This window comes from Leptodactylus fuscus, chromosome 7 (assembly GCF_031893055.1).
Source record: "Leptodactylus fuscus isolate aLepFus1 chromosome 7, aLepFus1.hap2, whole genome shotgun sequence".
NCBI lineage: Eukaryota > Metazoa > Chordata > Amphibia > Anura > Leptodactylidae > Leptodactylus > Leptodactylus fuscus.
The window spans coordinates 76,691,691-76,835,869 of NC_134271.1; the positions used below are offsets into that span (position 1 = coordinate 76,691,691).

At 44.0% G+C, this 144,179-nt stretch overlaps 3 protein-coding genes across 3 annotated transcripts; 1 reads left to right on the plus strand and 2 right to left on the minus strand.

Annotated features, from left to right (window-relative positions):
* Positions 1-27,797: 27,797 nt before the first annotated feature.
* Positions 27,798-37,689, plus strand: MEAK7 (MTOR associated protein MEAK7). Its single transcript, XM_075280638.1, has 8 exons — positions 27,798-27,840; positions 29,247-29,395; positions 30,313-30,546; positions 30,761-30,908; positions 31,264-31,698; positions 35,510-35,628; positions 35,999-36,178; positions 36,888-37,689. The coding sequence occupies exons 2-8, from the start codon at positions 29,258-29,260 to the stop codon at positions 37,002-37,004; spliced, it is 1,371 nt and encodes a 456-aa protein (XP_075136739.1). The 5' UTR covers positions 27,798-27,840; positions 29,247-29,257; the 3' UTR covers positions 37,005-37,689.
* A 1,570-nt stretch (positions 37,690-39,259) lies between these two features.
* On the minus strand, positions 39,260-104,033 carry ATP2C2 (ATPase secretory pathway Ca2+ transporting 2). The gene is given in 28 exon segments (XM_075282183.1): positions 39,260-39,631; positions 42,341-42,482; positions 42,713-42,808; positions 45,047-45,194; positions 47,024-47,140; positions 49,697-49,765; positions 63,976-64,142; positions 64,289-64,339; positions 64,435-64,532; positions 65,885-66,055; positions 66,674-66,830; positions 66,908-67,009; positions 68,242-68,331; positions 70,349-70,450; positions 70,823-70,920; positions 71,306-71,430; positions 71,521-71,587; positions 73,216-73,291; positions 75,961-76,029; positions 77,267-77,416; positions 83,322-83,430; positions 84,880-84,941; positions 85,562-85,597; positions 85,726-85,815; positions 86,609-86,725; positions 88,943-89,053; positions 103,727-103,993; positions 103,995-104,033. Coding segments are annotated over 28 exon segments (3,045 nt in total). The 3' UTR covers positions 39,260-39,512.
* Positions 104,034-112,802: 8,769 nt separating this feature from the next.
* WFDC1 (WAP four-disulfide core domain 1) lies at positions 112,803-137,866 on the minus strand. The gene is made up of 7 exons (XM_075282194.1): positions 137,628-137,866; positions 127,091-127,283; positions 125,037-125,120; positions 116,239-116,379; positions 115,936-115,977; positions 114,844-114,907; positions 112,803-113,233 (listed from the first exon to the last, which is right to left on the minus strand). The coding sequence occupies exons 1-6, from the start codon at positions 137,748-137,750 to the stop codon at positions 114,846-114,848; spliced, it is 645 nt and encodes a 214-aa protein (XP_075138295.1). The 5' UTR covers positions 137,751-137,866; the 3' UTR covers positions 112,803-113,233; positions 114,844-114,845.
* Positions 137,867-144,179: the final 6,313 nt, after the last annotated feature.

Genomic DNA, 144,179 nt, shown 5'->3' on the forward strand with positions numbered 1-144,179 from the left:
TCCCGATGGAACAGGAGCACTGCAGATACCCTATATTCAGTACACCGGGCACTTTCAGACACAGGGATACCTAATGTGTATGTGTTTCACAGTCATTTTCTACTTTTGTATGTATTCTGGTGAAAGGAGGGATTTAGAACTTTTATTTATTTAATTTTTGTTTTAAAGCTTCTTTTTTTCCCCACTATATTATGAGAGATTCTAAACATTGATATTGCAGCTGGTCATAGACCCCCCGTTAAAAAATTATTTTTTTTTGCTAACTCGAGTATAAGCCGAGGGGGGCTTTTTCAGCACAAAAACTGTGCTGAAAAATGCAACTTATACTCGAGTATATATGGTAGTTTTATTGCTATTATATTTGGTGATGTAAATGACAAGGGTGGACTGTGACAACCTTTTAGACATGATATAGAGCCTGGTTGTCTGCAGTAATAGATAGAATAGTCTTAGGGCCCCTTCACACAGAGTTTATGCTCCACTCATTCAGACATGTATACACGAGTGCTTCAAAACACATCCCATTCACTTCAATGGGAGCACATGTAAAGCCAGCTTTACGCGCGCTCCCATTGAAGTGAATGAGATGTGTTTTGAAGCGCTCGTGTATACGTGTCTGAATGAGCGTAGCGTAAACTCCGTGTGAAGGGCCCTTAGTGTAGTACTTTATGTAAATCTCATGTCTGATCCCAGTCTAAGGCCTGATTCACACATCCATGTAGGTTTTTAATTCATGATGCTGTCCTTCTGACATCTGTTTTTCATGTATGTAAAAAAGATAGAAAAAAAAAACAGAATGAGCTCCATTTTGGCCCAAACTATTGAAATTAGTCACGACTGCATTTCTCGTAGCAATGTTCTTTGAAAAGCAAGCTACGCGTGTCAGTGAGACCCAGCTACTGTATTATATTCAACTATATTGGTTACAGGACGCTGAGCTGTGACAAGTTTTTAGCCATGATGCAGTGGCTGGTTGTCAGCAAGAATAGATAGAATAGCTATTACTGATGTGTGGATCTCATGCCTGATCACGATGTTAGTAAATGTGAGCTAATACCATTATATTATATTCAATGACATCACTAACGGGGCAGGGCTATGACCACTTCTCATACATGATATAAAGACTAGTTGTCAGCAGTAATAGATGGTATAGCTGTTACTGTAATATAAGGTGAGTGGATCTCATGTCTGATCACAATGGAATTACTGTATATTACTGTTATATTCCATGATGCCAATAACGGGGCAGGGCTGTGACCACTTCTCATACATGATATAGAGACTAGTTGTCAGCAGTAATAGATGATATAGCTGTTACTGTAGTATAAGGTGTATGGATCTCATGTCTGATCACAATGGAATTATATTACTATTATATTGCATGATTCCAATAAGGGGGCAGGGCTGTGACCACTTCTCATGCATGATATAGAGACTGGTTGTCAGCAGTAATAGCCTGAATAGCTGTTACTGTAGTATAAGGTGTGTGGATCTCATGTCTGATCCTAATGGAATTATATTACTGTTATATTCTGTGAGATCAGAAAGCGGAGGTGGGACTGTGACAACCTCTCAGACATGATATAGAGACAGGTTGTCATGGGTAATAGATGTAATAGCTGTTACTACTGTATAAAGTGTGTGGATCTTATAACTGAATCACAATGGAATTATAACAGGGGATAGGGTTGTGCCAACCTCTCGGACGTGATACAGAGGCTGGATGTTAACATGGAGAAGCCATTAATGTAGCATAGGATAAGACATCCACTGTAGTAATAGCACAGGGGGTGAGGTTTGGGCATCGCAGGCTCTCGGGTCTGGACATGTGTCTTTCTACCTACACACTTAACCAAATATGTTCATTTACATTGAAAAAATTCCAAACATGGAAAACCTCCTTCACATATACAAGAAGAATTTAAGGGGTCAGAGAGAAGAGTGAAATATCTGGGACACAGACAATGAGTAATCTGTGTGATGTCATGTATGTCAGCCTCCAGCAATGTCAGTAAAATCACAACACTCTATCAGCATAGATGAAACTATGAGTGTGTGTACAGTGGTCAGCTTCAGATACAATGGGGCAGATTTACTATTGGAAATGCACCAGAATTCTGGAACAATTAGCAGCATAATCCTGTTGTGAATACTTGTCTAACATTTATACATGTAACTTTTTAAGACACTTTCTAACAGTTTCTGAGCCTTGTACAACTCGTGGGACACTGGCCGACAAAAATAGTGCATTTTTTTGTCCAAAGATATTTGGGGTAAACTTTTACTAGACAGTCTAACAATGTGCAAGGTTTTTCTTCCAGCATTAGTAACTATCATTTTAGAATGATCTAGTCTGAACGCTGGCCATACACGCTGGTCCTTTCAGTGCTTTCAGTCATTTATCGTTTGCAAAAAGGTTCATATGCAAACATCCATTTATGACAACAGACTTTTGTTTGGTAAAGGAAACACGGCTGTGTTAGATGTTTCCAGTGGGTGGCCTGTATGATCAGCTAAAAGCAGCCGATCTACAGCTTATTTTCACAGACGTACTGAGGCAGATTTATTAAGACTGGCTTCACATACAGTCTTAATAAAGGCCCCGACAGGCCCATTGCACTATTTTAAGCTTTTTGGAAGCAGAGAGATCCTTTTTGTTTCCCATGTCGCTTGAAACATATGGCCTGATTAAAAATATGAAATGTCCTTCTTAGGGTCCATTCATACGGAGGAAAATGGCGCTTTATTTGGTGCTGAATTTTTAGTGCTGAAAAAAAAGCCTCCCATTGATTTCAATGAGTTCTGCTAGCTTTTTTTTCCCACTAGAGGAATTTAAGTCAATGGGAGGTTTTTTTCAGGGCTGAGAATTCAGCGCCAGATAAAGTGCCATTTTCCTCCATGTAAATGGATCCTTAGGCCAGGGCCCCAGTACCTGGCTAATCCCATCCACACACTGCAGAAAAATATCTGCATCAGACATGTGGCGATTTAAAAAACCTTAGCATTTTTGTAAACTGCAGCATGTCAATTATATCTATGGAAATACTGACATTTTGTGTATAAGTATAATTGAAGCAGAAAGTGGACTTTCCATTAAAAAGTGCTGCTGGAAAAACTAAGATACATTTCCGCCATGGTTTTTCCCGCATTGCTTTTTTGCTGCGGCTCGCTATGTGGGCCTTTAGCCTCAAGTAGGTTTCTTTAATTGGGCTCACCTGGCAAACTAATATTTGAGAACTGGTATTTGAGAATGATTTTAGTGATCCAAAGAGCCGTGAGACATGATAGCATCCAGGAGTTTAATTGGAAAACAAAAACATTACATCTTTATGACATTTAAATTTGGTTTGCTTAATAATTTGGAACACAATGTATATTTCAGTATAGAAAAAACGTGCTGGAAAACTGCTGTACACACATAAAAGCTTTCAGGCCAGATCATACGTGACGCAGTTGGAAATTGATGTTGATGGACACCTTAAACAGTTGACTATTTACCCTGTCAGAGCATATGACCTGCTTGGGACAGGTGCAAAATGAATTACGCCAACACTGGTCTGTGCACATAGTCATAGCATAGGCACAAAAGAAAGGGAGTCTGGTGCTGCAAATAGGTGCATTATAATTACAGGTTGCATTGCTATGTCAAGCCCTATGTATCTGTTGTATTGACCTGTGCATTATATTGTATTTGATATGTCCAGCATTTGCATGCGTGATCAGAGGCGTAGCTATACGGCGTGCAACGGTAGCAGACACTTGCGGGCCCTGGATCAAGAGGGGGCCTTCAAGGTCCCACTGCTACATAAGATATACCACTATTCTAAATGACCCAAGATAGGTAGGGGATCCATTGCAGATTTTAAATAGTGCAGGGCATTGCATGGTGAATCATTCTAGTGGTTTCTGGAGTTTATTATGTCATGACTCCTTAGAGGCAAAATGAAGTTGTACATGAATTGCATTGTAGAAAAATTGTATGTTACTTTCCCGTAAAGTGACGTAAAGATGTCAGGCCTTACCCATGGTATTTAAGGGCCGGTGCTTCAGAGATGGTAGAGCTCAGTGGTGAAGGAAAACTGGACTATCAGCAGGGCTAAAAACTGTGGCAAAAACCTCACAATTTCGGTTGCTTTTTGCAACAAGTGGGTCCGCTGTGTAATGATACCCATAGTACACCCATGTGTGCCCTTAGACTGAGGCTATAGACACACAGTTTTGGTTGCTTTTTTCTGAAGATTTTGCTGCAAACTGCTGCAATGCCAGGAATGTATTCAGCAGAAAGGAGAAGCACAAGTCCTTGTTTCCAATTCCTAGTTAACTCATTCCTGGCTTTGGGTCAAAAAGCTGGAGCAAAAGATTCACAGAAAACGCACTACGTCACTTTTGCAGTGTAGGAGTTCGGAACACCACAAAACCGTAGTTTTTTTTTAAATGGCATTAGCGACAAAACTTTTGCAAGTGCTGCTTTAAGTACTGCCTTTGCCACTTTACAAAAAGGGTCATGGTGATGTGGTGATGGCACGCCTTACCCATGCCTTGTCATAAATCAGGTAAATCCTGCAGTGCGCTGGGATTATTAAGACTGGCATAGAATATACTGGTTGTGATAAACCCTTTCTTCCCCCATGTGTATCTTCATTCTAATAAATGCTAAGCAATACTGGTGTTTGTTAAATGAAAAAAAACTGTAAGGAAAATATAGTGTGCAAGTCGCCTGAAAGACATCTTTTGCGCAATGGCAGTAATTAACTACCTCCTTGTCATGTATACCTGCAGTTGGGGGCTATGAGGGCCGAGACCTTGAAGGATCTTTTGGCTCTGAAGAATGGGAAATAGGTTGGGGGCCCTTTCCTATTGCAGTTTTTTCTAGCACTTGAGCTTTGGAGAGAAAATATGAGGGGGCAGCTCTGCAGGATTTAATACACTCAGAAGGAGAATGTTCTAGTGAAGTTGGATTTTGACCTGTAAGACTGCAGGCGGAGGCGGCAGGCAGTGTATTCAGTAGATCTAAAATAAATATTCTTCTACCCAGTTAGTAAATATACAGCGTAAATCAGATAATAAGATTTCCAGTGAGAACATGAAACATTCCGCTACAATGTATCTGCTGAAATGAAAAGTATGTTTACCCAGAGAATATAATCACACCCCAATGTTTCGCCTGCACTGCCTACTCACAACGGAGGCAGCCATTCTGTATCTGTACCCTACTATTCACACAGCAGAACATTTCAGAGGACGCAGTGCCTTGTGCCTCCTATGGAAGTGGCAATAGCTTGGCACCATCACTGAGAAAAATGGCAAGAAGGTGTTTCAGGGGATGTATGTTTACAGTGCCTTAGCGAAAATGCAATCAATCAATTTAATGAGTCAGAAATGTGCTTGAAGCAGTTGTCACTTTCCCAACCCCCACACCATTTGGCTCAGCAGGGGACAGTGCATATTTCCAATCAGATGGGAAAAGAATATGCAAGTTCTCCTTGGTGGAAGAAGAAAAAGCGCCAACTTTTGGAAGCTCCCTATGGGTCAATGCCTGGTTTTCTAGAAACTTAATGACATGATCTGGCATTAAAGGTCTGGTTTGGCTTTAATCACAGATTGTGTCAATAGGTTTCTAGAATACTGGACATTGATTTATAATACCTTCCAAAAGCTAGCATAGAACAAGTTTTCCTCTTTCCACCTAGGAGCATTTATTTGCATACTCTTTTCCCAGAATGCTTAGTATAGCACATATGTACTGTTAGACCCTGAAGGGGTAATGTCTTTCAGTATGGAGAAAAGGTATAGGGATTTATTAGACCAAGCATGCCCTGCTAAGAATTCTGGGTAAGGGATATGCAAATAAAACCTCACTGCTCATAGCGCCACCCTTGGGAAGGCAGCTCCCTACAGATGAATACCTGGTTTTCAAAGAAACCTAAAAGCATAATCTGGGAATTCAAGTCAGAACAACTTCTCCGAAAAGAAGAGCACACGAAAAAGGAGGGCTCCAAAGTCACTCTCCTAAAGGATCCTCAGTAAAATGGCAAAATGTGGTCAGTCAGAGGCATGACTGGTGTTGCAGTGGGATTTCATCCTCTTTATAACATAATGTGTTATTATACACACAATATCTAAATTATCTCGCTTTGGCTGTACTAAGTGCTTGGTTATTGGAGGTCGCTCTCTGCTCCAGGTCAGTGTTAATAATATAATCGGCAGTCACTCCTCATGCTGTGGTGTAGTATATATACACACTGTCCTCATCCGCTCTGTGCTCTGGGAATTCAGATGCTTCTGAATTAATTAACCTACTTACCCGAGAACTCATTTAAGAAAAAAAATCTCATCCAGCACCACCCCCGGCCCCCACTGTTAGAAGTGATGCTTTTATCTTCATGCTTTTTGACTAAGACCTTATTCACACATCAGTCACTCTCTAGTCAAATATGTGTGCAGCTCAAGACCATATGTTATCTGATCCCTTACAATACACAGAAACCAACTAACTAATCTGTGACGGCAGCTCAGTATGTGTCTGGAGCAGGCCGAGACTGGCCTACAGATGAATAGGTAAATCCCACAGTGGGCCCCTGATTCACCCTGGTATGGCACAGTGGACTTACTGTACTTCATACAGGCACTCATTGTACAGTATATCAACCAGGTTATGTAGATACACTGACATTTAAGTGTAGTCAGACCAACTAGTATCCTTCTTACCTGGGCCCCATATCCTTAATCACACTGCAGGGACCCCAATAACCAGTCATCTTACAGATTCGTACTGTTTACCGAGCTAAGAAGGCCCTAGTTCAAGGTCAGTGCCAGGGACAACATTACTAAGAGGGCCTTAGGAAAGAGTGAGCGAAACATCACTCTGAGGTCACGGACCTGAAAATAAATCAGATAAGCGTTGCTGAATTTAAACAATAAATATATTAGGAAGTGTTTTGTATTGATGCATCCTGCTATATGGCTCATATTTAGAAAAAAAAAAAGAGGATAACCCCTTTAACTTGCCTGAGTTTTGGTCTCAGTTCTAGATTCCCTGACATAGGACCTTTCCTCTCATTTGAACATAAATATAACATCAATTTACATTAAAATAGGACTAGCTGAATATCAGATACCGATTGACTCCAACCTATCACTGTGTGGAGCTGGATTGATATGTTGGGTTCTGGTGACAAACTCCCTTTAAGGCTAAGACCCCCATGTGGCAAAAAAAAACTTCAGCATCTTACAATCCCTGCAAATCCCATCCACACATTGTGGGAAAATATGTGCAGCGGACACATGATGTGATTTACAAAACTGCTGTTTGTAGGCAGTGGGACATAGCAACCATAGTGCATCTGATGTATAGTAGCCGCAGAAACAGCAGCATGCAACCATGGTGGTCAGCAAAGAGAACAGATGGAGTGAGAGAAAACTGTCAAATAAAACAGCTACAGTACAGACAGGGATAGTAGAGAAGGTTAGGGTGCTGGTGCCATCTTGAAGGATGCAGCAGGTATCCATCCCTGAGTGTGTACAGCTATAGGGCACTGGCTCTGTGTGGGAGGAATTATAGAGACTACAAGCCAAGACATAGGGCGCCTGGTGCATTGAATATGGTAGCTAACACAGGCAACTGCAGACAAAAATAAACACTTTAGCTCCCCAAAGTTCCTTTGTCAGCTGCCTGAGAGATATTCATATCTACATTTTACAGGTTTGTTGCTGTTCACTTATGCATATCGTTTCCAAATGTTAAACGCATATCCTCTGCTCTGCATATCCATCCACCTGCACCTTACAGTCCTGTCTATAAAATATACGAATAAGCTCCCCATAAAGATGATGGCTTTCTAAAGAAATATATCCATATATGCCATAATAAGTAAAATGCAGATGAAGGAAAAAGCAAGAAAGCCATATTCTTAGCATATCTGTGGAGCTCCTCATAGTAGCTCTACTCATGCGGTAGTTTCACAATAGCAGGGGAGAAATAGGTCAGAAACGTATTGGATCCAATGGAATCGCGACTTTATATCGAGTATTATTAACCATCATGTTTCCACATTTGTTTTTCAATATACATTTCAGTGCAAGATTTCCTAGCATATTCCATAGTGAAATCTGTCTGCATTCAATTGCAATTGGTTCACAATTTCATATCTGCATCTTGGAAAAAAATTTCTTGAAGCAGTTTGTGAACTGAAACTGTAGTGGGCAGCCAGATGTGGGATAACCTCATTGAATGGGGCTATTTGGTGGGTGGGCTCACAGTAGTGTGAACTACAAATCTGCTGCAGAAATGTAAGGCTCAGCCTCAGGTATCTGCTTTGGAATTTATTTAAATCAGTGACTGATTTGTCAGCTGGAAAAATGAACTGTGCGAACATGCCCCTAAAGTTCCATAACAGCCAGCCCAGACTCAAGTATATGGGATATATACAGGATCACATACACCTTTGCTTCTCAGGTTGCCGCAGGGTGTTGTACTGGGTTTGTGATTCAGAGGAAGTCACATTTGATATGAGCTGATCATGAGGCAACTCCTCTTGCCTGAACAATGGCACATCTTAATGGCTGCTGGCAGGAGTGCTAACTTGAGACAGGGCCCAAGGACAACTAGTACGTGGCAGAAATACTCCAGCTGAGGGCAAAGTGCAGTTTAGGAAATCCAGGTCATGTTACTCTTGTTAGAAGACAGAAGGAGGACACACCCCAGCCTGATCTGTTCAGTTTCCATATTCCTTGTAGCCAGCAGGTGGGGCCTTGGTGCCTGCTACCCAGTGACCTAATGCCCCAATTTCTGTAATCCAGTAGTTTATTGCCCCAGTCTCTGATATCTGTAAATTTACTACCCAGGTCTCTACTGCAAAGTCTCTTATGTTCAGTAGGGTGGACAGATTTGGTCATTTGACAGTTGTCTTAAGGCTGGTTTTACACTACCACATCTCAGATGTGAGTCCGTGTGTGTGCTGGATTTACTGACCTGTATACTATGTCAGGAGATAATTCCTAGCACTATAGTTATCTATGATGCCAGAAGTCCTTGCCTCTTTGGTATATTCTGTCCTGTAGTGATAACAGTACCGAACTCTATGTAGAGCTGAGTATGGACCTCTAGTAAATATATATCTATAATGTATAATACACATATAGCATACAGATCGGCAAATACAGCACACATAGACCAAGTCTCCATACAAGACTTGTTAGTGTGAAACCAGACTAGGGACAGGGACTTTTGATAGTGCCACTGATTGATTTTAACTATCGAGTGACAGCTGCAGCCTACAAGATTGTATACGCATGAACGCATTCATATGGGTTGCAGCTGAAGCTCAATAGTTAAAATCAATTTGTAGTGCCACACAAATTCGCAGTGTAGCCTTGGTCTTAATAGAAGTTAGGTTTTCCATCACTAAAAATCTAAAGTAGCAGTTGTCTTCTGACAGCACCTCTCTCCTCTAATGATGGAATAGTGCGATGCTCTGCATCACTCTTCAGTCTCCACCATTACACTAAAAATCTATAATGCTTTACATTTCACACTCCAGATGTATCAGCGTCTCTTGTACAATAACTTGAAGAGTTCTAGAGCCATTCATCTTCTCAAAGATGTTGTCACTGGATCCTGTGAGCATCCCTTAAGAAGATGAGATTTCTGTAAAGTTAGCAGTTTTGTTTGTAAGTGCCTGTAAAACAGAGTCAATAAGAAAGAACAATAAGACATGAATGAGGCGCAGTGATACATTTGGAGAGCAGTGGAGCTGCAGAGCAGCTGCCCTGAAAACTAGTGGCACCCACTAGTGGTCAAGGTGGGTGGGGTTGGGGAAAAGGGGTATTTTGGTCAAGCTCAAGCGTGACTACTACCTTTTACCTCTTATTCTGTGCAGTCAGTTTCACCGTCTCAGGTATTTGGACTCCTGAACACTGGAGTCACAGCCGGCCCCTGCACTGAACATATGTTCCATAAAGCAGCAGACTCTCCAGCTGTGGCCCCAGACAAGCAAGGCTGATGAGGCTTCCTATGGAGAGTGATTGTCATCACTGTATTTCTCCCAGAGAGTGGGTGTGATCTCTGGTGACAGGAGGCGCAGCCGTGTCAGGATATTATAGATCCCTGGTGGATTCTACAGACAGGAGGTTTTTTTTAAAATCAGAATACATCTTTACTGAACTCTAAGGCTCCGTTCCAACCCGCCGCTCATTTAGACACGTAAACACGTGTCAGAGCGAGGTGCTTCAAAACAGATCCCATTGAATTCAATGGGTGCCAGCTTACGTGCGCTACACATTGAAATCAATGGATTATAAAGCCTCCCATTGATTTAAATTTGTAGCGCGCATAAGCCGGCACCCATTGAAATCAATGGGATCTGTTTTGAAGCTCCTCGCTCTGACATGTGACACGTGTTTACGTGTCTAAATGAGCGGCGCGTTATTCCGTGGGAACGGAGCCTAATACGGATGACGGTAGGGGTGAAAGAGAAATGTCAGGTGGTGACTGCAGAGGTAAAGTAGTGAAGGATTAAAGGGGTAGGTTACTTTCAGACCAATATTGAGAGACAAATGTTATTGTTTATATAATAAAAAGTTGTATAATTTTTCAATATACTTTCTGTATCAATAAATACACAAATATCACTTTTTTAACTGATGGTGTTAGAAAATAGTACATGTCCTATCTCTGTTTGCTTTTCTGACCTGGCAGACCCAATACGCGTCTATGAGGTCAGTTTTTGATGCTTATTTTTTAGGACAACCCCTTTAATATCCAATCCCTCACCACTTTCAAGATTTCTGATGCTGTTAGTGAATGGAAACAATAGTTAATATTCTATACCATTTTCTCAGTACAAGCGTACTGTTCCTGTAAGTGGCATAGTAAAATGGCCGAATACACATGCGCAATCGGCTCTGCCCAAAGCCCGATGACAGAGCTGACTGTGCATGCGCGGAATTTAGATTCCGAACACAGGCTCGCCGGAAGAAGACTACACGAAGGACACGGCAGAGAGGCGCAGATGTAGAAGATTGAGGCATCGCTGGAGAGTCTTCAGGCAGCACAGGGAACGCCCCCTGTGCTGTATGGAGACTCATTTGCATACCATGAAAAACTGGTATATCAACAAAATGGAGGCATGAAGCAGAAATGTAAAGGAAGGGGACTAATAGCCCTTCTTAAGGCTATTCCGAAGTGATATCTGAAAAAGAGATTTTAATGAGAGAACACCTTTAACATCTGTTCATATGAGGTGGTTCTGTATCAATGTGCCTGTGGGGTAACCCAAAGCCTAGGATCTTAGCCTAAAAGCAAGGGCGTTTGTTGGGCTGCTGGATTGTTCCCCCTATTGGTGTTGAGCTGCAATGGTGGTGGTTGCCATGCAGTGCCATACCCAATAAATAAGGGTCCCAGTATACAAAGGTTGCTGTGAAGAGTATAATGGACTCATACACCTTGATCACAATGCATACTAAGAACATCACAATCATTTTTGTAGCTTTTGATGAGACGCATAGATCAATGTATAATATTGGGATGTGAGGGAATGTCTTTTTTTCCCTCCAAAATGTTGAAAAATGGAAATCCTGATGGCGATGGATCCATGAGATGATGAACAGAAACAGATCCTGAATAAGTCTGTAGAGTATCAGTTATAATGTCCATCATTTTTGCTGGACCAAAAAGTCCTAAATGTAGGATTTTTACATCTCTGATTCTTAACCTAATCTGCAATGGGGGCTACTATTGGAACCTCCAACACAGATGTGAATTCAGCCTAAGGCTACATTCACATCTGCTTCAGTGTTTCTTTTTGGAGAGTCCATCGCAATGTCTCTCAAAAATAGTTGGATGAAAAAAGTGCCGCTAGTTTGCCTTTTTCGTGTGGCAATTTCAGAACAGACACCCAACGAATCCTATAGTGGTCATTGGGGTCCATTAGGTTCTGTATCTGTCTGCTATTTTAGTGGTCCATCAGTCTGTTGTTCTGGTCAAGAGCCTAGTAAACTTTGGTAGTGTAAATGATGATACCTCCAACTCTTTAGTCCTTCTCAGGCGCTGACTCATTTCGAGGCTTCCTCATATTTCAAGCTATGACCTTTTCTGTAACTTCTCTATTTCTGAGGTAATCTTCCACCCTTTCCCAGTTCCCTAAACAGACAGATCTTCTTATGATTTGGGTCCATAAATAGGCTGCTTCTCTAATTGTGACCATTTGGATACCGCAGTCCAGGTTATAGTTAATAACTTTATTATATTTATGATCCCTGCATGTTTTCCAGAGGCTTCTTTATTATCCATAGACGACATCAATAACTGCATTACCATCATTCTGACCCTTCTCTGCCACAATTACTGTAAATGTGAAATGTCACAGGGTTTTATGGCAGCAGCTCAAATGTCTCTATAGACTAACACGTGAAGGCGCGTTAACTCCTCAGTTGTTGCAATAGCTATTGGGGTGTGGAATGGCGCTGTGTTCAACTGCAAACAGCACTGAATGAGTTAATGGGGGGGCCAGGTCAGTGCTGGTTATTAGTCACGTCTGTTCCAGTATTTTCACTATGAAAACCGAATTCCATTTACAATGTAAATATCGTCCGAGGTGCGTTGTGCAATGACCCGGCACAGAATTAATTGGCACCAATAAAATATATAAATAACGGGAGTGACAGAGATTGGGTGGGGGGAAGATAATGTCACTGCCACCACTCACATATCACGAAATCTAGGTTCACTATATCACTTTTATTGCTGGACACTTGTTATATTAGCTGTAAACACTGACATATTTGGCATTTTATACACCAGTCTTGATCTGTCGTGTACCAGAATGGAAATGCGTAAAATTTTTAAACACCATATTAGCCACATCTTACATCGTCAGATGTGTCAGATGTGTGTCAGAAGCAAAGATTTCATCAATAATTTACAGCACTTTTTAGGTCAGTTTTTTGCTGTACTTAGTCCTAATTGTCCTTACAATGGATAGTGTGCTGGCTGCATCCTGTGGACAATAACACGTGAAAAACACAGGATTCTGCAGTTTATAGACTGGATGGGCCCATCCTGTATTTATCTCTATATTCTGCTGCTATCTGGAAAAGTTTATGAACTCATAAAAAACGTGCGTTAGTCTGCAGGCACAAACTACATGCAGAGTCGGGTGGCAAGATGTCTGCTCATCCTCACATCACCTATAGGTCAGATAGTAAGGAACCAGACCAGAAGCAGTCTACACCCCATCTTGAATTTACCGCCAAATCTGGCATTGCGTGATAAGCTATATACTGCACTACTATGTTACTTTCATAGCGGTTAAGATGAATCATTATTTAATACCACCCTGTTCCTTTCTAATAGATTCATAAGTTAGAATGACGCAAATCTATACCTCAAATTGTGCAGCGCTGCGGAATATGTTGGCGCTATATAATTAAAATTTATTATTATTATTATACCTCCTTATATCGGTTTTAAGTACACCAAATATTTTAAAAAGCAAACAAATTTTTCCAACCTTCTATTCCCTTAGGCTAGAATAGGGGACACAGGATAAGTGATAACTGTCTTGCTGGGGGTCTCACCAGTAGTACTCTGTGGTGTCCATACATACAGAATAAGGGCCTATTCACACGGAGTAAACGGGCGCGCAATGCGCCGTGTTTACGGGACGTTTGCGCCGCGATTTTGACGGTGCATGTTTGCGGTCGCGTTAGCGCCGCGTAAACGCACGTTAACGCGACTGCAAACATGCACCGTCAAAATCGCGGTGCAAACGTCCCGTAAACGCAGCGCATTGCATGCTGCGTTTACTCCGTGTGAATAGGCCCTAAGGGCCGACTAAGCAAGACAATGCACCTAGAAATGTTCATTCCCGATCATCATCCGCTTTTTGGCTAGATTTACCTGCAGGCCACAATCATTATTGAGATATGCATTTATGCATCCATGCAATATGAGATATTGAGGATGCATTTGTTGGCAGTATGTCCCTTGTCTACACAGTGCCATGTGCTGCTGATCATCGAGTATCTTTTACATATGATGTTGCATAAAGGATGTGATCATCCAGCAACTGGTTTTCTAGGTCATCGCTGGCAGATAATTGCAAACGACTCTTCTAGGATTGGCTGTTCCCAATAACTGCCCCATATAAAAGGACCTTTAGGAAATCTAGAACAATGGTGCAAGGTACAAGTAATACACTGTTACTGTTATATCTTCCTCTTACAGGAGGGAAGTGTTACTGAGCCCTAGGCTGATGGGTGTGTGCTGCACAGATCTGGTGGGGAGGCATGTATTGCCGCACAGTGTCAGGGGGGATGCCTTTGTGTCTGCATCACAGTGACCTCAGTTTATCTCACGCATGAATCCCCAAACGTACGACTCACAGGGCGTAGGCCCCAGATCCTGAGCATTGTGCATCAGACTAGAAGAATGTGCAGAATACACGAATGTGGTGTCCTGAACTCAGTAGGGGGTGCAGAGGAAATGCTAGAATCAGTCTTTTTTTTTCTTAAAGTATTTCCTCCTAAAATCTAGAAATTTCCTTTTTGCAAGGTCTTACAAATCCTATTCGGCCTTTTCTGAATGGTTTCTGTCCCTGGGAAAGCTGGGTGGCAATCTACATGGCCCTCATTACAGCCCCTATTTAGCACCCTTTGCATTGACTTTTCTTTAGGTGTCGTGTGTTATTTACATGTGGTACTGCCAAATAGTGGTCATGTTGTGATGAGGCAAAATATGGGCACGGTACCAGTGTGTTCAAAACTTTCAGTATTTAAAGGGAAATCCCATAACTGCTTTAGATCCAGCACAACAACAGCAATGTAAAGCTGGGTTCACATGGGGTATTTTGGTCCAGATTTTGACGTGGAATCCGCATCAAAATCCGGCTCAAAAGCTGCCTTACATTGAATTCAATGGGCTCCGGAAACAAACCACTCGCGGAAAAAAAGAATCGACATGCCCTTTCTTCAGGCGGAATCCGCAGACATCCGCCTCGTGACACTCCCTCCCAACTAGGCCCATTAATTTGGGTCTAATCCGGAGTGGAAAGGATGCCAGTGCACTGTATGGACTGCACTGGCGTGCAGTAACGGTTAGTCGTTTTTTGGACTGGATTCTGAGGTGGCCTCCGCCTCAAAATCCACTCCAAAAAAACTCCCGTGTGAACACGGCCTTATGTGTATGCTGCATTCCATATATGTCAGTTTTCACTGTGGTTCTGGCATTCCATTCATGAAGTACAGGATGAATGGAGCCATAGCTTCCTCACAGATAGGGAAGTCTTGTGGAGCAGGGATCTATGGAAGAGCACACAAAACTTTCATTATTGTGCAGATAAAGGAATTTAAAACCCAGATATGACACCCAGTGAAACCACATCCTTTATTAGGAGCAAGGATTTCCTATAGATTACAGGTTATTTTGGGTGATTTTACACACGCCTTTCTGGACTCATGTTGATCATAAAGAACTACATGCTGCAGCTATAACACTAACTAAATGTGAAAGAATTGAGCTGTATTCACATGACTGTGCTAAAAGAAATCAGCCAAAAAAGATGGATGAATTGATCAGTTTTTCATATCTGTTTTGCATATGTAGGGAAAAATGTCTTGAGTAAATTTAAAGATCCATGAAAATGACAAAAATCATACTTGACATGACATGCCGTGAAAATAACAGACATTTGTATGGCTCCGTTAGATTTTATTTGCTTTGAAAATAGCTGTGACGTGGATTCTATGTGACTATAGACTCAATGGTATAGAATTTTCCTATGAGATGAGTGAATGATCCCCTTCCCCCTGCATCAGCTGTCACAAGATGATAACAGGAATATCACTCCACATCACAGGCAGCTAAACATCAAATGTGAACAAAACCAAACCCAAGACCTGCAGGAACAGCCTTGAGACAATACACCACATATGCAGTATGTCAGGTCTATAGAAGTATTTCTGCTGCTACTAAAAGTCAAGCAAATTGTGCAAATGTCACATCATGGAAGTCAAGATGCCCTTATTGTCTTCAGAGACAGGCGGCATTATCATCGCACACAACATCATGGTACAAAATTTGGGCACAATATGGCACACTTCAAGCCGTGCTGTCTTTATAAAGCTAGATGCAATAGTTTGCGACAGATATTGTAGGCTCAAATGCATTACTGAACCTCCCCCACTGTGTTTAGCCATAGAACCAATATGGCTGTCTCTAAAACTAAAAGGGATCCGTTTTCTAAAGCCCCCGAACAGCAAATCTTTTTGAAATACAGGACAAGGAGAATGTACCAATTTGTCTTTCAAGAATTTGGGAAAGCTGGGTGACAACCTCTGTGGATGTTTCTTATATGTGTGGCCTGTTGATAGAGGGGGTGTAATGCTGCAGTTTCAGATACCCCCTCCTCCAAGTGCATGTCTGCTCAGCACTGCCAGCAGAACCCCCAGCGTTGTTACTGTAAATTACGTGTTTTCTTGTGACACAGGAAGACGCTGAATCACAAAACATCTTATTCCCTTATATGGAGATTCCTCATTTGCTGCCCTATTGTAGGTGAAGTGAGGCATGCAGGGTTAACTAAGCAGAGAATCATGAAAGAACCTGAACCTGCAGGGGCCGCTCAGGATGTGACATAGGCCATCTAAGCTGCTGTTACCTAATATGGAGAAAATAATCCTTAGTGTGAACAATAGCAGAGACCACGAGGAGGACAGGAAGCCAGAGACAGCAGAACATACTGAAGGGCGAAAGCCATAACACCAGTGTGACAGGTGCCTCAGTAGTGTCAAAATCTGACAGCTCCAAATATGTATTTAAGAATATCCCCATATATTTTGGTAAAATAGAAATGAGGAGTAACGCTAGGAGTAACACTGCCTCTCTGTTGTAGTGGTGTGTCGTAGGACTAGAACAACGGAAAGACAGAATGCTAAAATAGCCCAAAAGACCCCATTGACTATAATGGGGTGCATCAGGTGTCTGTTGTTTTAAAACTGAAACCAGCGTAGGAAAACATTTCTCCTTACAGGAATTTTTGCTGATGTGCGGTGGACATTGCAGCAGATGTGAACATAGCCTGATATTGTCATAATTCTGCACAGTGTCCACATAATACCATGATGTAGTGCACCACATAATACCGCAATATAATGCCCTACATAGAGCCCCCTTATAGCGCCACTTTATGGAAAATAAACTCGTGACTTTGCAGTCTAGTGTGCACGTGTTTCATTGAGCGATTTCTTCAACATTGAACAAGGCATGGTCATTGCAGCTAGATGCAACAGTATACTGAGAATTGTGTGCTCCAGGTGAGATATCAAATAGGCGAGGCTCCTGTGGATGTAACAACCCATCGATAAAAGAGATTAGAGTAAAACTTCAAGAATTGTCCTGATGAAGAGGCAGTGCACGGTCACATATACTGCAGCCAAAATCAAAGCTGGTGCTCCTCAGCATGGATGGGCTACAACACTGGACAACCAATTTGATGTCATTTCTGTCTATAGGAAACAAAAAGTCCAAACTACAGTGAGTGAAACAAGGCAAAAATTGGGTCACTGAGCAATGTAATATCACTTTGTCAGACAAGTCACTGTGATACGATACTAATGGGAGGGCCAGAACCTGGTAAATAGTGCAGGTGGTGTAATGGTGTTTGGCGGATTGTTTTCTTGCCACATCCTGGATGCCCAGATGCCTGCGCATGATACTTGTGTGTGCCACAACAAATTTGTGCAGTTTCGAATGTCAAAGGAGGTCCATCAAACTATTACATCAATGTCTCTAACAAACCGGCCATTCAATGTCTGTATAATACCACCATACAGTGCCTGCATAATACCATCATATAGTAACCATGTAACAGTGTCATACAATACCTACATAATATTGTCATAAATTGTAAAACTATTTGGCTGGAATAGAAAGATCAGTTGACTGTAGAAGACTTACTTCAGCTATAGCAAGGATGGTGTTGACACATATGAGCACACATCACAAGTTGTAGCTTATAGGATAGAAAAATGAGCACATTACCTAGATAATATCACTATACGGTACCTTTTTAATACTGTCATATAGTGCCTATGTAATAGTTCCATACTAAATAAAATGTCACTCACATTACCTATAGAATAATCCATGCACTGTTTAGATGGAGTAGTAGACACTCTAGGGTAGGGATAGGTAACCAATGCCACTCCAGCTGTTGTAAAACTACAACTCCCAGCATGCATACTTGCTGCGCTGTTCTTGGAACTCCCATGGAAATTCATAGAGCATGTTGGGAATTGTAGTTTCACAGCACCTGGGTTTCTGACCACTGCTCTAGGGCAACTATCCATCTCACCTGGCCAATGCTCTTAGACCAACAACAATGAAGATTTTACAATAAATGGCAGCCTTATAAGGGGGTTTTCTACAACCACGACTTATACCAAATCATGTGTTTGGGGTTTTATTATAGTAACAATGACAATTCTTCTCTTAAAATGGTTGTCCTAAGAATAATACATATTACATAGCCATGTGATAGGAGATACATGTGTGATCACCCCATTGTTGTGCTTGCTGCAGTTTATACCCAGTGATAAGCTATGTATCCCGTTATGGGGAAAAGTATATGGAACAAGTGCAGTTTGTGGGAGAATTGTCATTGTCACTGTGCTGACATCTAGTGGCTCTAAGTGATATAACAGTGATAGACATACTGTATATTGAAGGAAGACAACCTTTGGCACTCCAGTTAGTGTGAAAACTACAATTCCCAGCATTCATACTTACTCTGCTGTTCTTGTAAATTCCACAGAAGTGAATGGAGCATGCTGAGATTTGTTCTTTCACAACTGCTGGAATGCGGAAGGTTGCTGATCTCTGCTTTATATAACACATTCCTAGGAGTAGCTCCATGTCACTATATAGAGGTCTATCAAGTTTGATGAAAACATTGTAACTGAGACTATAATTCTAAAACTAAAAACTGGTTCAAAAGAATCTAAAATGTCACCCAAAATGAAGATTAATGAAAAATAAGCAGGTATCTAATCCGGATAAAAAAACATGTTATCATGCTGAAACTGGAGTTTAATTCAGCAGTGTTTTTTTTTTTTTTTTACAGAGCAATTAATGTGGAGAACATATCTTTTTAAATGAAAGGGTTCTCCACTTTGTAATATTGAAGGCCTATATTGGCCTAAACTTAGGACAGGATATCAATATTAGGCTTGTAGGAACCTGACAGAGTTACCTATTCGTTGTATGAGTAGTATCGACTTTAGGTCCTGCAGTGCTGTACACTAGGACTTCAATGTGGCAGCACTGCAGGACCTAAAGCCGCTGCTATACTTTGTACAGCGAGTAAGTAACCCATTTAAATTTATCCCAGTTTTTACCTGGTTACAACAGTCTCTTCTCATGCTAGAGGGGTCACGTACCCGTACTCACAGCACTTTCTCAACTTCTCATGAGGAATCTATAGCTGCAGTAACAGTCAGAGACCGCTGTAGTCAGCTCACAGGGAGGGGGCCACCTTGGCTCTCTAGGGCTTGTGTTAGAATATTGGGCCTACAATGCCTGCACTGTCTGGATGAAATGAGTGGGACATGCAGTACAAAGCTCCAGCCAGAAGTCCTGTGTAGATGTAAAGAAAAGGGTGGCTCGGAAAATATTGGTATTGTGGGCACTTTAGGAAGGTGTTACCAAGTGGAGAACACTATTTTTGCAACTGCCTTTTGAGCCCAGAAAAACCATTTCTGGTTGTGGATGGTATTAACCTGAGTTCCGATCCAAAAACCAGGTGACCGCGACTGAAAGCCAATGCACTGCACTGGCATCCAGCCGTGCACTCTGCTTCAGATTAGGCCCAATGAATGGGCCTAGTCCGGAGGAGGGTGTGTCTTCAGTCCGAATCGCGAGGCGACTCGGCCTGAAGAATGAGCAGCTTACTTCTTTTTTCCGGGAGCAGGAAGAAATGGCTCCAGGAAAAAAGACCTGAGCGGCTCCCATTGATTTCAATGGGAGCCGTCTTTTTGGTCAGGGTTTTGAGGTGGATACGGCCTCAAAACACTGACCAAAAAACTCCATGTGAACGTTCCCTAAATAAATTGCAGCAAGCTGCCCCGTGGTGCATGAAGTTGAAAGAGGCCTGAAAACAAAAAATACCTGGCACAAAAATGGGCATGAAAGTTGGCACTCAAGTGTGATTTAAAAGGTGAAATGACTTTGCTCCACTGACCTCACAATGTCCCACACAGAAGGGAGGCTCAGCATCATATTAAGTGGTCAATTTTTCTTGACTTGAATAAATAACTGCTGTTTTAAAAGGTTTATCTCTAAAACTTCAAGAGATTGTCAAGGCTAAAATATTATTTTTAAATTAGGCTAGGGGAGGTGAAAAAAACCAAACAAAAAACATACTCGCCTCCCCTGGTGCTTTGGTAGTCCTCCCAGTGTGGTCCAGTCCTTCTGCTTGGCAATCTTCTTGCAGTGGAATTCCTCGCCAGCTATGATGTCCCGGGTCCCTTCCGAGGCCGCTGATTGGCTTCAGAGTTCATGTAACCGCTGAGCCAAATCAGCGGCCTCAACAGCCACAGGAAGGGGTCCAGAAACATCGACAGTAGTAACATCTCTGAGTCCCTCCATTTTAGCCTAGACAAAGACTTTAGGGTAAGGCCCTACGTGACATCCCACAGCAAAAAAGCGCTGCAGGAAAAACCGCAGTGGTAACGCATCACGGTTCTTCCCACAGTGCTTTAGACAGAAAGTTCGCAGAGTTTTCCTTCGCAGACTTTCTGTAACAATTAAACTTTCTGTAACAATTATGGGGAGACTGCCGAGTGATTATGAAGATAATCTTGTTTCCCTTAGTCCTAACAGCGGCACAATGTGGGGTATTTCTGCCCCTGTGTGCTGGTAGGACAGGCGGATATTTAATTAGCCAATAAGATGCGTGGCAGGCCCTATAAGAGGGCACAAGAACCTCCCCTCTGCGTGTAAATACAAAAGTACCTCCATAATATTTATATACAGCTTTAGACATAAGATATGATTCCCAGGGTGGGAAATCTTGTGCCGCTGTTAGGACTAAGGGAAACAAGATTATCTTCATAATCACTCGTTCCCTATCGTCCTCAACAGCGGCACAATGTGGGGATATAGCAAGCAGGTCCCCAAAATGGGTGGGATTAACCCATAACCGAACTTAAAACGGTATGGGCAAAAGCAGTGGAATCTGCCACTTGGTCCTTCAGGCGATAATGCCGGATGAAGGTGGATTCCGACGCCCAGGAGGCCGCTGCACAGATTTGATCCACCGGCAAGGCACTTTTTTCTGCCTGAGAGGTGGACACTGCCCTGGTTGAGTGGGCATGAAGAAATGCTGGAGCCGACAAACCTTGGGTGGTATAGGCGATTTTAATAGTCTCGGTAACCCATCGGGATATTGTGGTTTTAGCGGCTTTGGCGCCCTTGTTTCTCCCCGTGTAGCTGACCAACAAGTTTTCAGTTCGCCTAAAAGGGCGAGTGCGCTGTAAGTAAATCTGTAGGCATCTGACCACGTCCAGTTTGTGCCATCTTTCTTCTTCAGCAGAAAAAGGGAAAGGAAAAAATACCGGAAGGGAGATTATCTGGTTTCTGTTTACAGCGGATGGAACCTTGGGATGAAAACCCGGGAGGAACCTAAGCTGCACATGGTCAGAGAAAAAGGTGGTATATGGCTCCTCAGCGGACAAGGCTTGTAGTTCACCAACCCGTTTGGCAGTTGTTACTGCCAATAGTAGCGCCATCTTGCCGGTTAATGACTTGAGGGAGATTTCCTCCAAAGGTTCAAATGGATGAACACATAGAGCGTTTAGGACCGGAATAAGGTCCCATTGGTGGACTGGGGTGTTTACCACCGGTCTCAGCCTAGTTGCCCCTTTAATAAAGGTGCTCACTAAGGAATCTTGAGACAAACGCCTCCCCAGATAGGCGGACAGGGCCGCTACGTGTACTTTGAGTGTGGCCACAGCAAGACCTCTGTCTAGTCCGTCTTGAAGGAAGTCCAGGATCGCCTCCGTAGGGGGATCGGTGGAGTCCACTTGATGCTGCAGACACCAGGCATTAAAGATGTTACTTATTCGACGGTAGTTCTTGTTAGTCGAATCTGCTCTGGCGCTGGATAGGGTCTTCAAGACGGCTTGTGACAGTCCTCTATTTCTCAATAGGGACTGGTCAACCTCCAGGCTGTCAGGTTGAGTCTCCTCAGATCCTGGCATCTCAGCTCTCCTTGGGTTACCAGGTCTGGGAGTGGGGGAAGCCTCCAATATATGCCCTGACTCATTTGTATGAGCTGAGCAAACCAAGCCCTTTTTGGCCAGAACGGGATTATGGCTATTCCCGAGGCTTGGTCCTGTCTTATTTTTATCAATACCTTCGATATGATTGGAATTGGAGGGAAAATGTAAAACAGCCTGAACCTCCAAGGGATGGACAGGGCATCCACTGCCAAGGGATTGTCCTCCTGGTACAGGGAGCAGAAGGTCCCTACCTTGGCGTTGAGTCGGGTAGCCATAAGATCGACCTCCGGGAGACCCCATCTCTGGACGATCTGTTGAAATATGTCTGGATTGAGAGACCATTCTCCTGATACGGTAATACCCCGACTCAGCTGATCCGCTACTATGTTCAGGGAGCCCTTTATGTGAACAGCGGACAACTGGACCAGATTCTTCTCTGCCCAGGTGAATATGAGATTCGTCTCTCTGAGCAAGGTTGGTGACCTGGTGCCCCCTTGTTTGTTTATATAAACAACCACCGTCGTATTGTCTGACCGGATCTTGACTGACTTGCCTTTCAATTCCGGGGCAAAGTGTACTAGGGCCAGGTACACTGCTCTGAGTTCCTTGAGATTGGATGACCCCAGCTCCGGACATCTCCATCGTCCTTGTACAGTTTTGTCTTGACAATGGGCTCCCCATCCCCACTGGGATGCATCTGTTGTCAACAGGGTCCACACTGTCGGGACCGTGGACCTTCCGTCTTTCAGGTGTATCCACCATCTGAGGGAAAGACGGGTAGCGGGAGAAAGGCAGATCTTCTTGTGCAGTCCCCGTGGAGACCTGTTCCAGGTCTTCAACACTTCCATCTGTAGGGGACGCAAATGCCATAAAGCCCAAGGGACCGCCCTGGCCGAGGATGACATTAGGCCCAGAACTCTCATGGCGGTGCGGATGGTTACCTGCCGAGTGAGCAATAGGAATCGCGCACTGGCTTGGATCCTTTCTTTTCTTGGACGGGAGAGGAAGATCTGCATCGCTTCTGAATCCACTAAAAAACCGAGGAATTTCCTTCGGGTGGATGGAACGACTTCGGACTTCTCCCAATTGATAATCCATCCTAATTCTTGTAGGAAGTTGGTGGCAAGGTTGAGCTGCTGGAGGAGGGCAGCAGGAGACTGAGCTTTCAATAGCCAGTCGTCTAGATAAGGGACGATGAAAAGACCCTGAAGTCTGAGGGTCGCAGCGACCGGAGCGATCACCTTGGTGAATACTAGTGGGGCGGATGTGATGCCAAAAGGCAGAGCTGTGAATTGATAGTGCTCCCTGTGGCCTGCCATAGAAACGGCAATCCTGAGGAACCTCCTGTGGGAAGGAGCAATAGGGACATGTAGGTAAGCGTCCTTCAAGTCAAGGGTAACCATCACCTCTCCTGGTTGAAGAAAAACAGCCACGGAATCCACGGTCTCCATTCGAAATGACCTCTTTCTGATAAACTGGTTGAGGTACCTCAGGTCTATTATCATTCTCCAGCCCCCGGTGACTTTGGGGACCAGAAAGACGGGGGAGTAAACTCCCAGACCGTGATCTGAGGCTGGTACCTTCTCCAGGGCGCCCTTGGTAACATAATTGGCGACCGAGGCTTCCAGACTGGACTGCTGAGAAGGTGGAAGGATTCGGGTGATGACGAACCGATCTGGAGGTGGAAGGTGAAAATCGATATGATACCCGTGCTGTATAATCTTCAACACCCATGGGTCTTGAATGTGGGTGGACCATGCTTTGAAAAAGGAGGAGAGACGTCCTCCCACAGGAAGAGGGGCCACAGGGAGCTGCCCCACGTCAAAACTCAGGCTTCCTCTTGGCATCCTCCTTGGAAGCGCCACGTCCGGCACCCCTAGGGCGGTATCTAGAACGCCGCTGCTGAGCCGGGCGTCTATAATTAGAGGAAGAACCTCTGCCTCTAGAGGGAGCACGTCTGCCCCTGGATGCTTGAGGTAGGGACCTTCCCCTACCTTCAGCTAAACCCTCCATAATGGCATCCAAACTTTGGCCAAACACTCTTCCCGGTTCAAAGGGGAGAGCGCAGAGAGCTGCCTTAGATGCAAAATCTGCACGCCAAGGCTTTAGCCACAGGGGTCTACGGGCAGCGGTAGATAACACCATAGATTTGGCGGAGATCTTCAATTGATGGCGGGAAGCTTCCGCCAGATAGTCTGCAGCCCTATGAACTCTCTTCATAGAGGTCAGAATTTCGTCTCTATCCACGCCCGCATCTATATCCCGCTCCAAGGCGGCTAAACGGTTGCGCAGAAAGTCGCCAGCCATGGAGGAGGCTATGACCACAGAGGCTTGTGCAGAGGAAGCGGAGTAGATCTTCTTTAGAACAGAGTCCGCCCTACGGTCCAGAGGGTCTTGAAGATTGGAACCATCTTCTAGGGGCACCAGGGTTCTGCGGGACAGCTTGGCTACGGCCAAATCCACCTTCGGGGGAGGCCCCCAGGAATCCCACTGGGCAGTGTCAACAGGAAACAGAGTCTTGAAAATCCTGGAGAGAGAGTGTCCCTTCTCTGGCTGTTTCCACTGCTGTGCCATAAGGTCGGACAGCGTGGCGTCCGCATGGAAGGCAATATGTCCCCCAGAGGCAGACGTGGAGGCTTCCCCGTCAACATCTCGGCCCACTGTAGACCGGATGGACTTCAGCAGCCTGCCTGTTTGTTCATAGTGGAACACAGGTCTGCCGGAAATTACTGAGTCGTCCTCAGAGGAATCATCCTCTGCCACCCGCAGCTGTTCCAAAGGTGGCAGGGAGGAGGAACGGTGCTCAGGGCATGGTCTCTTGGTGAGCTGAGACAAGGTGGCATGGATTCCTTTGAGGGAATCATCCTGCAAAACAAAAGGAGAATACAAGCAAGGGAAAACCTATTTACCCAAGCGATGCCCAAAACTCACCATCTCCTTGACCCAGGCCATCATATCTCTGGGAGAGGGCTCCTCAGGTGGAGGACCTCTACACCCGCGACAACGGGCCCATTCATAGCCTAAAAATAATAGGCAAGTTATAGGACCACAATACATCAAAGGGACCACCCCTTAAACCGCTACCTACCATCAGGGAGCGGTGTGTCGCAATTAAAACAGGAAAGGTGTTTCCTCTTGGCAGAGGATTTCCTCCTACCATCCCCAGGAGGGGTAGTAGAGGATGACAAATCCTGCAATAAGGAGATAATAGACCATGCAATACTGTCACCATGCATCATACCATTGCACTTTAAAAAGGGTAGATCTTACCAGGTTCAGAAGACCGGATCAGTAAAGGTGACAGACAATAACCAGACTCAAGGTTAACAAACGCAATTTAAGCTAGTGAGACCAGACTCACAACAATAGCACAGCCTTCCAGGTGCAGCAGGAAGGTACAAGTGACACGGCCGGCCTGACCTTTAACCTGGCCGGCCGGAAATGGGAGGAGCTAACCGCTCCCATCCACTACCCCAAACAGGGGTTAATAAGGCTTTTATCTCCCCTCCCCAGCAATCCCCAAGCCAGGGGAACACTCACCCTCTCCTCCGTAGGGCTCCGAGTACTGGGAGTGGAGCCTGAAGTGAAGATAGCGCTGGCCGCGGCCGCCGCGCCGCGAACTTCCGGTCAAAACCGGAAGTGAGCGCAGGCAAAGTGCGGCCGCCGCGAATGCAGCCATACGCAGAAGTTCCGGCTGCCGCGCGGACCCGCCGTAACCACGGACGCCGCTGCACAGATCAGTGGCGTGGTGCGGCTCTGAGGATCAGCGCTCAACAGACGCTGAAAGGGTAAGGAGGAGAGGGGAGGGAAGGAGGGGGAGAGGAGAAGGAGGATTCAGGGGGAAAAAGCCAACGCAGGCTAACCAGCACCCTCTTTCCTTAGGAAAGAGGGTGACTTTGAACAAAAACATCAAGCTCAACAGCTGAGCCCTGTAAGAGGACACAAGTCCTCACACCTGTCCTCTGTCCACACAGGACAGAAAAAAACACGCAGAGGGGAGGTTCTTGTGCCCTCTTATAGGGCCTGCCACGCATCTTATTGGCTAATTAAATATCCGCCTGTCCTACCAGCACACAGGGGCAGAAATACCCCACATTGTGCCGCTGTTGAGGACGATAGGGAACAGCGTTTCTGTAGGTATAAATGACATGCTAAGATTTCTAAAACCACAACGGCTTGGGAAATCACAGTGTGTCCACACTGTGGATTTTACTGCAGAGTGGTCATGGGATTCGCTAGAATTCCTACTTTGCCCTTACAGTAAAATGCTGTGATTTTCCCCACAGCGTGTCCGCCATGGGCAAATCGCAGCGTCTTCGTCGCATGGGGTCCCAGCCTTAAAGTTGACCCTAGGATAGGACACTAGTATGAGATTGGTGGGGATCCAATATCTGGCACCTCCATTGATCAGCTATTCTCTTAAGAAAAGCTCAGTACTTGAAGATCTTGGGGAACCCCTTCAAATGACTTTGGGACACTCATCTCACGAAGTCTACTAAAGTAGATCTGGCCACTTACACACTTTAAGGCTAAAGCCCCATGTAGCGGGCTGCAGTAAAAAAGCACTCCTGGAAAAACTGTGGTTTTGGAAATTGCAGCATGTCCGCTACGCCTGTTTTCCCGCAATATGTCAATGTAAGCACTAGAATGCCATCCACTTTGCAGGGGCTGTAAAATGCTGCATTTTTTCCCCGCAGCATTTACGCTACCTGGGGCCTTAACCTAAAGCATCATTCCTTCCCTTCACTGTAATGAGCATAGGGTAGAGGTAAAGGCGCATATAATCCTCTTACTGATGACTTTCCTAAACCTTCACAGTCACTTTTTCTGTTCATCGTTCGTTGTGAGATCAGGGGATAACGTCATTTCCTCTGACAGACCAGAACAACGGACAGGTGAGGCGAGTGTGAAGGTAGAGCGTCACATTGCTGAATAGACGGAAACAGAAAAACGTTATCAGTGTCAGAATATGGCGATAAATGGGAATTTTGTTTATAAAAAAAAGTTTTTAGTAAAACATAACAAAAACTCTGTAATGGCCCTGACCCACAGAACAACGATCAGGGTAACTTTGTGTCCACTCCACGCTATATAAATGAAACCTACAAACTATGATGGAATTGCAGCTTTTCCTATTTGCCTTAATGAAATAGCGGCATAAAAGACAACTTGTCCCACAGAAAACAAGGTCATTGTGAATGGAAATATAAACAATGTATGTCTTTCAGAAGGCAGGGGAAGAAAAAACTAGGAACCTAAAATTGGCTGTGTTAGAAAGACGTTAAGAGACCATTGTAGTGGGAGCAATGCTATCTCTATAGCACATACATAACCAAGTGCAGGCGCTAGGACCTAGCAAATCCGCCAATCTCTAACATGGCGAAGCACCCTATTCCGCCCGCACCATGTCTCCGCCCACCAGCCCGATAATGATTGGATAACGAAGCTGCCACTTACACAACCCTCACGTGTAGGAAATGAATGAACTAGGACGGCTCGAGGGCGGAGCAAGTGACGTCCGGGAATCCTGGGCGGGTCGTTAAGAAGGAGTCGTTGGTGCAGGTGAGAGGGTCGGTGTGTAGGACGGTGCTGGGGAGTGAAGCGCTAGCCTTGTATATACATAGACCTCTAGCACTGGCACAAGGGGCTGTACCCACTTCTAGGACCATCACTCGGGGGTGTTTACCTGTAGGAGTGTAACTGAGGGATATCTACTTGTAGGACTATGACAAGGGGATGCATGTATCTATCTGTAGGTGTATTACATGGGGGTATCAATGTCTAGAACTATAACATGGCTCTCATTATACTATCTACCCCTAGGAGGGTAACTTTGGGGTATCTTCTAGGCGTATAACATGGGGATGTATCTATCTATCTATAGGTCTATTACATGGGGTAGGTGTCTACTTCTAGGAGGGGGTTGTATCTATGTCTATAACTATAACATGGAGCCCCAGGGGTTATATATTCGTATAGCTTTCATTATACTATCTACCCCTAGGAGGGTAACTTTGGGGTATCTTCTAGGACTATAACGTGAGGGGAGGGGGGGGGTGATATTTATATAGAGAGCTATAACCCAGGGGTCTTTCACTATAACATCTCCCTCTAGAGTTGGACTACACTACAGTATGGAGATGTGACCTCTAGGACAGGCAATGATAATATAACGTATATCACTCTCTTTAGGAGTGTGAGATAAATATCCACTGACAGACCAGATCTAATCGGCTGATCGGCGATTGTCCTCAATATTTATGGTGAAAACATTCTGCTCCTGTGTCACCTGTAAATAGGGGAGGGGAAGCTTACCTGCCCAACCTTTCTATTGTTACTCAGATTAAACTCATATAAACTTCTGAAGCATGGCTCACATTCAGATCTGCAGTCATTATTCTGCTGCTGGTATACCTTGTCTTATTCTGTAGTCACATCAAGAGCAGCGACAGGTCACTTCATGTCCATGGCTGCACTTACAATTCTGATACATCATCTATTATTCTCTAGTAACATTCAAAGCTATCATAACAATTGTGGTGTCTTATTCCAGTCACAGTCCTGCAGTTTGTCATTGGCTACTATACCTGTAGTACTGTCACTTGAGTTCCTACAATATAATGTAGCAGAGGTAAGGTGACAGCTCTGCATGTGACTGGAGATCTGGTGTAAATTGTGAATCTATTAATTTACTCTTCATTACACAGAGATTTTGCAGTTAATGCAGAAATTTGCCCCAGGATAATAACCATTATAACATCATCAGTCATGGAGTTTCCATTATAATTCTCCATATTGATCCCCCTCACAGCAGTGTCTGCCTGTGGTATTGATATGTACTGAGTGTTGCCTGAGGGGAGGGGGTTCAGTGCTGTCCCTCCTATGTATATATCTGCTCACAGTCAATGTGTTGGTCATATTGCATTCATCTTGTCTCTTTAACCACTTATTTCTTGCACATTTGGCAGTCTCCTGGGTCATGGGGAATGCAGAGAGCAATGCCTACCAGAGAAGATTGGCACGGGTGCCCCAGGAGGAGCAGGCCCAAATAGAGAGCTGCTTTGACAACGTGACAAGAAACCAACCCAAGAAATGTGTGGGGAAGGCGGCATTCCAGGTGAGACATGGCAGGATTTCCTTATTCACAGTGAGAAAGTCTTAGATCTTGTTGTGTAGTTCTTCCACCACTAGTGTTCTCTGTTATCACTCAGCCTGATGATGAGTTATGTAGTGTGGTGATATATGTAAAAGCAAAGACTTAATACTATTTCTATTATTAATTGCATCTGGAGAGAGTAACTAACACCAACACTCTCCGCTAGTTACCAATGTGGATGACGCAGGAACCCAAAACCAGTTTTGTTTACATCCAAAGATTGAGATAGTTCTGCCTATCAGCTAATGGTTTGTTACAATACATTGATTTATCTTGCTGCTTTCCTTAGCTCGCAGCGGATTATCTACACTGATACACTGTAACAAACTATTAGTTGTGTAGAATATTAAGTCAAAATTGATTTTTCACATCTGGATGTGAATAAGAACTTTTCCATTCACTGACAGCAAGTAAATGCTTGGAAAATGGTGACGAGAGAGACAGTGTGAGGCCCGGTTCACATCTGCGTTTGAGATTCTGTTTGCTGCTTGCAGTACTTTTCTCTCCGCATGTTTTGTGCAGAAACTGAACGGAAACCACACGGACCCCATTATAGTCTTTGGGGTCCGCGAGTTTTCCCAGATAACCGCTTTTCTATGCGTGTAGGTTTCCGTTCGGGGGGTCCCCAAGTGGACTCCCCAAACAGAATCCCAAACGCATATGTGAACCGGGCCTGAGGAGAATTGTTCATGTCTGTTCAGTTTTGAGAGTTGCCCAGTTACAACCCCCAATTTCCAGGTTATTATTTGTCTGTATAGACTGTATTAATGTAGAAATGACTCTGCCCTCTGCTGTTGCAATAATTATATTACTTATATAAGTATTGTAAGTTATCACTTTATAATATCCTACCCAGAATCCTCTGCTTTGCTTCCCAGGATTTTCTTGGAAATTCCCTCCCCTTCACCATGTCTCAGCGCATTTTTCATGGGATACAGAGGATTGAGCTAGCTGGCAAAACCTCTGCATCCAAACTGGAAGTGACTCGGGAGCAATTTGTTGTATTCGTCATCGATGTCCTGAGAGGGACAGCTGAAGAAAAGAGTGCTGTCATAATGCCAATGATCGGGGCTAACCACAACGAGCAAGCAACGGGGCAGCAAGTTGAGCAGGTGAATGTTAGCATCATCCTTTGTGTGCAGAGAGCAATGGTAGACTGTAGGGTATAACTTTGGGATTACATTATCAGTAATTATATAATACCACATGGGAAGGGGGTTGATATTGAGTGGGTTTCCCCTGACATGATGTGCAGTTTCTGGTGGCTTTGTCACGTTTCATAGTTTGCTTATGTCATCTCATCTGGGTGTTTGCTCTACTTCACAGTTCCTGGAGGATCTGATTGGCGCGGTGGTTCATGTGTTACGTCAGCACAACGCACTTTGTGGATGGAGCCTTGAAAACACCCGAGACTGCGACTCTGGAATCCACGCACTGAGAACGCAGTTGATGTCACAGTTAATGAAGTCTAGTGGTAATGAGCTTGGTGAATAAAGGGTTAATTATACCTGATCGGGAGGAGAACTAGCAATTAATATCCTCTGCTCTGATTATGTAACATTCTATACCCCCCTCCCCTAGCATTACTGGAGCTCAGCCTGTAACATATATATCTTATGTAAACCCTGTAGCTCAGGGGTCAGAGCGGGATATAGGGCCAAAAGCTAAAAATGTAGTATTTGTATGATCTGTTGGAGTGGGGTTTATGGGCTGTTCAAAATCTTCTAGTAATAGATGTGAAAGGGAAGTGGTTGTACGTTACAGCTGTACAGCCTGTGCCAGTGGACACTGTGGTGGTCCTGATCCCTGCTTTTTCTCTTCTATCACAGGTGAAAAGCCAATCGATGCAACAGAGCTCTCACACTTCTCCAGGGCAGCCATTGAGGACTGGCTCTACAAAGTTCCTATGATCTCCGTACTCCTGAGAGTTGTCGTCATTTTGGGATTTTCTGTCTTACAGCAAAGTTTAGAACACCAGAAAGATGTCAGCATCCTGGTGCCACGCTGCCGCAAAGGGAAGGCACAATCCTTTACTAGCCTCTTGGACTTGCCCAGTATCATGTTCCTAAATTCTCATCTGCCCTCCGAAATGCAGCGCAAATGGCGGCTGCTGTTCTCTACCCAGGTCCATGGCGAGAGCTTCTCCCAGCTGTGCGGCCACATGGTAGACCAAGGACCCAGCCTGTTGGTTGTCAGAGACTCAAGTGGCTTCATCTTTGGAGGATTTGCATCACAGAATTGGGAAGTGAAGCCACAATTTCAGGGTGAGAGTTTCTGCTCCACTTTACTGTTTGTGTGTAAAGATTCCAGGGTCAGACCTTATGAAAGTAGCGGCACCCACCACAAGGGTCCCGCGAACTGCGGTTATGACCGCACACCGTTACCAAGGTGTCTAAACCTAAAACCTGAACTTAATAGGCAGGGATCGTGAAGTCTCCTGATGAGTTTTACAGCAAACGAAACGCGTAGAGACTGAGATTAGACTTCTTGTACCGCTAGGAGTTAATAGCTGCTGATTATCTAGGCAGTGACTCTATACATCGGTCAGGTGCCCTTTCACCTAGGGACAGCGTTACAACAAAAAAGGAGAGTTGTCTCTGAAAATTGTAAGAGGCAATTTCCCAGGGACTAGATGTCCTGCTGTCATATAGGTGTCTATGAATCGCTGATTCAGTAACAGGTTCAACTCCATAGTGCTCTTTATGGTCCAGTACTGGGACTTTTAAAGTATGATTAGTATTTCACCAAACAGCACTAGTGGAGTTTCTGTTTTGATTGGTGCTCTCTTTTATAGGGAATAACACTTAATTTTAGGACATTTTTTAATATATCAATAAAAGTTATATTTTACTTTTTCATTTGGGAGGGACACCAAATTGGTTTTGTTAAAGATTCCAGGGAGTCTCAACCACTCTGGCTTGTGCAGCTTAAAGGGCCAGTAAATGAAGCTTCATAAGAAAAAAAATCTGCTAGTTTTCAATATGTATTTCCATTTCTCACTGTTTCAAGATCGCTGCTTGCTGTCTGTGAATAAGAACATTCTCTTTTAGATCTGAGGACTGAAACCCATCCTATATTATATATTTTAGTTTATTTTATTTTTTTGCTATGATTGCATGCTCGGAAATGTACATCTTGGACCCTATAGACTGATGCATTAGTCATAGGTATAAATGCGGTCTGTTGGACTTTTATCACTTTATTGGACAAATTTTGTCCTTCATTATTTATGAAATCTGTTATGGAGGCTCCCAAAATAGCCTCCTGTGCACATATGCACACATCCTTACCTACACTAATCCAGTGTAACAGACTATTAGGACAGGAGAGATTTTGTGTGCAGCTCATATATTCACCTCACAGAGGATTATCTGCACTGAAAACTACAAGAAACCAAGTAGCCAATACCTAGTAATGCCATTTAACCCCTTCCCGTCAACAACATTTTTTTGATTTTCATTTTTGACTCCGTCCCCCACCCAATCCCCCTTCCAAACCCCACAACTTTTTTATTTCTCCGCTCTCAGAGCCATATGAGGTCTTAATGTTTGCGGGATAAATTGTTCCTCATGATGCCGCCATTAATTACTCTGTACAATGTACTTGGAAGTTGGAAAAAAAAAATTCAGAATGGGGTGGATTTAAAGAAAAAGTGCATTTGTGCGACTTTCTTACAGGCTTCGTTTTTACGGCGTTCACTGTGCAGCCAAAATGACATCACCTGTATTCTATGTTTCGGTACGATTCCGCGGATACCTAGTTTATATGGTTTTATTTACATTTTATCCCCTTAACAAAATTTTTTTTTTCTAAAAGTCACCATATTCTGACACCTGTAACTTTTTTTTATACTTCTGTATACGGGAATGCATAGGGCGTCTTTTTTTTGCGGCGTCAGGTGTACTTTTCAGTTCTACCATTTTGGGGAATTGCTATTGCTTTGATCACTTTTTATTCAAATTTTTATCAGAGGCAAAACAGTGAAAAAAACGGTGGTTTGGCACTTTTGACTTTTTTTTCCTGCTATGGCATTTACTGTACAGGAAAAATATTTTTATAGATTTGTAGAGCGGGTGTTTTCAGACATAGGGTTAACTAATATGTATATGTTTCACAGTATTTACATACTTTTATATGTGTTCTAGGGAAAGGGTGGTGATTTGAATTTTTATTATTTTTTATATTTATTTATTTATTTTATTTTATGCATTTATTAGACCCCCTAGGGGTCTTGAACCCCAGGGGGTCTGATCACTAATGCAATGCTAGTGCATTGCAAAATACCAGGGCTTCTATTGCAGGCTACAGCTTGCTCCGGGTGCTGGTGATTGCCGGGAAAATGTCGGCGCCCATGCGCTGCTGGGAAAATGGCACCTCGGTCAGCTTTGACCAAGATGCTGAAGGGGTTCAATCTTGTTGTTGAGCCTGGATGCCAAGAACTGTGACCAATGAGACTAATAAGTGGCTGCAGCCATCGCTGGAGAGGGATCAGAGCTGGGGTCAGAGGAGTATGTTTTTTCTTATATTTTACACCTCCTCTGGCCTTCACATGGGTTAGTCCCGTTCCTGGACATCCCCTTTAAGACTTAAATAAAACACCTTAAGGGTGCATTCACACTACGCTTCCTGAAGCTTATTCTGAACGTAAAACACGTTCAGAATAAGCGGCGTCTAAAGCAGCTCCATTCATTTCTATGGGAGCCGGCATACGAGTGCTCCCCATAGAAATGAATGGGCTGCTTCTTTCACTGCGAGCAGTCCCATTGAAGTGAATGGGAAGTGCCGGCGTATACGGCTAGCTCTGCTCATGCCGAGCTGTACACGCCGGCACTTCCCATTCACTTCAATGGGACTGCTCGCAGTGAAAGAAGCAGACCATTAATTTCTATGGGGAGCGATCGTATGCCGGCTCCCATAGAAATGAATGGAGCTGCTTTATATGCCGCTGATTCTAAACGTGTTTTACGTTCAGAATAAGCTTCAGGAAACGTAGTGTGAATGCACCCTAACAAAATAACAACAGATGTTCAGACTATAACGTGCTGGGAATATGCACATCAGTAACCCTTCAATTTATGAAATATTCACAGATGTCCATAATAATGTACTCAGGATAAAACACTTATATCCAAATAACACATCTACCTGATGCTTAAAGAGGACATTTCATGTCCTCGTCTATGTGTGGTATTATATACCGATAGAAAGCCAACATTGCGCTGAACTTAGGCTTTCCCAGTATGTGCCCTGGTGCTGGAGATATCGGATAGCTGACAGTACAAGTCTATGGAAGAGTACATTTGGGTGGGGGGCTTAGATGAGGTGGTGTTCCTCACAGCCCAGTGATGAGGCTATGCTGTAAAGCCCACCTTTCTGATAATGGGGAAATAGTGATGCCAAAACTAACAGCACAGATATCTCCTGCACTGGGGCACATACCAGGAAAGCCGACAGTGCGCTTTCTAGCGGCATATAATACCGCACATCGATGAGGATATGAAAGGTTCTCTTTAAAGAGCGTAAACAGCCATTTAACTATGCATACATAATTATCCACAAGAAATATAAGCTGCTTCCAGGCTAACCTAGTGTATGCATGAACCCCTCTTATGCTGCTTACCCAAGGTACTAGGCTGTTGTGTGACCCTGCATGTCTAGACACACATTAGCCTCTGGCTAAGTTGAGTCTTAATAAAGATTTCCATATTATTTATGGGGATTTTGTGACTCATGGACTGTTATGATATATATTGTAAGTTCCCCCCATAACTTTGGGTTTTGTGGAGATATAAGTAGTCTTGAATACCTGCTATTTGTCATCATCTCAGTTAGCCATTAAAAGGTATCAAATACTGAAGACGTATTCTATTTATTGAGCCTCAATAAGAGTTCTTGGAAATATGTCTTCTAGAAGGTTGCAGAACTTTTCATTATGCAGTGAATAATTTTTTAATGGGTCTAACCAATGTCTCGTCCTTAAAGAAGATTGGAATGACCCTGTACAATGAACACATTGATGTAAATGTTGTAACCACTTTGTGTCTCTGACCTGCCATTGTGGCTTCTTGTCCTCAGGTGACAGTAGATGTTTTCTGTTCACTGTGTCACCACGTCTGGGCATCTTCACATACACCGGATACAATGACCACTACATGTACCTGAATCATAGCCAGCAGACCATGCCCAATGGACTGGTGAGTGTTTGCTTTCTGTGTATGCATCCTTAATTCCGAGGTCATTTATACACACACATTTTCAAAGGATCTGCTGTCATTCCATTGCAGAGATTGAAAATATGGCTGCACCCTAAACAAAACGCCTTCGAATCATTCAGTCCAAATAAGTATATGGTGCAGTTAATTTAGCATCCTGTAGTATTTGTGATCACCACAAGATAGCAGCAGATTACATACAGAAGCAGCCAAACTACAAAATACAATGTGCGTGTCTGCATAACTGCAGATCCAGTACAGCAGAAGAGGCTGCAACAGGAATGGATGAACGATAACAGGGACATATAAAGACTTCCCTCTTTGATAATGTGCCGCTTGTATATTCCTGCAGGGTATGGGGGGACAGCATGAATATTTTGGATTCTGGATTGACAGTAATTTTGGAAAAGGCCACAGCAAAGCAAAACCACGGTGCACAACATATAACAGCCCCCAACTGTCTGCCACAGAGGAATTCTCCATAGACTCCTTAGAAGTGTGGGGACTTGGGGATCTGTCTGAAGAGTTACAGGTGAGTAATGCAATAAATCTGAGCCTCACGATCTCTGTGTTTATACTAGGCACACTCATTCATTGGCTTACGTTTACCATATAATGTGTGCCACATCTGGGGTGCAGGATATATTATTGTCATGCATGATGGTTTATTAAAGTGAATGTAAAGCAGGTATAGCTTGGGTTTAATAATCTGTCTCTCCACACAGACTCTAATACCAGAGAATGTTATTATCATAGTATGAAAGTTAATGGAAATGATGCACATGGTGACAGATTTATCACCAGGGGAAATTTGATCAGCCTAGATATTAAAATGATACCACATCTGAGAATGTGCAGCACTGTATATGTATAATCTAAAATATTGCTAGTTCGGCCCTGACTCCTTTTTTGTGTATTGATTTATTACTCTGTAACATCTCATTATGTCTGCACTTTACCCTACGATTTGTAAAGCACTGTGGAATATGTTGGCGCTATATAAATAAAATGTATTAGCCCTCTCTTACTATTTATGTACCAGGATGCTGCACCCAATATTCACTGAGCTTAGACCACGGCCCTACGCCACAAATTCATTGAGCATATTCATGTTAAAAGTTGTAATACTTAGATATCCTCCCTATGTTTTGGCACATTCAACCACTTCTGCAGCAATGTGCAATGTGCTTGGACAGTGACTGTAGAATGACATGTCCCTTTCTGTGTATACTCCTGTCTAGGTTAAGAACAAGAAGAGCATTCTGGATGTAGACCCAGAAGCACAGGCACTGCTGGAGATGACAGGACGATCACGGCAGAGCGAAGGGTTGAGAGACAAAGAAGATGATGAGACCTAAAACGTGGAGCCAACCGGAAGTCAGTGGTGTCTAAATATAAGTATTGACTCATGGATATAGATAATTTGTATAATATGCAGTGATCTAACCCTTGGGGTTGCTATTACTAGTACTTGTCTATTGCACTCAGTGGTGAGGCTCAGGTCCTGCAGTTACCTGTGCTCACCATAGGATGGCAGAAGATTCATTCAGGGAAATCCCTACATAGCCTTGAGCTCATCCACTGACCCACAGTTACCTGAGCAGTGTCAGATTCTATAGTAAAAGAATAAAAAATATTTTATTAAATTATTTCAAATTCTAAGATCTTGTTTCGCTCTGGTGCTGAATATTCTATTCTTCTTTACTGGCAACTTCTTTTTATACATAAACAGTGCAATAAATGAAACAACTGAGCCCGACGCCTCCCTGTGATTTATCTACAGTGGCAGCTGCCATCTTTCATTTTGTATTCATATTTGTCACCTGGTATATGTGAATTCTCCCCTTCATATGCTTATAGTGTCAGTCAGGTTGTTGGAATTGTTTTTATGGATTGTTAGTCATTTACCATAATGCAGTAGTGATATCGTATCCTGCATACAGAGTTCCTCCTATTATTTTAATGTGTTTTGTTATCTTGTATGCAAGATAACAATCCATCAGAAGGCTCCATCTTTACAGTTAAAGGGATTTGTAGACTCATTTACACTGTTTAATTTACGTGACCAATGCCCTCAGCTGTCATGTGTCGTTTGTGTACTTGTCATTACTATAGCCAGTGATAGTCTACATCTATCCCCTGCCATGAACAGGGTGTCATAGTTTGCCATCTAAGGTCCTCCATCAGGGGACCTGAACGACTGAGATCCAGACCCCTAAATGAAGTCTGCCGGGTTTTTTTTTTTTTTATGTAGATTGTGAGCCCCACATAGAGCTCACAATGTACATTTTTCCCTATCATTATGTCTTTTTTGGAATATGGGATGGAAATCCATGCAAACACGGGGAGAACATACAAACTCCTTGCAGATGGTTTTTATGCCCTTGGCGGGATTTGAACACCAGGACTCCAGCGCTGCAAGGCTGCAGTGCTAACCACTGAGCCACCGTGTGGCCCCAAGTCTTCCGGGTTTCTGACGTTTTTATACAAACACCATTGGAGAGAAAAGTCCTCCTTTGATTTTCAGCAGTTTCGGCAGATGTGAACCCTAGCCTACACCAAGTGCTGCCACAGGACCAGAGGTACATTTATCTTTTACATTTTCTGGCTGGTTACTTGTCTTCCTTACAATGCCTTGTGAATATTGGTTGATGAGGGTTCATTGTTTTTCTCCTCTCAATATTGTAAGATTACATTCATATGTCTGGACTTAATTTGTAGGTTTGCAGTAGAAATTTGAGGCTGACATTCGGACGACTGCCACTGATATGCAGCAGATCTGCAGGAGGATTAGACCCATCGACAGATTTATGAAAATTGTTTTAGTTGCCCATAGCAACCATTCACAGAGCATCTTTTATTTCTTTAAAAGCAATAGTAAAAATTTAATCTTCCCCATTGTTTTTCAGTGCAGAATCCATGGAAGTAAGTAACACTTATGGACAAAAATGTTTGTTGAAACTAGCCTGTAAGGAAATGGCATTCATATGCATGGGGGGGGTGTTGGATTCCCTAATGAGCAGGATTTTATCAAGAAATATCTACTCTTGCAGGCTTTCAGTCCTATCCATTGCAGCGTCTGTACCCCTTTTGTCCTTGTTTAAACCCCTTAATAATGTGAAGAGTTGATCGCCTTAGGCTGACAGCACTGGAAAGAAAAGGAGTGCATAAAACAGAAATATCTTCTGGATTTAGTTCCAAGTACTGAGGAATATCAGAGTGTCGTTCACCAGTACACCAGCACACATAAGGCAGCCATATTACAGCTCTGTGCAATGTAATAGTTCTGCAAGCATAATCCTTTACACTCATCTCCTATTCACATACAGCAGAAATTTCAGCAACTGTACCATTAATCTGACTAGGGGTTGCAAAATCCATGTGTGTGCTGCAAAAACAAACCCATTCTGAGGAATGGAAGTGAATTTAGTCACAGACATTTCTGCAACAAATCTGCTGTGTATGGATCCCTTCTAACAGTTATAATCTTCCCACCCCATGGTGTAGTTTGGACTCCTGTTTGAGTTGCCACTGTGATGGTGCTATGCTTTGCTCAGCCTCTAGGGGGAAGCATTGTATTGACTCGGAGACTCATGTGTTATTTAAAAAATAAATGATTAGTCTTTAATTGTAAATTAATTGAAAAATACAAAAAAAAAAATAAAAATGATTTTTCCTTCTGACTTGGGATTGTGGACTTCTTTTTATAGTCTTTCCAGTTTTCATGCCAGTTAAATGTTTTCTCCCATAAAAACAGCAGTGTGACTTTACATAAATACGTAATATAGCGAACGGCGCAGAGCACATTGTTGGGGGGCAGGTCACAGTGTCGTGAGGGCAGGGAGACAAGAATAACACAGTCATCATTAGATTTCTTCTTCCAGGACTTTGACTGTCTTCTTCCGGCAACAGCACTGCTCACAGAATTTAATCAGCTCCGACACCACAAAGACGGAGGACGCCAAACCAGTGAGGAAGAGGAGATCTGTGGGAGAGAGGATGGTTAATATAAAAAAAAAAAGTCTGGCAGAGAAAATTTGACGACATGCTCAAAACAGGTTAAAGAAAAAAAAATAAAAAAATCACTGATTCCGTCAAGACTGCCTGCTCCCCCTTGCTGGTCTCTACCTTATGGCCCCTTACAACACTAAGGAAATGACCACTAAGCTAATAGCAGGCTGCATCAGCAGCAGGGCCACCGATAGGGCAGTACTACTGGTACTGGCGTCAGGGGCCCGGCCAAATTGAAAAATGGGGGGGGGGGCGGTTTTGGCCCGCCACCGTGCGCCGGCCCCCTGGCGCCCGTAGCAGTCATTGTGTATGTCCTATTTCAACTCAGATCTGGATCCATTGGACGCAGATCTGAGTTGAAGACATACGCGGCTGAAGCAAGGAGCTGACACAGGTCAGCTTCTCGCTTCGCCGCTGCGTGTCTCTCTCCCTGACACAAATGCGGCTGAAGCGAGGAGCTGACATGTGTCAGCTCCTCGCTTCGCCGCCGCTGCTACTGGCTTGTAGACGCGATGTGATCACATCGCGTCTAAAAGCCAGTAGCCGGCGGCAGCGGTGAAGCGAGGAGCTGGCACAGGTCAGCTCCTCGCTTCAGCCATCGTGTCTACAAGCCAGTAGCCGGCGGCGAAGCGAGGAGCTGACACAGGTCAGCTCCTTGCTTCGCCGCTGCGCGCCTCTCTCTCTGTCACATATGCGGCTGAAGTGAGGAGCTGACCTGTGTCAGCTCCTCGCTTCGCCGCCTCCGCTACTGGCTTGTAGACGCGATGTGATGACGTCACATCGCGTCTATAACTGTGCGCCAGTGAGAGAGAGGCGCGCAGAGAGCTGCGAGGGAACGAAGGAGAAGGTAAGTCAGTCAGTGTAATGTGGAACGTGAAACTGGGGGCAGAGAGAGGATGGCATGACACTGGGGGCAGAGATGGAGGGGACATGAATATGGGGGCAGAGATGGAGAGGACGACATGACAATGGGGGCAGAGATGGAGAGGACGGCATGACAATGGGGGCAGAGATGGAGGGACATGAATATGGGGGCAGAGCTGGAGGGGACATGAATATGGGGGCAGAGATGGAGGGGACATGAATATGAGGGCAGAGATGGAGGGGACATGAATATGAGGGCAGAGATGGAGGGGACATGAATATGGGGGCAGAGATGGAGAGGACGACATGACAATGGGGGCAGAGATGGAGGGGACATGAATATGGGGGCAGAGATGGAGAGGACGACATGACAATGGGGGCAGAGATGGAGGGGACATGAATATGGGGGCAGAGATGGAGAGGACGGCATGACAATGGGGGCAGAGATGGAGGGACATGAATATGGGGGCAGAGATGGAGGGGACATGAATATGGGGACAGAGATGGAGGGACATGAATATGGGGGCAGAGATGGAGGGGACATGAAACTGGGGGCAGAGATGGAGGGGGGGAACATGAAACGGGGCAGAAATGGATGGGCGGACATGAATCTGGGGGCAGAGATTGGGTGGGAGACATGAAACTGGGTGCAGATGAAGGGTGTATATGAAGCTGGGGGAGAGATAGAGGGGGGACATATAATGTACGGGTGACTGTAGGAGGATTATACTGTGTGCGGGCACATGAAAAATTAATGAGAATGGGTGGAGTCAACATAACGGTGAGTGGGGCTGAATTTTGTCCCTCTTTTGGTTCTTCAAAAGTTGGGAGGTATGGGTACAGGGGGCAGTGGAAAGATGTTAGAAGGTGGGGGGGAGGGGGATTGTTGGGACATCGAGTGTGCGGCACTGCGGAGAGGGAACTGGGGCAATAATACAGTATATAATATATAAGTTTTTAGCTGGAGAACTACAAAGCACACAAGACCTCCAAAGCCTGTTTGGGGGTGGGACTTTCACTTTAAAGGAGTGTTCACATTGCGTTTTTGGCCTCCCTTGCCGGGATACATTGGTAATCAGTCACAATCAGCTCCCCACTTATCCCTGCACAGAGAACTGCAGGCCCCCCTTTTTTTTAATGGCCAGTTCTTCGTGCAGGGATAAGTTGACAGCTGATTCTGACTGGTTACCAACGTATCCCGGCAAGGGAGGCCAAAAACGCAATGTGAATAAGCCCTGAGGATTTATTAGGAGGGCTGTTATAAATGGTGTTGGCTCTCTATAGACGCTGTCACACGTAGCAGATTGTACCTGCAAATAGAATCTGATGAAGCCTTGTAATGCTGCTAAATAGAGGAAAATGTAATACAGAATTGGTATGTCGCAAAATAAAGTAGTTTTAAAATGGCGGGGGGGGGGGGGGGGCAGACACTTTTTGGGGCTGTATGGGGCCCCAAAATTCCTGATGGCGGCCCTGATCAGCAGAGACCCATCTCATCGACTGACACCAAGTCAGATCCCACACCAAATTCAGCACCATTTTCTTCCGTATAAATGCGCCCTAAGCCTACCATTCCTATGTGTGGAGAGGGACCACAAAGCAGAGACTGTAAGGAGCTTCTTTTGTTAACCCATTATAAACCTGTTCAAATTTTTAGAGCCTGGAGCGTCAATTAATAAAGCTAAAGCATCAATATGGCCATGGATACAAATCTGTCTGGTTACCAAGTCTGAAGGCTTTAACATCACTATACTAATAGGAAGAACTCCCTTGCAGAATCCTAGGAAAATTGGGTTGTAGATCCTCACCCCAGACTCACCTAGTGCATGGAGATTTTGTGTCAGGAACACTTTCTGCAGAGGAGGGATGTAGATGACTGCCATCTGACCCAGGATGGAACCAATGACAGAGTACCAGAACATCCGATTCTTGAAGATGCCAATCTCAAAAATTGTTTTATTCTGGAAAAGATTGATAACCTTTAATGGGCTGTCCCATCAAGGACTCTTACTCTTTATGCACTGCAATCTCCAGCAGCCCTATAGCAATGAATGGAGTAGTTGTGTATGGGGGCGGATAAGAGTCCTTAATGGGACAAACCCCTTTGATGGTTAGTTCAAACATTCCATACTGTAAATCCCAAGCAAATACAGTGCAATACATAGAACAAAGATATTGGAGTTGCACTCACCAGTGACCGACACGCCAAGGCATTGAACATGTCAAAAAACACAAAACAGGTGAAGGTCATAGTTGTTGTTCTTGGGGTTACTTTTCCATCTGGAATCTGAGTGCAGAAGTGAGAATTATTCCACAAAGTCCCAAATGGGTCATGTGATTTCCATAACAGAGGTCGCCCTTAAAGAAAATATCCACTTGGACCACACCTCATAGGCTGCGTTTACACAGATCTTTTCAGATTCTTGTTAATTAACAAGGTTTGCCCACCAATGCCATGGGCGGGGGCCATCACTGGCAATCTCAAAGAAGGCCCTACCCCATGGCCTTCACTGCCATTGTTTCATCCTATGTTCTCGTGATCAGTGGGGGTCCGAGCTATCTGACCCCCACCAATATCTTGTGGCTAAGAGATAATTTGCATAGATGGGCAAACCACTTAAAGAACTGCATGCTTTAAGTGTAGTATTGCCTTGCACAGTTTACTATACATTTGATTTCTGAGCCAATAACGATTAACTTGAAAACCATATAATAGCCATTGGCTTACAGCTGAAGTGCATCATAAAATATGCGAGGCATTACAGGAATTTTATAAAAATTAGGCAGTTCTTAATTTTAAAAAGCACCATGTGAACCCAGCCTTCGTGTCCAGGGAGGTAATAAAGGCATACAGGACCAATAACAAGCATGCTGGGAGTTGTGCTGCAGCACCTATAGAAGACACAAGTAGGTATTATTCCAGCACTCCCCTGTAAAGTGTGTGGGGTGCTCGTGAATGAGGTCTTGCAGTCAACCCAAGGATCAGTGATATTCACAGCATTGTCATCAAGTTGCAGACCTTTATTTGTATACAATATCACAGGCATATGGGCAAAATTTATATAGGTAATTGTGGCTTCTTAGACACAATGTCCAACAGTTTTGATCATGTGACCATCATCACCAGTTTATTTTTCTCAACTAACAAAATGAAGTGAATGAACAAAAGTGAACCCTAAATCAGATCGATACTTGGAGTGACCCCCACCCTTTGGAGGAAGAGTCATGGAAGTGATGACAATGACCCCTACAGAGCCGTGATCTTAACATTGTCCAGTCTGTCTGGGATTACATGAAAAGACAGAAGGATTTGAGCAGGCCTGCATCCACAAAAGATCTGTGCTTCGTTCTCCAAGATGTCTGGAACAACCTCCATGCTAAGTTCCTTCAAAATTCTGTGTGCAAGTATATCTAGAAGAAATTATACGGTTTTGAAGGCATAGGGTGGTCATGCCAAATGATGCAATTTACATTTCTCTTTTGTTCATTCATTTCTTTTTGTTAATTGACAAAAATGAACTATTAAATTAAACATAGAATAATATGAGCAAGACAATAGCAGACTTTCATTTAATATAGGGTAAAAGCATAAGAAAAACAACATGTTTGTAAGAATATATAAATCAATATAATAAGAAAGCAATATATATAGAAACATAATAATACAATAAATAGCCAGTAGGGGGTAGTAAAGTACAGAGACAGGGCTGAAGCAGTATAACCAAAGAGGAGAACAAAAGGAGGAATGAAGCCAGAAAAGAACAGAACAAGTTAAAGCAAGGCAGTAATACAAGATGACCAGGGAGAAGATAACTGCACAGAGTGGAGATCCACAGGCTTGCTGAAATCATATCTCTATGGAACTTCACTATCTCTCTACAGCTGTCTTTCTATATATTAGTTATATTGCTTTCATTTATTATCTTGAATATATATATCTCTATATCTATATATACACTCCTATGATCATGTTAAGTACTTTTTCCCTATATTATCTGAAGGTATCTTCTATTACTCTATTATCTATGAATCATGTCCTACTGTATATAATCATATTTATGTCTTTTTTGTTATTTTACACGTATCTTTTTTGTCCATCATCCACGCTTTTATCAAATTATTTGTTCATATTTGATTCTAGATAACTGTTGATGAAGGTCTTATGACCAAAATGTTCAGACTGTGTACACTGCTGATGTTGCATATATATTTGTTATTAATTGCAACTTACTGGAGGTGTCATGAATTTCTCCAATAACTGTAGGAGATGCTAAATCTTTACGCCTCCTGGACCGGCAGCAGGAGATCCCTTGACTCTCCCATCCCCTCTGCAGACGATTCAGACCCTCAATTGCTGCAGCTAATGAATTAATGATCTGAGTCATGGCGTTGTGTCTCCCCCTCACTTTGGGAATTAGTCACTTAGTCATTAATTGATGGTTGTTGGCTGCACTAAGGTCCTCCCCAAACACAATCAGCATCTTTTGACTTCCAGCTAATTGTCTGACAATTATAGTGTTCCCACCTCCTTCCAGAAGACAAAGAGTGTCCCACTGATGATGATGGCGGCCGAGAGCAGAATCTTCAGAAGTAAGGCTTTGCTGAGGATCGCTTCCTTGGCGTTCCTAGGGGGCTGCTTGATAGCGTCTTTATCCACAGGTTCCACCCCCAAACTTAACAAGAGGAAAAAATGGTCAGTATATTACAGGGTGTTTATCGTGTTCAGGTGCAGATTCAAGGGTGGGGTTATACAGAAATGTGGCCTTCTCAGCGGTTATTTCTGTAAAGATTCACTTATTAGCAGATGCAATGTTACAGTGACATCACTTTAGGTCCAAATCAGGGGCATAACTACTGGGGTAGCAGCGGTAGAGGTTGCCACAGGGCACGGGACATTAGGGGGCCCGGAAGTAGCTGCTACTTCTGCGTTTTTTTGGGTTTTTTTGTCTGTTGCCTGCCGAGTACCTAAATACTCCACAAGCACATACATCATCATCAGCAGGTAAAAGACCCTATTTACTTACCTATCCTGATTCCTGCTCACGTACGCCTGCTTTTTCTTCTGCGGAGGCTGTGAGCAGGAGCCGGGATCGGTAAGGGAGCGTTCACACTACTGTCGGTGTCCGACAGCTAGTGTCCGATGCTAATGTCCGAGCAAAATCTTGCGCAGACATTAGCATCGGACACTACCTGTGTCCGTTACATTTTGCATTGATTTAAATGGACATCGGGTGCGTTCTTTTACTGTCCATGGGTGTCCTTAACTGTCCATTCACAAAGAAGTCCGATTTTTCAAGCAGACAGCAAAAACCTACATGTAGGGTTTTGCTGTCCTAAGTGAGGCTGCAGGCCCACAAACCACACAAACATTATCATTATACACAGGGGGTCTTATCAGACCCCCCCCCCCCCCCCCCCCGAGTATAATGATCTGAGTGCTAGGAGAGGTGAGGGAACATAAAAAACGCTGTTACTTACCTCTCCTAGCACTGGGAGGCTTCGTGCCTACTTTGTGATGTCACAGATGTCATGTGGCCTAGGCCAGAGTCATTATACGTCACGATACCGGCCTGAGTCAGGTGACGTCTGGTCCATCATTGAAGATGGCCGACATTACCGAGGCGTGCACTGGAGCCCAGAGAGCATTAAGTAACAGTGTTTTTTTATGTTTTTATCCTCCCCTAGGTCTCGGATTATTATATTCTGGGGTCTGAAAAGACCCCAAAGTAGAATAATTGTTCATGGGTGGTCCACAATGGGGCACAATACTGTATTCAGGGGCCACTATGGGGCATCATACTGTGTCCAGGGGCCACTATGCCAGGAGGGGGTTCACTCGATGTCTTCGGGGGCGGGTGGGAGCCCGTGTCAAAAGTTTGCCATGGGGGCCCAACATTCCTAGTTATGCCACTGGTCCAAGTGTCAGGTCAAGCCTTTGGCGTCAGTAGGCCAAAGCACCAACTCAGACTCCAATTTTTCCACAGCCGGCATCCTGCTCCAACTCATCATAAATGTCTGACAGCCGTGGTCAGTCGGAAGCAGTGAAGCTCATCCAATTCATTAAAAAGCTAGTGACTGAGTACCTATTCAAATCAATGGGAGACAGATTTAATGATTTTTGGCACATATTTTAAGATTGAAAAATCCTCAAAATCTGCAGCACAAAGCAGTGTGAGCATACATTAGTTCTGTTTGTTTTTTATTTTGGCTTTTAGTATATTTTATAAGGTCTTTATGATCAGCTATACTTGGTGACTTTTCTCAGAGAGATCCTGAAGCTTTTGCTGGACATTACCTCTGCCATGTTTAAAATCATGTAACTCAGGATCAGTACAGAATAAGTCATGTATTATACTTCAGAGCTGAACTCACTATTCTGATGATGGAGTCACTGTGTACATTATTCATACTGGCCTGACCCAGAGTTACATTCTGTGTTATACTCACTCACTCTCGGGTTAAAAAGTGCAATAATGGTCAATTCATATCAGTCTAGTGATACCTCTGAGCTGGGGGTCCATCCATGATAATGTTGATCCACAAAATCTGCATGGCGTTTAGAGGGTTTGGAAGATTCATGATGGTGGACAATGTGATGAGACTCAGTGCAGAAATACTCCTGGAGGAGAACAGACAGCAGTTAGACATACATGCATCCCCCAAACACTATTAGGTGCTGCACCCCATCTACAAATACTCGACAAACTGGATCATAATGGACAATCTCAATCATCTAGCCGCGAGCAAGCAGAATTAGGGTGTAATGTAAATGATTGTCATTCTGTCTTATACACCGCATTCCAAATTATTATGCAAATTAAATTTTTGTGTTTTAAAGATGTAATTTTTTATTTTTCAATTAAAACCCTGGTTGGTCTTGTGTCTCAGGGCTCCTTGGATCACTGAGAGCAATCTCAAACACCTGTGTTTGCCAGGTGAGCCCGATTAAAAGGAAACCTACTTAAGGGGGCATTCACACTATGTAACGCGGCGCTGATTCTTGCACGATAACTCACGTATGGATCAGTGCTGTAAAACAGAATCCCATTGACTTCAATGGGTTCAGTTTAACATGCATAACACATTGAAATCCATGGGATAAAAAGCCTCCCATTTATTTCAATGTATTACGCGCGTTAAACGGAACCCATTAAACTCAATGGGATTCTGTTTTGCAGCACTGATTCTTACGCGAGTTATCGTGCAAGAATCAGCGCCGCGTTACATCGTGTGAATGCTCTTAGGCTAAGGACCCACATGGCATTGCGGTTTTAGAAATTACAGCATGTCAATTACACCTACAGAAACGCCGGTGGTTTCCCTATAGGTATTATGGAAGCAGCAAGTCTGCAGAGAAAACCTGTGTAAGCTTTCTGTGAAAAGCGCTGCAGAAAAAACACAATGCGTTGCCACCGTGCTTTTTCCCACAGTGCTTTTTTGCTGCTGCTCGCTACGTGGGGCTTTAGCCTTAGGAAATGCAGCCTTTTTTTGTTGCAGATTTTACTGTATGTTTTTGGGGGTTTTTTGAGCCAAAGTCAGGAATGGAGTTAACAGAAGGTAAATTTCTAAGAGCTTCCTTTATATTTCATTCCTTTCCAAATCACTCCTGATTTTAGCTTAAAAAACTGCAGCAAAATCTGCAACAAAAAATGCTTTGCTTCCAAAACCTGGGGCTTTCGCCTAAGAAGGATATTCTACATTATTAATCAGGCCACAGGTTTTAAGCAATATTGGAAAGAAAAAGGGTTTGCTGCCGAAAAGTGTCAAATATTGCAAATGCCTTGGACAAGCGTGATCATTATACTGTGAAGAGATTTGTGGCTTTAGAGCACAGATGGGTTTGTGCAGATAAAGGCGTAATGAGGAAAGGTTCTACCAGACAAATTTATCAGAGTAAGAGATCAGCTGCTAAAATACCATTACAAAGCTGCAAACAAGTATTTGAAGCTGTTGGTGTCCAGACATACATGGAGACTCATTTTGAAACGGTCTTCTATACTGTTGAGTGCCATGCCACCCTGGATAATCCAGGTGGATGGAGTTGTGGATGTCCACCATGTCCTAACAAGGCAGCCACATCAGCAAGTAGGTGGCGGAGTCGTGTTTTGGGCAATCATCATTGCCTTCTGTAGCAAAATCATCTTTATGCATGATAATGCACCATCTCATGCAGAAGAAGAATAGCTCTGAGTCTCTGGCTCCTATGGCCATTAAAAAAGAAAAACTCATGAAGTGGTCACCATCCTCTCTTGATCTCAACCCTATTAAGAACTTTTGGAGTATCCTCAAGCAAAAGATCTATGAGGGAGGGAGGCAGTTCACATCAGAACAGCAGCTCTGAGAGGCTATTCTGACATGCTGCAAAGAAAGACAAGAAGAAACTATCCAAAAACTCACAAGTACTATGGAGTCGAGAATTGCAAGCAATATCAAAGAAGGGGTCCTATGATCACACGTAACTTGGCCTGTTAAGAGGTTTTTGATTGAAATAGCTTTTAATTTCAGTAACTGTGGCCTCTCAATGCTGCAAATTCAACAAATGACCGTTTTCAGTTCTTAACAACCTATATATTGTTTAGAAATTCTGTTTTGCATAATAATTTGTGAAAACAAATGTTACCATTGGGAGGCTTGTCCAATAAAATTAGATTTATACTCTAGTGGTTGATTAGCCATTTAGGAAAATCAGAGAAAAATATATTTTACATAATAATTTGTAACGCGGTGTATATTAGTCAGTTACATCCAAAGCTGCATTTACAAAGCTACTGGTATTGTGTGATAGTGCCAGAGGATTGCTACAGTGCACTGAGAAATATATGTAAAGTTCCTGGTGTAAACACCATAACACTAGTCGTCCCACAATGCAATGCTGCAGAAGGTAGCTCAGTTTCCATAATATGCTGCATTGTTAGGGGTGTCCATGTCACCATACAGCTGGGATATTTCAAGATGCAGCCAAAAGGAGTGTAGCTCAGGCCAGGACTGCAGAGTATAATATGGCATAACTCAGGCACAGTTCAAGTATTTCTGATCTACAAAATAACAATAAGGTGGAGCTATGTGTCAATATGGAGGTGGACTGTACATATTTCACGTGTCTTAGGATTCCTAACAGTGCTGAGCAGCGGCTTCTTAAGTCTGATTGCTATGGCTTCTTGGTAAAATCACTTACGTGCTAAGCTGGAAACGGACAAAGTTCTTGATGTTGTAGAATATTCCTTTCCCCTCCTCAATGGCGTTCCTGCAAAACATATAACACTCATATTAATTCATATTTTTATGTAACAATCAAATTCGTATTATTAAACATCTGTATGTATAAAAGAGGACAGCAAGCAAGATCCTGAAAATTGTGAGGAGAGATGCACAGTCTAAGAAAACTGCAGAATGGCTCATTGTAGAAAGAATAGGCATTCCCTGCATGGCATGCTGGAATCTGTAGTTCCCCTGGCATCTGTCTAGATGTTGTTCTGTGTTAGGAAACTGCCAGGAGACAATGTTTAATGCTTAAGAGTGCTCTCGCTGCAGAGCTGAAACATGCCAGCCCTAGGGAATCATCTGTGCTGTTTCCAGGAGTTACAAGATGAAGAATGAGAGTACACCAATGCTCAGTATGAGAAGGAGGAGATGTGCGCAGAGACGCCATGGTATGTTTACAAACTCAGCTTTCCAAGAAACATAACAACTGCTCTGTTTCTTCCCTCCCATACTTTGCAGCCCTGCTTCACCAGGGCACTACAATAAGTAGAGACTCCTAATCAGCTGGAGTATCTATTGGAGTCTGAACATCTTCAGTGATTCAGGCTGCTGCTCCTCCCTCATGCTTTACATGACAGCTCTGCTTGTTCAGTCTGGCTGCTGTATACAAGCAGAAGCTCAGCAGGAGGTCAATAGAGAGATGATTACTTAACAGTAACAACAGAAGATTCTAAACTACAAAGTAACTAAACCACCAGTTACAAGAAGATGATGGTCAACAGAGTACTGGGAAGAGCCTCAATAAGGTGGAGATGCCTGGATGGAAGAGGTTGAGACATAACGTGACTGCTGAACTGTTTGCCAGGAGACAGCAGGATCCTCTCATCCTCTCTGCAAATATAAAGTCCTCCTGACATATAACTAATGACCGTGCTGGATATGACGGTGTTCTATGTAGCCGGAGCTGCGCTTAATTAACCAACAATACACATCCGCTGCTGCATGTTAATGCTGCTTAATGGTACAGAAACATTACATGTGTCAGCCGCTAACTAAGAGCAAACACTTCAAGGGAACCGGACTGGACAACGCTGAACACATTCTACTTGATGACTACCCCCATCATCCCACTGACAGTTTTCATGTATGTGACCTACTTAAAGGGAACCTCTCATCATGAAAATACGGTCCAATGTGCAGGTAGCAAGTTACAGTGAGATATGGAGCAGCTGAGCAGGTTGTTATATAGTTTTGTGGAAATTACCTCTTCTAAGTATAGGAAGAACAGAGCAAATGAATAAAGGACAGGTTATACGGAATCCTTTGCTACAAAACTATATATCAATCTGCTCATCTTCTCCTGCTCAATAACAATTTCATTGGGTCCAATCCGCTATAAAGCGCTTGTCCAAGCTCACGTGGAGAAAACGGAATTACTGTAGAACATTTTATTAGAATGTGTTTTCTATTCGCCACCAGTAAAGATCAATGTTCTGGTTTACATTCAAAAGCTTGAAAATGGTCTTTTCTCAGAGGTGAGGGATTGTAACAGTGTATTAGTCTACATACCAGTCCTAACTAAAGCTTAATCCAGGACTCCAGACTGATAGGATCCATTCACATGGAGGAAAATGGTGAGGAATTTGGTGTGGAATTTCAGTGCTGAAAAAAAGCCTCCCATTGACTTCAATGGGATCTACTAGCTTTTTATTCAGCTAGTGGGAAAAAAAAAAAAAGCTAGCAGAACCCATTGAAGTCAATGGGAGGCTTTTTTTTCAGCGCTGAAATTCCACATCAAATGCCTCACCATTTTCCTCCGTGGATACAATGTAACAAGCTATACAGACAGGAAAGAGTTTACTGCTGCCGTTTTTTCTAGACTGGACATAAGTGTAGCAAACTCTGTATTAGGCAGAGTGGGTGTTCAGCCTCTAAAGGCAAATAAAAATTTGACCAGTTAAAGATCTTGAAAAATGACACAAACAGAAAGAAAGATTATGAATGATAATCTGTTTTCCCTTAGCCCAAACAGCAGCACAACTGGGGTATTCCTGCCCCTATGAGCTGTTAGGACAGGTGGATTTTTTAATTACCTAACAGCTTTTGAACCCTATAAGAGGCCGGAAGACCTGCTCCTCCCTTGTGTTAGTAACAAGTATGATATACAGAGCAATCTATGCCAAGAGCTACACACACATACACAAAATCTGTACAATAGCACCTCTTAGGGAGGGAGCCTTGTGCTGCTGTTTGGGCTAAGGGAAAACAGATTATCATTCATAATCTTTCTTTCCCCCTACGCCCAACAGCAGCACAACTGGGGATTTAGCAAGTATTGTTTCCCCTAGGGCGGGTCCTCCTGGCAGGCTGATGCCAAGACGGAGTGCCCAAACGCTGTAGCATCGGCCGTACGCCAGTCCAATCTGTAGTGTTTGGCAAAAGTCAGCTGTGAGCTCCATGAGGCTGCAGCACATATCTGCTCTAGAGAGAGGAACCGTGTCTCTGCCCATGATGTCGCCACTGCTCGGGTGGCATGGGCTCGTAAGAAATCTGGAACAGGAAGATTCTGGGCCCGAAGGGAACAGCTGATAGCTTCTCTGATCCATCTCGACAGGGTTACCTTTGATGCTTTAGCGCCTCTATTGTGGCCAAACACATTAACCAGAAGATTCTCTGATCTTCGGAATGGTGCTGTACGGTCTAGGTAAATACGTAGTGCTCTTACCAGATCCAGTGTGTGTAGCTTCTCCTCCTGCTCTGTAGCAGAAGAGGGAAAGAAGCCCGGTAGGGTGATCACTTGGTTGGTGTTCTGAAGTGTTGGTACCTTTGGCAAAAATCCCGGAACGAACCTTAGCTGTACCCTGTCAGGGAAGAAGGTTATGAAAGGTTCGGAGGCCGCTAGGGCCTGCAATTCGCCAACCCTCTTCGCGGAGGTTATTGCCAGCAGGAAAGTCACCTTAAATGACAGGTACTTCCAGTCCACTTCAGATAATGGTTCGAAGGGGGGCGCACATAGCCCTTGTAGAACCGCGGCCAGGTCCCACCTGGCAGCCCCCCCCTCCCCTAAGGAACTGTTTGACAAGAGGATCTTGTGATAACCATGTCTCCAGGAGAGCAGATAGAGCTGACACTTGAACCTTGAGGGTGGCAGGTGCTAGTCCTCTCTCCAGGCCGTTCTGTAAGAACTCTAGGACTGCATCTCTGTCTGGATCGCGGTGGCTGCCTGTACACCAATCTCGGACTATCCGGGCGATCCTTTGGTAGCTCTGATTGGTTGCCTCTGCTCTTGAATGGGCTAAGGTACTTAGCACTCCCTGGGACAATCCTCTGTCTGCGCGTATGGCGCGGTTAACCTCCAGGCAGTGAGGTTGAATTTGTCTAGGCCCAGGCACGGCCAACTGTTCAGTGACACCAGGTTCCTGACTGGTGGAAGTGTAGCGCCCCACAGAGTGTGTCACTACAAATGTCATCTTATGTGATCTATACTGTGTACTGTGAAGGTATAGTGAGATCCAGTCAACCTGTTAGCATACACAAAGTTCCACAGCCATTATCTCTTTAGGAAAAGGGGTGGAGCTACAGACTGGAAGAGGGTCTCTCTCTTTTTCAGTTCCAGTTCAGAGTGTGTAGGAGAGAGGAGAGGTGTGTGGAGGTGCAGTGTGTGCTGCAGCCTCATGGTGTGATAGAACAGGAGGCCGGAGACCTGCAGAGGTGAGATGAGACCTCACAGGGACGGAGCTGCAGTTATAGGACCATCAATTCCTAACTAGTGTGAGAAACACTAAGAACATTGAGAGACTCACTGGATCGAGGCCTAGTGAATGCAAGTTTCCTGGAGGCTCAGTAACATACAGAGTTGGGGTGTCTGCATCCAGCATCCCAAAGAACTTGCGTTACCTGCTGTCCAGAAGGGGGATCTACCCAGTTGTAATTAACCTCTGAGCTCCTGGAACCCAGGACCAGAGGAAATCTATTAGAGAGTTTGAGCAGCAATGGAAGGCTGAATCATACTAGTGGTAAAAGGGAAGACTGGCATCTCACTATACTGGAGCAAGGTGAATCCTCCTGTAACATCTGTTATCTCCTGCTGACTACAGAAGTAAACTGTAAGTGTTTGGTTAACCCCTGTCTGGACTGTATTCTTTAATCAATCCTCTGTTACTCCTCCTGGAAATCATCCCTTTCTCACCTATATCATCTGGCCCTGGGACCTGCCCTGGTTGGGGAGGGTATAACATCTGGCACTGCATCACCACCTATTCCCAGAGGCCCTATCTACAGTGCCCGGCTTCACCTCAAGCCGAAACCCCAACTGGCGTCACGACAAACTTTTATTTTTCTTTATTTTTCTTTCATCCATTTTTGCTTAAAACTCCCCTTTTTCAAGGCGCTGCCGCCCCCGGTGTCGGGCCTGCTCGCACCGTGAATCTACATAGGCCGAGCCGGGGCGACTCACCTTTTTGGCGTCACGAACAGGATAGCGAAAGTGCGCAAAACTTTTTTTTTTGTTCAAAAGACTGTTGCATTTTTCAAAAATTTTCCCTGCTTTCCACAATAGCAATGAACAGCAATTGCATGATTCAAGTTACACTGAACTGCAGGGTTGGTTTCTCTTCCTTGCAAGCCACACTGAGTGCAGAACATGTGACATGCCTGTGCAAGGAGCAGTGAAAGATACAGATTGCATCATCCCCAATTGCAGTCTACCCCTGCCAACTGTAGAAGTCTCTGTAGCAGCCAGACCAGCATCAATCCATCCATCCATCCATCCATCCGGATCAACGCCTTACAGTATCAAGTCCGGTGAGTGTGGCCTTGCTGGGGTTAACAAGGGGGGGTGATGTATCAAGCAAGTGGATCCTCATCCCCAGGCCCCTCTGAATCCCCCATAGACTCTAACCGTGGTCACAACCAAGTAACTATGGCACCTATATTACCGCTAACAATGCCGTACATTCCAGCTGCATCCTGGCTGCCCCAGTATACAGGCGAGTCCCATAGCCTCAGAGACTTTAAAGAAAAGCTGAGTAGCCTGTTTGACCTTTACCCTATGACAGAGGAGCAAAAGGTCGCAATATTAATAAGTCAACTTGGTGGTGCAGCACAAAGGGAAGTTAAATCCTGGCCATTGAATGATAAAAGATCTGTAAAGGACATTTTTACCAAACTCAGGATCACCTTTGACACCCGCACCACATCAGAGATAAAGATGCGGTTTTTCAGCTGTAAGCAAAAACCGCAGGACACTGTGAGAGATTTTGCCCTTAATCTACAAGAAGCCTTGTGGGTTATTAAACAAGTAGATCCAGATAGTATTCAGGATGAGGATAGGATGCTAAAAGAACAGTTTGTAGAAGGCCTATTGTCAGAATCCGGTAAGGCCCAACTGCGCATGATGGCCCTGCAGAATCCTGATATGAGCTTTATTGAATTCAAGGACAGATCCATCCGTATCCTGAGGGAACCTGTCTATCCATGCGGACAGACGGAGGAGCAACAAGTTGCTCTCCACAGGCAAACACCTGTGAGCCCTGCAAATGCTGCACCTTTTCCATCTACTGTACAGTGTGCACAGATCCAATCTGATGATGCTGCAGAGCTGCGGTTACAAATGACTGAGCTAACTAAACATGTAGCTGCATTAACCAAAACTGTTCAAGATCTCCAAGTTTCGTCTCCAGCAAAGATCCAGCTTGCTTCCAGCCCAGAGGATCTACCTTGGAGACGTTCAAGAAGAACATTGTTTCCTCAACAGCGACTGACGCGCAACGGCAGGAGGACCACTGACAAGTTTGACCCCTCTGGCCGACCCATCTGCAGACGGTGTGATAAGGTTGGTCATGTGGAGAGAGAGTGTCCTTTAAATGGGAAACTCCTGGAGTAGAGGACCAACCTTCAGGAGTAAGACGATTTGGTCCAACTAGCTGGAAAAGCAGGTATGTAGGTGGACGTCCTATAATTCCAGTTACAATTGATGGTGTCCCTTTCACAGCGCTACTGGACACTGGTTCACAGGTAACCACTATTCCTCAGACTTTGTTTCGCAGGTACTGGACTGATGCTGATATTACCCAGCATCCAAATGGGGACTTAGTACTAATTGCTAGTAATGGACAGCCCCTGTCCCAGGTGGGATATAAAGAGGTCACCCTGAGAGTAGGTGGCACGGATCTTAAATCCCAAGGTCTAATAATTGTTGATGTGGATGAAGGGGAATTTGCTAATATGTTAACATTGGGGACTAATGTGTTGGAGAATTGTCTAGATGAGGTAATTGCCATCTTACAGGACGCATTGAGATCTACCCCCTACCAAGAAAGATATGCTCTGAATAAGGAGATTAAAGCCCTTGTCCAGCGTCAACAAGTGGAGTTAGCAGGTGGAGAGATTGGCAGTGTGAGGGTAAGTGACCCCAATTCCATCATGCTTCCCCCCAGGAGTGAAATCATTGTCTGGTGCAGAGCAGCAATAGGCATCAAAGGGCAAGACTACCAGGCCCTGATGGAACCTGTCTATTCTGACTGTAGACCCACTGTTATGATAGCTAGAGGGATAGTTAATGTGAAGAAGGGCAGAGTACCAGTGCGCATATTGAACTGTGGGGAGGAGGAGGCTTGCTTACCCAGGTATGCCACAGTAGCTAAACTGTTCACTGTCAGTAACAATGACATCCAGCCAACAGAGCCCTTGACTTCCTCTGATCAGACAGATGTTAATGATTCCCCAAAACAGTTAGAGGACTGGTGTCAAGCAATACACATTGGCACTGACAGCACTCCTCAATACCAAAGGAATGGGGTTGTGCGGTTAGCACAAGAGTATGCAAGGGTATTCAGTAAGACTCCCTTGGACTTTGGGCAGGTGAAGGTAATACAACATACCATCCCCACAGGAGACCATCCACCAATTAAAGAAAGGTATAGGCCCATTCCACCCGCACATTATCAGTGTACTAAGGACATGATTAAGGACATGAAGAGTGCTGGGGTAATCAGGGAAAGCCATAGCCCCTGGGCAGCACCCTTAGTGTTAGTTCGCAAGAAAGATGGGACAATGCGCATGTGTGTGGATTATAGAAAAATTAATAATATCACGCACAAGGATGCTTACCCTTTGCCGCGCATAGAGGAGTCACTAGCAGCGCTCAGGACGGCTAAGTACTTTTCTACCCTGGACCTAACCAGCGGGTATTGGCAGGTTCCTGTAGCAGAGGCTGATAAGGAGAAGACTGCCTTTACGACTCCCATGGGTCTTTACGAATTTAATGTCATGCCCTTCGGCCTATGCAATGCGCCAGGAACCTTTCAAAGGCTGATGGAGTGCTGCCTAGGACACAAGAATTTTGAGACAGTCTTATTGTACCTAGACGATGTGATTGTTTATTCCGGAACATATGAGGATCACTTGCAACACCTGGCTGAAGTCTTTGAGGCCTTGTCCAACTTTGGCCTGAAGGTCAAGCCTTCCAAATGCCACCTCCTGAAACCAAAGGTACAGTACCTAGGACATGTGGTCAGTGCAGAAGGAGTTGCCCCAGACCCAGACAAGGTGACTGTGATCAAGGACTGGAAAGCCCCAACTACCATCAGAGAGATCCGCCAATTTCTAGGGTTAGTTGGCTACTACAGACGATTTATCAAGGACTTCACTACCCTAGCAGCCCCCTTGCAGGATCTCCTTGTCGGCCAATCCAACAAGTCTAAAGGCAAGAGCCCCCTAGTGGAGTGGAACCCCCAATTGGAAGACTCTTTCCAGAAGCTAAAGCAAGCCCTCACTGGAGAAGAGATCCTAGCCTATCCTGACTACAGTCAGCCCTTCATACTGTACACAGATGCAAGCAACAATGGACTTGGAGCTGTCCTCTCTCAAGAACAGCAAGGCAAAGAGAAAGTCATTGCTTATGCAAGTAGGAAGCTTCGTCCTTCTGAGAGGAATCCAGTCAACTATAGCTCCTTCAAGTTGGAACTTCTAGCAATAGTATGGGCAGTGACAGAGAGGTTCAAGCATTACCTGGCTTCTTCAAGATTCACAATCTACACCGATAACAATCCCTTGACACACCTGGACACTGCTAAGCTTGGAGCTCTGGAGCAGAGATGGCTTGCCCGCCTATCCAATTTTGAATTTGTCATCAAGTACCGAGCTGGCAAGAAGAACCTGAATGCAGATGCCTTGTCCCGCATGCCCAACCCTCCTGATCCAGAGGAATCTGATGACTTAGAGGAGGTAGAAATGCCAGCCTTCTACAACAATCGAATGGTCCATAACTCTGGCTGTATGACTGGAAGAAGTCTAGCAACTCAAGAGATCTCCCTGAATCCATTACCTCATCATGGCTGGGCCGAAACACAAGAGAGTGATCCAGCTGTGCACCTTGTCAAAGAACTTCTTGGAGTAGAAAACACCTCTTTACCTGTGGATGCACCACCAGAAGCTCAACAGCTCTGGAAAGAGAGGAAGAAGCTCTTTGTTTTTGAAGGGAAGTTGGTTCGAAGAGCTATCAATCCAAGAACCCATGAACTACTTTGGCAGATCGTAGTACCCCAAAAGGACATACCTATGGTGCTAGGAGCTTATCACAACCAAGCAGGACACTTCGGGTGGAAAAAACTAGAAGTGGTGATCCGAGACCGTTTCTTCTGGACGGGTATGAGAAAATCCATTGAGCAGTGGTGCAGAGAATGTGGTACGTGCAATCTCAGGAGAAAAGACACTACTACTCAAAAGGCCCCCCTGCAACCTATCCAGACAAAGCAACCCTTGGAGATAGTGGCCCTAGACCACGTGCAGCTGACTCCCAGTAGATCAGGATACACCTATGCTCTTACAATTGTGGATCATTACTCCCGCTTCCTGGTCGTTGTTCCCGTTAAGGACCAGACTGCAAAAACAGCCGCAAAAGCATTTCAAGAGCATTTCTGTCGGCCCCATGGTTATCCAGACCAAGTCCTGACTGACAGAGGTCCAGCATTTGAGGCGGAGGTATTCAAAGAGTTCTGCTCCCTCTATGGATGTAAGAAGATCAGAACAACCCCATACCACCCTCAAGGGAACGGACTTTGCGAGAAAATGAACCACCTGGTCATCAGTTTGTTGCAGACCCTGCCTTTGGAAGAGAGAAAACAATGGCCTGAAAAATTGCCTGACTTAATTGAAATGTACAACCATGTCCCGACTAGCTCCACAGGCTATTCTCCAGCATACCTAATGCGTTCCAGACCAGGTAAACTTCCCATTGACTTGGAGATGGGAGTCCTAAATCCTGAAGAAGTGTCCAACTCACCTGATCTTGATTGGATTACTGAAAGACAGTTGCAGTATAAAAAGGTTCAGCAATGTGTAGAGCAAAGCCTTGACCAAGCTAGGCAAAGACAAGAGAAAAGCTACAACCAACATGCCCCAGCTTCCCCTTTACCAGTTGGTGAGCAAGTATTGAAAAGAAACAGAAGGCACCACAAACTAGATGATCAATGGGAATCTGAACCCTATACTGTCCAACCATCTAATAGCGATAACAGCAAAGTATGTAAGATTTCCAAAGATGGCGGAAAGACTTGTATAACTGTATCCAGAGACAATCTGAAACTATGTCCGTCTCAATTACGTGAGGAAGCAGGAAGCAAAGTGGAAGAAAATCCTCAACAATCAGGAAAATCTGAGACAGAAGTTCAGACCATACTTGGGCCGTTTCCTAGTTCTTGGCCGCAAATTGAAGGTGCTTTAGTAGTACCAGTAATGCTGTTCCCACAAACATCCTCTCAGGAGATAACGGATTCTCAAGAACAGCCAATCCCAGTTCCTGATGATGTACCAGCGCAAATTCCAGTAAGCCCGATTCCTAGTGAAAGTATGTCTACCGTTTCCCTGGTGACTCCAGTAAGTAGGAGAAGACTGCCAGGAATCCCATTTTTGCGTAGATCTCAGCGCAATACACAGGGAGAACTCCCCATACGTTACAGGGACAATAAGTAGAGGCATACTAACCCAATATGTTTACAGATAGTTGTGTTGTATTTGTATATGTTCAATTCAGTTTATGCAACGTTAAAGGTTTAATTTAAGTGCCGGCTCCCTAACGGATTGCACTAATAGGTGAGTCAGAAATATGAACTGTGCATTAATACTTACTCTCCTGAGCATGGCATTACCAAGAGAGAATGGACTAAAGGAACTGTGCCAGTGTTTAACATGTTTAGTTTTTCAGGGTTCCTGCCACAATAACTTTCTTGTGGTACTGAAACTTTTAAAACTTCCATTTGCCTACCAACCTCTTCAAGTGCATGGAATGCAATTTATGCAGGTGCACCAACGCTCCCGGGGGTTGGGGGATGTTTCAAATATGGCGGCCTGTCGGATAGGAGCCATCAAAACAGCCTGTGCAGTGAAGAATTTTGAATGTTCCAAAATACTCCGCAGCTGCACTCGGAGTTAAGGAGGTGGACTAAGCGGTTTGGGGCTGTAATCCGCAAGGAAAGCAACCGTGAATGTTGCTGGGTTGTAAGGAATACACAATCAGAGACTAACAGGTTACAGAAATTGTGTTTCCTTGAACGTTTAAATTGATCTTGAGTAAGTTGCACTTTTCTCCTTAGGGAATTTACTTACATATGAAGTTTACACTTGTATGTAATGTTCTTCAAACACTATGGTGTTCATGTTACTGTCTACCAACCCTCTTCTTAGTTCACCGGAAGGGTAGCCCGGGACGTGCTACTTTTAACAAGGGGGGAATGTAGCGCCCCACAGAGTGTGTCACTACAAATGTCATCTTATGTGATCTATACTGTGTACTGTGAAGGTATAGTGAGATCCAGTCAACCTGTTAGCATACACAAAGTTCCACAGCCATTATCTCTTTAGGAAAAGGGGTGGAGCTACAGACTGGAAGAGGGTCTCTCTCTTTTTCAGTTCCAGTTCAGAGTGTGTAGGAGAGAGGAGAGGTGTGTGGAGGTGCAGTGTGTGCTGCAGCCTCATGGTGTGATAGAACAGGAGGCCGGAGACCTGCAGAGGTGAGATGAGACCTCACAGGGACGGAGCTGCAGTTATAGGACCATCAATTCCTAACTAGTGTGAGAAACACTAAGAACATTGAGAGACTCACTGGATCGAGGCCTAGTGAATGCAAGTTTCCTGGAGGCTCAGTAACATACAGAGTTGGGGTGTCTGCATCCAGCATCCCAAAGAACTCGCGTTACCTGCTGTCCAGAAGGGGGATCTACCCAGTTGTAATTAACCTCTGAGCTCCTGGAACCCAGGACCAGAGGAAATCTATTAGAGAGTTTGAGCAGCAATGGAAGGCTGAATCATACTAGTGGTAAAAGGGAAGACTGGCATCTCACTATACTGGAGCAAGGTGAATCCTCCTGTAACATCTGTTATCTCCTGCTGACTACAGAAGTAAACTGTAAGTGTTTGGTTAACCCCTGTCTGGACTGTATTCTTTAATCAATCCTCTGTTACTCCTCCTGGAAATCATCCCTTTCTCACCTATATCATCTGGCCCTGGGACCTGCCCTGGTTGGGGAGGGTATAACATCTGGCACTGCATCACCACCTATTCCCAGAGGCCCTATCTACAGTGCCCGGCTTCACCTCAAGCCGAAACCCCAACTGGCGTCACGACAAACTTTTATTTTTCTTTATTTTTCTTTCATCCATTTTTGCTTAAAACTCCCCTTTTTCAAGGCGCTGCCGCCCCCGGTGTCGGGCCTGCTCGCACCGTGAATCTACATAGGCCGAGCCGGGGCGACTCAGAAGCCTCCAGTAGTTTCCCCGACTCATAAGGATAAGGTCGGTGAACCATGCCCTTTTTGGCCAGAACGGCATGATCACTATTGCCGAAGTCTGGTCTTGCCTGAGTTTCGCCAATACCTTTGGGATCATCGGGATGGGAGGGAACACGTATGCCAGTTTGAACCTCCATGGTATTGACAGGGCATCCACAGCCAAAGGGTTGTCTTCCCGGTACAGGGAGCAAAACCTTTCTACTTTGGCATTGTTTTGGGTGGCCATCAGATCCACCTCGGGGAGACCCTACCTCCTGGTCAGGTAGTGGAACATGTCCTGATTCAAGAAACATTCGCCTGCGGTCGGGCGGCCTCTGCTGAGTTGATCCGCTAGGATGTTCAGGCGGCCCTGGATATGTACCGCGGCCAGCTGGGAGAGGTTCCGTTCTGCCCAGGAGAAGATCAGGTTGGTGACTTGCAGGAGTGAGGGGGACCTGGTTCCTCCCTGCTTGTTGATATAGTGGACTGTCGTCAGATTGTCTGATCTTACATTGACCGCTTTCCCTCGTAGAAGTGGTGCAAATGACAGAAGGGCTCGATGAACTGCGGTAAGCTCGCGCCAGTTGGATGAGTGCGTCCTCTCCCGCTGATTCCATGTACCTTGAACCGGGGTCTCCCCCAGATGAGCTCCCCAGCCTGTGAGGGAGGCATCTGTAGTCAACAGGGTCCAGGCGGGCTGGACCGAGGACTTCCCATCTCGCAGATGGGTCCACCAGGGCAAGGTTTGCCGGGTGCTGATGGTTAACTGGATTGGCTTCTGTAAACCTGAAGGACTGCGATTCCAGACTCTCAAGATCTCGTTCTGTAGAGGGCGCATATGCCATAGAGCCCAAGGAACTGCATCTAGGGTAGCGGACATCAATCCAAGGACCTTCATAGCCGTCCTGATGGTGACCTTCCGTGTAGAAGACAAATGATGTGCTGCCCGAGCAATTTTCCTTTTGCGAGGAGAGGGTAGAGAGACCGTCATGTTGAGAGAGTCTAGAATAAGTCCCAGGAACTGAACTCGTGTTAATGGCACCATTACTGACTTCTGCCAGTTTACAAGCCACCCCAGCTTGTCTAGTAGAGCTACGACGGTCTGCACCTGCGTGGTAAGAACCTCCTTTGAATGAGCCTTCAGAAGCCAGTCGTCCAGGTACAGGACTATGAATATGCCTTGAAGGCGCAGGGCGGCAGCGACCGGAGCTATGACCTTTGTGAAGGTGTGGGGGGCGGAGGATATGCCGAACGGGAGGGCTGCGAACTGGAAGTGCGCCTCTTTCCCTTCTATGTATACGGCAATCCTTAGGAACTTTCAGAGTGCCGGAAAGATGGGTACGTGGAGGTAGGCATCCTTCAGGTCCAGAGTGACGAAGTGATCTCCAGGGTGTAGGAAAGGTAGCACTGACCTGATGGTCTCCATGCAAAACTGCAGCCTGCGGATAAAGCGATTCAGATACCTGAGATCGATGATCATACGTCACTCGCCTGATGACTTGGGGACCAAGAAGAATGGAGAATAGATGCCTGTGCCTTGATCTGCGCGAGGAACCACCTCCAGCGCGGCTTTGTCCACATAACTCCTGAATCAATTTCTCCAGATGAAGTTGTTTGGGGCCCTGAAGAGGGCGGGTTCTTACCATCTTCTCTGGCGGCTGGGCAACAAAATTAATTTTATAGCCTTCCTGGATCGTCTGGCAAAGTCTTCCGCTTGTCAGGTAAGAAGGAGGGGGGAGAGAGAGTAGCAGACCCCTATGAGAGGTCAGAACCCCTGCTCCCCCTACCACCTGTCCTGTCCCACAGGACAGAAAAAAACACAAGGGAGGAGCAGGTCTTCCGGCCTCTTATAGGGGTCAAAAGCTGTTAGGTAATTAAAAATTCCACCTGTCTTAACAGCTCATTAGGGGCAGGAATACCCCAGTTGTGCTGCTGTTGGGCGTAGGGGGAAAGTAGATTGGAAAGTTGTAGAACTTATACAATGACTAAGGGTATGTTCAAATAGGAGATTTTTCTAGTGTATTTTGGAACTTATTATACATCAACAAACACATCAAATAGACCTGAAAAAAACTTCCCATGTAATTCAATGGAAGATAGATGTCATTTATTCAAAGAAAGAAGCAGATGTTACCAAAATACACTCCAAATATGCCTTTTCACACTGTTTGTACATCTCCAAATACAAAATTTTATAGGCCAATTTCTCTTGAAATCCGATCCATATTGGCTCCCTATTTTCCGTCAGTAAGGTATGCCGTGTGAACAAATCCTTATATAATACTTATTTACAACTGGATGAGCTCTTTACATTTGCAGTTACCCACTGTTAATGGGTTATTGTAGCACATTATTGGGAGGCTGGGTAGGGTGTAATAACTATAACTGATATCTTGATTCTGACTGCACCATAATACAATGTTTGCATTATCTTCTGGTATCTAAATGACAGAATGCCCTTACTAGAATCTAAGAGTCATTTACTTACATGATAGTAGAGAAGTCGTCGTCCACCAGGATCATGTCTGCAGCCTCCTTACTGACATCTGTGCCAGTTTTTCCCATTGCCACGCCAATGTCAGCAGACTTGAGAGCGACTGCATCATTTACACCATCCCCAGTCATGCCCACAATGGCCCCTGTGCGCTGCAGAGCCTGGAGATGTGAAGATGGAGAGAAGAAACAGAGTTACTACAGTACAAGGAGAAGAGAAGAAGATCCCTTTCATCCGCTGCTGCCCTTTCCCTCCCCTCTTATATTATGGATGATGTTTGGATGAGGCGCTTTGTGTGATGTGTTACCTTGATGATCTTTAGCTTGTGCTTGGGACTGGTTCTATAGAACACGGACACCTGGGTAATTCACAAACAATAGGAAAGTTAAGTATCGCACAACAAGCTAAAAGTTCAAATAGATTTAAAAAAAATAAATAAAATAAAATAGTGACCTTAGTGACCACAGATGGCAGTGCAGACTCATCCAGATGGTCAAGCTCCTCTCCAGAGATGGCCTTCAAGTGTCCATTAGACAGACCAATGCTCCTGCCTGTGGAACATTGAGCAAGACTGAGTTCATGAAGCACCACCATTGAGCACTCTGTGGCGGCAACATTTACCGTATTTTTCGGACTATAAGACGCACCTTTTTTAGACGGTTTTAGAGGAGAAAAATAGGGAAAAAAAATTTCAGGCAAAAAATGGTAAAATATTTAATATATGGGAGTTGTAGTTTTGGAACAGCTGCAAGACCACATTGACAGGTGACCCTGCAGCTGTATGGGGATGTATAGGGCGTTTTTTTTGTGGGGCCAGGTGTACTTTTTAGATATACCATTTTGGGAAATGTTTATTGCTTAGATCACCTTTTATTTAATTCAGAGGCAAAACAGAGAGAAAAACCCGGCGGTTTAGCACTTTTGATTTTGACGTTCACTGTACATAAAAATATTAGTAGACCGGGCATTTTCAGACACAGGGATACCTAATGTGTATGTTTCACAGTAATGTTATACTTTTATATGTATTCTAGGGAAAGGAGGTGAACTTTTATTTATTTTATTTTTTATTATATTTTTTTTTAAGTGTTTTTTTTTTTTTTTACTATTTTATTATCCCCCGCCTAGGGGGCTTGAACCTGCAATCATTTGATTGCAAGTCCCATAGACGGCAATACAAGTGTATTGCCGTCTATGGGAGATTCTATACATTACTATCGCGGAGTGTCATAGACCAGCCGCGATAGTAATATATAGCTATGACAAGCCTCGGAGCCTTCATTAGGCTCCCGGCTGTCATCGGAACAGGTCGGCTCCTGCGGCCTCGCAGTGCAGGAGCCGGCCTGCATCACTAAAGGTATGGGGCCGGTGGGGACCGGCCCCGGGGCTAACTGACTGCCGGGACCTGCGGAGGAGGAGTGGATTTGCAGCATGGCCGCGCTACTGGCACTGCTGGTTTTCTTCAGCGGCAGGAGCGTGGCAATCTGCAGGCCCCGGCAGCTAAGACAGTCCCCGACATCTGCTGTAATAGACCGGCGGATGCCGGGGAGTGTCTTAGCTGCCGGGGCCTGCAGATTGTCACGCTCCTGCCGCTGAAGAAAACCAGCGGTGGCAGTAGCGCGGCCATGCTGTAAATCCCCCCGCTCCTCACCCCACATTCGGAGCGGGGGGATTTTTCAGTCTTATAGTCCGAAAAATACGGTATGTCTAAATCCCCATATAAAACTGAAGACTGTAAACTATGACTTTCTTTGCCTTCTGCTTATCCCACATTACATAATTTCTTATACCTGCAGTCCTTCTACTGGTTTTACTGGTGCTTAAGACCGTAAAGAATTACTGAAAGATTAGCATTATATGGAGAGATATCCTGTGTAGTTATTATGTAGGGTTTACAGCTCACCAATGGCCTGAGCAGTTTCCAGTGCGTCCCCGGTGATCATTTTCACAGCCACCCCGGAATCCAGCAGGATCTGCACAGCTTCACTCACTCCATTTCGTGGCGGGTCTATTATTCCGATCAGTCCAAGGAACATGAGTTTTCCAAGCTCTGAGCCAGAGGCCAAGGCTAAAACTAGAAGAATGAAGCAAGAGACCCCATTACATATCACTGGTAACATAGAGCCAATTTACATCAGGTCACTATAATACATCATTCCAATTGTCTAGTAAATGAGTCCTTATTGAAATATTGTGAAATATTCTAAAACTTTCTAACAGACTATGGTGGAAGGCTCATGAAAACTGTCTAACAAAAAACAAAAGAATAACCTCTTTATTGCCCTGTTTTCATTAAATATTCTTATCTCACAATACGAAAGCTGCACTGTGACTTGTTGATATGGACAGAGACGGGTTTTCTTCTGGACAGTTTTCCAAAATCTGCTGTGTTGGCTTTCTGTTCCTCACCATTTTCAGGATCTCTTGCACTCAGTAATGGAAATATTCTTGATCATACACAGAGAATGGAAATCTGTCCTGACCTGATACCCTCATAACTGAGGGTTTGTTACAATGCATCAAAGCAGTCCTCTGTGAGCTAAACCCCTCCTGCCACACAAATGTATCCCGATTATCTTCTGGAAAATACTATAACAAACCCCGAGCTGTCAAAACCTCCGACGTGAGATTGAATGATGATAACTATGTTATACACAGTTCAAGGACAGTAGAGGTGTTTAGAGGCCTGTACCTCGTAGGCCTTGGCTCCCCATGTTCTTCTCCTCCTGCAGATACATGGATTTCTGCTGTGGGGTCAGTGGTAAGGACATCCCCCCACTGTTATACGTTGTACAATACTGTATCACATCCTCATATGCACCTTTCATGAAGTACACTTCTTCTTGGTTCTTTAAGAAAAGAACAAGAATCAGAAATTGTTGAGAACAAGATATTTCAAAACATTGTCAGACCTGCCATATTTTACCTCTAGCCTGTCCACGCATTTCACAGCCATCCACCGCTGCTCTGAGCTGAATGGAATTTCCTTTTTGCGAATGTAATTCTCGCTGGCTCTTCCAAGACCCATCTAAAAGTCAGGAGAGGCAAGTATTGAGGCACAAACTTGATGGCTTCACATACAGAAATCTAATCTGCAGATTATTCTTTGGAGGGCACACTTCATGGCTGAACTATATCATAGGGCTCTCATCGAATGAAAGGGACTGAAAAGCAATAAAAAGTACTCTCATTTTAACATAAGAATGGTTTCTACTGAATATTGTACCGTACATTATTCTGCAAAGTCGAGGGCCAGTTCCCTCCCTTCTACCATCAAGACATCACTGCACATTCTATTCATGAACCAGAGAGCTCAGGATGAGCAGTGTTTTAGGCTCTTTCCACTTAGTGACATACAGCAGAGCAGAGAATTGTGGAAGGACACAGTGACCAAAATGGCTAAAAATAGGAACAATTAAAAAGTGTTCACGTATCATATAGCTGGATATATCATCATAGCCTGAAGTGGCTAATGCCTATAAGTGGGAAGGGGGTGTAGCTTTTTGTGACTTCCTTCTTCGCAGTTTCTAAAATAAAAATTATTACACAGAAGAAAATTTCCATTGTTCCTTTCAACAAGTTGCGTATGTCACAATAGACACAATAAAACAGGTTAGACTTGGTTGTCAAAATCAGTACACGGATGTGCTTTGTTCCTCTCATTTGGAAGTGAAGTCATTAATAACCGTGAAGATCTTTCCGACATGACAGCAACGTGTGTACAGACCCATTCCGTCCACAACAACATGTACAGCCCAAGGCAGCATAAAAATAGGGTTGGTGATCACCACTAAAACGTTTATATACCTGGGGTCATAGAATGTGAAGCACACGTCTTCAGACTCACAGTATACAGGTCACATATAGATTTAATCTCCAAAAGCAGTAGATTCCCTAATCCCTATGTATGCACTACACTCTTCTGCAGCTTCAAAGCTGAAACTTCCTCCTTGTTCGTTGTCTGTATCGGGTTCGATCAAGCGATCTGCCATCTGGAATTTGTCATCTTTACCCCAGATTCTGTACAGCCATCTGAGGTACAAAAAGCAAACCGTCGTGTATTTTATAGGCACTCAGTTAAGCTGTAAACATGCTTACTGATTGTTTCCAATGACCTGCAGAATAGCGAGTGTATTATTTACAGTCATTACACCACTTTATGTTTGATGAACCCTGAAAACAATAGAGTGAATTAACTGTGTAAAGAAGCTAGACAGTAGAGGCAGCCACTGATCTGTGATCACATGTGGATCATCCTACCTTCATTGCAAGAACTTGCAGGGCGCCCTCTGTTGGTTGACCCATAAGCTTTTCATCCCGGATAACAGCATTGTTGGCAACACAGCCAGCCTGACCAGACAAGAAAACGTGTTATTTACATCAGAAGAACAACAGACTGCAGCACCATTAACCTTAGGCTACTATCCAAGTTCTTACCTGTAATTCCCATTTTATACATGCCTAAATAATGATACTGTATTACTGTGGTGTCTATGGACAATGAGAATCAAGAATACCGCACATCATGGATAAGTTGTTTAATAAAAGGATAGAAAATAAACAAGCAAGTACAATCAAGTATGTCTTTGGGCCTCTTTAGTGACGTGATGTCATGTAGAAATACAAAAAATGGGAGCGACACAGAGCACCAATATAGTGTAGTATATAAAGTCACTCTTATATTAGAAATGGTGTAAGGTAGGTCTCTTACCTATTGATGTTGTGAATAGGTCACAACATATACATGTTATACAGCTACAGCATCAGAATATGTCAAGCAGAGGAGTTAAATCTGCAGCTGCCAGCTGGTCATACAGTTTGTATTGCACTTGAGAAAGGGCGTTTGCTGGAAACGCGGCATGTCTAATAAACTGTTGAAGATTATTTCTTGGTGTGCGCGCTTACTCCCTACCCCTCCACATCTATTGGTTTTACCTGAGGAACCACTGTATCAGTGACGTCATGTAGGGTAGGCCAGCGTCATGACATCTGTCTGTGACGTCATTCAAGAGGAGTTGCGTCAGAGCCCAGGAGAGGTGAGTAATACTGGTTTTTATGTTTGTAGCTTTGGGCCTTCAATCATTATACTAAGGTCTGAAGATAATTTTTGGGTTGTGCAACCCCAAAGTTTTGGGTTCTATTGAACCGAAAATTTTTGCAATATGTATAACAGCCACCATAGAAGCCACTATGGGACATAATACTGTGTGCAGAGACCTTTGTGGAACATTATATTGTGTGCAGTGGCCGCTATGTGACATTATACTGTATGGAGGGGCTGTTATAGAACATTATACTGTGTCTAAGGGTCAATATGTGGCATTATTATATCATATGTGTGGAAGGGCTGCTATGTGATATTATACTGTGTGAAGGAGCCACAATGGGACATTATACTGTGTGGAAAGGACATTGTGGAACATTATACTGTGTAGAAGGGCCACTATGGGATATCATACTACCTGGAGGCTACTTTGGCACATTATAATGTATATAAATGTGCTGTTATATCGTGTAGCACCAGGAAAGGGAGCGCTATATTGTATGGGGGTGGAGGTGCCCAGTCTTTGCTAGTTACACCCAGGAGTATGTGCTGCAGTGAAAGACACTACTCCCATAATGATAGACCCCCAAGAGTATAATTAGCGGTGGTCCAGGGAAGAAGAGCAAACAAACAGTTACTCACTTCCCCTGGACTCTGGAGCAAGTCAATGTCTTCTTCTGGCCTTACAAGTGACATCAGGGACCACTGAGGCCTGTGATTGAGATTCAGCGGCCATGTTCTGTAATGACGCGATTCCACTAAATGTTGTAATATGTGTTATTAGGCTGAGGCCCATTCACCCTGACCAACGTATAAATGTTGTGAATATGCAATGCTAGCCAACCCATTAACTCCAGAAATCTGCTGTTTCCATCATCTGTGATTTGCCTATACACCTAGATGTCAGTTAGTGTGACACTGGGTTCACCCCGGGCTTGCGTAAGTTTGCTTATATTATATAGTTTATTCTGCTTTAATCTTTTATTAAATCATTTACATCAGTGGTGTGTGGCATTCTTGTTTCTCACTAGCCTTAGAACCCACAGTAAAACAGGGAAATCACAGATGATGGGAACCAAGCAGACATCTGGAATTAATAGCTTGTTTGGCATGGCATATTCTTAAAATTTATAGTTTTCCAACCAGCTTCTTAATACATAGAATCAGACACTACCAAGACATTTTGACATTCTAGAAGGTTGAAAACAAAGCTGAGACAGCTTTCATAGGGCTACATTGAACTAAAGCTAGATAACTGAAATGCTCTGTGTTGCTGTGGGCATTCTATACTTGTGATTATAGGGTGCAGATGTCAGGTCTCACCTCCACCAGTTTTCCTACAGAGACATTGGAGAATTCGTGGAGTTCATCGTTTGATGGAAGTAGGTTGACGGATCCTTTCCCATCATAACCAACACCAGTAACCTGGGATAGACAATAGGATTGAGAGTAAATCCAGAGAGCCAGAACACATATTGATGTACATTAAAAAGGATTGTCACCAGAGGGGCATCAGAAGCAACTAAAGCCCTACTCCTGTGGAAGGCATAGTCCAGCATTACAGAATTATAATTAAAACTCAGATGACACTCAGCGAGACATCAAGGTGTTATCTGAGTGCCTTCCCGATGGATTACTTTCGATGGGGGCTTCCAATCTGTTCTGTTCCGATGACACAGAGCAGGATTGGACCTGCTCTATAATCATTGGAACAGAACGGACCATCAGACGCCCCCTTGGAAGAGCCTGAGTCTGTACACCCGGTTGTAGCCCTAAGAGGTGTTGGAGTCTTATTACCTCTGCATGTAGCCCATCTGACGTGACTAATTTGGTAGCTGTCATCTCATTGGCAGTCAGCGTGCCTGTCTTGTCAGAGCAGATGACGTTGCAGCAACCTTTCACCAGAGAGAGAAAGCGAGAGAGAAAGGTTAATGTACAGTGGTGATACATGAAGATACACTAGATTTTTTGACAGGCAGGGGCATTTGTGGTCCTCACGTCACATTAATAACCTGCAGTTGCAAGTTTGTCTGGATGTAGAGGGGAATATACAAGTATATCTAGAATGGCATTAACAGTATTTTTTGAGGCCAGCACGTGTTGGCATGGTCAGGACCATATAAAAGTGGCACTATGATAGGTTGGAATGTCCCAATGTAGTTCATGCACACACAGAACTCCACCATGTGTTATCTGATAGAGTCAGGACAACCAGAGTGTGCAGCCCATAAGACTGATAAATCATGGTTTTAGGTCAGCAACCATGGGCCTCACACTTACCCAGCGTCTCTACAATAGGTAGCTTTTTGACAATCACCCGCTTGTTGGCCATTCTCATTACCCCAAGAGCCAGCGTCACTGTCACGACAATGGGGAGACCTTCTGGGATAGCAGCAACAGCTAAACTAAAATGAAAAAAGATAAGTGTTAAGATTCTGAGGGGGGGGGGGGACCCTCCACCATCATCCATAATATCCATAATATGAGGAATATACCTGACCCCGATGGTGAACATGCTAAGCAGAGGCTTCCCCTGCAGCCAGCCAATCAGCATGATAAGCCCTGTGAAGGAGACATAGGCACAGGTCAGCATGAATTGCAGCAACACCCCATATACACAATGGCATAGGGGAACAACACATGAGCAGCTAAACCCCAACACATCTCTGTACTGATAGGGAGGAACAACAGAGAATGACAGCACTACAGAATAATCCATTGCACAGGATATTTACCAAGAGACTGCACCCCACTGCACACCAGACACAATAGAGCCAATGTCAATTGTACACCAGAATACAGCATAATAAAGGTTCACGTCATTGAGCAAATAAATATCACTAAAGAGGACCTTTCATGTCCTCAGACACATGCGGTTTTATATACTGTTACAAAGCCTATAGTGTGCCGAATTCAGCGCACTGTCAGCTTTCCTGTTATGTGGCCCGGGGCTGGAGATATCAGTGCTGTTATAACTGTCAGAAGGGCATTTCTGACAGTCTACCTGGGCTGAGGAACGCCCCCCACCCCCAACAGTACTCGTCCATAGCCGTTGTGAGGGGAAAAATATCTATGTAAAGAGAGAGATTAGCTTTCCGCCATCTTGATCTGAAAATCTCCATTTTGTTCTCAGTGACCATTATAAAAAGTTGTCTGTCATGTAACTTGCTTAAACCTTGAGATTTGTAGTTCTGTTCTCTTGTCTTATTTAGAAGAAAAGGTTGGAACGTTCCTAAGTATATCACGTTCCATAACAAGACGCATAATGTTCACAAGATATGAAGTCAGTTCTAATCTCTTGTTTTGTGTAGCATCCACTAATATGAAACCTGGAAGGTCATGGCATCCATTTTAACAGATTGTGCTAACATAATTACACTAAAATGGATGGCACAAACAACCATGTGTTAACTCATGTATTGCTTATACACGTATTTCTCATTTGTAAACGCCCATTTTGTACTCTGACCAATGATAATTCATATTTCTATGTGATGTAGTTTGTTATGCCTAAATTAGCTTTTATAGAGGAATAATGGCTGTATGCTAAGTAACATGTAATAAATGTCAGAACATTTAGATATACATCTGAGTATGTGTGGCTTGTGTTCTCCCTGTACGGGCAACCATTTTGTTTTAATTTGGAACCGACAGCATGTGCTCCCAGGGGTGTTCCCTAACACCGTGTACTGTCAGGGAAAGGTGTTCCTTACCACCGAGTGATGACGCTAAGCTGTTAGGAATGCCCTTCCCGCCGACTGTACTCGTCCATAGAATAATACTGTGGGGCATTCTTCACAGCTTAGCATCATCGCTGGGCAGTAAGAAATGGCCCCTTTGACAGTAAAGGTCTATGGATGAGTACTATTGGGGAGGCGTTCTTCACAGCCCAGCTAGACTGTCAGGAACACCCTTCTGACGGTGGGCAGAGATCGGTACCAAAACGAACGGCAACAATATCTCCAGCCCCAGGGAACACAATGTGAAAGCCGTCAGTGCACTGAATTCAGCGCACTGTCGGCTTTCTAGCGGCATATAAAACCGCATGTGCCTGAGGACACGAAAGGTCCTCTTTAACACCACTACTCTACTTCACTTTGTTTGCGGGTGGATCTACATATGATAGCAGTTCCCACACATAATGGAAATAATAGGGGTACTTGTTTCATATTAGTGATTCTTCAACTCACCTATTATTCCAAATGAAAAGAGGGAGAGTTGCTTCCCCAGCTTGTCCATACTTTTCTGCAGAGGAGTTTTAGGAGTCTGAAAGACAAGAGAAATGGTCTTCAAACTGGTAAAATTTGGTACGCAGTAGAGATGAGCGAACAGTGAAATATTCGAGATTCATTTAGAGTAGAGCCTCAATATTCGACTACTTGATTGAATATCAAATCCCATTATAGTCTATGGGAAAAAATACTCGTTTCAGGGGAAACCACTATTCGACTAAAGTAGAGTCACCAAGTCCACGAGTAGCAGGAGGAGAGTGTTTAGGAGAAGCGCTGTGCAGTTAAAGTGCACAGACCCCATTATAGTCTATGGGGTCCGTGCACTTTAACTGCACAGCGCTTGCAGTTGTGCTGATAAAAAAGTTAGCTCCCTCGTAACTGCAAGCTGCCAGTTCTCCTGACTAGCAAAGACGAGCCTGCGGCAAATCAACGTTGGTTCTGCAGCAGGCTCGCCCTTGCTAGTCGGGAGAGCTGGCAGCTTGCTGTTAGGAGGGAGCTAACTTTTTTGTCATAGGAATGCATTGACCAGCGTTGATAGGCCAGTGTACAGCATTCGGCCAATCAACGCTGGTTCTGCCGGAGGCTCGTCTGTGAGGAGGCGGAGTCTAAGATCAGACCACAATGGTGACTGCTGTGGTCCGATCTTAGACTGCGCCTCCTCACAGACGAACCTCCGGCAGAACCAGCGTTGATTGGCCGAATGTTGTACACTGTATAGCATTCGGCCAATCAACACTGGTCAATGCATTCCTATGAGAAAAAGTCAACTCCCTCATAACAGCAAGCTACCAGCTCTCCCAACTAGCAAGGACAAGCCTGCTGCAGAACCAGCGTTGATTTGCCGAATGCTATATACTGTATAGCATTCGGCCAATCAACACTGGTTCTGAATCGAATATTTACTGCAAATAGCGAGTAGTATTCAATCGAGTACGAATATTTCGAATACCGTAGCATTTGATCGAATAACTACTCGATCGAATACTACTCGCTCATCTCTAGTACTCAGCTTTGAACAGGATCATCTTCCATCAGATGGACACATTAGTACATTAAATATACAGAATATTTAGAACAAATGGATTACTTCCCCTTTAACAGGGAGTCTATCAGTTCTAAAATGACTCCCAAAGCAATAATATGGATATACAAATCAGTCTGCAACTGCACTGCAGGAGGGGCCTGATTTCACAGATTTGCCTACAGACGATCACAAATGCCCAACTCTCCTGTGGAATCACCACCCAACAGGTCCCCTTTAGTAATGACTGACATTTTGAGCTTCTGCCTGTGTCACAGCTGTCTGTAGGCAAATCAGGCCCCACCCACAATGCACTTGCCAGCTGATATGCATCTATAAAAAGATGATTAGCTCTGCATTACTTTACTGACCTGTGGCCGAAAAGATATGTTTCTGCTTCTATGAAAGGTCCCTTCAAGGCACCAGTATTGGCTGCCCTGCACCAATCACCACATGACAGATCATATATAATAGAGAGTTACACCAGGGACCCCCCTTTCCATGGCCATCAAGACTGATAGGTACGTATATGGCATACCAGTGAATAACTAGTCACATCCTACAAATAATGATAACAATGGATATCAAGTTATCTAAGGGTGCTGGAGATTTATTAGCAGAATGTACAGTTGTAATTGACTGCACATGGCTCTATTGCACTAATCATAGCGCAGCAAAGGCTGGTGAGCGGATTGGTTGCTATAGTTACAAAAATAAGGATATTGCCTGTTCCTCGCCTACAAGATGTTAGCACATTTTCCTTGGTGGCAATCTCCAGGGGTCACTTGAAATGACTCAAAAAATGTTTGAGCATAATAATTATAAGAAACACTGCTCTACTGAAACCTGTTATCTCATGTCTTATACTCCAATCACATCCAAAGCTGCAGTCATTTGTAGCTTCTTTACTGTTCTTGGGGACATTGCAGTATAGGAGTGCAGAAGGCAACAACATACTTGATAAACTGCTGCCTGGTTTCAAGAACTCCAAGCAGAGTTTGGAATAGAAGACATAATGTAAAAGAAGACACAGAAAATAAAGCAAAAAAAGTTCATCAGCATTAAGTGGAGATATTCAATGTAAAGATTGAAAATAACTAGTGAAAAAGTAGATGAGACTGGAACTACAATGCAATGGGGAATTTCCTAGGATCTATGTAACCAATTATTATAATTTCCAGTTTGGCTTTCAGTGTCTCAGCTGTCACCAGAGTTACACACAAGCCAGCCCCATAGAGACACTATGAATGTACACATCATGGACAATTCACACATGAAGGGTTGTTTGTTCACGATTTGTGGATAAAAATCAGTCCATGGTCATGTGATGTGATCAGGTGCACAGCGCGTTACAGGACAGAGCTCTGATTACTGTCCAGTGACTGTAACGCACTGTGCACCTGTGTGTTCATCACATGACTATGCCAATCACATGATCCTAGACAGATTTCTACCCACAAACCGTAAACAAAGAATGCAAGCATGAGGAATTGATACAGAAAGTATATTGGAAAATTGTAGAACATTTTATTTTAAAAAACAACAACAAAACAACCGAACATTTATATGTTGAAGCTGGACAACCCCTTTAATGATGTTGTCGCTTCTAATGTCATCACTTAGTGCAAAACAATCACAAATAACATCGTTGACCAAAGCAGGAGAGCTGAAAGCCTACAGACCTCCTCTGCCTGCATCATCTTGAACACTTCTCCGAACTGTGACTTCTCTCCAACACAGATGACAATTCCCTACAAGGAAACACATGAAGTGAGAAGAAAGTGAGAATTCACAATTTAGAATATTTATGTCTAACAGAAATACAAACGTGAGGATGGAAGTCAAAAATATGTATTCTTATTTATAACTCAGTCTGCATTGTCAGTGATGTTGCTGCTGCTCTTTAATAAAAGTATAAACTGTATTCTCAATTATGTCACATCTGCTCTCTAGTGAATGGATAGGCTGTATTCTCAGAGATATCCTATCTACTCTCTAATAAATGTATAAACTGTATATGTATAGGATGTCATTGCTGCTCTCAATTCATTGGATAGGCTCTCAGTGATGTCACTGCCAGTTGCGTAACTAGGAATAGCGGGGCCCCATGGCGAACGTTTGACATTGCCCTCCCCGACTGATACGGATGCTGAAGACCTCCCGGTCATGTGACATCAGATACGTCACACAACTAGGCCGAAGTTTATATAAAATATAAAGAAGAAGAAAAAAACTGGGCACTCACCATCAAGAGGATTCAATAAAACTTTACAACTTTATTTTCAAAAATCCATTAAAAGTATACACGGGAGGAGGCACGCCTGGGCGTGAAAATAAAGTTGTAAAGTTTTATTGAATCCTCTTGATGGTGAGTGCCCAGTTTTTTTCTTCTTCTTTATATTTTATATGGACTATGTTGTTTACTGAGAGCACCACCATAGGATTATTCAATAGTGTATTCCCCTTATCCTACCTTGTTACTTCAAACCTGCATTAAGTAGTGTCACCTCACTCTTTTTGTACTAGGCCGAAGTTTGTCTGGAGTGCAGAGAGGTAAGTTACACTGTTTTTTATATTCTCTTACCTCTCCCGGGCCTCCGATCATTATACTCGGGGGTCTGAAAAGACCTCCGAGCACAATAATAGTGTTTGTGGGGCCCGTGGTGTCACTTATCGATCCCGGCCCTTGCCAGGATTGGTACGTAAATAGGGCCCATTACCGGCTGGAGTTACACCACCAGGTAACGGCCTATTAAAAAAAAAAAAATGCAGCGGTAGCGGCTGTCGCCGGGCCCCTAATGTCTTGGGCCCTGTGACAGCTGCTACCCCTGCTACCCCAGTAGTTACAACACTGGTCACTGCTGCTCTCTGGTGAATGGATAAGCTGCATTCTCAATGATGACATTGCTGCTCTTTAGTAAATAGATAGGCGCATTCTCACTGACATCATGCTTTCAAGCGAATGGATTGTTTAGATGTAGTACTTACCTTTCCTTTTCCATATCGGACCAGAGTGCCCATGAAAACAATGTTGCTAAGTGTTGTGAGGCCACTCGCTTCGTCCACTGATCCATGAGTTTTGCTGCATGATTCTGTCTCACCGGTAAAACTGGATTCATCCACTAACAGATCAGTTGTCTGTTGAGAAAGACATTTTAGATTGCAGTCAGTAATGATATGCTGTGAGTCTGGAGAATGGGAGTCACTAGACCCTCTACTCTGCATCTTGGGCTGCTGTGGGGCTTTACACAAGGCCACAGTAATGAAAGGATTTATGAGGTCATATTGTCAATGGCTGAAAACATTAACTGTGTAGTAATATGTATGAATGAGCTGAAAACTGCAAGGACTTCCTGATGTCATACTAATCTGGGTGAGATTGGAACAAAACAATCGTTGAGAGTTTCCTTGTATGCCCTGTGGGATCAGGCTTCTTATCTTGTCTATTTACATGGCGGGTAAAACTCTATTTATGTCCATTTTTCTATTTGCCTTACTGTATTGACACAGGGGAGGGGTAGATTATAAATGCCTTCATGAGGCAATGTGACCTGAGCAGAAACAAGCAACGGTGAACTTGTTAGGGAGCAGTTGGAGTGAACATGGCAGCCAGAAAAAAAATTCCTGAAAAGTACAAAGAGATTTCAGAACTTAGGGTTATGTCCATTGGGTCCTTTACTATAATGAAATATACTGATATAATATTGTAATAATTGCTTGGTTAATAATTCTAACTTTTATATATTTGGTTTTCTATATTTCTTCACTCACAACCATAGGGGAATAGAAGGGGACAGGATAGTATGAAGTGGTGCAGAGGGGTCCAGTAGCTGCCAATTCCTCTCTCCCTATTGAGAATTGAGCATGCATGTGAATGGGTAAAGTGGGGGAGTTGGTAAGAAAACTTTTCAACCAAACAAGTATTCAGTGTTTGGATAGTCATAGACTTTCCAGTGCCTATAGGTTATAAAAACAATCTACACAAACTCTTCAGAATCTCGGCTCCATCTTCATCTTTAGCTAAACAGTTTACCCAGTCTCTCTTCTAACACTCACCCCTTCCCCCAAATCTCTTGAACCCCTTCCACTTAGACGCAACTCTTGTGGTCAGTCCATCTGTACGAGGCTTTATTATCCCAGACTCTAAAATGTATAGCACTGTGTAACATGTGGGAAATCCTACTAATATTCTAATCTAAATGTGAAAGTTTGTATGTTTGTTCCTCAATCACGAAAAAACGGCTGCACGGATTTGAATGAAATTTGGCACATAGATAGATTGTAACCTGGATTAAAATGTATGCTACTTGTAAATGACATGGCTTCATGACTGTTATTTTTTTTTTTTCACATACTATATTACACTGCTCTTATCTCACCTTCTGAAAAAACCAGGGCTGTTATCTCTCTGTGTAAACACACTTAACCCTCAGTGTGTATTACATTTGCATATTATCTGATCTGCTCCAGCCAGTGCAGACAAACTAACATGGGCAAACGCCTTTAATCCAAATTGGCAGTTTGCCAATTTTCAACATGCCTGGAAAAAGAAAATCTAATTTGTCGAAAACAATGACAACTATGAAGGAAGCCACAAGTCACAGAGCTCTCCTCAAGCAGAGCTAAAGAGAATCATCGATGCCAACAATACGCTCATTATATGCCATCCCAGCGAGCTGCTGAGATGCTGCAACAATCACGGGCACAGCTCGAGGAACGAGTTCAGCGGCAGGCCAGCTTGACAGCTGCAGAAGATTATTTTTATAACCTATAGGCACTGGAAAGTCTATGACTATCCAAACACTGAATACTTGTTTGGTTGAAAAGTTTTCTTACCAACTCCCCCACTTTACCCATTCACATGCATGCTCAATTCTCAATAGGGAGAGAGGAATTAGCAGCTACTGGACCCCTCTGCACCACTTCATACTATCCTGTCCCCTTCTATTTTCCTATGGTTGTGAGTGAAGAAATATAGAAAACCAAATATATAAAAGTTAGAATTATTAACCAAGCAATTATTACAATATTATATCAGTATATTTCATTATAGTAAAGGACCCAATGGACATAACCCTAAGTTCTGAAATCTCTTTGTACTTTTCAGGAATTTTTTTTCTGGCTGCCATGTTCACTCCAGCTGCTCCCTAACAAGTTCACCGTTGCTTGTTTCTGCTCAGGTGACATTGTCTCATGAAGGCATTTATAATCTACCCCTCCCCTGTGTCAATACAGTAAGGCAAATAGAAAAATGGACATAAATAGAGTTTTACCCGCCATGTAAACAGACACGATAAGAAGCCCGATCCCACAGGGCATACAAGGAAACTATCAACGCAGGTGGATCATCAATACCAACAACACGCTCATTATATGACATTCCACCGAGGTGCTGAGATGCCTGAACAATCACAGGTACAGTGCAAGAAACAATTTCAGCGGCAGCCAGCTTGAAAGTTGCCAAAAAGCCAGAGCAAGACAATCATCAACGCCAACAACACGCTCATTATATGGCTTCCCAGTCAGCTGCTGAGATACTGGAATCAATCACAGGCACAACGCGAGGAACAAGTTCAGCGGCAGGCCAGCTTGACAGCTGTCGAAATGATGCAGCCGGCGGATCATCAACACCAACAACATGCTCATTATATGGCGTCCCAGCGAGCTGCTGAGATGCCGGAACAATCACAGGCATGGTGTGAGGAACGAGGTCAGCAGCAGGACAGCTTGCGAGCTGCCAAAATGCCGGAGCAGGCAAACTATCAACGGCAGAAATTTCCTGAATATAGGCGGATCATCAACGCCAACAACCCGCAGACGAAGTCGCAGGCAGAAGCTAGTGAATAATAATGGAAAAATGCTTCTAGAAGTAAAGTTTATACAGATCTGCATTATTTATCCCATAAATCACAGGGACGGTTTATACAAAGCAGCCTGGGATAATAGTGTAAGTCCTGTACACAGAGCAGTATGAAAGAATAGCTGGAGTCTTGTACACAGAGTGGCAAATCTCCAGATCTGAAAGCAAACATTAGCTGAACTTTAAAGAAAGCAGCCAGGATTTGTCACAGTGGCTGCTCAAAAATGTCACTTTCTAGATCATTAACTGAAGACATGGCTTTCTGACGGGAGCAGAGACTGCAGCTATATAATGCCTTTTCGGGAACAATGGTGCTGAGGTCACAACATAGATCTATGATTTCATATAATATAGAGTCTTTTTATAAAAACCGAGTGCAGGGCAGATGACCGAGATCACATGGGGCAATCACAAGCTGGTTACAGCCACTAAGATACATTTTGTTCATCTACAGATATAGGTGCTGATGAGTAATTTCTCCTTCTACAATAGTAGCCCGGAGGAAAGAGATTAGACAGAAGGGAAAGCACAACATTCTCCCTTTACCTGTGACAATAACTGTGTCACTGCTATGACATGTTCAGGGGTGTAACTATAAGGAGTGCAGAGGCCTTGGAGCTTTAATTTCTGGACGTGATGTTCACTATTCACTATCCACTAAGGCGGATCGAACAATCATTTATTAAAGCTGCTTAAGGCTGGGGACCCACGAAGCATGAAAGCCATGGCAAAAACCGCAGTGTTTTACAATACCTGCAAAGTGGATGGGATTCTGGTTATTTCCATCCACACATTGCAGAAAAATATCTGCAGTGAACATGCTGCAATTTCAAAAACAGTCACGTTATTGTAAAACGCAGTATGTCAATTATATCTACGGAAATGCTGGTGTTTTCCGTGTAGGTAGAAGAAGAAAGTCTGAAGAGGAAAACTCTGCGGAGCTCCTGTGAAAAGCGTTGCAGGAAAAACTGTGATGCGTTTCCACTGAGGCCTTGCCCGCATTGCTTTTCGGCTATGGTTTGCTATGTTGGGTCTTAGCTTAAAAGAAATACTGGCATGGCAACTGAATATGTTCCTATGGGTTAAAAAACAGGGTTAAATGTTGATACTGGGGTGTAGCAATGTCTCCCCCGTTGACTGTAATCCAGGGGAGACCTCAGTACAGTCACTGCATTGCCACCGCTGCCTCATACAAAACAAGTCAATAAACAATTAGGTTTTGAAGGTTTAACACCCAAGCTTTTGTTTTAGTACAGATATAATAAACCGCCTGGCGTGCACTGAACTGGCTGCCACTGATCCGTGTTTTCCCACCAACAGAGGGAAAGAGATGAAAGGCTTTCAGCAGCAATAATGGGGCTTGTAAGACTTTCCAAATATAACTATTCCCTCTCTGAAGGACTGAGGAGCCATTGTTTTCAATGACAAATTGACAAAACTCACAAAGATTTAACTTCTTCCAATCTGCAGTGCCCAAAGCCAAACATTTCTGACTAACCAGGAATACATAGTTGTCACTGATGTCCTGACACAGACATTGGGAGTCACAAGGGAGTCACAAGGCTCTTAAGCTAGCTACTAAAAAATCTCATGCGTATCAATTCAGCTCTACTATACCAAGAAGTTTCCCACTAACAAGTAGAGGTATGGGGCAGGGAGTTTGACAGTGAGGTTAGAGATTATCTCCACATTTAGAAAAAAAAAACTACAAACACATTTAGTCAAGTCAGCCAGGCACACTAAAAGGAAGGGCTCAGCAATCCAGGATCTGATGTTTGGTAAGGTGAACACAACTAATCCTATAGAAAAGAAGAATCGGGAGAAACACGGTGGCTCAGTGGTTAGCACTGCAGCCTTGCAGCACTGGAGTCCTGGGTTCGAAACCCGCAAAAAACAACACCTGCAAGGAATTTGTATGTTCTCCCTGTGTCTGCATGGATTTCCTCCCATTCTACAAATACATACGTAAATGGAAAAACAAAAATAATAATAATAATAAAATGTACATTGTAATCCAAAAAAAAAAAAAAAAGGGCTTCACTGCAGTAGCGCTACTGACTGAATGACAGCTGCAGGCACAGGATTATGTATAACTAGACATTTGGACTTCAGGTGTAGCTCAATGGTTAAAATCACTTTGTAGCGCTATGCATGTTTTCATGTAGCCCTAATCTTATCCCTGACCACCTGCAGAACATTACATCTCCTGACTAGAGCCACAGATTCACGGATTCAATTATCACATTATTTACAATGTCATTCCACTCCACCCAATATATAATGGAGCAAAGCTGCATCAGTTACAGTCTCACATATTACATCAGCCGCTGAGAGGGGTAATCAATACCTGAAACAGGTAAGCAGAAGACTGTGGAGGGTGTGCAGTGTGATCACATGACATCGCACGGCGTAATCTATCACTAGATGTCGTAAGAATAGGGAACAATCCTGCAAACAATTCTGCCCCTGGACACTGTGGGATGGTCTGTGGCCTCTCTAAAACACGTAACTCCATTTATCTGACACCAGTGTGAATAAGGTAGAAACCAGTTTACAGTACATTGGGCTTGGCTGGGAGGTGACAATTAAAAGGTCAAGCAGCTCATAAGACATCTTGCTAACAGCAACATTTGTATGTGGTAAGGGGCATCCTCATGTGTGTATTACGCAAGAACTAAAATAGGAAAGAGTAAGCAGTGAAGAACGCACCCTGGGCAAAATCCTTTAGGTCTCAAATATAAGGGCCCAAGCTTTGGGGATCACCTTTTTTGGTTGTAAGTAGTCACAACCACTGTATAGGGGTCTCAGACAAGAAGAATGGCAAAAGCTGCTTTCACCAGTGTCCATGGGATCCTCTGGATTCTAAGCAAAGATACAGGGAAAAAGTAGTCTCCCAGAACCTTAGTCCATGGGAGTGTATTGACCCTAGTGAAATTCTCATCGCCAGTAGTTGGTTATAAGAAAAGGATTTCAGCAAATGTGTGATCAATCAAGGTGAAAAGTGGGTTGATTTGCTCAATAAAAATTATGACTAAAAATGTACAAACGCGTTTCGAGGATACACCTGTTTCTCAAATCTAGCATACTTATGCAAGAACTACTCACTGTTACATTCACACAAAAAATGGCCACGGTAGAGACCATTCCATACACTGTATATCCAAATATTAATTACTACTAAACCTCTATTAGTCTGATGTCTGCAGGGACCCGGTCGCCAACCGTTAGACACACCACATCTCCAGGCACCAATTCTCGAGCAAGTAGATGCTGCAGCTTCCCATCACGGACACTGCAAACAAAGAAAAAGGTATAAGTCCTGCACAGAGGGCTGCTGCAGAGCAAAAACACAAGTAGGCTGGGGCCACACAAACAATTCTGCAGCAATTCTGCAAGCTGCAGTGGCAAAAACCACCAGAAATCAGGTGTTTTTTGCAGTGGCTCACTTGCAGATTTCTTTATGGGCCCCCCGCAGCTTTTAAACTTTTCGGTAAGACACGCTGCAGGCTTAAAACACGCAGTGCAGGTTATATTGTGCTACAAATTGTAGTCACAGCATGTGGATGAGATTTATTTAATCTCATCGACTATACTGCTACTGTAGATTGGACCGATTACTGCCCATTTCGTCCCAGGCATATAGAGCACTGCTGTAGAATTAAATTTTTTTTACAGAGAGCAGCTGCAGATGAATGCGAAATATTAATACAGAGCAAGGCCTATAGGTGTCTGTACATTGCTTTCCCATTCTCCATTATTAAGTGCTTCTGGGCCATACTGCTTAGGGAAGGAAAGGTGTTGCAAAAAATTGAAGCAAAAACGTATACAGTTCTGCCATAGGATTTTTAACATCATGGCAAAACTATAGTTATTATCACAAACTGCTATGTTTGGATGCAGTTTTTGACTGTGTGTGTAACACTCCCCATAGCAATGCACCTTTAAAAAAGAATTTACCACAACAATACATACTATGATTGTTAAAAGTGCAGTAAATAAGTAATTTTATTAGCGAAGTCCTGTATCTCTTAGTAAGGCCTTAACCATGCACACAACCGTGGTTTTGTTCCACATGCTATCTGTTTATCTGTTTTTAAGCATCTGTGCAAATGAATAGCATACAAACTTATTAATTTCTATGGCCCCATACATAAGTTTTCATGGATCAAGTTTCAAGGCCATTATTTCATTTATTTAAGCATATGATTCCATGAAAAACATTGAGAGCACACAGATGCCAATCTATGTGCCACCCATTCCATTTTTTGCAGGCCCGCACACTACATATGGTTGTGTGCAAGCGGCATAAATGATCCCATGTAAGTATTCTTGTTTACGGGGAAACGCCAAACCCGAACGCCGGAGAGCCTGTCCACTTAAAAAAAAAAACAGTTACCCAAGGACCCCACAGACTATAATGGAATCCACCAGGTTTCTGCATATAACCGTTGGAGAGAAAAGTCTTCCTTGGAGAACTTTTCTCTTCGTTGATTTTAGGCAGAATCTGCGGCGGCAACTCCAACACAGATGTGAACGCAGCCTTTTAGAGAAGTCCCTACAGTGTCGCAATGCAACAAACCATTAGCTGGTAATATCTCAGGGGAGGAGTTTTAGCCACTGGATGTTGCTGAACTTTTCTGAACATTTTAATTCAGCAAAGTACTTTTAGGACATAAGAAACTGTCACATGACCACCACGAGGAGCATTTGAGAGTAATGATAAGATTAAGCATCAACTCACCAGTTACATTCTGGGGGAACCAGTTTATTTAACTCCTCAAGAGATTTTTCTGAGCGATATTCCTGCCGATATAAGAGAGTCAGATAAGGTTTAGATATTCTACTGTCCTATGTTCTACAGATGATCTGCACTTCAGACCACTCAACTCTATGATGGTTGCCATAAAGTGAAGGTTTTGCACGAATGGAGGGGAATCGTGTGTGTGTGTGTGTGTGTGTGTGTGTGTGGGGGGGAGGCATGTTAAAGGTCTGCACAATATCAACGCCCTCATCAGTTTCAAATCAGAATGGCATCTTCGGGTGGTGATAAGATGTGGAGATCAGGCAGTGGTTAACCCCACATTTACAGGGAATGAGGGTGAGGAGATGAGTGGTCAGCAAGTAGCTGACCCAAGAGTCCTACCTTTAGAGGCAGGCAGGGTAACAACATGCAGGGGCAAAAGCTGTTTCAGCCACCAAACTCTGTAAAGTGAGGAAATATGGGCCAGAAGGGCGTAAAGCAGCAGCACCCCCAACATGTGAGGGGCTGATGAGCTATGGGCACAGGAGGGAGCCTCAGATATAGCAAAACCCCATATGTTTATATTACAGTAGAAGATAATAATACACTGGAATGATTGTGTCAATAGCTACAGTGCCTTCCATTCATTCCCTGCTCTCGGATGGCGGCTAGGAATGCATACCTGCACAAAAGCCACAGTCACTACGATTAATATTGCCTGCGGAAAAACAAGATAATAAAATGAAGTTTAAGAAACAGGAATAGTCTGGAAATTAATCTGTCAGTCATGACCCAAGGGAAAGTTGATAACTATCAATTATGGCAGCCCCTGCCCCTTTAACTTACCACAGTAATGCTGACGGCATCCTCGTACTCCTTGGTTATAACACTGACCAATGCAGAGCCTAGCAGCAACAGGATGAGGGGATTTGTGAACTTTAAGGAAAAAACAAATACATCTCAGAATGAACGAGAAAGCCACTCTGTGATCTCTAGAGACGCTTCGCACTCATCTATAAGCAAGCAGCCTCAATTATCATCCATTATTACATGTAAATGAAAGCAGTAACTAAAACAAGACCAATACTGTGCACAATACTAATGGTGAATGGGGGCTGTTATGTGAAAAAGACAGAGCATGAACCCCAATATTCATCCACTTTAGGCCACATCTAGACAGCCATATCGTGTTGCTATTATATGGATCTGCATTACAACTGCAAATCCCATCCCAACCATGCACCAAGTAACATACAGCACCAGAGATTCTGTGCCGCACAGGATTTGCAGCCATACGATGAACGGTAGAATACAGACACATTTCAGCAGTCTGCATGTGGCATGAGAAATCCTACAGCCTTCACCTACAGATGCTTAGCACATTGTAGTGTCACACACAGTTTTCAGGGCAGTTTTCCATTTGGTTTCTTGAGCCAAAGTCAGAAGAGGATTCAAGAGGAATGGGAAATGTAGAGAATTTACTTACATTTCTTTCCTGCGGAATCCACATCCAGCTTTGTTTCTCAAAACTGCATCAAAAGCTGAAGTTACCCTGAAAATATGACTAACCCTAAAGTCCAAAAAAGACACTGGTCACAAATACGGACATAAAGGTCTCTGGAGCATGTCAGCCTGCACTGGAGAAGTGTAGCACAATGTCTGACAAATGGGAACGGGACAACAGATTGTATCCAATAGCTTAGTCGGACAGTAACATGTAAGCTCATACCTGTCCTAGGTATTTCTTCCACACAGGATCTGAATTCTCCACCTGAAACTCGTTCCAGCCATGTTTAACCCGACGCTGGAGCACAGAGCCCTCGGACAGTCCTGTGTTCACATCCACCTGGATATATAATGTTATAAAAGATTATTACAGTGTCATGTCACTATGAGGGGAGGCATCGATAACAATTACAGGAAGGAGTTAGTCTTTACAGATTCTGGGGAGTTTTCCTTTAGGCTAAAGCCCATTGAGACGCAGCATTATTTGTTGCAGATTTTGCTGCTATTTTTTTGAGCCAAAGTCAGGGGTGACTTGAAAAGGAATGGAAAAATATAAAGGACACTCTTAGAAGTTTCCCTTATATTAAATCCACAGATGATTTTGGTTCAAAAACCACAGCAAAATCTGCAACACAAAACGCTGCATTTCCGCAACACGATGCCGGCATCTTTGTAAACTTTGCACCATGGAGATGAAGTTACACAACGGGCGAGGCACATTCTCACACAACACAAAGGCAATAATGAAAGGAATGTGCCATATACAGAGCAGGGATAGGCGTGTGCTATAACACTCAGGTAATGCTAAACAATATGACGTAAAAAGTATCACATAAAAGTCAAGGTAACAGACAGACTGTACAGTAGGACTACTGCAGAGGTGTAGGGATGGGTGAACAGACTGTGGGGGAGGGGGGTGCTGGTGGATCTTCTCTATTCTCTAAAATACAAACATTCCCTGAGGCTTCCCACGCATTTTTTTTTTTTCCGTGACGTTTATTTGTTCATTTATTTTTTTTAAAAAAAAAGCATAAAAAAATTCCGGTATTTCTTCGCATCATAAAGATACTATAGCAGTTCCTCGTAGCCTCTATTCCAGACCCACATTTTAGGGAAGGTCCGGCCCTCATCCTATCGTTCTCTAGATCTCTTGCTTCGTATCATGGCTGCTGCCCTGACTTTTCGTTCTGGGGGTTCGGTATGTGGCTTCTTTGCCCTTCCACCTGATAGTGTAGTGTGGCCTTCCTGGATGCTTTGGGTTGTTTACTGTTTCTCCTGTCGCATTTCCTCATTCCCATCCCGAGTTCTCCTAGTTATCTGCGTGAGAGGTCTGTATAGACTCTAGTATCCCATGGTTTCTCTTTTAGGGTACCCTCCGCTGTTGCGGCCTGGTTGGATCCTTGATGCCAGTTGGTTGCTTGGTTGGTGCTCGGAGCTGCCCCCCAATCCCTTCTTTCCCTTTTTTCCTTTACCTCTTTTTCCTTTCTCCCCTTCTCCTAATCCGGTTTTTATCCCTGTCTCTGCCTGCCATGTTTACCCTTGTGGGCTATCTTTTGTGTGTTAGGTTTTTGTTTCGTCCATATGGCTGTGTTTATTTGTATGTTTTGCTTTTTAGGGCTGCTGTGCCTTAGCCGTATTGTTTACCTGTTTTGTTTCACCTACTCTATGTTGATTTATAAATAAAGAATTTATATAAAAAAAATTAAAAAAAAGATACTATAGCAGATACTATGATGATATCTCAAATAAAATACACAGAATAGGAATCTCTATCTGCAGTGGCATAACAAGTGTTTTGTGGGCCCGGGTTGCAAACTTTATCTGGGTCCCTCCAATGCCCCTCCCCCGACACAGAGTTATATGCCCAGCGTCCCACATGACCATTGGGGCCTGATCACAGGCCTCAGTCACGTGACGGAAGATCGCCAGAGAGGTGAGTTTACGTGTTATATATTAATTTCAGTCACCTCCCTGGCTAGTACCTATTGAAAAGGGGCCTGGCTACATGCTGGGGCCCCTTTTCATTTACAATATGTATTGCGGTCAGGAAACCAGGCCTCCCCGACCACTGTCATAGTGGTACCGGGCTCCGGCCATCTCCAGCTGGCCGTGGGCCCTGTACCTTGCCACGCCCAGTCGCGGTCGCGCTCCCTGCCTCCACAATAGTTACGTCCCTGTCTATCTGACCATGAAAATGGCCATGACAACCAGAATGAAAACCTCCATTCTTTACATTGAACACTTCATTCAAAGAGCAGTGCAGAATAAGAAAAATTTTCTATTACAAATATTTATATGACTAGTACCTATGGACCTCCTTTACAACTGACATTCTAGTGAAGTTTTATCATATGAACAACCATTTGTACCGTCTTGACCTGACTTGGTATCTTGCTGGTCACACACTATTGTCTAAAAAAATTTGGTCAGAGTGTCCATACAAAGGTAACAAGTTGATTATATCTAAGAAAAGGTATAACAAAAAAAGTGTGGAGGAGCAGTCGGGGGTGGGGGTGATCAGATGCCAGTACAGCATAAATATCAGAGAAATGCTCACATGTAAATATTTAATGAGCTCGCGCTCATCCAGACGGCTCGCTTCCTTGGCAGGTAACGGGATGACATCATCTTCTTGTCCCACAGACTTCAGCTCACATTGGTCGTCTGCCTGTAATGATGAGGAGAAAAAGCCATTAATACACCAATGCTGTGCAAATTTATATCAACCATGCGCTCAGTGCCCCCCCCCCCCAACTCAGACTATGTGATCATGAGGAGACAGGAAACGCCAACATATATAATTCTGAAGATCAGAAGAAAACTCCACACATGCATAAAAAAAAGGATATCATAGTCATATTCTATTAGGGGCCATTCACTGTTAGTATTCATTGCAAGGATCCCTCAGAAAATGTTAACAATGGACACTAAAAGATCATTTAAAAATCCCATTGTTTTCAATGGGATTTGATCTGTTGTCCTTTAGTGTCCGTTTTCACCAAGTCCTTCACGGTTCCGTTTTTTCGGCAGAGACTTTTCGGCGGGACTTTTGGCTCTGTGCAAAATAATGCAACTCATGATGGATGTGAACTGTCTGTTATTTTTTTTAGCATAAATGTTTATGGCTAATGGACATAAAAGACAAATGGTTGTCCATTATATCAGAAGTTATTTCTGTCTGCTTTTTTTTGTGTGCACATGCTCATTACAGCAGAGCAGGGCTTCTGGACTTCACAAGGTACCACTTAGTGGCTACCTTAGCGCCTGATCGACTGGTTTCATTGTGACAGGGATGAGCAAACAGTGGGACTTAAGAACTCTCTAGTCCCGGTTGTACTAACCGTTAGCCGTTGTGGGGACGGGAGTCTTTTGGGGTGCAAAGGACAGATCCCTAGGGAGAGCTATAGGGTCTGTGCATCATATCCATGCACCTGGTGATCTGATCCCACCTGAAAACTTCTAAGTAGCAAGATCTAACCAATTTGTTTTATCTGGATGGTATCTACTGTATCCCCTTTTTCGTATGGGGTAATTAACATATGCTGTATTCCCTGTATTTTTGTCCCAGGTGGCAGTGCTGGCTGTTTTTTAGGGGTATTATTAATTATTCGGCCACAGGAAAATGGCTGACAGACATGCGCAGTCAGCACTTTTGGACGAAGACGAGATGGGAGCGCAAGAGAAGAGGCGGAGAAGACGACAAAGGTGTCGCTGGAGAGTTTTCAAGCAGCACTGGGGTCACCCCCCATTGCTGCGAGAAAACTCATTTACATAAGGAAGAAAGATGATATTTCTCAGGAACAGAATAATAATGGCAACAGAAGAATTGCCTTTCTTAAGGCTATTCCCAGGTGTATTTAGTTTACAAAGGGTATTCTAATGATAGAATCCCTTTAAACTTTTGCACAACACTGTACACACAGGTAATATTAGAACAGGTTTTTTTTTTTTTTGTTTTTTTTTTTACTAGTTATATTCTTGCACATAGAAGTCTATATTATGCTAGCTATATTTTGGCACACAGGGCAATAGTCCTTTTCTTGTACTTAGTACTTGCCATGCACTCAGCTGTGAAAAAGCATGTTTTTCACAGCTAAGTGTATACCCATGGATAACCTGTTTTCACAGATCTCTCAGAGTCTATTGATGGGTCCGTGAAAATAGCACAGGAAATGTTCTAATATTTAAAGGATTGCTTAAATAGACTGATAGACAATCAGTATAGAGGCAAAGAGGGATAGCTGCGCTGCTCACTTGCTGGACAAACTGTGGTGGCAAGTGTAAGTACTGCAGCTCTGCCCCCTAGACTTTGTTATTGGTGAACTGCGAGAGTCCCTGGTGTCAAACCACCACAGACCCAATATTGATGGCCTATCTTATCCATCAGAAAGCGAATAGCCCTTTTAATACAATGGCTAGCACGTAAAAGCAGAGAACAGTGTCATGTGAATAAGTATTTAGGGGCAATATAAAAGATAAGATAATCCTTTAAGGGCCCCTTCACACAGAGTTTACGCTCCGTGTATTCTGTACATTTTACACGTGTAAAAATACACGTGTAAAATGTAGTTAGCCATTGAGTTCAATGGCATGTTCGTACAATGCGCGTCTCTTTGCGCAAAAAGACGCGCGTTGTACGAAAAAGCCATTGAACTCAATGGCTAACTACATTTTACACGTGTATTTTTACACGTGTAAAATGTACAGAATACACAGTGCATATACAGAATACACGGAGCGTAAACTCCGTGTGAAGGGGCCCTAATAATCCCACCTTGGGGAAATTTCAGTGTTACAGCAACATGGTAAAGATACAGTATAATAAACAGTAATATATTACAGAAGGAGACACACATAAACTGAGAAAAATACTAGGAATCCATAGCAGCTAAGGAAGAAAAAGAAAGAAAAGACTTCAGGATCATTTAGTTCTCAGTGTGGAGTGATATTTACTTGGCCTAATGTTGATTATGTAGCCTAAACTGCGGTCGGGAGGAAAGACCTCTGATAGCGCTCCCTCTCACACTTGGGTTGAAGCAGTCGGACCGTGGGGAAATTTCAGTGTTACAGTAGCATGGTAATACAGATACAGGATAATGAACAGTAATATATTATAGAAGGAAACACAAATAAATTGAGAAAAATACTATACTAGGAATCAATAACAGCTAAGGAAGAAAAAGAAAGAAAGGAGACATGAGGATCATTTAGCTCTGTCTCTTCGCTTGGTCTGATGTAGATTATACAGCCTGATCGCAGTTGAGAGGAAGGACTTGCGATAGCGCTCCTTCTCACACTTGGGATGAAGCAGTTGGTCACTTACAGTGCTGTTAAGTGCCTTCACGGTCTCATACATGGGTGGGATTTATTCTCCAGCATGGAGCTCACCACCTGTCACCCACCACCTGTACTGGGTCCAGGGGGCTCCCCAGGATAGAGCTGGTCCTTCTGATCAGTCTGTCAAGTCTATAGTAGGCATATTTCTGTGCACACAAGGTTTCTTACACAAATGAAGACACTAATGGGCTTCATCACCTAGCTTTCTACAGATCCTGAATGGTGATTAAATCAGCACTGTTATGTTCACTTTCTCTTACTGCACTTTCTGTTTTACATCCTATTCGTAAAATAGGAGGCTTAGGATAAACCATACATTAGGCTTCTCCCTAGGCTGCAGTACAAGGAAACATGGGCCAGAGTAATATGAAATGATCTCCAATGTCTCAGTAATGATATTGCGTTTGTTTTGAGGTTAGGGTCCATCTACAACACCATCAAATCTACCAGTAACATCAACCTGGTGTAAACTGCTTCAATTACAGCCGCTCCCAGCACAATATCAATCGGGAGAGCCTTATGAAGGATTGCACTAATCCTATGTAAATATCACAGAAGTTACATTGCATGAGAGACCTGGAGAACAGCCCAATAAACAGTACTCCATCTTAACCATGAGATCACCATGGAGCACAGAGACTATCAGCTAGAAACATAACTTCCTGACAGATACATAGTGATATATTCTTCAGATTATTACACCCGTGACCTCTCTACAGAGATGCAGAACATTGTTCTGTCCCCTCTACCTCCTGATATTCTGGAGGTTACGCCACTACTGACCCCTCTAGAGATCTGAAGACCATTGACAAATCCTGACAAATACATGGTCATATGTACTGCAGACTATTACATCACTAGAGATGTACAGAACATTGCTTAGCCATCTCCACCTGCAGATCATTACACTACTTTAGAACAGGTTTTCCTGCATGGGTTTTTCCCGGTCACATTCTTTGCCCGCGCAGGTTGTGCACAGTCACTGCTCTGCCTTAGCTAACTGAATTCAAGAGGTCTAAGCACATATGTGACTAATCCTCCATGGAGGTCACAGCAAGGTGCATTTCAGTGGTGTCAGATCTCTGGGCAGGTGACGCAGGAATGTGAAGTTTATTAAAGAAAGTGGGGAAGGAGCAGAAGAACCTGTAAGACTAGAAACTGGTCTCCAAACCCTCCCACTGCTCTTGATGTCAGGTCAGGAGACCTGGCCTCTCCCAGACACATCTTACACCCCAAAATTCTGCTAAAAAAACCCCGGAAATTGCTACTTCTGGCTTGCAAAAAAGTTTTTTGCAACATTTTACACCATTTATTTCACATTTGATGGTTAGATGAAGTGGACTGTTGATATACTCCAGATTTACCAAAGTGAACTTTTAAAAAGTCACAAAAAGTCAGAGCGGTCCAAGCGCTGGAAATGAAATCTGAAATAGAGTTTCCTCTGTGGACTTTCTGCCTCTATCATACCTATATGGAAACCACATCTGTTTCCGCAGGTATGGCTGACATGCTGCTATTTACTAATATTAAAAAAAAATGGAGAAGAAAACGCAGAGTTGCTCTTTTCATGTACGGAAGAAAATGGTCATACCCTCAATAGTAGGGTTAGCCACTGACTAAATATTCCCCAAATCTCTTGTGTCTCACTTGCTTACCATTATTAAGATCACTGGTTGCTGTCAATGAATATGCAAATTAATTTGTATATAAATGACCCCTGCCCTGCTCCACCAACTTTCTTAAAAAGTGGCACGTGGGGTTCAGAAAAAGCAAAGCGGTGGATCTTTGATGCAAAAAATGTACAAGTGTCAAAGAAAACTGACATAGATGGAATAGTAAATTCACCCACGTTTACATCAGACGGCAAAGAGGTATTTGTCAGTAATTTTGAAAACAGTGGGATCTATCTCCAATGTGTGTCAGAAGAGCATACCAGCGTCCAATCTTGGCTTTGTTGGCTTTTTGACTTCTGAAGTGCTGGCATCTCCCCAAGGTCTGCAATCAGCTTCGCCCACTAATTTAGATGTGATGACAATTTCCCACTCCCCCAATTATTTGATAGTCAGGGATTGTTCCCTGAACATTCTGCTAGAAATTTTGTTGACTGGTAGCCTCTAAAGCTACTTGGGCACAGCGGGGTGCCTTCTGTCACTCATTGACTTTTATGGGGGTTTGTGCTCTGTTCCAATGTCACAAAGCTGGATAGGACCTCCTTTATAATCATCGACACAGTGCATCAGACCCTCTCATCGGAAGAATCTCATTATGCACACTCGATTGTGTATATGAGGCCTAAGTGGCACTCGATTCTCAGAGGTCACTATAGAAACTTTGCTGAAACATCAGTGTAATGAATGAAACTGGACATCCCTTTTAAGACTGAAGGTAGAGACAAGAAGTGCTTCTCTTCTGCAGCCACTGTACATGAGATTAGAGTAATAGAAAGGTAAATAAGGTGTACTGTGCCTTTAAGAAGAAATGAACATACTATAACAAAAATGGAAAAGAATGCCTGAACAAAACTACAAAAGCAGGTTTACATTACACAGCATCCGTGTGACAGCTTAATCCTTCTGGTGACACAATAAAACAATAAACAGCACCAGCCATGAGTGAGGAAAAGTGCACGCAACCGTTAGTGTACCGCTACCATTCTTACACCGCAGGATAACAGAACTTATCCTCCTACATGTCTAATAAAGCACTATCAGTCAAATACAAAAGTTCTGTACATTTCTAACAGGGCACATTCACTAAGCAAAACATGTGGCTGCCATTTTTGCTGGACATATTTTTACCCAAATTTTTTCCGTTTTAGCCATTCTTTTTTGCTGCTCACAACACTTTCTTAGCAAGTGGGCATGACATGGGTGGAAAGTGGGCAGGACAACATAGACAGATGTGGCGCATTAAGTCCTTCACACGTATGACGGACATGAGTTAGGCTTCATGCACATGACCATAGATAGCATACAGGTTAGCAAAAACAAAATGACTGGTATATGAACCAAAACTACCGTCAGGTGCATGAAGTCTTATACCTGAAATTTACTCCAGCCGCCTAATTCTGCCTTGTTATAACTGTAACACATCTGAGCAGAGCACCGAAAGATTACATTCACACAATAGGGCCTTGAACTGTAAACATGCATTAAGTACTTTTTTATGGCTGCATACATATCCAAGAGTATTGAGGGATCTGTGAACTCAGTCCAAGAAATGACAGGTTCCACTTTCTCTTGGATCACTCACATGGACCATTAAAACAACAGTCGTGTGAATAGATCCCTTAAAGTCTATGGGGCTGTGTGCTGGCCGGTAAAATAACCCTGTTGTGTAAATGAGCCCGTGAGACCTGTATAAAACATCGGTCTTAATGAATGCGACTCTTTGCCTTTCAGTTCCTCTTCATTTCACAAGATCTCTGCTTGATGATATCAAATGGAAGCATTCTTATTTCCCCCAGACAGGCTGCAAACCTACCTTGATCTAATCTTGAACACAGGTGCAAGACTGGTTACATTGCATCGGTGCAGACCTTTCTATGTGACCTGAACCCAGCAGCAAAAACCTCTCTCTCCTGTCCTGGACTCCAGGCTGACGGTTCTTTCACCCGCACCGGTACATTGTAATTATAGTCATTACTAGTTACTGGGTTTTTTGGCTGCGGATATCTTGATTAGGAATTGAAACAGTCTTGAAGTCTTTAAGAAAGTTTCATAAAGTTTGCAGTGATTATTATGCAGTGATTTGAGTTTTCACATAAAACTGGATGAATGACTGTCACTCAGTCACCCCTCAGAACGAGACTGCAAAACTGTGATGCCAGGCTGAGACTCCCTGCAATGACTGTTAACTACCACTCCCTGCATCCATGGTGGTAGTGCCATTGTACTCTTTAAGGCCCCGTTCACACGGGGAGCGGAAGGGCGGATTTTGGCACCGAGAGTGAGGAGAGCTGCGTCACTCTCGGGCCAAAATCCGCCTGCCACGACTGTTGCGGCTTCTCTCTCCAGAGTAGGCTCAAATGAATGGGCCGACTCTGGAAGTTGCTGCCATGAGGTGGACGCCGCGGCTCAACAAGCCACAGAATCCGCCCAAAGAAAGGGCAGCTCACTTCTTTTTTCCGTGAGCGGCATGTTGCTAGCGGTCTCCATAGACCACCATTGTGAGGGGGCAGATTATGACGTGGATTCCGCGCCATAATCTGCCCCCTCTGTGCCCGTGTGAACTAACCCTATTAATCTGGTCAGGAAATGCATCTACTTATGTTACGTCTTTTCGAGAATCATTTAGTTCCTAACATGAAACATCTGGAGCTGCGAAAAATGCCACAAAGATGCCAACAGCGAACCTGTTCTCAGGGGGTAGGAAGATCCAGGATAAAGTCTCATTTCAATATGACCCGTTTTCTTTATCACCACCATCCTCCTCCCAGTGACCTACTTCTGTCACAATACAGCACCATGGAGGCTGCGCTGCCACTCACAGCTAATTGGCACCTTGAAATCAGCACCTTCCCCAAAAAATAGGGGAAATAATGACTGAGCAGCACCAGCTGATAAACGCCTTCCTAGAATGTGCCGGCACAGGTACACACAGGGCATTGTTCTTGAGTCTGGCACAGGATGACTATGGGCTTAACCATTTGTTGTGTTGGAGTCCATTTATTCATCGCTTTGATTCTGCACTCATTGTGATAAGCAGAAGACCTCCAAGACAGCAGCAGCCTGCATATGGTAGATATACAGGAAGTATTATCCTCCTCTAGAACAAGACATCTGTAAAATGTGTTTACATCCCCCTCAGTTATCACAGTAGATTGTAAGCTCTTCATGCTGGAGCAACTAGTTGATGCTACACACAGTCTCTATAACACATAGATCACCGACTCTGATGGTATTGCTATTCAGATGGGTGAACAAGTTGTAACTATTGCACATAGCCCAGGAGGCAAGGATGGTTCCCATTCTTACCCTAATGTATGTCATCTAAGGAGACAGAAATTAGTTAATCCATCATACCAGGGGCAGACTATGCATTTGTACAATTGTGCAATGACCCCCTCCTCTAGTCACCCAGCTACACATTATGGGACTCCACCCTGAATGACTATGCTCAGTCCAGGTGTCCAGAGACCCATCCCTTTACCACTGCCACATTTTCAAGATACCTGCAATGTCTCTACAACAAACACATGACAATACTGACGCAACACTATCACCCAGCTGTCAGGATCTTCTGTATTGACACAGATAATAAAATTGTCATAATCACTTCTACATGAAGGGCCATAAAAATGGTAAACATAGGTGTCATAGGGCGTTGGTGGATATGGTCCTCTGTGAGTATAGAATCAGGATGCAGGGTGGCTTTTAGCAAGTCAGTATACCACACCAAAATAAACAGGTAGAATATGCTGGTGGACATATGGTGCCAGGATAAAGGCCAGACTGGGGGGTTAGTGGGCACTAGGGTACTGACTGGTGTGAATTGGGTACGAATACAAAGACATATCATAAACTGACTGGTATAGAATACCAAGATAAAGACCAGCTTTAGGCAGTATAGGGTATAGCAAGGGTCAGCAACCCTTGGCACTTATGCTGTAATCAACATCCCAGGCTTATCTGCCTGGCACAGGGCTCTCTGTTGTCTTAACACATGACAATGCTGCTCCAGGTGGCAATCTCCCTCAGTCAGAAGGGAGGATGCACTGAGGGAAGGAAATTTGAGGAGACATGATGTACTAGTGTCTGGGCCATGGGCTGCCTGTGCAAAATATAATAAATCAGCTAAACATTCCTCTGTTCATTTCAACAAGGCTGGAAAGATTTGTTTAGATTCAACCAGATCAGGATCATACTGAAATGTAAGTTTAATCGACTAACTAATTGGGTGCTGTTATGGTCTGTGTTATATGATTTTCAGGCAGGGGTCAATATCCTTACAATTATTGAATGCCACTTGGACTACTTCATCTTTGTTTTTTTCAAAATCGGAACCTTATCCAAAATGAGTTGCTGACCCCCTGAGTTATAGGTGCTGGTGGGTATGGAGTACTAGGACACATAGAGCCCAGATCAGCACTGTCACATCTTATTGATCTACTTTAGGTTCTTCCCATTCTGGAATGGCCTGGTTCACTCACATAAAACATACTGTTTGCATTTCCTGACACGTAGAAAGAATAAACTATTGTACTGTGGGATGATGCAAATTCTCAGAAAATGAACACCCATAAGTCAAACACAAACCACAATCTACAATGAAACATGTGAGGCCGGGATAAAAAGCTGTGACATGCACAGTGTGGACACCAGCTCTATTCATATACAAAGCCATCCTTATTGAGTACCACTCATGCACTTCCTGACTATTTCCATTGGTCACGGTGTGAACTGTATATGAATATATAGGAAAATCACATGATGTCAGGAATGTCATAACTGTAAATACGATGCAAAGCATCACTACATATATTTTCAGCTTATATGACTTCTATAGGTGCTATCATCCAGCTTTCCCATAACCCTGATTTAACTGTGCAGTTATTTATTCTCTGGTGCCCGTTATAGTAACTTTGAAATTAGCTATTGTGGTCTCTAGAAAACCAATATGACAACTATTATGAGAACTGTAATGATGGCCCTCAATGATGATCATGGGGGGTTCTTTTGTTGGGACCTAAAGAGATTAGCTCCCTATAACCTGCAGAACATGGCAGATGTTAAGGGGGAGTGAAGCATTAAAATGGCTAATAGATGAGGGTTGTGAATGGGGGCTCCACTTTACTACCTCCTCTGAATTTTTTTTTATTATTAAACCAACTAACCACATAGTCTCAAACACTATAATCACAATGAGGGAAAAGTCAGTTTGCATGAAACTTCTAATCCAGAACAGACGCCATCAAAGGCGATAGTCATCATTCTCTGCACACTTGTGCCATCTCTTCCTGTTCCTATTATATGCTTAAGAACAGGTTTATCAAGAGGAGCAGAAGACACTAGGACGCCCGAATACCTTTCTGTACAACGTCATCAGTAACAAAGTAGGGACATTGCTCAGTATAAAACAATTAAGCCAAATAATTAGTTTATTCCAACACTACACAGCAAGTCACCAGAGCACCGAATAGTTCCACCTGTAACAGGCCACCAAGCATTTTCATGGAGACCCATAAATCAGGCAGGCCCCACTCTGACCAGATACTAACCACCAGTTGAATTAGGAGGGGATTATACAGTATGTGGACAATTAGGGCATGTTATACCGTGTGGGGGCAGTATTAGGGGGCCCCAGACATACCCTTGCTTGGATCCCCAAAAGTGCCAAATCCACCACTATTTATACAGCAACATTGATTACAAGTCTCTGATCATCACCCAGACGAAATCTGCAGAATTAATACGATACTGTTCTCTCTGCTATGTCTCTCTCTGGCACTTGGAAAAGCAGGGAGTCAACCATGTGAAAGCTGCCATCTTGGCTCTCACCCAGTGTGCTAAGGCTGAGACCAGATGTTGCAGAAAAGTTGCGTTTTTATGATAGATTTTGCTATGGTTTTTTTTTTTTTTTTTTTTTAACCAAAGTCAGGAGTGGACTTGGCAGAAGTTAGAAGTATAAGTGCTTCCTTTACATTTCTCATTTCTTTTGAACCCACGTCTGGCTTTGGCACTGCAAAAAAATCTGCAACAAAAAAAAAAAACACAGCCTAAGAGGAAGAATCATGGAGTTTTTGTTAGGACACATGTCCTAATGAGGATCCAGGGCTGAACAATTGTTGGTGACTGTAGTATTAAAGGTGCATTTGTCAGAGATTCCGCAGCAGATGATGACCTGTAACATCTGATCTGGGTAGTGGCTGGGAAGACAAGGGTTAAGTGTTCAGGATCAATGGATCATTCAGGCGAACAGGTAATTACAGGTAACTTTATACATTTCTAAGCAATGGCGATCGCCTGAACAGAAACGTTATCCCTGTGGTAGAGCAGTGAACAAGCCAATGTCTCACAGTGCAGAATAACCTGACGCAGCTGAGAGACTTATTGAATGTCAACTCCATCCAACTGCTGGGTGGAAACTGCAGGGATAAAGAGATGCTTGTGATCCTCACTACTACTCTGCAATTTCTTACCATGTTTCACATCACTGGTTACATCCAAGTGATTATAACCCAGGGATATAAGGGAGGCCAGGGAGTGGTGCCATTTATAGGAGCACAGGGCGAACAGGCAGAATATCATCCTTGACCCAGCTTAGACAATCATGAGAGATCTGAGAGGGATATGGCCACCTGTCATTTCCTAATTCTCCACCAGATGTACACGGCGCAGCTCAGCTGACAAGTTCCGGGGGGGCGTCAGACTGACAGACTCCCACAGACATAACAGCCTGACTAATGCAAGCAGCCTGCCAACCAAAGCTTCCCACTGACCACAGATCTCTATGCGCAAAATATAAAAGCAGATTTGAACCTCAAACAGAGACATGATCAGAGAATGACTGACTGTGGGGTGGGTGAGATGCGAACACAGTAGCTACCTCAGGGTGTCCTGTATCCTCTCTGTGAACAGCAGGCCATATTATCTCCTATAGCATATCTGTAGCCAATATCCTGAGAACGTGACACTGACAGGGGATATCACAAGATCCTTACTTGATTCAGCACTTCACGAGAACATAACCGTTTCTGCTTCAATGATATAAAATCTGAGATAAACAGCTGCGGTTTTATCACAAGTTTGAAACGTTGTGCTGAGAAGTGTGAGGTCACCGCAACGCAAAATGTAACTGAATAGCTCCATGATATCCCCAACCAGCGCCATTTCTACAACATATTGCTGAAGTTACCAAAGCTATAAAAGCAGCATATCTGAATATAATATGAGGAAAACAAGTATTCATTTTTAGTGACTCAGGCCCTCCATTTCTCCATTACTTGTTACCATCACTATGGAACAAATAATATTAATATTAAGGATATGGCTTCAGGTGAGGATACTAGGCTATCTCTAGCAGGCTCAGAATAGGAGCTATGATGACAATGGCTGCTTAGCAGTATAAGGAACTATAACTATGGAAATTTACCAATTGATCTAATTTTCTGTGAAACAGCATCTCAGCATAGAAAGGATTAGGACGTTGGTATCATCAAGACGAAATTCAGCGTGGGGGGGGGGGGAAAGGGATTATAAAGACTGGATGGTTTTGAAGAGATTGCACAGCCCCAAAAGGATTTTTCATACTTATGACCTAGCCACAGTATGTGATCTGTAGAGGTCCGACATCGGGACCCCGGACAGATCAGCTGTTACAGCAGCAGTGAATGGGAAGCATGTGCAGACTCTTGTATTCAAGTATAGTAATAGGAGTGGTGCTGCGCTTCCCCAGAAGCACCACTATACTGTGGACTGTTGCACTGCTCCTATTACTTGAATAGTAGCAGTCTGCATGCGCTCCCTGTATTCCAGCACCCTGAAGCCCAGTTCACATCTGCGTTCGGGTTTCTTTTTCGGGGAGTCCACTTAGGGACCACTCGAACGAAAACCCATATGCATTAAAAAGTGGTTATCTAAGGAAACCATATTGACCCCATAGACTAAAATGGGGTCCGTGTGGTTTCCCCATGAATCATGTGGAGAGAAAAGTGCTGCTTGCAGGACTCCCCAAATGGAAACCCGAATGCAGATGTGAATAGGGCCTCAGGCTGCCATAACTGCTGACCTGTGCAGGGTCTGGGTGTTGAACTTCCACAGATCATATACTGATGACCAAACATGTAAATATGTCATTCGTATGAAAAGTTTATTTTGGGTCCAGACAATCCCCTTTAATATATGCCAGTCCACTAATCTATAGACATATGCACATTGCTCGTGAAAAATGAAAGCAACAATGCGTTTGTTTTTTATGGGCAACTAACTCAGTTTTTCTTTTAGACAGTTTAATAAATCTACACAATGAATGGTGTCAGAAATGTCGCTAAGAACAAAGGCAAACTGTGCCTAATGGTAATAACAATATGGAAAACCACAGCTAGAAAGATTGCAGGATTCATAGGTGGCACCCACTGAAAAGATTTAACTCTGACGCAGAGCAGACGACCACTTGTAGACTTCTGTGTTCTGGTGGGTTTATGCACGGTAACAGTAATACACCGATGCACACCGAACTCCTGGTACAACATGTACTGCACATTCCAGCACAACTGATATACAATGTGTACTGCATTAATCCTTTCTATCAATAGATACAATCACCTGGCAGAGGGCAGGGCTGGTGAACCGGGTCAGCAGGGCACTAAACACACGTACACAGATTTACATATCATTATTACATATCTATATATAACCTCTTCATATTCAACATAACACGATTATGCCATATAATATACATTGCAGTATACAGAATATCAATATTATACCTTTTTGGTAATCCCTGTGAGCACAACATATTAATGTTATACCTCTACATGGAACACCACTGTATATAATGTATCACTATTATATCTCTATATGCAACCTCACTGTGTAAAAATAGTGATACATTGTATACAGTAAGGATATGTATACAGGTATATGGTGATATGTTGTATAAAGTAAGGTTTTGTGGAGCTATATATACAGGTATCACAGTCATATGTTGTATACAGTGAAGTTACTCATAGAGGTATGTATACAGTGGTGTTACATGTAGAAGTATATCATTGATATTTTGTGCACAGAGGGTTTACCAAGTAGATATAATATTGATATTTTGTATACAGAGAGGTTACCTATAGAGGTATAACAGTGATACAACGTGTACAGAGAGGTTACCTACAGAGGTATAACAGTGATACAACGTGTACAGAGAGGTTACCTACAGAGGTATAACAGTGATACAACGTGTACAGAGAGGTTACCTATAGAGGTATAACAGTGATACAACGTGTACAGTGAGGTTACCTATAGAGGTATAACAGTGATACAACGTGTACAGAGAGGTTACCTATAGAGGTATAACAGTGATACAACGTGTACAGAGAGGTTACCTATAGAGGTATAACAGTGATACAACGTGTACAGAGAGGTTACCTATAGAGGTATAACAGTGATACAACGTGTACAGAGAGGTTACCTACAGAGGTATAACAGTGATACAACGTGTACAGAGAGGTTACCTACAGAGGTATAACAGTGATACAACGTGTACAGAGAGGTTACCTACAGAGGTATAACAGTGATACAACGTGTACAGAGAGGTTACCTACAGAGGTATAACAGTGATACAACGTGTACAGAGAGGTTACCTATAGAGGTATAACAGTGATACAACGTGTACAGTGAGGTTACCTATAGAGGTATAACAGTGATACAACGTGTACAGAGAGGTTACCTATAGAGGTATAACAGTGATACAACGTGTACAGAGAGGTTACCTATAGAGGTATAACAGTGATACAACGTGTACAGAGAGGTTACCTATAGAGGTATAACAGTGATACAATGTGTACAGAGAGGTTACCTATAGAGGTATAACAGTGATACAATGTGTACAGAGAGGTTACCTATAGAGGTATAACAGTGATACAACGTGTACAGAGAGGTTACCTACAGAGGTATAACAGTGATACAACGTGTACAGTGAGGTTACCTATAGAGGTATAACAGTGATACAATGTGTACAGTGAGGTTACCTAAGGAGGTATAACAGTGATATATTGTAACAGTGCTACATTGTAGAGGTATAGCAGTTATATGTTGAGTACAATTGGGCTACATATAGAGGTATAATAACATTGTATACAGCGTGGTTACATATAGAAGTATAGCAGAGACACATTGTATATGGTGAGGTTATAGATAGAGATATAATGGTATCATCTCCATATACATGTAATGTATTACCCTCCTATATGACCAGTGCCCGGTATTTACTTCCCCGGCATGTACACCGGCCCTCCCAGATGGTATCAGTCAGGTGTGAGCATCATCCCCCGCCTGTCCCCGGCACTCACCTCCGCCTTCAGCTCGCTGCCCCCCAGTAGATGGTATTTATGTGGCAGTCGGCGCACGTTGTGCATCAGTCGCTGCAGCCGCTTCCCCCCCATGTTCCCCGGGGAGACGAGCGGCGGGTCCGGCGGGAGTGGGGCGGGGGTCTCCGGACTGTACCTGGGACAGGTAAGCGCGGCCCCGCCCTCCTCCAGCAGGTGCCTGCCCATCCCGCAGCCCGAGCACTGGGGACAGGAGGAGGAAGCCATGCCCGGAGGAGGAGGAGGAGGAGGACGGGGAGAGCTGCTCCTCATCACCGACTGCACCACGCATGTGTGGAGCCAGCACTGAGGCTGCGGCGGAGCCCAAGGAGGGGTTTGCAGAGCATCACCCCCATCACAGCAGATTATCAATCCGAACATCATCCCCATCTGATAAAAGTGTCACTTCATCACAGCACAGTATCATTAACTCCATCAGAGCAGATGATCATTTCCATCAGTGCAGAGCATCATCCCCATCGGTGCACATCCCGAACAGTGCAGAGCATCACCCCCATCAGAACAGATTATCAACCCCAACATCACCTCCATCAGAACAGATTATCAACCCCAACCACATCACCCCCATCAGAACAGATTATCAACCCCAACCACATCACCCCCATCAGAACAGATTATCACCCTCACCAGAATAGATTATGAATCTCCAACATCACCCCCATCAGAACATACTATCAACTCCAACATCACCCCCATTAGAACAGATAGCAACCCCAATATCACACCCATCAGGCTGGCTGGCGTTTCACCCCATCAAAATGGTTGATCAATTCCATCAGTGCAAATAGGCTGATGATAATAAGGGTGCAACGTGTGGTTTCCCAGGGACCCAGCAGCAAGTAATTGCACATTTGCCCCTATAATAATCTGACTTCGTAATCAACTGTATCGGTTTCTGGGGCATGGTATATTGGTGAGGTTTACCCGACAGTTTGGTTCAGACTAAACACTTCTGATCTGGAATTTGTATTATTCTCTTCAGACACCAGAGTATAATAAGCAGAAGTCCATAGGAGGTGAGCACTGTGAAACAGCAGTGTTACTGACCTCCCTTAGGTTCCAGTGCAGATCCTGCCCTCACTGGGCCTCCTAAATGACATCAGGGCCATGGGACATGCTGATGTAGTGATACAAAAAAGCATGTATCATTATGTTGGCAATCTCTAATATAATTTAGGAGGTCTGAAGTGGACGTAGACCTGCACCAGAGCCTAGGAGAGGTGAGAAACACTGTTTATGTTTACTCACCTCCACTGGGCTTCTGCTTATTATATTCTGAGGTCTGAAGAGACTCGAGAGTATAATAGTAGATTGTGGGTGAAAAACTCCAAACATTTTGTGTTCGGCCAAACCAACCGTACATATGGGTCATGGTCATGTGATGGACACACAGGTGCACAGCTCGTTATAGTCACAGCACAATAATCAGACATCTGCCTGGTAACGAGCTGTGCACCTGTGTGTCCATCACATGACCATGGACTGTATATCACATGACCATGGACTGTATATCACATGACCATGGACTAATTTTTATCCACAGGAAGTAAACAGAATGAATGAAAACATGAAGAGGCCTAGGAAACCGTGAGGAATTGATACAGAAAGTATATAGGAAAATTGAACACCTTTTTAATTTATTAACAATAACATTTGTCTCTGAATATTGGTTTGAAAGTGGCCAACCCCTTTAAGGTACATCATCAACCACATCAGTGCAACTGAGACAGTGGGACATGTCAGAAAGCCATTCACGATTTCCTTATTTGTGCGCAGGTTATCAGACAAGGACAGTGTATGAACATGAAGATAATCCAGCTGCAACAAAGAAATCATGGCAGGGTTTCAGAGTAGAGAAAGTTCCTGAGTTCATGGTTGTATGCATTGGCAACCGATCAAGAGAACAGATTATCACTACTAAGATGATTGTCTGGAACATCTTTAAAACTCAAATTTATATTTGCAAAAATGATTAATTTTTATTTGTCTATTTTAAATATCGTTACGTTCGTAGAAATACCCCTTTGAAGCTTATGGGGCCATGTGCCCGATGATTCCTGTCATGTGAATGAGTCCTTACTGTGATAGAATGCCACTGTTGCAACAAGTCATTTTGACAAATTTCTTCCATCATATTCTACGATCAACTCTTAGTGTTATTATTAAAAAGTGGAAGTGTCTCGGCACTACAGCATCTTAGCTATAAAGTGTCCGACCATGTAAAATTACAAATCAAGGTCACCGAGTGCTGAGGCCCATAAAGTGTAAAAGTTGGTAATGCTCTTCTGACTCAGTGGAGCAAATTTATTGTACCTTATTTTCTGATATACAAATGATAAAATATTTAGCATTTTTTTTAAGAAAATTTGATTTTTGAACCAAAAAGTTGCAGTGTTTTCATTTTTGGCCTTTCCACATTTCCAGAAAGGGGACAGGGAAAGGGTGTGAAGGGAGTGGGGCCATCATTAATTCCAATAGTTAATAACACCAGTCTTTATATTTCTACCCCAATAACTGCAGTTCCAGACCTCCTTGTCATTAACATCATCACAAAAATTGTGTGTCGGGAGCCTAATGGGCTTGGCTTCTATGGCCAAGCAGATGCATGGGAGCCTTAGAGTCCATTCACACGGTCTTATAATTAACAGGCATTTACCAAATCCAAACTAGATCATCAAACTACCAGGTATAGAAGCATGATTGATCACTGTACAAGAGTCCATTGGCGCTGTGCTTTACACCATTCTAACTGGCATTGTGCTTGGTGATAATAGGGTCCATTCACACAAAGGAAAATGGTGAGAAATTTGGTGTGGAATTTCACTGCTGAAAAAAGGCCTCCCATTGACTTCAATGGGTTCCTTTTTCTGCTAGCAAAAGGAACCCATTGAAGTCAATGGGAGGCCTTTTTTCAGCACTGTAATTCCACACCAAATTCCTCACCATTTTCCTTTGTGTGAATGGACCCTATTATCACCAAGCGCAATGCCAGTTAGAATGGTGTAAAGCACAGCGCCAATGGACTCTTGTACAGTGATCAATCATGCTTCTATACCTGGTAGTTTGATGATCTAGTTTGGATTTGGTGAATGCCTGTTAATTATAAGACTTGGTGGAGGAGAGAATAACACTATGTTTTATTAATGGTTGGCCTAGGATCCTTAGCTCCAATGAACTAAAATCTTCATCATACCAAGACATTTAGGAAAACTGTATGCTTCCTACAAGGCGACCTCATTTAGATGGTAACCTACACTAAACAGACATACCTATCTTGGACCTGGATAGGTCTACAGTGTGAACACAGGGTGAGTAGGGCCCAGAGCACACTCTATTTCAAAATAGCCTAAGGCAGATGGGGAAGTGGAAAATATATATACTATTTCAACTGGATAAACATGTGCGATTAGAAGGGAAACCGTGGAGGTAACCACCCCTCACTAAGTAATACACAACAAAAAAGTTTAGGACTACACATCGCAGTGTGAACAGGTGCTCACTGCAAAGTAATATATAAACTATATATATATATATATATATATATATATATATACAAAAATGTGTTCACATCTGAATGTGAGGTTGCCTTTGTCATGGCAGGTGGGCTTCATACTGTTTGATCAAATATGTATATCAAAGAACCTCTAAATTGTATAGCATATTAGGTGTTTTTTTTAATGTAGATTGTGAGCCCCATATGGGGATCACAATGTACATTTTTTCCCCCTCTCAGTGTGTCTTTGTAGAATGGGAGGAAATCCACACAAACACGCAGAGAACATGCGCACTCCTTGCAGATCTTGTTCCTGGCGGAAATTCAAGCCCAGGGCTCCAGCACTGCAGGGCTGCAGTGCTAACCACTGAGCCACCGTGTTGCCCCCCATATTAGGTGTTTTTATTATATTAGTATTACCTTTTAGGGTTTTCATATGCCCTTGTGCTGTGTGCGGAGTGCCCTGTATTTTTGTGTTTATATATATATATATATATATATATATATATATATATATATATATATATATAGTGTGAAGGTGACAGACAGAGTGCTGGAGACCAGATATATCAGCCCCAGGTTTCTGACATATGTGTAGTCCAGGGCGGATCTGGAGTAGGCCGCAGCCCAGGTGTAGATCCTTGGCTCATTACTGGACCAGAAAAAGGCTGCAGCTCATGCATTGCAGTGCAGTTCCATGAGGTGAAAGGAGATGTGTGGTTCTGTCCTGTAACCCTGATTCTGATTAGACTATATTGCGCCTGTTTTGTTCGTGTGGCTGGAAGTAAACCACACGTATAGTTAGGTTACCCGTTCTGTTTATCTAGTGGCTCAAACAAGCAGGTATTTATTTTGTTTTAGGGAGCGTTCACACTACCGTCGGTGTCCGACATGTAGTGTCCGCTCCTAGTGTCCGCTCAAAATCTGTCACGGACACTAGGAGCGGACACTAGCTGTGTCCGTGACACCTGCCATTCATCTCAATGGGCATCGGGTGCGTTCTTTTGCACTCCGTGCCCGTCCTTCCCTGTCCGCAAGTGAAGATGAAGACGAGGAAGACGGGACCCAAGGACATCGCTGCAAGAAGAAAGAAGACGTAGGCATGGCTAAAGATGACGTCAGACCGTGCATATTATTTTAAAACGAGGGGGGGTAGTTTAATATAACATTAGCAATGCCTGAATGGCCTTTTTAAAGGCTATTCACGCATATGTGGGGCTCTATCCGTATAATTTTGCTGATAGAGCCCCTTTAAGTGGGCCCTACAATCACTAAGGTGCTACCTCCTGGGCCGACATTTTAAGCTGATCACTGATCACTCCCCTCTAACATGGATGTGCCACGCTAAGGAGAGAAATGCCAGAGTCACCAGGTGGTTTCTGACCCTGCAAAACTTTAAGTTCACTGTAGAACACGGGGCAGGCAAGCTGCAAGGAAATGCCGATGCTCTGTCCTGGACCCATTATTAGTGGGTCAAAAGTGTTTGCCCCTACGGGTCTGAACAAAGGGGGGGGGGGTATATGAGAAGGTGACAGGCAGAGTGCTGGAGTCCAAATACATGAGCCCAAGGTTTCTGACATATGTGTGTGGTCCAGGGCGAATTTGGAGTAGACCTCAGCCCAGGTGTAGATCCTTGGTTCATTACTGGGCCAGAAAAGGCTGCAGCTTTTGCTGGGCAGTTCCATGAGGTGGAAGGAAGTGTATGGTTCTGTCTTGTAACCCTGAGTCTGGTGAGACTATATTGCTCCTGTTTTGTTAGTGTGGCTGGAAGTAAGCCACACGTATAGTTAGGTTATCCGTTCTGTTTAGCTAGTGACTCAGACAAGCAGGTATTTATTTTGTTTTTGCTGAAGTTAAGGCTGTATTTTGTTTTGTTTATTTTCGCCTGATGCCAAGGTTTATTTATTTTCCTGATTTTTTTTTCTAAATAAACCAGTTTGCTGCATATTTTGTATATATATTGTAGGCAGGCAGTGGGAATGGTTGTGGAGGGGAGATATATCCCATTGAGATGGCTCCTCTCCACCTGGTGAGGGACGAATCCATGTCCAGGTTTTGGGGTTTGTTGGTAGACCCGGGCCCGATGCTCTATCCCAGGGTTTGGTAATAGCAGCAGTGGGAGCCTTAAACCCTGTCCAACAGTTGGGTGTGTCTCTGACTTTCATTGTTGCTGCTGCTGTTGAGAGCTGAGGACCCAAACCCAGTATAGCTGAGGAGAACCAGAAGGGTCAGCCTGTTAAGTTTATGGACTGCATTGCCTTGTGGCTGAAGTAAGCCTTTTCTTTTCCTTTGTTGCTGAAGAAAGCTGTTTATGTTGAACTTTGGGAATTTGCTCTTAATAAACCGAACATACGTTGAACCTGAAGACCAAGCTTCACGTGTATTTTACTTGCCTAACAACCAGCCCCAAGCACCCGCTTTTACTATATATATATATATATATATATATATATATATATATATATCTATATCCATTTCCATCCCTGTGCCACATATATATGGGTAGCACTGTGTTCATTATATACATTGGACTGTATTGTGTCCACTACAGATAAATATAGTGTTCCCTGTTTCCATTTCACAGATTCTGAAGGGGTATCATGTTAGTTTCCTGACAAAAAACTCTGAACGCAGACCAGGCAAGCCCTGCTAAGAATTCTGGGTAAGGACTATACAAATAAGACCTTATCAATGGGAAAGAGGAATGATCTCCAATGGAAGGTATCTTGCTATACATTATAGAAACCTATTATTTTAATAGTAGCTAAGACAAAATAACAGATCCAAAAAGAGACTTAATGAAGCATACATGCTGAGATTGTTCCTTTGATTTTCTTTGAAAACCACACATTAGTCTATAGGGAGCTACCTTCTGAAAGGTGGCACTGGAGCTCATTCCTCTTTCCTGCCAATGAGGTCTTATTTGCATATGCCTTATCCATTTCATAGACCGATAGATATCGCAATATCCTCACCTGCACTGATACTCTCTCACCCCCTGCTGGTCATTATTATATAGACCCGTTATTATGGCTATTGACCCACTTTTATTTAATTGCAAGTACTGTATTTTGGGCTAAAAAAAATCTTTTGATTCTTGTTATGTAGTGTAACAAACACAAGAGGCATAAGCCAAATAGCCTAATATTTTTAATAAGAACCAATTAGAACAATGATTTTAGTGTTTAATATATTAATTTAAAGTTGTCCATAAACTTTAACCTTTTCTATATATAGACTGTATGGAGAATATGGTACTTAGTTCATTATAGATATGAAGGTGTCATTCATGTGCATGTTCGGTCTGGCAGATGTATGGTTAGGCAGTCTGACCCATGTGTCTTCTGTAGATCCTTGTCATCCCCTCTGTTGTCATAGAGAACACTGTATCCCCCTTTTAAGCAAATCAAATCATTGTTCACCGCACACGAGAAATAAAGGTGCAGTTCCACTGGTAATTATTGGTCGTTCAGGTTGAAGTGACTCATTACACAGTGTACAGGACACTCAATGCAGGATGTAATTATATATATACAATATTATATACAATGCCTACATATCCTGCAACCATTCTTCAAGTAAATATCAAATACAAGAAATATCAAGATATATATATATATATATATATATATATATATATATATATGTGTACTTGCCAACCACAAATCTTGGAAACTTTAGCACCTCCCCTGGCCCAACCCTTCACATCCAGAAGTGCCCATAAACCTCTTTGTGGGTTAATTTTAGCCCAACCCAGCCCCTTAGCAGTTGACCACTCCCATATTTGCCAGTTTTCTGGTAGTACTGGCAGACCCTGAAGTTGGATGGCAGGGGCAGCGCCCAGTATTATGGGCATGTGAGTGGCACTGGCAGCTGCTAGGTCTGCATAATGAGGCTTTATCTTCCCAGAGTCACTTGCTAATTAACAACAGGAAATGTGGAGTAATTATCTGCACTGACAAGACATCAGCCGGGACTCACACACTGTGACGCAGCGATCGCACTTCAGCTCTGCTTCACACTTTGTATTATGAATGCTTTAACCCATGTCTGTACTTGTATTTACCAGCCTCCTCCACAATTCACATACACCAGGCCATCATTGGTTGTTGTTTGTCATTAATTTCCTCCCACATTTGCATGCACAAGGGATAGGGGGCTACAGCTCTTTACCTTCTGAGCTTTGTAGCTCATGAAGAGAATACCAGAACTGCAGTGAAGACTGATAGTAGAAGAGAAGGATCACTGACTATGTAACTTTATAGACTGAAATGAAAAGCTGGGTGATAACCCCTTGCGGCGCTGTAATAGCAGCCCTGAAATATTATAACCTTGCACTATGGGTTTCTGAGGAGTGGCAGAGTGATTTCCTGACTCATGGGTTGCAGATAAACCTATGCTGACCTGGATACCTGCCCTGAGTTATTCCTTTTCCACCCAATCTCCATACTAATCTGGAATATTCTGTCTTTATTAAAATTGTAGGCGGTGAAACCATCTATATTAATTAGATTCTTTATAGGTGATAACATCAGGAGTCCTCTGTGATCTACGCCAGCAATGTTGACTTCCAATGTGCGGTGGCATCCAAGGTCACTTAGGACAGCAGCAGCCATAAAAATTGGAGTTGCCCTATATGTGACCCCAACAGCGTATGACGGGACACAGTTGTGGGCAAGAGATATCAGTGACAAATTCTGTTTGCCATCTATTGCTTAAATTCTACTAGGCTGCAGTTGAACCAACGTCTAAGGTAGCAGTTTGAAGGTTTGAGACGATTTCCCTGGAAACACCCCATTGCTGAGGATGTACAAAAACTAGCACTATTTTTTTGGCTTATGATCTGGGATTGCCCACTATATACTTGGCACCCTTGTTCCACTCTCCACTGAAATTTGCCCTTTTGGTATTCTGGATGAAGAAATATGGCCGCACCACTCAGGTTATTGCTTTATATTGGATGACTCCTCTTCCACCCTTCCATGTACAGGAAGCTACTGTACTCCATCTTGCCTTATAATCAAATAGTGCATAAAGATAGAGGTTGCCCTCAAAAATTCCAAAAGTTTGGGCTTCAAGGTGTAACTCACCGCTGACCTTGTACATGGCTCCATCTCTTCACATGGCCCTTGGTGCATTTATTACTTAAGGAAGGGAAGCTGGTGAGAGTACCTGTGACCCAACTTTTATTCTTTGCCGTCCATCTATGGAGAAGATATGCTGTCTAGATAAAACTGTGTCTTTGTTTTGCCTTTTTATTGGATTTTATCCTCTTCACGGCTCCCTTGCCTGGACTCTCCTCTGGCCTTACTGTTTTTCTTTGCTTCTGATATGGACTTTTCAGCACCGTTCTGGTTGATTGTGATTCACATGTGTGTGTATGTATGTATGTATATATATATATATATATATATATATATATATATATATTCTACAGCACTCGGATTGTAATTACCTTGTGCTTTCCCTTGTATTATTTTTCTCATTGTATATTGTGTTTGTACAATTTTTCAATAAAACGGGTTTAAAACAAACCAGCACCATTGCTCCAAACTTAAAGGCTTTAATAAAATCTGGAGCTGAGCTCCTACTGTATTTGGTGACTATTCCCCTCACCAAGCTGGCGTTGCTCTATAACATACAAACTAGAAAATAAATCTAATTTAAGTGCATTTCGGATTGAAGTCTCTTTGGATTTTTTGTTCTTTTGGCTTCGCACTTCATTGTGCAATTACAATACACAAATAGTTCCCGGAGATTCCAAAAAGTCCCCGTCTTTCAGCTTTCGCCATCATCTAATTGGTCAGTGGGAAATGTAGGCTACCGGCAGGAATGAACTTAAAAATCAGGTTCTGCGGTTGTTATAGCACCAGGGTCATAAACTACTATTAATTCCATGTAATGTCACAGACTGATGACTGCCAGGGGCCTTCTGACTGATATACTCTATACGTCCTCGATAGGGGGTCACTGACAACCTGTAAATACAAAACATGAATACAAGAATCAGACTCTGAAACTACTATACTTTTTTATGCTTTACGTTTACTAAGTTAAATGCACTAGAATTCAGACCAAACATTTTTAGACATTTTGTGGCTCACTCAACAAGGGGACATGACTTAGCATAGAAGATTTCCAGAAAAATAGAATGAGTTATAATAGATATGTTGGGCCAAGGTGTCACACATCTGCCTACTTCCTACCAAGCAATGAATTGCAATATTGCTGCTTCTATAAAAAGTCTGAGAACACATGCTAACCTAAGTCTATATTCACATGGAGAAATTTAGTGCTATTTTTTAGATGGCTTGCAGCTCAAAAACTGTACAAAGTTCAGCCCTGAATCTGTTTCCCCACTCAGGCGTGTAACTAGCAAAGACTGGACCCCTTAGTAAACTTTTGACTTGGGGGCACCCCACAGAATAGCACCCCTTTCCTGGCCCCCACACAGTATAACATCCCATTTACACATATTCTAATGTTCCAAAGTGGCCTCCAGACAGTATAATATCCCATAGTGGTCCCTCCTCACAGTATAATGTCCCATAGTGGCTCCTCCACACAGTATAATGTCACCTAGTGGACCTTCCATACTGTATAATTATTATTATTATTATTTATTTATATAGCACCATTAATTCCATGGTGCTTTACATTTGGGGGTTACATACAATACACAGAATGTACAGGTAGATATAATGCTAACAATGACCGACTGGCACAGTGGGGTAGAGGGCCCTGCCCGCGAGGGCTTACAATCTATGAGGGAAGGGGGTATAATGTCCCATAGCAGCTCCTCCACACAGTATAATGTCATATAGTGGCCCCTCAATACAGTATTATGTTCCATTGTGGCCCTATGGTGTTCGCTGCAAATATCTCACTGCTCCTTCTATATTCATTGTATTAAGCAGAACAGTGATCTTGATGCGGATTCTGCTGCAGAGGTACTCTGCTGGTTAGCCACAATCATGTCAGGATAATCAGCCGGTACAACACTTCTGCTTCACAGGCCAACATCATGTTCATATGGTCTGTTCAGGTGGTGGTTTGATATACTGGATCCTGGTGACAGATTCTCTTTAAGGCCTTACGCTGGGTTCACACCTGCGTCTGGGGTCTCCGTTCTGTGGTTTCTGTCTTCTGCATGCCAGAAGACGGAAACCACAGACCGGGTCCGGCCGTGCGCGGCGGTGAGCGTTTTGCGCTCTCCGCCGCAAAACCGGATTTTTTTATCCGGACACAGAGTACTGCATGTCCGACTCTGTGTCCGGATTATAAAACCCGGTTTCGCGGCGGAGAGCGCAAAACGCTCACCGCCGCGCACGGCCGGACAGCTTTCTCACCCATTCAAATGAATGGGTGAGAGTCTCCTGCAGGTTTCCGTATCCTGCCTGTGTTTTGGGCAGGAAACGGAAACCTAAGTACGGAGACCGGGCCGCAGATGTGAACGAGCCCTGATTCACACTTCATTGATTTGTATCAGTTATTGTGAGTACAGTAATGGTGAAATGACTGTATTACTTAGCTTCAAACTGTGAATATGGCAGCAGAAGGAGCTGAGTGTACGGTGCCGCATACTGACCTCTATCCGAGCTGTTTCTGAGTCTGTTTATCGACTGCAACCACCACATTATTATAATTCCCACCTGCAAGGCAAAGATGTGTTTGTATCCAATATACTGTTATATCATCAATGATAAAAGAAACACTGACGGCAAAGTTCTGTTCTCCCATTCGGATGTTTATATCATCTATTGTGGAATATTTTACTGACTGGTCACGAGTGGGGCCTGGCAGTCTTTGTCCAGAAATTCAGCAAGGCAGCCCTTTGACTGGTAGATGTTACCTGCATTGATGAATGGTAACAAACCATCAGGACAGGAGCGGTATTAACCCCTCAATTATATGACCAAGATTCACCCAAATGTCTATTTTTCACGGCCGTTTTCAAGGATCCATCATATTTTGCAGTGAATGGAGGGATTCGTAAAATGGGCAAAAAACAGAGCATGACCTGTATCTGACACTTTCAACCAACTTTCAAAATAATGGTCATATGAATAGCCCCCCATGTACCAACAGTAAAATGAATGTGTCTTGTGAGCCTTCAATAGACTCCTGACTGTCATGGCAACAGAACGCCGGCCCTGGAAAATGGCACCTTAGTCAACATTGACCGAGGCGCTAGGCCCAAGATCATTGCAGGCACTGATGGCGACATTAGCCACGGCTTTGCTGTAGAGCCGGCGGATATGACGGCCATTCAGCTCCTGAGCGGTCACCATATTTAAATACCTAACATCTGCCGTACTATTACGGCAAATGTCAGTAAGGGGTTAGAAATGTGAAGGCCAACTTCAATTTGTCTATTCACATATCTGTTTTTTTAGAATGAGCATTTGTAACGGCCATCAAAAACACCGACATGCTTTATCTTTGGCTGTTTTCACAGACACAGACAAAAAATAAATAAATAAATCAACCAATGCACTGACACTGACAGCTAAAAACTGATGCAAAGTGGGTGACGTTCAGCCATCAAAAACACAAAAAAGGAACAGATGCAAAGCAGTTGTTAAAACAGGACATTAATGTCCGTTTTTATGTCCGCTACTTGTGTCAAAAACACCAATGTCATGTGTTTAAGGCTAAGGACCTACATTCACATACTTACCATGATAATCCTTTGGATATTTGTGTCTCAAGTTCCTTCCATCTGGAATAAAGCATAAATAAGATACTCATTTACAATTCATTGACTAGTTTTGTGGGCATTGGTCATTATATCCACATATGCACCACCTTGGTCATCCAGAGAGCTCTGCTCTGTTTCTGGAAGACCTGCTGAATAGCAAATCTGTCATCGGGATCCTGTAAACAATGGTAACCCCCATAATGGTGATGATGCCAGCTAATACTGGAGATCACCCAGCTTTCCCAGAAAAGCACAAACCTGGTCATTTCTTTTCATACTGACCAGAGTTACCCCTCTGCTTGATGCACTGTCCTCTGTTTGGGATGCCCTCAGCTGGGCTGCCAGGATTTATTATATGACATTCATACCCTGTCGGGCAGTGCAGTGGCTCATCGCCATCTTCTGTTGTGCTGCAGGCCTCCGCTGTGAATCAGAAAAAAAAGACAATTCTCATCTGGGGAGATTTCTCAGGACACAGATTTCCACCATTAACACTAGCAATCACTATTGCCAAATGGATAATTGCATTGATATATCGAGGTGGATATATTAATAGTCAACTTCTCCCTTCATCTGGATAGAACTGGTGTGTCCACCACACCTCACTACAATCCTGTAACATTCCTGAGAAATTATGATCAAGAAATACTGGTATGGGAAGAAATCTCATAACAAAACAAAAGGGGTTTTTCAGGAAACACAGAAAGCCTAGGGGTAGAGGGGGAGTTATACAATAAAAAAAACCCAGAATTGATACTTACGTTCCATATTCACCCCAGTACCAGGCTGGGTCAGAAATGCAGAGGCTACCATGAACTCTGAGGCTACTGACTGACTTCTGATATGGTACTGGAGGGAGCAGTGGATGTATCACTTTTCTTTTACACCTCATATGGTCAATCCTGGGGTTTCTATTTGTCATGAAAAACCCCTTTAATGATGACTGTAACAAATATTGTGGAGATAATATTGCATATGTATGTGTGAATATTAATGGTGATATGGGATTATGTAAGGAGATATATACATATGGGCATATGATTATTGTATATGGTATAAAGACACCCATGGACTACAGAAACAACTTATACATCGTCAAAAAAGAAGATAACTGTTACATATATATATATATATATATATATATATATATATATATATATATATATATCTCACAGCAGGATACAGAGTATACCTCAGGCTCTCAGACTTCTAGGACTTTGGTGCTCAGTAATAAAAGTAGAAGCCCACCAACATATTCAAGAAATAAGAACAACTGCAGCACTCACCGCAAAGTGACACAGCTATTCTTTCTTTTATACTAACGGTTGTGTTGTGTATGTGCTGGTGGTTGTGATTTTACTTTGGATGAATATAAACACATTTTATCGGATTATATAATGAAAAACTATCTACTTTATACCTGGGTATAAAATGTTGGTCTGCCGGTGTAGTCATTGCATTTGTACCAGGGGTGTCCAGGAGGTCAATCCATACCCTAAGCCCAGTCCAATACACTTTTAAAAACGTTAAATGAAGATGTCACGGCCAAAATGTCTTTAATTCTTCATTTAACTTGTTTTTAGTTTTTAAAAGGAAAATCAGCTGGAAGCAGTCACCTCTCTCCAAGAGTTATGTCTGAAAACTTTAATATGTGCTCTAAAATCATAAGATGCAATGGAGGATGATTTATCTTTACTGGTGTAAATGAGACGGCAGCCCATAGGAACCAGTCCGATCTCAGCTGTCATCTGTCTATTACTACTACCGTAAGTACTAATGTGATTGGTTGATACAGACGACTGCTCAACTGAACCTTCCCATGTAGGATGATGTAGTAAAGTGCCATACCCGCTACTGGCCGATAAAAACGTAAAAAATAAAAAGCATCATATTTGAAGCTTTGAATCCTGGACACTGCAACAGATGAAGGACAATTTTCCACTGGCCACATCATGGACACTTGTCCTGCAGTATGATGGTAATTGTATATATCTGTCTTCTGAACACAATATATATAATGTATACATGGATACATATAGTATGTGTAGTGAGTGAGTGCTGTATACAGAGGCGTATCTTAAAGCTACTGGGACCCATTGCAAAATCTGTAATGGGACCTCAAGTTATCTTGTGCCTTTTAGAATAGTGGTATATTTTGTGTGGCACCTGGACCTTTGGAGCCCCCTCAAACAGGGCTTGTTAGTGACTGCTAACTATGCACCCCCTATAACTACGCCTCTGGCTGTATATATGTATATTTACAATCCTCTGACAATGTCTGATAACAGAGAACAGTGTAGATTTAATTTTGCATGAAATCCTTTGAAAATTAAAGCTGTGCTGCAAATGGTTTCTATGGGCAAAAAGATTGCAGGAAAAAGTCTCTGGAACTCCTTACCAAGACACATAAGACTGACCCCCACAATCAAAGACAGGAAGAAGGCCCTGAAGACTCACCTGTTCAGAAAGGCCTACACCTGTCACCACACCACCACCTAAACAGTCTCTCCCTGTCACCTTCTGTCTCTGTCCCTCATAGATTGTAAACCAGTCATCAGCAGTAATTACTAGTCATCACCAGACATCAGTAGTCATCACTAATCATCATTTGTCATCACTCATTATCACTTTTCTTATCATTACTAGACATTACCCATTATCACCAGTAACCACCTATCATTAATCATCGGCAGTTATCACATTACCCATTATAACAAGCCATCAGTAACCATCAACAGTCATAGCCTATCACTAATTATCACCAGATATCAGTAGTCATTACTAATTATCAGCAATTATCAGCAATCACCCATCATTTCTAACCATTGTTCATCACTAGTCAACACTTATCACAATATCACACATCATCTCACATTATTATTAATCATTACCAGTTATCACCAGTTAATAGTGAGTGATTAGCAATCATCACACTTATAGTCTATCAGTAGACTCCACTTATCTTCACCTGTCATCACCAGCCATCATCCTTATCACCAATCATTACCTGTTATTTCCTTGTCATCCCTTATTCCCTTGCGTCCCACCAGCGGCACAATATGGGGTATTTTCTGCCCCTGTGTGCTGGTAGGACAGGCGGAATTTTTAATTAGCCAAGTTTTAATCACCTGGCTGGTCCCTATAAGAGGGCACCACACCCCTCCCCCTGCATGTTTTTTTCTGTCCTGTGTGTGGACAGGTGGGGAGGACTTGGTGTCCTCCTATAGGGCTCAGGGCTAAAGTAAGTCTACCTAGTCCTGGGTCCTGTTCTTGTCTCCTCCTGCTTCCATGGTCCTAGAGGAAGCAGAGGGGATTAGCAAAGCTTTCTACCCTCCCTCCTGTCCTTCCCCCCTCCCTTCACTTACCTCCTGCAGCATGCCGGCATCTTCGGCCGGGGAGCGCGCGGTCCGGCGCTTCCCCAGCGGGTATCTGGCTCCGGCGTGTGGACGGCTGCGAGGCGGAACCCTAGTCAGGGTCCTCTGTGTTGGGAGGACGGATTTCCTGGCTGCACACTTCCGGTGCGACCGCACTTCCGGTCGCAGCGGCGACTGTTTGAATCAAATTATGGTCCCCTTGGCAAAGGGGTTTTGGGAGAATATAGGGAGGCAGGGGCCTCCTCTACCCTCCCCCCCTCTTTTGGATGGCTGTATGAGGTTTAAGGGGGGGGGGGGGTTAAGGGCGGACTCCCAGGTGGCCCCGCCCCTCCGGGAAAAAAAAAAGGCGGCACATTAAAAGGTAGTGCAGTGCTTTGTATCCCTGCATTCCTAGATCCCCTAGTGGGGCTCCTAGTCTTTGACTACGGTCCAGCAGAGTACAACTTGCAACGTCGTGTATTGTGCCGCCGGTGGGCAGTTCGGGCATTATCACCTACGCCTGGTGAGAAATCTCTTATTATCTTATGGTTGTACTCCTCTTACCCAGTAATTTGGCTTAGGTGAGTGTAGCAGTTGCTACCCTTTTTCCACCATGTCTTCCTCCACCACCCACCTGGGTCCCAGAAGAGAAGGAAATCCTCCGCTAAGAGGAAACATTTTTCCTGTTGGGACTGTGACATCCCTTTACCTGTTGGTAAGTGTGTACAGGGGTGTAGGTGGTATGGTCCTCCCTGGCAGAGGCCCCCCTACTGAGGAACACTCCCCTAGAGACATAGTGGTATGGGTAAAGGAGTATATGGTGAGTACGGAACAGAATACAGTGGAAAAGTGGTTTCCTCACTTCTGGTAAGCTCCTCCTCCTTTCTTTTAGGATGAGTCGTTAAAGGACATTCGTACCTCCATTACCCAGCTCTCTAAGAAGCAGCGCACTGAGTGGCGCTCTGCTTCCCTTCCCTCCCTGGAAAGACTGCAGGTCGAGGATGACTCCTGCCCCTCTGAGGTGCAGTCGAGTATTGCCAGCAAACCCATTTTTCAATGGGACAAAACGTCAACATTGCTGAAGGCCATCCGGTCAAGGGACCAGGATGGTATGGGGGTAGCCTCCGCGTCTACCTCTGGGGGGCAGAGGGCCTTCCATGTAGACGCAGCCCTATCTGGCGTTATGGAGCAAGAGTTGAAGTCCCGGAAAAGGCTCATGTCGCCTCCAGAGTGTTCAAAGATCTGTACCCTGTGGACTCGGCCCAGCTCGACCGCGGGGGTCCTCCTCCTAAGGTGGACCTCGCGGTGGTGAAGTTATCCCGCCGGACCATAGTTCCCCTGGGGATGGGTCCAATCTGCAAGATCTCCTGGACAGGAGAATAGATTCCACCTTTAAAAGGTGTACTCCACCGCATCTGCGCAGTCGGCGGTAGCAATATCCTCCACTGAGGTTCGGATTTTCTCCGTCCTCGTCTGGCGCAGCTGGAACATGACATAGATGCTGGCATCGGTAGAGATGAGATCCTGGCATCGATGGCTCCTGTTCATCTGGCAGCTGACTTCCTGGGGGAATCCTCAAGACAGCAGTTACGGTTATCTGCCAAAACAATGGCTCAGACTACGGCCGCAAGACCATTGTGGCTGTGCCCTTGGAGAGCGGATTTGTCGTCCAAACAGGCACTCTGCGGCTTACCCTTCCAACCTTCCAACCCGGGGGCGGGTTGGATGACCTTATGGAGGGTCTGGCTGAGGATAAAGGCAGATCTCTGCCGCAAGCCTCCAGGAGTAGAAGTCGTCCTCCTCCGGTGAGGGGTCGCGGGGCCTCTCCCAGAGCCCAACCTCAAAGGCGGTACAGGTTCCGGTCCAGAGGTTCAGGCCGTGGGCGCGCCAGGGAGGAGCCAAAAAGGAAGCCGACCTTTTAAGGGTACGCCGCTCTTTGTGGCCGAACATCATGGGTGGCCGTCTGGCCCACTTTGCCACCGTGTGGAATTATTTCATCAAGGGTCCTTCCTGCTGCCCAGCAGAGCATCCTAGAGGCAGCGGTCCTGGAAGACAGGTCAAAAAGGGGCCTTGGAGAAGGTCCCTCCTCAAGAAGTAGGGAACGGAGTCTATTCCCCTGTTTTCCTAGTCCCCAAACCATTCGGGGACTGGAGGATGATAATAGACTTGAGATTTCTCAACTGGTTCCTATAAAGAAAACCCTTCCGGATGGAAACTATAGACTCCGTGACATCCTTCATGTAACAAGACGAGATGATGGCAACCCTGGATCCCAAGGACCCTTACCTACACATGCCTATCTTCCTTCCACACAGAAGATATCTGAGAATTGCCAGCTGGAGATCTGGCCACAGAGAGCACTTTCAGTTCACCGCCCTCACTTTCGGCATATCATCAGCCCCATACGTCTTTACCAAGACGGTCGCCCCCGTTGCCGCCGCTCTGAGATTAGAAGGCCTTTTCGTGGTTCCTTACTTGGATGACTGGCTCATAAAAGCTCAGTTTACTTCAGTGCTTCTTCAGCATTTTCAGATCGCCGTATCCTTCCTGCAGAAGTTAGGATGGGTGATCAACTGGGAGAAGTCCGAGATAGTGCCAGCCACCCTAAAGAAATTTCTCGGGTTCATTCTGGATTCCCAGAACATGCAGATCTATCTTTCCAGCCCAAGGAAACTAAAGATGGAGGTGGCCGCCCGATTCCTCCTCAGAACTCGGCGGGTGACCATCCAGACCGCCATGAAGGTTTTAGGCTTGATGTCATCCTCGGCCAGGGCGGTCCCTTTGGTCTTTATGGCATTTGCGTCCCCTCCAGAAGGAAGTGTTGAGCGCCTGGAACAGGTCTCCACCGGGACTGCAGGAGAAGATCTGCCTTTCTCCCAGTACCCGTCTTTCTCTCAGATGGTGGATACACCTGAAGGACGGAAGGTCCACGGTTCCAACAAAATGGATCCTGCTGACTACAGATGCGTCCCACAGGGGATGGGGAGCCCACCTACACGACAGGACTATACACGGCGTTTGGGCGCATCCGGAAGAGGGGTCACCCAACCTGAAGGAGCTTCAGGCAGTATACCTTGCCTTGTGTCATTTCGCCCTCCTCCTCAAAGGAAGGGCGGTCAAGGTCCGGTCGGACAACAGGACAACGGTTATATATATAAACAAGCAAGGCGGCACCAGATCCCCGGCCCTTCAAAGAACCACGAACTTAATCTTCACATGGGCAGAGAAGAACCTGTCCCATCTATCCGCTGTTCACATCAAGGGCTCCCTGAACATAGTAGCGGATCAGTTGAGTCGGCGTACCACCGTATCGGGAGAATGGTCGCTTCATCCAGGAGTGTTCCAACAGTTCGTCCAAAGATGGGGTCCCAGATGGGGTCCCAGAGGTCGATCTTATGGCGACCTGACTCAATGCCAAGGTGGAAACCTTCTGTTCCCTGTATCAGGAGGACAATCCCTTGGCAGTGGATGCCCTGTCCATCCCATGGAGGTTCAGGCTGATTTACATCTTCCCTCCAGTTCCCATCATACCCAGGGTATTGATGAAGATAAGACAGGACCAAGTCTCGGGTATCGCCATAATCCCGTTCTGGTCAAAAAGGACTTGGTTTGCCCAGCTCATGAGGATGAGTCAAGGCATATAGTGGAGGCTTCCCCCCCCCCCCCTCCCAGACCTGGTAACTCAAGGAGAGCTGATCTGCCAGGATCTGAGGAGATTCAACTTGACAGCCTGGAAGTTGACCAGTCCCTATTAAGGAATAGAGGACTTTCAAGTGCCGTCCTGAAGACGATGTCATGTGCCTGCGCAGTATCAACAAACAAAAGTTACCAGAGGATTGGTAACATATTTAATGACTGGTGCCAGGAGCACGAAGTGGACTCCATGGATCCCCCAGTGGGGGTGATCCTGGACTTCCTTCAGGACGGCCTAGACAGGGGGCTCGCGGTCGCAACCCTGAAGGTGCACGTGGCCGCCCTGTCCGCCTGTCTGGGGAGGCATTTTTCTCAAAACTCTCTAGTAAGCACCTTCCTAAAAGGTGCAGGGAGATTGAGACCCGCAGTATCTGCGCCTGTCCACAAGTAGGGACCTCAGCACGGTCTTGACGGCACTATGCGAAAAGCCATTTGAGCCTCTGGAGGCTGTTGAACCAAAGTTTCTCACCTTTAAGGTGGCATTCCTCTTGGCAGTAACATCGGCCAAGAGGGTGGGTGAGTTGCAGGCTTTTTCCTGTAAGGAGCCTTATACCAGTTTCTTTGAGGACCGGGTCCAATTAAGATTCCTCCTGGGTTTTACACCCAAGATACCCTCCGCTTCCAACAGAAGTCAGTTGGTCACGCTTCCTGTATTCCATCCAGCTCCCTCTACAGCGGAGGAAGTCAAGCTGCACTCATTGGATCTATCCAGATGTCTAAGGATATACATAGAGCGCACTCGCTCTTTCAGGAGAGCAGAAAACCTGTTTCTCAATTTCTTTGGGAAATTGAAAGGGCTGGCGACTTCTAAACCCACCATATCTAGGTGGGTGAAGGAGGTCATTAAAATATCATTTACGTCCCAAGGTTTACCTCCACCTTCCTTGCTGACAGCGCACTCCACGAGGGCGGTAGCCACCTCCTGGGCAGAGAGATGCGCTTTGCCGCTGGAGCAGATTTGTGCGGCAGCGTCGTGGAGCTCAGACTCCACATTTGTGAAACACTATAGGCTAGCCAGCCATACTGCTGAGGCCTCAGCATTTGGCTGGACGGTATTGAGCTCAGTTGAGCGCCAAAACCCACCCTAAGTGGAGAATTACTTCTTATCTCCCCATATTGTGCCGCTGGTGGGACGCAAGGGAATGAATGGTTATGTGGATAACCTGTTTTCCCTAAGTCCCAACAGCGGCACAAGTCTCCCTCCCTAGAAATCACTGGAGGAGAGCAATACAAAACATGTACTGATTGTTACGTGCATTTTTATGTAAAACTGAGGTGTGTTGTGTATATAAGGATGTATAAACATCACAACAATGTACTAGATGCTATGTATAGGACCTATGTTGGTTACTTTGTATTAACACGCAGGGGGAGGGGTGTGGTGCCCTCTTATAGGGACCAGCCAGGTGATTAAAACTTGGCTAATTAAAAATTCCGCCTGTCCTACCAGCACACAGGGGCAGAAAATACCCCATATTGTGCCGCTGTTGGGACTTAGGGAAAACAGGTTATCTACATAACCATTCATTACTAAAGATGGGCAACTGAGGGTGGGTTCACATCTGCGCCCGTGCGCGCTTTTAGCAATCCAGCTGGGTTTCCGTCTCCTGCCCCGAGAAACTGGACAGGGGACGGAAACCTGGCAGTCAGTTTTCAAACCCATTCAAGTGAATGGGTTGGAAAAGTGAGCGCCCGTGGGCATTTTGTACCTGTCCGTGGCGAAACCTTTTTTTTTTATCCGGACACAAAGCCCTGCATGTCCGACTTTGTCATTATTAATCATCAGAAATCATTAACCATCACTAGTCATCACTCATCATTATAAGTCATCACTAAACATCACTAGTTGGGACTTAAAATCACCAGTGGTCGCCCATCATCACCAGTTCTCACTTGTCATTATCAGTTACCCTTCGTCCTTACTAGTCATCAATAACCATTACTATCCATCACTCTAACACTCGTTATTACCAACCACCTTCTGTCATCACTAGTTATTATATATCATCATGGGTTCTGAGGTATGAGCTGTACCTTGTAAGGCTTCCTCAGGTCCATCCAGTAGCCAGCCATTGCCCCCCAGCCAGCGAGGTTTGGGCTGTACCAGCCAGTCTAGCACTGCAATGATAGAAAGGATGATGTCGTCATTGACAGACGGTGGGACCGTGTACATAAGGCAAAGACAGGATCATCATCTAATATTGAAGACACATTTTAATTTATTGACTGCAACTAAATTCAGAATGATCAACAACCCCCAGAAGGATCCTGCTAGTACCACAGCACAGGATCTGGAAGGGTTAAATGCACTGCACACTCAGATACAATATGCAGGGGAGGGGTTGTGTCCACTATGTACAGTGCACATAGAGCAACTTGTGTTTCAGGAACTGTCAGGACTGTGAGAATTCAGGGGTGGGGGGCACCTTTTTCCCTTTCCCATCTGGTGCACTTAGAGCAGTTATTGTCTAAGACTACATGAGCTTTTCATCAGGGGTGTAACTAGCAAAGACTGGGCCCTCCAGAAAATTTTTGGGCTCCCCCAACCACCACAGAATAGTGCCCCCTTTCCTGGCCCCCACACAGTATAACGCCCCATTTACACACATTATAATGTCGCAAAGTGGCCTCCAGATGGTATAATGTCCCATAGCAGCCCCTCCACATGGTGTAATAATAATAATAATGTCCCATAGCGGCCTCTCCACACAGTATTATGTTCCACAGTTGCCCCTGCACATAGTATTATGTCCTTCTGTGGCCCGTGCACACAGTATTATGCCCCATAGTGACCTCTGCACATAGTATTATGTCCCACAGTGGCCTCTGCACATAGTATTATGTCCCACAGTGGCCTCTGCACATAGTATTATGTCCCACAGTGGCCTCTGCACATAGTATTATGTCCTACAGTGGCCCGTGCACACAGTATTATGCCCCATAGTGACCTCTGCACATAATATTATGTCTCACAGTGGCCCCTGCACATAATATTATGTCCCACAGTGGCCTCTGCACATAGTATTATGTCCTACAGTGGCCCATGCACACAGTATTATGCCCCATAGTGGCCTCTGCATATAGTATTATGTCCCACAGAGGCCCCTGCACATAATATTATGTCCCACAGTGGGTAACCATGACACCCATGAAATATTATTATACTCTGGCATCTTTTCAAACCCCAGAGTATAATAATCAGAGATCCAGGGAGGTGAAAAACATAAAAAACAATGTTATTTACCTCTCCCGGGCTCCAGCGTACTCCTTGCTTCTTTCGGCCCTCTTCAATGTCGGTACAGACGCCACGTGGGCCTGGCCAGTGTCGTGACGCATAATGACACCGGCCTGGGCCATGTGACATCTGGGACATCATCAAAAAAGGCCCGAAGACTGCCAGAGAATGCCGGAAAGGTGAGTAACACTGTTTTTTATGTTCGCTTACCTCTCCTGGCTCTCCGATCATTATACTCCAGGGTCTGAAAAGACTCCCGAGGATATGTATAGCAGTATTTCTTGGAGTTCACCCAACAAATACTCTTGCCTGGGGCCTCAGTTACCGATCCCCGCTTCTACTCATAGTTGCCTCTGTTTCCCATTCTGCACTCCAGGGGCACCCACGACATAATATGGGACGCAGAAGGGGAAGGGGAGGCGGCCATGAGCAGGCGTGGGGATCGGTAAGTAAATAAAGCCCATTACCTGCTGGGGTTACTCCACAGGGTCCCCTAAGGTCCCTGGCCATGTAGCAGCTGTTACCCCGGTATTTACACCACTGAGTTTCACCTAATGTAACAAAATCCAACAAAAGAACAATCTGGGAACTGTTTTTAGGTTATTAAAAATTCTGTGCAACAGTTTTTCAGTTCTACATGGTTGACAACCGATATGGCTGCTGGGACTGCTCCCAGAACTGTTGTCACCCTGCTTTCCCAGGAACAGATAAACTGTAACTAAGAAATGATTTCATATTTAGTTTGCAGTCATCTCCAGTTCTGTTTCTGCTCTCTGGATATTGAATCTGTTTCCACAGAAAGAAGAATATGAAGCTGTGATGTGAAGTTCTACAGTATTGGGGGTCACTGTACCTGGAGGGGGCTGCACAGACTCCAGGCAGGCGTATATACATCCATTGAAGCAGCACCGCTTGTGGCGCTCACACTCCGAGTCGGATCTGCAGCTCAGGACATCACAGGCTCGCTCCGGAAGAGTCTGTGGTGGCGGAGGGCAGCGGTCATTCTTTTGGTTGGTATTGTGTGGGTGTAGCGGGTATTCATAGTCCTGGGGATATAAAGGAGGTCAGGTTAGTCAGAGAACACCCCTGTATACCTCTCTATACTCAGGGCCGCCGATAGGCCAGTACTACTGGTACTGGCGTCAGGGGCCCGGCCAAATTGAAAAATGGGGGGGGCCCGGTTTTGGCCCGCCACCATGTTCCGGCCCCCTGGCGCCCGTAGCAGTCATTGTGTATGTCCTATTTCAACTCAGATCTGCATCCAGAGGACGCAGATCTGAGTTGAAGACATACGCGGCTGAAGCAAGGAGCTGACACAGGTCAGCTTCTCGCTTCGCTGCTGCGCGCCTCTCTCCCTGACACATATGCAGCTGAAGCGAGGAGCTGACCTGTGTCAGCTCCTCGCTTCGCCGCCTCCGCTACTGGCTTGTAGACGCGATGTGATGACGTCACATCGCGTCTATAACTGTGCGCCACTGAGAGAGAGGCGCGCAGAGAGCTGCAAGGGAACGAAGGAGAAGGTAAGTCAGTCAGTGTAATGTGGAACGTGAAACTGGGGGCAGAGAGAGGACGGCATGACACTGGGGGCAGAGATGGAGAGGACGGCATGACAATGGGGGCAGAGATGGAGGGGACATGAATATGGGGGCAGAGATGGAGAGGACGACATGACAATGGGGGCAGAGATGGAGGGACATGAATATGGGGCAGAGATGGAGGGGACATGAATATGGAGGCAGAGATGGAGAGGACGGCATGACAATGGGGGCAGAGATGGAGGGGACATGAATATGGGGGCAGAGATGGAGAGGACGACATGACAATGGGGGCAGAGATGGAGGGACATGAATATGGGGCAGAGATGGAGGGGACATGAATATGGGGGCAGAGATGGAGAGGACAGCATGACAATGGGGGCAGAGATGGAGGGACATGAATATGGGGGCAGAGATGGAGGGGACATGAATATGGGGGCAGAGATGGAGGGGACATGAATATGGGGGCAGAGATGGAGGGGACATGAATATGGGGGCAGAGATGGAGAGGACGGCATGACAATGGGGGCAGAGATGGAGGGACATGAATATGGGGGCAGAGATGGAGGGGACATGAATATGGGGGCAGAGATGGAGGGCATGAATCTGGGGGTAGAGATGGAGGGGACATGAAACTGGGGGCAGAGATGGAGGGGGGGAACATGAAACTGGGGGCAGAAATGGATGGGCGGACATGAATCTGGGGGCAGAGATTGGGTGGGAGACATGAAACTGGGTGCAGATGAAGGGTGTATATGAAGCTGGGGGAGAGATAGAGGGGGGACATATAATGTACGGGTGACTGTAGGAGGATTATACTGTGTGCGGGCACATGAAAAATTAATGAGAATGGGTGGAGTCAACATAACGGTGGGTGGGGCTAAATTTGCCGCAGCGCGCAAAGCGCGCCACACATTTTGACACGGGGCAGTGGAAAGATGTTAGAAGGTGGACGGGAGGGGAAGGGGGATTGTTGGGGCATCGGGAGTGCGGCACTGCGGAGAGGGAACTGGGGCCTGATTAAGCCTTGTAAAGCTGCTAAATAAAGGTAAATGTAATACAGAATTGGTATGTCGCAAAATAAAGTAGTTTTAAAATGGCGGCAGCGGGGGGGGGGGGGGCCCAGACACTTAGGCTGTATGGGGCCCCAAAATTCCTGATGGCGGCCCTGTCTATACTGCAATCACTCTGGGGAAAAAAGAAGGGGGGGATAGGGGGGCTTACATAAATAGCAGTTCACTATAACTGTGTAATCTAGTCACGGGTGGTCTCACAGCTGCAGATACCACTCACATACAGCAGACCTATATACACTATGGAAATCTGCACATTCTCTGTATATAAGGACACATCCCTGCAGTAAACAGACCTGGGAACACTACCATCAGTGTCCTGAAGATGGTGCTGTAGAACAAGCAGTGTGAACCAGTGGCATTACAGGAATGTCACAAGTCACATGACTGGACGGGACCATCTGCTCCGGAGATGATGGGAGTCAGCGCTATATTTACTTTACCGCCTAATATTCCAAAGGACAACATTTCAGGGGATGTGGGGGCTGCTGCCCGTCACCTTGGACATGCTGGTTTATTTCTGGCAACTGTAACACTAGATTGTTAGCTCTGAGGACAAGGGATGGCAGCAACAGGAATTATATATATAATTATGGGAATATTGCCCCCAACCGTCCAGAAATTCCACAAATCAGACAAAGCAATGTAGATTTATGTTATGCAGTTGCTATTTATGCAGTTGCCCAATACACAAGTACAGATATAGGCGATTACACAACATTATTGTTCTCTGAATTTGCATTTTTAACATTGTTTTTGGTCATAAAAGTGGTGGCCAGATGTTACTTTAACATCTCCATACACAGCAGTTTGGTTGGGGGTATTTGGGGGTTTGTGGTCTGCTCTGACTATAATGTATTTCTGATTTCTCCAGACATAATATGTCTTACAAATGTAACTAATTAACCTCCCCTAAATAAATAGTAAAAACAATTGGAACCCAAGATGGCCAGCAGCTTTCTTCTATTGCGTGCCAATTTTTTTTTCTTTTAAATAGTCAACGAAGAAGCAGTCAGTGTGCCGAGCAAAAACTGTAAGGATGTCAACCCAAGTGTTTGTAATATTTCTCTTATTGTGGTCCTTTCATGTGACTTTTTTTTTTTTTTTATGTAAATTGTGAGCCCCACATAGAGCTCACAATGTACATTTTTCCCTATCAGTATGTCTTTTTTGGAATATGGGATAGAAGCCCCTAAGTGGACCAGAAGGATGGAAACCCAAACTCTAGTGTGATCCACCATTAGCAGTAGAGTAGAGGATCTGCAGTAAACCTGCTATGACAAGCACAGAATGTCCCCTTGCATAGTCCGGCCTTTTTTGTTCTATAAACCCATACAAATTTGTCCAGTCCTATTGAAATGAACAAGCACCTACTTTGGCATGTTCAGCTGCCATATCATACTTTACTTTTGCACTTGCTTCAAGGTACAAAAATAAAATGCACTGGCAATTGTTGCCCTCTGACTAGGCTAGCTCACAGCCCGGGCACAGGTTGCCATGCCTCATGCTTTCCCCCTTATTGCTTCCTCCCCTTCAACTGTGTTTACATGGTCCATAACAGAGAGGGATTACCTGGAGAAATAGAATTTTAAACATTAGAGAGAGCCCTATGCCAATTGAGGTGAAGTCCCCAAGCTGCAGCCAAAAAACACTGCGGAAAAGAAACGCATTGCAGTTTTTTCGACAGAAGGTCCGCAGAGTTTTCCTGCTACATAGGGCCCCGGTCTAGATATAAGATAAAATAAAATAATCCTTTAATAATCCCACCTTGGGAAAATTTCAGTGTTACAGTAGCATGGTAATACAGATGCAGGATAATGCACAGTAATATATTACAGAAGGAAACACAAATAAATTGAGAAAAATACTATACTAGGAATCAATAGCAGCTAAGGAAGAAAAACAAAGAAAGAAGACTTAAGGATCATCTAGTTCTCTCTCTTCGCTTGGTCTAATGTAGATTATGTAGCCTGACCGCGGTTGGGAGGAAGGATCTCCGATAGCGCTCCTTCTTACACTGGGGGTGAAGCATTTGGTCACTTACAGTGCTGCCAAGTCCCATCAAGGTCTCATACACGGGGTGGGATTTATTCTCCAGCATGGAGCTCACCACGGACAGTACCCTACTGTCACCAACCACCTGTACTGGGTCCAGGGGGCTCCCCAGGACAGAGCTGGCCCTTCTAACCAGTCTGTCAAGTATATTTCTGTCTCTGGTTGATTTACTGCTCCCCCAGCAGGCTACACCGAAAAAGAAGGCTGAAGCAACCACAGAATTGAAAAAGACCTGAAGTGCTGACATTGGCACAGGTGCTGGAGGTTGCTGACCCCTGGTTTAGATCCCCCAAAAATAATATTGGATGGGGGAATTTATCTACACATCTCTGCCAGTTTTCAAGTGTACATTTGTGATAATGTTGAGCATCTTTAGTGCAAGGCCCTTTCTTGCACCAAAATGTGCCACATTCCCTGTTCTGCACGCTTATGCCACTTTCTGTAGATGTGGCCGTCACACTGGGAGGGAATTTATCTACACACTTACTCCAGTTTTCTTATGTAGATGGCTGATACTTTGGCGCATCTTTGGCACAAGGCACTTTCTTGCACTAAAGATGCAGAACATCCCCTTTTCTGTGCCTTGCTCAGATCCTTTAGATAATTCAGGTGCACCTTGCGCTAGTCTGGGATTTATTAAGAATGGCATACTTAATGGAATACAGTATTCACCTATGTCAGCAGTCAAGTCAGATGCTAAAAAGTGAATGTTTCATACAGGCCAAGATGAAGCCCATTTAATAACAGCTGATCAGTTTCCAATACTGAATGTGAAAAAGGTACGGCACTCAAATTGTGCAGAAATGCCCCAGTGGCCTGGGCACGGTGGCACGGATGACATGCAGTGTTGCTGCTTGGCTCCTGAGGTCACGTAGAAATTTTTGTATTTGCTCATTTATTAAAAAAAAAAAAGAGATCAGATATGTCCCCCTCTCCTTGATATCAGCGCCCAGACCATCGTCCCTGGCACTGCCAGGAACACTCTTATTCTCATGTCACCAGGAGAATGTCCTCATCCGAACTCTCAGGAGAGAGAAGTATCCCAGACACAGCCAGAGCTAATGCCGGATCATCCCTTAACAAAACACCGGAAAACAAGTGAACATTGCCCGTCACACCACCCCCAACTCAAAGGATAATATAACATATACAGTTAACACAGGTCAGACATCACTGCTTTATGGGGAGTCATACTAAAGTGTGAGGACCTTGAATTGTTCGCTGTTTCTGCCAGAGGCCAACGATGAATCAACACCATTACTGTGCCCATAAGGGTTGTCACCCAGCTTTCTGCAAATTCTATATCAATATAAATGTAAAGTCTAATGTCTCTACCATCTCCATTTTCCCTATTTGTCAGTCTCCACTGCTGTTCTGGCATTCTATTAATGAACCAGGATGTTCAGGATGAACATGTTCTTCCAACTAAGTGGAGTATTGTGACTATAAATGGTAAGATAAAAAGTAAATGTAGTCATGCAGTATACACAGCAATATGTACACAGCAATATGTTAGTTAGTGTTAGTGAGGGATCAGACTCTGTATATGTTGTATATTACTCATCATGGACAAACTGCAGCTGTCCTGACCTCACACCAGTACTGAATGGCGCACTTAACTCCTTCCTGCTGGGAATGTATGAAGCGCCTGCACTTAATGCATTCATCAAATCAAACCTCGTTCAGATGGATGGATATGGCTGCATTTGTTCCAGCACTACCAATGACAGCATCATGGGGATCTATATGACCCACACAAGGAACAGGCTAGAATAAAAACACAGCAGGAGTATTTTTTTCAACCATTAGCTCTATTTGTACTTCCTATTGCATTTTGTTAAAGGGGACCTGTCACCTACAATTAGGACACTAAACCACCAACAGGTCCTTAAAGGGGTATTCCCATTTTAGGAAGTTATCTTTTATACATATAATAGGGGGTAACTTGCAGATCGGTGGGGTTGGACGATTATGATCCCCCACTGATCAGGAGAAAGGGCGAATTGTGTTCCCTCTTCTGAATAGAGTGTTGATGATAACAGACACGCACTGCTCTATTTATTTCAATGGGAGCATCGGAAATAGACGAGCAGATGTATTATGACTATTTCTGGCATTAAAATGGATAGAGTGACAGAACTTCTAACTAGACCAAGTAAGTGTCCCTCTGGGATGGTCTCGCCAACCCCCTCTCCAACCCATGGCCAGGGAAGTTGTCTTCCTGCTCCTAAAGTGCTGTCAGTGCACTAATTGCACTCAAACTGGCACGTTGTAACCAGTGTATTCTGACGTAGATGGTATTTGGCTTAACACAGATTATCAGTAGTTGCTCAGCAGTAGGAAGCAGCCAGGTTCAACATCGGAAGTCCACACAACAGGAACAGAAAACTTTTCTTGATGTGGGAATGACAGTCCAATGGTACACTTTGTGTCTGCCCACTTCTCACAGAAGTTTGCACTAATATGACAGCAGGGCATCAAATCGAAGTGCATGAAACCAGCACATCAAGCGGGCACCAAAGACACAATGCCACTGCAATGGGCACAACCAAGTTTAATCCATTTGGAGAGCCAGGGTCCATAAATGTGATGTGTTTCATGATTTCAATGTCAAATTCTTTGGAGCCACATCTAATGTGTAATCGGTCCGTCTTCTTATGCTGAAACTCCCAGCCAGACTTTTGTTATTTCTTTTTATTTCACATGGTTTGTAAGTATTTGTCTTTTTATTCCATCATTTTATTGTAATGCACTGTACCTTTTGTGTGTATTAAATTTAAAATTTAATAAGACTGACCTTTGGCTCTAACATTTGCACATTTCCAAAGAGTAACTACTAGCTGTGTTACCTCATTCATGTGCTAGTGTGCGTGGGGTAGATATTGGTATACAATGAGTGCATATATCATGGGTGAGACCGGCTTCAATGCAAAACTGTGTGTGGGCATGGAGCAACAGAGGTGAGTGTGATGAGACTCTAAGTAAGTATAAAGGTTTTTTTAACCCCTGTATAGACATTGACTTACTCATTGACTTGTAAAAAACAGCAGCAGTATAAATCTGTCGGGACTTGCTGTATTAAAGAGTAGCCAATAAAAATGTATTGTTAAATGCATAGTCAGTGTTTTTGCAATAATAATAAAGAAATAGATACAGATCTATGATGCACAAGTGCACATTTACAGAAATGACGATAAGGCACACTATGTGAAATATCCAACATCAGAATAATTCCTAGAAATGTGCGCCATATTTATCAACCTACACAGGGGCGTAACTACCGTGGTAGCAGCAGTAGCAGCTGCCACAGGGCCCGGGCCATTAGGGGGCCCGGTGACAGCCGCTACCGCTGCGGTTTTTTTCAATAGGCAGTTACGGGCCCTATTCACTTGCCGATCCTGGCTGGGCCGGGATCGGCAAGTGACACCACGGGCCCCACAGAGGCTATCATTATACTCGGGGGTCTTTGCAGACCCCCGAGTATAATGACCGGCGGATCGGGAGAGGTAATAAACATAAAAAACTGTTACTTACCTCTCCGCGATCCTGCCAGGCCTCCGTCCTACTGTTGTCTGACGTCTCTGACGTCACATGAACCCGGCATGCTTCCCGGGTCATGTGACGTCCGACGTCATTAACGAAGGACGCGAGAGGAGGACAGTACAGCACAGGAGCCGGGGAACAGGTAAGAAGCAACAGTGGGGGGTTTTTTTAATGTTTTTATTCCCGATTTAGTCTCCGATTATTATACTCTGGGGTCTGAAAAGACCCCAGAGTATAATAATTGTTTATGGGTGTCCACAGAGGGACACTATAGGGGTTAACACTGTGTGCAGGGGACACTATAGGGGTTAACACTGTGTGTGCAGGGGACACTATAGGGGTTAACACTGTGTGTGCAGGGGACACTATAGGGGTTAACACTGTGTGTGCAGGGGACACTATAGGGGTTAACACTGTGTGTGCAGGGGACACTATAGGGGTTAACACTGTGTGTGCAGGGGACACTATAGGGGTTAACACTGTGTGTGCAGGGGACACTATAGGGGTTAACACTGTGTGTGCAGGGGACACTATAGGGGTTAACACTGTGTGTGCAGGGGACACTATAGGGGTTAACACTGTGTGTGCAGGGGACACTATAGGGGTTAATACTGTGTGTGCAGGGGACACTATAGGGGTTAACACTGTGTGTGCAGGGGACACTATTGGGGTTAATACTGTGTGCAGGGGCAAGTAAGTAAGGGACATAATAGAGTGCGGAGGAGGGGGTCAGTCGAGGTCTTCGGCGTCAGTTGGGATGGGGGGGGCCCCATGTCAAAAGTTCGCCACGGGGCCCCGCCATTCCTAGTTATGCCACTGAACCTACACTAGTCTCGCTCTATACCGTCTCATCATCAGTAACAGATGTCCAGTACCCACATGTCGTGATCCCCCCAGCGCTGACGCATTTCCTGTTCGCTCCAGGCAACACACAAGAATCTCCTAGATCTCCTACATACACAGTGCAAGAGAAGTTGCACCGGGCAGTGCCAATACACATAACACAAGATAAGTTATACTGTGCAGCATCCATGTATATAAAACAAGAGAAGAGATACTGTGCATGTCTATACATACAGCACAAAGAACTAGTACTGAGAAGTGTTAATACACACAGCACAAGAGAAGAAGTGCTTTTCAGTGTCCATACATACAAGTATAAAAAGTGGTACTGTGCAATGTTCATACATACAGCGCGAGAGAGGTTGTACTGCGCAGTGTGCATACATACATTGCAATAGAAGTGGTACTGCGCAGTGTCCACGCATACATAACAAGAGCAGATACTGAGAATTACACCCAGTATACTGGACCGAAGATTGGTACCACGTAGTGCCCATACATGTAACACATACGTTATGTTGTGCAGCATCCATACATAAAGAACATTAAAAAGTTACAGTGTGCAGTGTCCATATATACCAAGTAAAAGCAGATACTAAAACTTACAGCCAGCATAAAGGACAATAGAAGTGGTACTGTGCTGAGTCTGTGTATGCAAATTAATTTTATATACTAAGAGTGTCACCTTGCATAGAGGTCAAGGGAAGTGGTACTGTACAGTGTCATATATGCAACATAAGGGTAGACACTGAAAATTACATCCAGCATATCGGAAAAGAGACGTAGTACTATGCAGTGTCCATATATACAGAATCAGGACAGATAATGAGAATTACTCCCAGCATACAGGACATGAGAAGTGGTACTATGCAGTATTTATATACAGAATAAGAGTATATAGGTCAAATGAAGTGATACTATGCACTTTCCATCTGTATAATATGAGCATATATCGTAGAGAATTAAATATGCCAGTTTTTTGTGTAGATGGATGTGGCACATTTTTGGCAAATGGCCCTTTCTTGTGCCAAAGATGTGCCACATTGCTCCTTCTGTGCCCCGCTTACCACTTTTATGAAAGTGGGTGGTGCACGCAGAGACCAAGGGGTGGGGGCACCTCAGCTCAGCAAATTTACTACAATTAAATGTACTATACCTAAAATCTATGTAATTTCCTGACTGGTGTAGATTTTGGCACACAAGTAGGCCAGAGACTATTAATAATTCAGGCACGGTTAGCAAGAGCCGGGGAAGAAATTAAAACTTATGTACAGAATGCCGGTCTTAAATGGGTTGTCCAGTCCCTACATAATCAGTATTACAGGGAGTCTATCACTGTCCCCAGCTACTTTAAACTGCTCCCATAGTGCTGTAGATACTGTTATTGGAATAAAACAATACCTTTCTTATGTTTCAGAGCCCCAGGGATGCACAGAAAAAGTACTGCTGCATCATCACTAAACATGCCCATCCTGCATTCAGCTTGGTGTGAGTTTATCCACTGTCCAGTGGGACAAGTTGGGTGCAGGATAGGTGTGTTTAATGATGATGTAGCAGTGATCAGTAATAGAAGAAAACTCCGCCTGTGCCCCAAAATACTCATCTGATCTGAGTAAAGAATAAAAGTGCTTTTTCTACGCATCCCTGGGGCTCTGAAACATAAGAAATGTATAGTTTTTATTCTGCTAACAGCATTTACAGCACTATACAAGTGGTTTAACGTAGCTGGGGGCAGTGATAGATTCTATTTGGGGTATCATTTTGGTGCTGATGACCCTTTTAATAAATTCCCTCCATTAAGAATGACACTCAGAATACAGGACAATAAGTGGTATTGTGAGTCATTCAAATATATATAGAATAAGGAAAAATGAGAATTACAGACAGTATACAGGACAAGAGATGTGGTATTGTACACTCTCCATCCATATATACAGAAAAAACAGATACTGAGAGTTACAAGCCCTATACAGGAATGGTACTGTGAACTGTCCATATACACAGATTAAGAGCAGATACTGGGAGTTTCACCTACTATACAGGACAAGAGAAGTGATACTGTGCAGTGTCATATATACAGAATATGAGGAGATACTGAGAGTTACAACCAGCATACAGGGCAGTGGTACTGTGTACGGTTCATATATAAAGAATATATCCAGAATTACATCCAGCATATAGGACAAGAGAAGTGGTACTGTGCAGTATATATAGATATATATCTATATATACAGAAAATGCTGATGAGATGCTGAGAGTTACATCTACTACACAGAACGTGGAGGCTGCTAGTACGTGTGCGCCGGGTACATGCGGATAGCTAAGTGTCCTCGCCAGTTACCTCGTCCTTGTCGGTGACTCTCAGATGCAGCGCTCTCTTCCTCAGGCTCCGGGCGGCGCAGGGCGCACACAGGGCGCAGATCAGTAGGCAGCACAGCACTGCACTCCAGCTCTCCCCGGCCATTCTCCGGCTGCTGGGGCTGTGAGGCTGGGGGCGGTGATAGATACTGAGGAGGAGGGAGCCGGGGCTTCCAGGAACAGCTGCCCGGCCAAGTGCTGGCTCCGGCGGTGATGGGAGGTTGTAATGTAAAGGGGAGGTTAGATGTAAGGATGGAGGCTTTATAATGGCAGGGGGAGATGAGAGTGTATGTGGGGGGAGTTGCATTGGAGATGGTAGGATGTAAGCCTAATGTATAGGGTGTGAAAAAGTTACTGCTGCACACACTGGATTGCATGAAGTGCAGTGAATTTATTTACAAAGCAAAAGTTCGTGATTACAGTCATTGTGCCATGGAGATAGGAAAATCAGCATGCAAATAAAAAGAGCAATAGATCAGCAATTTTTTAAGGTTTCGGTCGTTGAAACGTATAGCAGCGTAAAAAAGAGCGTAGTCAAGAAAGGAAATGAGTAACACAACAATGGGGAAAAGTAATACTGAGCTAACAAGTCTATATGTGAACTGGAGGAAACAGAATGAGATTAAAGGTGGAAATATCAAGTGGGAGCCATAGGTAATATACAGAACAAGTTAGATATTGCCATGAGAGAATGGAAGAAGAAAACATGTAGATTAATGGTGAAGCCACTAAATGAAAGCCATAGGTAGTATACAGAGGAATAGAGACTTTGCCAAGGGAAGCAACATGTAGAGGGAGAAGAGAGAAGCATAGAGAGGGCATGTATGTAAATAAAGAGCAATGAGGAGTGGAGTACAAGGCCTGTGTAGGGAAAATTACAGTGCATGGTGCCAAATAGTTCTCACCTAAAAAGGGAAAGCCGGCAGGTATGGGTTGTCCAAGGCGTACAGCGTTGTGGTCAGAGGCTGTATTTACAGCCAAGAGTAGCTAGGCTAGGGCTAGGTAGAGAAATGTGCAGGGTAAGGGGACGAGCGATCGGCAACATAACGCCGAGCGCCCGGAGTCAGCAGCCGGAAGTGGGAAAACCGGAAGTGTCGTGCCAGAGTTATACACTAGTAAGTCGATGCGTTCCACAGTGGAACGCATCGGTCAATCTCTCCCATGGAAAACGGTGAAAAACGTAATATGTGAGAATACTGTAAAAGGTTATTAGAAGTGAAAATCCATAATATAGATGAAGTGGAACTCAAGCAGCCAGAAAAATTCAGGAAAAGTAATGACCCAGAAAGACTGGACATATAAAAGCTTATAGAAATATGGCAAATATTGTATGAGGCCAAAAATAATATATAAATAATATATAAATGTAATTAAAGAAAAACAACAAAATACAAAGTTGATATGGTAGAGAGGGATAAAGGAGGTAGAAAGAGAGAAGGGAGAAGAAGGGAAAAATCCAGAAAAAGGAAAAAATATGTGGAAGATAAAAAGGGAAAGAGAGGAAACCCGAGGGCTATAAGGTCAAGATGAGATAGGAAAACAAAGGATTGCAAGAAGTCAAAAATGCAAGGGGTATACAAAGAAATTGGGGGCTATCATATGCTACAGTATATCTGTACTATACCCATGACGGTGGGAGATGTAATTTCATCTGTAAAGAAAAATAGAAAGATATGTTAAGGTTGAATACAATTAATCACATAAGAAACATGCGTCATCAAAGTCTGGTAAATGCGGGAGGCTGTAACAAATAAATTGAATAAAGTGCAATAAAATAAATAAAAACAGCAAAAAAGAAGATACATTCTTCACAGTGGTACAGGGCCCATAAGTCCATGACATGAGATAAAGTTCCATTGTCATATGTCACCTCACTGGTGACGTATGGTATTCAGAATGTGTAGGTCCGGTCATAGGACCTGCTAAGTCTCATTGGCTCAATCGTATTAAGCATATGTATCCAGTACGACTCCTTTTGTTTGAGACAGGCGATACAGTTGCCACCTCGTCTGGGGTGTTTGACGTGTTCAACAACTTGGAAGCGCAATTGTGATACGTTATGTTTTGCTCTGCTGAAGTGGGCTGGTATCTACATGATTCCTAATAGTAGACATGTGTTTCGAAATCCGATCACGGATGTGTTGAGTGGTTTCTCCCACGTACAATAGTCCACTAGGGCATTTAATCAGATAGACCACAACGATGAGTCACAGGTGAAATAGTCCTTAATGGGGAAGTGGCGACCCATATGGGGGTGTAAGAAGTGGTGGCTCTTGATCACAGCTGAACACTGCATACAGTGAAGACATGGAAAGGTGCCACGTCTTGTAGTTACCAAGAATGTCTGTCTTGGAATTTGCTTAATGCTGCCAACATCCGCATTAACAAGTGAATCCCTCAGATTTGTAACAAGTTAAAGGGAGATTCTTAACGTCTTCAATCTCTGGATGTGCCCGATGTAAAATGGGCCAATGTTTCCGTATGATAATGTTAAATTAGTGGATGAAATGTCTGTACAAAGGGAATCCTGTCCCCTTAACCTGCACATTTCTCTACCTATCCCTTCCTTCCCATATCAGTGCCCCATCTTCCCTTTCATATCCATCTTAGTTATTTCCACTGTGTGGCCCCCTGTGGCAGCGTTCCACCGTGGAACGCACAGGTGGAGCGCATCCACTTCCGGGCACCTGCCAATAGCAATCTCGACTCACCACAGCTTTTGCCTGCCCCTCCTCCTCCTTTCCCGCCGTACCGCCCCTACTCTTGGCTGTAAATACAGCCTTTGACCACAGCGCTGTACGCCTTGGACAACCCATACCTACCGGCTTTCCCTCCTTAGGTGAGAACTATTTGGCACCATGCACTGTAATTTTCCCTACACAGGCCTTGTACTCCACTCTTCATTGCTCTTTATTTACATACATGCCCTCTCTATGCTTCTCTCTTCTCCCTCTACATGTTGCTTCCCTTGGCAAAGTCTCTATTCCTCTGTATACTACCTATGGCTTTCATTTAGTGACTTCACCATTAATCTGCATGTTTTCTTCTTCCATTCTCCCATGGTAATGTCTAACTTATTCTGTATATTACCTATGGCTCCCACTTGATATTTCCACCTTTAATCTCATTCTGTTTCCTCCAGTTCACATAAAGACTTGTTAACTCAGTATTACTTTTCCCCATTGTTGTGTTACTCATTTCCTTTCTTGACTACGCTCTTTTTTACGCTGCTATACGTTTCTTTTGTCAGTTTCACCACTATTCCTATTTCCATCTCACTACATTTATCCTACTTGTACGTTACCTTATTCAGCTAGTCTTCATTTAAAGGCCTTTGGCTATTTTCTTCTTTCGTTGTGACCTGTATATATAAGGTGTTGCTCTATTATAACATGCATATTTTTATTACCAATTTCAGATCACTTCTGAAAAAGGTCCAATGACCGAACGTAAAAAAATTGCTGATCTATTGCTCTTTTTATTTGCATGACGATTTTCCTATGTCCATGGCACAACGACTGTAATCACAAACTTTTGCTTTGTAAATAAATTCACTGCACTTCATGCAATACAGTGTGTGCAGCAGCATCTTTTTCACATTTGGTTATAGGGTCGAAGGACCCTTTGCTGCTAGCACCACGTTATACTAACTGTGAGTGTGCGTACCATTGCTCTCTACATAATGTATAGGGTGTAGCATAATGCGGCAATTGCAACACTTGGGCTCTTGTGTTGGGTGAAGTGGTTGGCTCTCTATGGCAGGTACGTTGGGTCGATTCCAGTTGTTGGCCCCATTTTTTGGGTGCAGTGTTTGAGACTCTTTAATAGTTAATGAAAGCTGTGCTTGATGTAATGGACGGCCGTAGTGAGTGGGGAGTGCTGTGGTTTGGCCCATGTGGAAAGTGCTATTGGGTTGCATCATTTGGGTCCTAGTGGTGGTCACAGCAGTTGGGTTCCTGTGGTACTTGTAGTGGTTGAGCCCCTGCATGTAGTGATTGTATCCCAGTGGTGATTACTACAGTTGGGATCCTTTAGTAGCTGTGCCAAGCTGGTACTTACTGCAGTTGGGCCCCTATGGTATGTGTAATGGTCATGCCCCAGTGGTGGTTACTGCAGTAGTGCACCTCTGGTAATGGTATTGGATGGCCCCAGTAATGGTTACTGCAGTGTGACTCCTGTGATAGGTTTAGTAGTTGGGCACCATAAAAGATTACTGCAGTTTGGCTCCTGTGGTAGGTGTAACGATTGGGCCCCAGCAGGGATGTAACTTCAGGGGGTGCAGAGGGTTCAGTCGCATCGGGGCCCAGGAGCCTTGGCGGGCCCATAAGCACTGGCATCAGTATTGACAATGCAGCTTTCATCTGGCGCATAAGCCAAGAGGACCCACAGATTACCCTAACCATACTAAGAATGATTAAACTCTTTAGCACCCATAACCATCACTATCAAGAATTATCTATATGGATGAGGTAGGGGACTCCGGACAAAGGATTGCACTGGGGCCCACAAGACGTTAGTTACATCACTGGGCTCCAGTAATGGTCACTGCAGTTCAGCTCCTGTGTAGGGTTGGGCCCCAATGGTGCTTACTGCAGTCACACCCCTGTGTCAGGGTAAGTGGTTCAGGAATCTTGTATCACCTACAGCAGCTGCTGCACATCTGGGATCTGAGCGTCATGTAAACCTGGAGCCTGGAAGCAGCTGGGGAAGGTGGGATGGTGCCAGATATCTCCCTCCATATTACAGGACGGGCTGTGTTTATTTCTGCTGCAGGATATGATGGTACAGGGGTCTGGAGTTCACTGTTATTTGGGGGTTAAAGAGGACTTGTCACTAGGTCTAAAACGCTTAATGACATTCTTGGCTAGTTGACCCTAAATTGCACTAAATTGGCTTATATCTTTGGAATGGCTGAACAGATTGGGATAAACAAAACACCAAAATGTTCAGAGTGACAGTACCTACCAGATAATGTATGCCATTGGACTTGTTAGACCTCTTAATATACCTCTAAGGCAGAATCTGACGCTGGTTTTTAGGAAGATTTCGCCCATATTATGTCTCCTGATGTTTTCAGTGAGAGACAAAGACTGGAGCAGGATGCTGAAAAATAGCATGTGTAGCTCTCTACATTCCTTCTGAGAATTATGATAATAATTAACCCTTTCCCGCCGATGGCATTTTTTGATTTTCGTTTTTCGTTTTTGACTCCCCTCCTTCTAAACCCCATAACTTTTTTATTTCTCCGCTCCCAGAGTCATATGAGGTCTTAATTTTTGCGGGACAAATTTTTCTTCACCATTAATTATTCTGTATAATGTACTGGGAAGCAGGAAAAAAATTCAGAATGGGGTGGATTTGAATAAAAAATGCATTTCTGCGACATTCATACGGGCTTCGGTTTTACAGCGTTCACTGTGCAGCCAAATTGACATGTCCCCTGTATTTTGTGTTTCGGTACGATTCCGGGGATACCAAATTTATATGGTTTTATTTACATTTTGACCCCTTAAAAAAAAAATCCAAACTGTGTTAAAAATGTTTTTTTCTAAAAGTCGCCATATTCCGACAGCTGTAACTTTTTTATACGTCAGTGTACGGGGATGCATAGGGCGTCTTTTTTTGCGGGCCGGGTGTACTTTTTAGTTCTACCATTTTCGGGAAATGTTATTGCTTTGATCACTTTTTATTCAAATTTTTATCAGAATCAAAATAGTGAAAAAACGGCGATTTGGCACTTTTGACTATTTTTCCCGCTAGGGCGTTTACCGAACAGGAAAAATATTTTTATAGATTTGTAGGGCGGGCGATTTCGGACACGGGGATACCTAATATGTATGTGTTTCACAGTTTTTAACTACTTTTATATGTGTTTTAGGGAAAGGGATTTGAATTTTTTATACTTTTTATATTTTTGTATATTTTTTTTTACTTTTTTTTTTGCATTTATTAGACCTCCTAGGGGTGTTGAACCCCAGGGGGTCTGATCACTAATGCAATGCATTATAATGCTAATGCATTGCAAAAAATCATCCTTTCTTTTGCAGGCTGCATAGACCAGCCTGCAAAAGAAAGAGCTTGCAGACCGGCCGGGGAGCCTTGTAAAGGCTCCCGGTTGTCATGCCAACGTGACGTCGGCCCTGGAGCATGCTCCAGGAGCCGGCGATCACCGGCAAAATGGCAGTGCCCATGCGCTGCCGGGAAAATGGTGCCTCCGGCGCCTTTGACCGCGGCGCTGGAGGGGTTAATGCCTCCGATCTGTCCAGGGACCGATCGGAGGCATTAGAGCCGATTGTCTACTGCTTAAAGCAGTAGACACCCAGCGGCTATGGCGGCCGCCCGGCTCCCGGGCAGTCGCCATAGTTACACACCCGACATGCACCGTATTATTACGGCGGATGTTGGGAAAGGGTTAAAGGGATTCTATCATTAGAATACCCTTTTTACAATAAATATATGTAGGGATAGCTTTAAGAAAGGCTATTCTTCTTACCTTTATTATTCTGATCCACGTTGCTGTTCTTGAGGAATTTCT

What these genes read in the sequence shown, in the direction of transcription:
- WFDC1 (XM_075282194.1), bottom strand. Translation starts at nt 137,750, where the DNA reads ATGGCCGGGGAGAGCTGGAGTGCAGTGCTGTGCTGCCTACTGATCTGC. An exon ending in GAGTCACCGACAAGGACGAG is followed by an intron (nt 127,284 to 137,627) that starts GTAACTGGCGAG and finishes TTATATCCCCAG; the next exon opens with GACTATGAATACCCGCTACA. An exon ending in ACCTGAGGAAGCCTTACAAG is followed by an intron (nt 116,380 to 125,036) that starts GTACAGCTCATA and finishes TCTGATTCACAG; the next exon opens with CGGAGGCCTGCAGCACAACA.
- MEAK7 (XM_075280638.1), top strand. Translation starts at nt 29,258, where the DNA reads ATGGGGAATGCAGAGAGCAATGCCTACCAGAGAAGATTGGCACGGGTG. An exon ending in TGGGGAAGGCGGCATTCCAG is followed by an intron (nt 29,396 to 30,312) that starts GTGAGACATGGC and finishes TTTGCTTCCCAG; the next exon opens with GATTTTCTTGGAAATTCCCT. An exon ending in CGGGGCAGCAAGTTGAGCAG is followed by an intron (nt 30,547 to 30,760) that starts GTGAATGTTAGC and finishes TCTACTTCACAG; the next exon opens with TTCCTGGAGGATCTGATTGG.